At 44.7% G+C, this 144,179-nt stretch overlaps 3 protein-coding genes and 1 long non-coding RNA gene across 12 annotated transcripts in view; 1 reads left to right on the forward strand and 3 right to left on the reverse strand.

Annotated features, from left to right (window-relative positions):
* Nucleotides 1-53,646: 53,646 nt before the first annotated feature.
* Nucleotides 53,647-56,768, reverse strand: LOC123815971. Its single transcript, XR_006785194.1, has 3 exons — nucleotides 55,739-56,768; nucleotides 54,701-54,798; nucleotides 53,647-54,576 (listed from the first exon to the last, which is right to left on the reverse strand). It is a non-coding gene; the product is annotated as an uncharacterized LOC123815971 (long non-coding RNA).
* A 133-nt stretch (nucleotides 56,769-56,901) lies between these two features.
* Nucleotides 56,902-61,541, reverse strand: LOC123815959 (translation initiation factor IF-2-like). The gene is made up of 3 exons (XM_045834685.1): nucleotides 61,518-61,541; nucleotides 58,266-58,531; nucleotides 56,902-57,301 (listed from the first exon to the last, which is right to left on the reverse strand). Exons 1-3 carry the CDS (start codon nucleotides 61,539-61,541, stop codon nucleotides 56,938-56,940), a joined length of 654 nt encoding a protein of 217 aa, XP_045690641.1. The 3' UTR covers nucleotides 56,902-56,937.
* On the forward strand, nucleotides 58,273-92,125 carry KLF3 (Kruppel like factor 3). Of its 2 annotated transcripts, none has more exons than XM_045834707.1 (6): nucleotides 58,273-58,574; nucleotides 72,591-72,686; nucleotides 79,920-80,406; nucleotides 81,080-81,230; nucleotides 85,562-85,722; nucleotides 88,472-92,125. In XM_045834707.1, exons 2-6 carry the CDS (start codon nucleotides 72,630-72,632, stop codon nucleotides 88,651-88,653), a joined length of 1,038 nt encoding a protein of 345 aa, XP_045690663.1. In that variant the 5' UTR covers nucleotides 58,273-58,574; nucleotides 72,591-72,629; the 3' UTR covers nucleotides 88,654-92,125. The 2 variants fall into 2 exon arrangements, with proteins under 2 accessions (XP_045690663.1, XP_045690665.1); XM_045834709.1 differs by lacking the exon at nucleotides 58,273-58,574 and adding an exon at nucleotides 67,701-67,897.
* A 49,445-nt stretch (nucleotides 92,126-141,570) lies between these two features.
* Nucleotides 141,571-144,179, reverse strand: part of TLR10 (toll like receptor 10) — a 9,452-nt gene continuing 6,843 nt past the window's right edge. For all 8 annotated transcript variants that reach the window (XM_045834696.1, XM_045834695.1, XM_045834693.1 and 5 more), the window contains one exon: nucleotides 141,571-144,179. This exon is cut by the window's right edge and continues 202 nt beyond it. In XM_045834696.1, the coding sequence (XP_045690652.1) occupies nucleotides 141,887-144,179 (2,293 nt within the window). In that variant the 3' untranslated portion in view covers nucleotides 141,571-141,886.

Below are 144,179 nucleotides of genomic sequence, written 5' to 3' on the forward strand. Positions count from 1 at the left end.
AAGCACAGTGGGGAAATTCTTCCAAGAAGGAGCCCCTCAGAGATCATCAGTGAGCACAGTTTGGGGTCAGTTCCTTCACGCTTTCTTCCAGGCCTGCGTACTAAGGGTAGGTGCAAAACATGATTTTATGTTCCTTACTACAGTTTTTGTGTTCTTAGAAAATAAAGGTGAAATTTACCCCAAATTTCTTACTAACCAGCCTTATACCTTGATGTCTGAACTACAGCACCTCTGCAATATGTGACTCAAGAAGAGTATATTTGGTCCACTGTATTTTAAATGTGTATATTTATTACCACCATGTGAGCACTGACCAACTTCCATATTGCTCATTCTTTTCTAAAATCGTGCAGTTTGCCTTTGAAAGTCCTGTCATAGATATGGAAGGTATTCTAGGCAAGAGGATCCGCAGCCCCCAAGCCCCCAGAGCATACTGATGACAAAATCTCACCGAAGGTTCAGAAATCTATCCAAGACATCCAGAGTGGGGCATTCTCGACACACTTCCCGGCTGATACCCCTTTAAGGGTGACACTTATAGAAAGAGGAAAAGGGATTGAAGTGTAAGCAGTTTAACGGGGAGAGAACACAGACACTCGAACCAGCCGTGAGTGGAAGGAAGCCCGGACACTGCCGTGCTCACGCCGGCCTTCCAGGGCCACTTCTCCTTTTTGAATTTAAACTGCGTACACTTTACGTCTGCACAGCGTGATCTCCAGTCATGGTGAAAAGTCACTTTTTAGAAAAATTTCTCTTTCTTGAACGGAAAAAAAAATCGCTCAGGCCCCATCAGCAGCTTCACTTGCGGTGTTCCTTTGTCTTCATGAAGCTGACCCAGTGGCCAAGGTGACGGCCTTTTTATAAGACATTTTGTTGACGGAGAACGGTTAAAGCAGGGACACATTCTACTTGAGACTTTCTAGAAAAACAATACTTCCATATATGTCACTCCAGGTCAAATTTTAAACAGGGGAGAACTAATAGAGCTTGTGAGACAATTAAATTAAGGAGAAATGTCCTCTGAAAACAAAAGCTTAAAGTTTCCTAGCTGGTGGCTGTTTTTTTATCCCTTTAACTCTTTATTTAATTGTTTAAGACGGTTAAACTCAGACCTCCTTAGTGGCCTTTAAGATTTAAAGAAATGTGCTTTCTATTCTGTAGCTAAAGAAGCAAATGTAAGTACTTAAAATAAGAATCATATAACAGGAGATTTTTAAAAATTATATGTTCTAACTAACTTGGAATTCCATGACCCAAACACATCACCATCTACCCACTGAATTAGTTTCATGTTTGCATCGATATTTACCATCCATTGTTGCTGTTATTGCTTTTGTTACTATTAAAGAAATTACTGCAAATGGTAGAAATACCCAGAAGGATATACCCAATGCTACTCTCTGGGTAGAAACTACTCATCCTACATTCAACATTCCTAAGCTATACTTCTTGAGGGAAATGTATCTATAACTCACCATCTCCAATTCCCACCTTCCTACCTCAAAAGCTAGTAGCAGGAAGGTATGGAGCATTTCGGTCTGTTTAGCCTCAGGCACATACGTGTGATCTAGTGAGACCAATGGGAAGGCTGCAAGGGCTTCTGAGTGGATTCCCCTCATTTCTAAAAGGAGATAGAAGACAGAGACATTCCAGTTTTCTCCTCTGGACTTTATCACCTATAAATAAAGCCTGAAACTTTATGGACATCGTGTTAAAATGTGAACAAAAAGGAACACGCTAGGAATGACAGAGTGGAAAGTCGAATGTGAGAAAACCAAGGACCGTGATGGCATGCTAAGCAGTTGATACAACCCAGAAATCACCTTTCCTCCACAGTTCTTATTTTATGAGATAACATGTCTTTATTGTTGAAGCAACTTAGAGTTGAATTTGCTGTTACTTAAGCTAAAAAGCACTCTAATTGTGCCAGACTGCAAAGATGACCACAACTTTTCACCCCTCCCTGTATCTGCAGCCTGTGTGGTACGACTTTGCCTCAACTTCCATCTTCCATCACAAAGCAATTACTCCACCCCTTGAATAGGAGCTGACCTTCTAACCTGCTTTGGGCAATAGAATGTGGCAGGTGCGATTTTGAAAATTACAGAGCCTAGGCCTCGAGAGGTTTTGCTTAATTACTTTCTTATTTGTGGAATCCTGCTACCACCATATAAAGAAACCCAGGCTAACCTAAGGAGGAGGAGAGACCCTGGGGAGAGTGACTTAGTTTTCCCAGTCACCTCTACTGAGCCATCAAACCATTCAGCCCTAACCAACCCACCAGCTGATCACAGACACATAAGCGAACTCAGGCAAGATCAGCCAAGCCAAACCAGTTCAGACCTCCCTGGCTACTCCACCCCAAACTGCCAAACTACAAAATTAAGAATTGAACTAGTGGTTGTTATTTTAAACTACTATCTTGTGGGATTATGTGTCATGTAGCAAAACCTGGTGCATGGATAAAAGTAAAGATATGGATTATTGCTAGAACAATAACTTCCCTTAATTGCATGTTTCATTAAGCAACCTTTGAATGTGTGTCTATCTTGGCATTGGAAATAGATACATATGTGTGCTGCCAAAATTAGGTCGTTAACTACATAATGCACGTGAGACTCTTGCACAGTTGTGGAAATAGAATAATTGAAGGCAATACTGCATCTTGGCATTCTGCCATCATTTCCTGCCATTGACCTGTTGTAAGGCTGTCTTTATTAAATGGAGAGGGGAGGGGTTAGAAAGAAAGAACGGGTAGTTGTGTAAGACTACACACAATCTGAAACCATTTATATTTGGCATCAGAAAACCATCTCTGTCTGTATCTACAAACCCAACGTTTCCTTCCTAATGAAAGCATTCCTTGGGCCAGTGTGGAAGGTAGATTATAGTCTCCATGCATTCCCCAGTCAGGTGCAGGACGTGGCACTTAGAGCGGTGGAGACGACTAACCTGCCATCCAACAAACCGTGAAATCTTAGAACAGAAACTGGCCTTAGAGAGCGCCTGGCTCAACTCCCCCACTCAACAACGTCTTCCCCGAAACACTTAACACCATTCACCCATCGTTCCCTGGGCGCCTCCTACGTCCAAGTCACTATGCGGCAGAGAATTCAAAAAGAGGAATGCACATCTCTCCCTTCAGGAGATGAGCATCAGGTAGGAAAGACAAGGCAGTAACCTAGATGAAGTCCGCGGTAAACCATTGAAGAGACTTAAACAGTGGCCTCAGTGGAGTCCAAGGGGAGAGAGACCTCTCCCGTGGTGGAGGCAGAGAAGACTGACACTGAAGATGGGCCGTGAAGGGTAGATATGAACTGAGCTCTGGACAGCAGAGTGGGCGGAGGAAGTCCCAGATGGAAGATATCAGCATAGACAGAGAGACAGGAAATAACAATGGGCCAGTGTGTCAGGAGCAGCAGATACTGATAATAATCCTTCAGCATTTATTAGGTGAATATTCCGGATCGTTACCTTCCAAACCTGTCCTCTGTCTTTTTCATGGAAGTAAATGGCATGTCCATTCACCCAGCTGCTCCGGCCCAAACCTAGGAGACAGCCTTGATTCGTTTCCTTCCCTGAAACCCCACATCCAAACCTTTGCAAAGCAGCCAGGCAGCTCCAACCACCCAGATGTGTCTAGAATGTAACTCCTCACTTCCTCCGTCACCACCGGCTAAGGCCAGTCCATGCTTTTTCATGCTCCCCTCCTACATTTGGCTTGTTACGTCCACTCTTTACCCCTTTCTGGTTTATTCCCGACACAGCAGTCTGCGTGAGCTTTGTGAGTGGTTAAGTCAGTTCAAATCACCTCTCTTCAGCTGTTCTTTTCCAGTGGTTTCCTATCGCAGTGCGAACAAAATCCAAACTTCTTATCATAACGTCTGAACTCCAAGGGTTTGAGGGGTCTGACTTCTGTCTGCCTGGTGTCATCTACTACTTTCCCACGTGCCCACCGTCCCTTAGCCACACGGACCTTCCTTCAGCTCTGCAAGTCTTTTCTCTCCTTGCGGCCTCTGTGGGCCCTATTCCCCCTGCCCAAACGCAGACCTGCAACTTGTCCTCTGGTTTCGTTCAAGCCTCTTCTCAAACATCATCTCCCCAGAAATGGCCTCACTGACCAGCTAAAAGCGCCCCCACCTCCATCATCTCCACCCCTTTACCCTGTTCACGGTCTTCCTAGTACTTACTACCTAAAAGTATGTCATAGATTCATTTGTTGACTTATTTCCTATCTGCTCGCTATTAGCTCGCTCGAGTATTAGCTCGCTATTGCTGTTGTGACAAATTATTACGAACTGGGTGGCTTAAGCAACACAAACTTATCATCTCACAGCTCTGGAGGCCGCGAGTCTGAATGGGCCTTGCTGGGCAGACAAAGGCATCAGCAGGGCTGTGTTCCTCCTGGAGGCTCTAGGGGGAGAGTCGTGTCCTCGTCTTTCCCATTCCGTAGAGGCCGCCTGTGGTCCTTAGTGCACGCCCCCTGCCCCCCCCCCCCCCCCCCGCGCCATCTTCCAAGTCCACAGCAGCAGTCGAGCTCTTCCCCAGTGCTATCACTCCGGCATGCACTCTCGTGCCCCCTCCTCCCTATCGTAAGGACCCTCGCAATGACACCAGGCCTACCTGGGTAATCCAGGACACTCTTCCTATTTTAAAGTCAGTGGATTAGCAACGGTAATTCCATCTGCAACCTAAATCCCCCTTGCCGTGTAACATAACATATTCGCCAGTTCCAGGAATTAGAAAATGGACCTCTTGGGGTGGGGCATGATTCTTCCCCCCACCCCAAATATGCTGGGACATAAGTTTCGTGGGGGCCAGAACCAGGTCTTCCTCGCCATTCTCCTGCCCTTGGCACATGGCAATATACTCATCATATATTGTTCCATGTAAGTTTTTAAAATGAATTCTCAAATGCAACCCACTGTTCTAAGAGCTTTACATGTGTAAGGTCAAGATCACTTACACAACTACTCTATGGAATAAGAACTATTGCTATCCCCATTTCACATTTGAGAAAACTGAGGCACAGAGATGTTAAGTAACTTGCCTAACGTCCCACAGCAGGTGTCAGACGCCAGGGCATAAGCTGAAGCAAACACTGAGGCCTGTGCTCTCCACCAGTGTGCTCGGACCCCCTCATACGGGAGACACAGAAAAGGAAAGGGGAGGCCCAGGTGAGTAACTCTGGCCTGACTGGTAAGCATGGGGCGGATGCCATTCTCCTTGACACGTGGCTACCCCGTGTTTGTCTGGATACTGTCTGTCTAGAAGCTCACGAGGGTGAGGGGAAATTTATGTCAGTCTTTCAGCCAGGTCTGGTGTGAGTCCAACTAAACACAGCTCCCCACAGGTTCTGGAAGATACTTTCAAGCTCAATGCAAACCCTTTTGTTTTTCTTGAGTCCACCTCCTGTGTAGAATCTCTCTGTGCTTCCCTACTCTGGTGAACTGGGCTGGGCCTTGAAGAAACTCAGGGACCACCACCACCTCAGGTTCAAGGCCAGATCAGAGCCAGCCTCAGCAGCCGACTTCTGCAGCTGCTCCCTCGGATCTCACCCCGATCTCATTCAACAATCCAAAACATTTCCACACAAACAGCCCCCCTTCCCCCCACACTCAGCACCCAGAATGCATCAGAGGAAGGACAGTAAGTGAGAGCCTCTTATAATCATTTCCCTCTATTCCCCCAAATTTCCACCTCCCAGGCCAAGAGAGGGGGTGGGTAGGGCATTGTTCTAAGAGGACTGCATTGCATGATGAATACCAGGGCCCCCCCCCTCAGGAGACTGGGAAGGAGAATGGAGAGTGGGTGGCCAACAGACAGTACTTTTCTTTTTCTGGCAAATAATCCAGAAAATGGATAATTCCCAGAAATATAATCAAGTTAGCAATCCATGTGTAATTTGGCAATGTGCTGGCTAGTCCAATAATGACTTAAATTGCTTGTGGGATTTTTAAAGAAAAATTTACTTCGTCATATTAATAAGGACATTCCCTGGAGACAAATTTTGCAATGAATTTGAGGCAAATAAGAGTAAGGTCAAAGTATTATCTCTAGGTCTGTGTCATACCAGCTGGTCAGAGTGCATTATTTACCCTTTAATGATTCAGCTACCATACCCACACATTCTCTCTCTCTCTCTCCCTCTCTCTCTCTCTCTCTCTCTCTCTCTCTCTCTCTCTCTCTCTCTCTCTCTCTCTCTCTCTCTCTCTCTCCCTCTCTCTCTCTCTCTCCCTCCTCTCCCTCTCACTCCCCTTTCTCTCTCTCTCTCTCCCTCCCATTTCAATGATATACACACATCCATTTATCCAAACACTTTCATACTTCCTCCTAGAATTTCCCAATCTCCTAGGAATTCTCCCAGCCCTTCTCCCGCATGCTGTCCCACTCTCCACTTAGACATATTATTCCACTTCCACATGGCAGCATTGGGAGCACTGAATGCTATTGTGTAGACTGTTGACATCAGTCCTTATGCACAACATGGTACCCCGGCCACGGTACTTGTTACCTATGTGACTTAGGGCAAATTATTTCACTTCTCTGAGCTGTTGCTTCTGCATATGAAACTGGCATAATAATAGTACCTAACACATGCACAATACTGACCATCAACTATGCACCTGGCATTGTTTCAGGCATTGAGGGTACAGCAATAAAAAAGATGAACTCCCTGCTCTCAGGAAACATACTTTCTTGGGGAGCACCCTGGTGAGGTGGTGATGGTGGAAGTCTCTTGTCAACAGCCAGCGCCAACCTCGTCCATAGCCAACAGTGACCTGCCAAGTTGAAAGTGATGACTGTGGCCCCAGCACATTCATAAAGGACCCCAAACTACAACCAGTCAGCCAAGATGCTCTAGAATTCCTGACCCACAGAAACTACGAGACCATCAATGGTTATTGTTGCTTTAAGATAGTACGATTTCAGTGTCGCAGGTTCAATTCCCAGTCAGGGTACATGCCTGGGTTGCAGGCCATGACCCCCAGCAACTGCACATTGATGTTTCTCTCTTTCTCTCTCTCTCTTTCTCCCTCCCTTCCCTCTCTAAAAATAAATAAATAAAATCTTAAAATAAAAGATAGTACGATTTGAAGTCATCTGTCACACTGTGATAGATGGCTGACACAGGGAGCTGTAGACAGGATGGTCGGGGAAGGCTTCAGGGAGCGTCTCTGAGTTTAAGTATTGTGAGGGTGAAATAAACGAAGTGTACAAAGTGGTCAGCCCAGGGTCGGGCTTTTAGTGCATGCTCAGTAAACATTAGTCATGGCTATTTTTATTATTTGTGATGATATCAGTCTTCACCCAGCACCCCATGTTACAGAGGAGGACCTTGGGACCTAGAGGATTTTAGACATTTGCCCGTATCACACAAAGCAAGTGTTGCCCCAAGCAAGCCTGAGAGCCCGATCTCCTAGCTCCTACTAACACTTAAGCCAAACCTTTCTTCTCAGACACTCTGTCGCATTCCTCCTTGCACAAAATCTACTAGAGTGAGGATGTGGCAAGTCTGCCCACAAATGAAGACTATTGAATCTGCTCTACTGCTCTTGGTAAACAGAGCAGGGGACAGAGAGAGAGTGGGTGTGGTGTGTTCGAGAGAAGCTGTTCCATGGTTTTCCCATTTTCCCATGAGGAAACCCTTCAGAAAGCAACGGTCATGGCCAGTGAGCATTTCCAAAGTTATATGAAATGCTCTCTTCTTTGCTAACCCAGCAGCTGTTTTTAATATTTTGATACTAATCACCTGAAAGGCAATGGAGAGAAGGAAAAAGAAAAGAGGCAGATTGTGTGCAAAGCCCATGAGTCTATCTGTGCCTCAGCCTAAGAGATATTCTTAGAACAGGATGGCTTCCCAAATTCTGCTCTTCTCCTTCTGCGGGGTCAAGGATGCAGCCCATGTTCCTCTCTCAATGGCTACCACACCCATCCTCTCCCTAGGCCTTCTGTCTTCTCCACCCCCATAACCAGCTGTGGAGTAGCACATGACCCCCACACTTCCCTCTTTCCTTGTATCCTTCAAAAATAAGTTCACAGGCCCCGCCTATGATAAAGAATTCACTGTTAGCCCTGACCAGTACAGCTCAGTTGGTTGGAGTGTTGGCTCATACACCAAAAAGTTGAGGGTTCAGTCCATGGTCAGGGTACATACTGAGGTTGCTAGTCTGATCCTCAGGCAGGGTAGGTAGAGAAGGCAACCAATCAATGTCTTTCTCACACAGATATTTATCTCTCTCTCTCTTTTTCCCTTCTCCTCTCCCTAAAATTAATAAACATATTTTTAAAAATTTTTTTGAAAAAGGAATATATGAAGTCTGTCCAGAAAAAGTCCAGCCATTGTTAATGTAACAAGAAGAGTTTGCATGACATCGATGTAACCCGGCAGCCAAGAAGAGTGGACTGGAATGCACATGTGTAAACAATAACAACTTCACTGTACTACACAGTGGGAGTGGTAGATACATGTGAGTGAGCATGTGTACTATGTGGCCATCACATTCAAAATGACTGCACAAGTAGAGCAACAAATCTGCATCACATTTAGTGTTAAGCTCAAACATTCCTCCACAGAAACTATTTGGATGATTCAGAAGGCCACAGCTATGGGCAACTGGTAATTGGCAGCTTCATCATGACAATGTGCCCACTCATGCATCACATCTCATGCAGTTTTTTTGTGAAACATGAAATCACCTAAATGACTCAACCCCTCTACAGCCCAGATTTGGTGCCCTGTGACTTCTGGCTTTTCCCAAAACTAAAATTACCTTTGAAAGGGAAGAGATTTCAGACCATCAGTGAGAATCAGGAAAATATAATAGGGCAGCTGATGGCAACTGGGAGAACTGTGTGAGGCCCCAAGGTGTCTACTTTGAAGGGGACTGAGAGGTCATTGTCCTGTGTGCAATGTTTCTTGTATCGTGTATCTTCTTCAATAGATGTCTCTACTTTTCCAAGATCAGATGAGACTGGGCGTGCTCAGGGTGGTATGGCTACAAACAAAAATGCCTCTCCTCTTCATACCACATGGCTGGACCCCTTCTGGACAGACCTCACATGTGTGTGTTTTGATTATCCATAACAGCCATTTTATTTATTAACAATTCTATGGGTCAAGAATTTAGGCAAGGATGGACTTGGCAGTGCTTCTGCTCAGTTTGGCATCAGCTGAGATTACTCGCTCGGCTCATTCAGCTAGCTGCTCAGCCAAGGAGAAGGCCCATGAAGGCTCCATTCAGTGGATTGCTTCAGTGCCTCTCTCATGCTCTCACTGCATGTTGCTAGCTTGGGCTTCCTTCACAGTGCGGTGGTCTTAGGGTGGTCAGGCTCCTTACATGGTGGCTGCCTTCCAATAAGAGATAGTCTAAAAGTGACCAAAGCCAAAGCTGTAGATCTCCTAGGGCCCAGTCTTGAAAGCTACACGACATTGCTCCCACCACAACCTACTAGTCCAAGCTAGTGGCAGGACAAGCCAAAGTTCAAGGGAAGAAGTAAAAATAATGCATAGCCATACTGAAGACACCACCACGGGTCCCTATCCCAATAATATTCTGACCTCCTTGAAGGCAAGAAGAGAATTTTATTAGCCTTGCTATCCCTAAGACCTAATTGGGAAGAGTGCCTGGTCTAGAGGAGGTGCTTTGCAAGCTGTTGTGAACTGAACTCCCACACAAACACAGGGAAGCTCTAGGGGAGGACGAGCCAGCCTAACAAAACCCTCGAGGCGGCTCCTCTGGGAGCTGCCAAAGCCTCCCACCCACAACCTCTGCATTTTGTCAAATTCATCTTCACTTCATTCCTGGCACAACAGGTGTGCAAGCAATGCCAAAGTCACTAATCAAGTACCAGTGTCTTTCACTGGCTTTCACATGGATAAAGGGCAGATGTGAAAGAAGTTAGGGTGGTTGAAATGTTCTACATGCCTATCTAAAAAAAAACAGATAAAATATGAAGTGTATCTGCATAAACATGTGCAGTCCTAGTGCTGCAGGGATCCAGAGCATCCCCATCCAAGAGAGCTCTCAAGTCTCCTTATTTGGGAAAGACTCTCCCCCAAAACTCAGGCAATCGGCAGTAAAAGCCAGTGGCTAGACCATGAATCTCTCTCCTGAACTGCCTAGAAAAATCCTTGTTGTTGTTGGCCACAGCTCATGGCATCAGCCTGAGATTGCGGCAAGAATGCCAGCCTCCCAAGACCAGATGCCAGGGGCAGAGCCATGTGGAGGTGTGGATAGAGGTGAGTCAGCTCAGACCACCAGCAATTGTCTGTAGAGAGAATGTCCAGGTCTTGTCTACACCCAGCATTGGCACAGGTACTCGGTGTTTAATAAGCAAACCATTAGGAGTGAAGCAAATACAACTTTAAAATGCCTGAGTAAACAGGTTTGTTTCTTTCTTCACCCTAGTGGCCCATGTCCTCGCCAAGGAGATGGATGATGTCCAATCTTAACCTGAGAGCCCACACAGCTGGAGGCACCTGGGGGAAACAGCCACAGACAAAGCCCACCTGGCATACAATGGAGATGGAAAGCAGCTCTTCATCCCTCACTGTTGCTGAGAACAACTTGGCAGATGCTAGCCACCCTGAAGAGAATCACTTATACAATTTAGGAGTGTTCTGGATGCATGAAAAACTGACCCATTTAGCAACTCTCTGGAATCCCTGAGAGTGAAAAGTATTGCCTAAGTCACCATCTTGTCTTGTTATGGGGCAACCAAGGCTATGGAAGACACTGCAGAGGCAGGGAAAATGCAAACCCCTGTCCTTCCCATCACAAGCTGGGCAGGAGTCTGGCAGCTGTAACATGTGGGAAGGCAGGTCCCTACCTTCCCACAGGAAGAGGGCCATATTCTATGGTTCTCTTTCAGTGTTCATTTCCCTTCAGAAACTAGGTTATAAAGTAAGATACCCATGTCAAACATCAATGTTTCCAACCAACAGTGAGAACCTAGATTGGAATTTTCCAACAAGCAGATTCAAAGGCAACTCCAGGTCATGGTAAGTCACACAAAAAGAATGAATTAGAAGAGTGGGAACTTCATAGAAAATGGGTTCTTTAGGTGGAGAACCTAAAGATCAAGAAAACACAGAGTACAGGCCCTTGGATATAGAGGTTTTAGATACTGACTTTAAAAATCTATACTTAATTTGTTGAAAGAAATAAAAATCAACCTTCAAATATTTGACAGATAACTGGAAACTCTTTTTTCAAAAAAGAGCCAATGAAAATGCTAGAAGAAAAATAATAATAATAAAATCATAATAACCATATGTTAACATACATACAAGTGGACACAACTAAAGAGAGATTTGCCACATGGAAGAAAATATCCAGCAGGAAGCATGGATGGAGATAAAAACAAAAGGAAAAATTAGAAGAGAATATGAGAAGCATAGAAAAGCACTTCCTTAATGAATTTTTAAATTTTAAATGTCACAAACTGATACTTTTGTAAAATAAAATTTAAATAAATTGGACCAGTGAAATAAAAAAGGACATACCGAATATAAGACCAAAATTTTATTAGAGTCATAACACATAAAATTATGCTGCCAATTGCTACAAGACTTTAAAATGCTTACTCACAGTTTTTGTGTTTACCTTTTTTCAGACCATGGCACTGACATAAAAGAGCCATAAAAAAATTTAATGTAGCCTGGCTGGCGTAGCTCAGTGGATTGAGCGCGGGCTGGGAACCAAAGTGTCCCAGGTTCGATTCCCAGCCAGGGTACATTCCTGGGTTGCAGGCCATAGCCCCCAGCAACCACACATTGATCTTGATCTCTCTCTCTCTCTCTCCCCCCCCGACTCCCTCCCTTCCCTCCCTAAAAATAAATAAATAAAATAAAATAAAATAAAGGGAAGCAGAACTTTAAAAAAAAATTTAATGTGTGGTGGATTGAAGTCTCTGAAGGTGAGGACAGAGACAATGGAACAGAATTGCAAATTGACAGAGTTAATAACTGAGAATTTTCTAAAAATAATTAAATATGTAAATCAACAGATTCAAGAAACCCAACAATGGTAGATAAAAGGAAACTTAGGCACTTTATATTAAATCTGTTAAAGATCATAAACAAAGAAAATATCTTAAAGGCAGCCAGAGGAAAATACACAGATTAGCATCAAAGGAGCAATCGTTAGACTTACAGCTAATTTCTCAACACCAATACTGGAAGCCAAAAAATGATGGAATTATAGCTTCAAAATGCTGAAAGAAAATAATTGCCAACTCTGAATATATATATATGAAATTTTCAGACAAACTGAAATAGGGGACATTCATCTTTAACAAATCTGAACTAATATATTATGGCCTTCAGGCAAAAGGAAATGATTCTAGACAGAAGACCAAACATGCAAGAAGGAATGATAAATATAATTGAGCATCAATTGTATAAAACAATAAAAATAATGTCTTGTAGAGAATTACATAGAAAATTATAATACATTGCAAGTGAAACAGAGGTATGTGTTTTCAGGTCCAGCACTGTCCAGGAAGACGGGGAAGAACCAATTAATATTGTATTTTTTATAAATCAAGTGTGCATATTGCAATATTTATTGTAACCATTACAAGAATGTACAGGATTGGAATAACTTTTTAAAAGCCTTCATCCACGCAAATGAAAATAAGAAATGAAAATACAGAACAAGCAGTATACATTGAAAAGCTAAGATGGTAGATTTCAACCCCAAAATATCGGAAATTGGATTAGGTGTAAATACTTAAATTCCCAGATGGAAAGATAAAGATTGTCATGCTGAATTACATTAAGTTGCATGTGATGTTTATAAAAGACAAATCTAAAACATAATAATTCCCAAAGATATAACAATACCTATATCATTCACACTTTGCCACAATCGACTTCTCCCCAGTCCTGCAGGGAGAAGCCTGGAGCCTGAGGATACATTCTACGGCTTCTTGTACTTCATCCGAAACCTTCCATTGGCTGGCTGATAGTAACCAGAATACGTCGCTTCCGTTTTCTTTGCCACATCTGGATGAAACAAGCTTCTTGACAGTGACTGTGACAAAATTATGTTTCTGTCTTCAAGGCCTGCCTCTGCCTCCATTCATTGCTTCTGGGCCAGACTGGGAGTTGGTGTCGAGGCAGCCCAAGTGGAGAAACACCGCCTGACTCAGAAGGAAACCTCCTCAGAAAGAGTCACAAGGCTTGGCTGAGACGTATCAGCATGAACAAGGGAAACACGTGAGAGGGATTTCAAGGATGATAAACAGGAGGGCAAGGACGGGAGCAAAATACAAAGGGGAGGGAGGGGTTCCTAACTTGGGACCCCCCCCTCAGAGTTAGTGTTAGTGTGTTTCTGAATGACTCTTTGAAGCTTGGATACGATGATGCCTTCCAGTAAATTATAGGGAGGGGCTGCAGTACCATGGCAGAAAATTGAAGAAAGGGGTCAGAATGTCCACGGAGACAGGCATGCTAGAACAAATTCATCATGTGGGACTTACGATTCCTAGGAGGGTCCGGAGGACATTCCTCTCACTGGGCCACGAGGAGCATATCACTGAGAGGCAACCACATCTTTGAGAAGCTCAGTGACGACTGTCCACCGTAGACCAGAGTGAGAATAGGGGACTCTGCCACATCACTGGGCTTCCTGGTCTCAGTGGGAATGATCATGGGGTTCCAGAACAGCAAGGGCCAGATGTCCGTGCTCACCCATCAGAGTCCAAAGGGACACAAATCACAACAGGCAGCAAGGCCGGAAGCATAATCAGAGTGCCTCCAACCACAGAAGTTTTTATGATGGCCAGTAGACCACGGTGGTCCTAGGAGTGAGCGGATGAGCAGCCAATAAGGATACTACATGCATGACTTTTATCACAAGAACAAAAAATCAAGGGCTATCAAGGAAAAGGCTGATGTGCCCACAATCTCCAGATCTGAGCCGGTTCTCAGCCCCAAAGCCTGGGTCCCCTTGTTGAAGGACCCTGCAGGGCCTCCCCACACTAGTGATGTTTCTAGGAGTTTGGTGATCTGAGGTCAGAACATCCTCTGTGAGGTCAAGAACAAGCTATTATACCCTCAGCGCACTACTGACCGCAAAGAAAAAAATCCAACACTTGTTGAGCACCACCGGGGTTTTTCTTGTTTTTTAACTTTTACTTATTTGTTTTTAGAGAGGGGAGAAGGGCAGGAGAAACAGAGGGAGAGAAACATTGAGGTGAGATGGAAGCATCAATCACTTGCCTCTTGCTTGCACCCCAGCCGGGGACCAGGCCCGCAACGCATGCGTGTGCCCTGGCCAGGAATCGAACGGGCCGCTTTTCACTTTGCATTCAGGGCAAGCCCTGCTGGGTTTTGAAGAAACATAACTATGACAGGGAACGCTGCTCAAACCTACGTGTTGGGTGATTTAAGAGATTCATAATTTTGAGGGGGCTCTGCAGTAGATCCAGGCTGTCATAAAAATGCCCTTAGCTCCTATGAAATGGCAGATCCGATGATGCTAGGGGTACCTGTGACAGATAAGGATGCTATGCAGAGTCCTGGGCAAGTCCCAATAAGACAGACACAGTATCGCCTCCTAGGGTTTTTCTGGGACTGCCCTCTTCAAAGGAGGATGACCCGCTGTTTGAAAAGCAGCTCCCGGGGTGCTGTTGAGCTGTGTTAGACGCTGGCATTTCTCCCACCAGCGACGGTCTCAATCTGTTCTGCTTCCCCTCACAACAAACTTTCTTGAAAGAATCATCTACATATTCACAATCTCCAGTTATTTTTTTCCATCCTGTTTTAAAACAGCCCTTTATCTCCCCAATTCCACTAAAACTGCTTTTATGAAACGCCAATGACCTCCATGTTCCAAACTCAACGGCTAGTCTTCAGCCCTCTTTGAACTTGATCTATCAGCAGCACCTGACCCAATTAGACACTTCGTCTTGAAATACCTTTTCCCTTTGCTCCCCGGGACCTCACTCTCTCTTCCTCTCACTGGTTGCTCCTCATCGCCTTGACTGGTTCTTCCCGCATCCATCCCCTAACCATTAATGCTGGAGTCTCCAAGACTCAGGCATGGATTGCTTCTGCTCTCCACCTATAAACTCTCTTCCTAGAGGACCTCGTCCCGTCAGTAGCTTTAATTTTCTATGTGCTTTCCACTCCCGAATCCCCAATCTCTCTTCTGAACTTCGGGCTATCATACCCAACAGTCTATGGACCTCTCTGCTAGTTGTCTACCTGAGGCTTAAAATTTCCCAAACCAAATTATGGACCCCCTACCTCCAAAGCTGTTTCTCCACCAGCCTTCCCCTCTTCAGTAAACAAGAGTGATGTTCCTCCAGCTGCTCAGGCCCCGGACCCTGACTCATCTGTGCATCTCTCATTCCAAACTCACATTCCATTCATTGGGAAATCTTGCCAGCTATTCCTTCAAAATACTTAGAATCGGGTACATCCTTAGTTCATCCGCTCTCGTCTCTCGGTTAGATTATTTTACCCTGTTTCCCTGCTTCCATCTTTGCCCTCTTCAATGAATTTTCAGAACAGCAGCTGGAACCCTACCTCACTTCAGCTGAAAACCCCCCACAAGCTTCCCTTGCAAATCCGAAGGACCTGCAGTGACCCAGGATGTCCCACAGGTGCTGCTCAGCCCGGGCCTCCATCTGACTCCCTCCCACCACTTTCCCTGCACTGTCTCTGGACACGCTTCTCGGTCTCGGTCTCGGATGAAGTCAGCCTCAGGGCTCACTCCCTCCCTTGTGCTCCAAACTGCACTTCCCCAGCAATGCTGGCTCCTCCCTGTCTCCTGTACCTTTCTTTATTGTGCTTCATAGTATGTGTCCCCACTTGCTATGTTATATAATATACTAATTTTTATTGTCTGCCCCAACCCAGTAGATTATAAATTCTAAGAGAGCAAGAGCTTCTTTAATTTCTCTATCTCCAGACTTTACAGCAGTGGCTGGAATCATTAAATAATTAAATGCTCAAAAGATTTTTGTTGAGTGCATGCATAAATATCAGGTCCTTTGCTAAACCTAGAGTTTAGGAAGGGAAGTATAGATCAAAAGTGATTCAGACCCTGCCCTGGCCAGTGTGGCTCGGCTGGCTAGAGCGCTGAAGGTCGCAAGTTTGATTCCCAGTCAGGGCATACCCAGGTTGTGGGTCCCATATCCGGTGGAGGCGCACAGGAGAAGGCAGCTGGCAACCACATCGATGTTTCTCTCTCACATCGATGCTTTTCTCTCCCCTTCCCTCCCTCCCACCCTCTCTCTCTAAAAAGCAACGCGAAAATGTCCTCCAGTGAGGATTAAAAAAGAAAAGATTCATAGTTGAAATGCCAAAGGTCAAAGATAAAGAGATAGGAGGGTGGGTGTGGGAGAATGGGTGAAAGGTGAGGGGATTAAGAAGTACAAATAGGTGGTTACAGAATAGCCATGGGAATGTAAAGTACGGCATACTGAATAAAGTAGCCAAAGACCTTACACGCATGACCTGCGGACATGAACAAGGGTGGGAGGGTTGCCCGAGGGCATGCTCGGTGCTGAGTGGAGGGAGGCAAAGGGGGGGAAATGGGCATAACTGTAATGGCATAAGCAGTGAAATACAATGTTTTTTTTTTTTTTAAAGAGAAACAGCATGACTCCTTAGAGAGTCGTGTTTGGGAAAGAGAAATACCAACAGGGCGCATTTAAAATTCTATTGGTGAAGCAGCACCACAAAAAAAAATTGCAGAACTTAAATATCAAAATAAGTGTGGATGATTGTTCACTTAAAGACTACTTAAATTTATTTACTGATGTCACCACAATAAATTCAATAATTTTTTAAATGATTCGGACCTTTAGAAGCTTCCAGTTTGCTACACTTCCCCACCGCACAGGGTATATACTTCACAGACTATAAGAAATAGTTATAACTGGGGAAGTGTAACCAAGCATAGCAAATAACCGGTGTTACTCCTTTTACTCCTTACTGTTGCTATTGCTTCTGAACTTAGGATATTACCTTACATCGAAGACTTAACATGGGTCCATTGCTACAGCAAATTCAGACATTGTCACCCTAGTCTACCTCCCTACGGTGACATGGGAGAATTCCACATGGCCAAGTCTGTTTTTACAGACAGACAGCAAGAGTCTCCAGAAGCCTGAGTGATACACACGCTTCTCCCGCCAACTCCCTCAAGAGGCTCCCGTACCCTGGTTCAGCAGAACCTGGAATTACACAATTTAGAATCCACTGACCTCTGAGAAAAGCAAGTCATGCCCCAAGGAGAGCTGCAAACAGAAGCGTTCCTAAGCCTGAGTGAGTCTTTGTTGACACTGGTCTCTGGTTACACCCCAAGTAGAAAAAGGAGGAAATTCAGTCTTCAAAGCCAGTGCTTCCCCACTTGGGTCTGACCCCAGCCGAATCCCTTCCCCCACTCCACCCTGCGCACAAGGCACACACTGTGAGGTCACGGACACAAATGCTGGTGCTGGGGGGAGGCATTTGCAGGTGACACACTATATATAGCTAAAGTAACTTATAGGTTCCGTCTCACGTTACGCACCTTGGGGAGGGCTGAAAGCCTTGAACCGTTTCTCTCAAGCATGCCCTGTCGTGAATTCCCTCTCCTGTCTAAAACCCTTCCTTGGCCCAGACTTCGGGAGTCACCTTGCAGGAGAATCTGGCCGTTCCCAGCACACCCTCTTTCAGCCTCCTCATGCAGCAGACTTATCTGGAGGGCCCAGGTCTGCCCCGAAGAGGCGAGGCCATAGGGCTGACATCTCACGAACAATCACCTTGGCTCCAGAATTCCGGAGAGGCCTTTCCTCAGACCCTTCGAAGTTGCCTGGAGTGTGAGTCTCCTGTTTCTCCAAGCCAGGGCCAGGGGAGGCAAGGGCCAGGCCTGGGTGCCGCACCGCCCCACCACACGCCACCAGCAGATTTCTAAGTCCACCCCGACATCTGTTCTCTTGGCCTCACCACCCTTCTCAGCACGATGCTCCAAGCGGCCCTGGCCCCAGGATGAGCCATACTTGTCATTCCCGGCTTGGACTGTCGGGCTCATCCATGCCAACCAACGGCATCATTTTTGCGAAGGAGACTGAGGGCCCGAGAGTGGAGGCCCGTGTGCTAAAGGTCAAAGAACCTGCTAGGGTCAGAATTTCCGACTCACAGGCTGTACCAGGCACTTCCAAGGAATCAACCTCCTCACTCACATCCCTCAGAGTCTTCCTCTTCCCATTTCTTTCCCTTGCCCTACCTTTTGAGTCTTCTTAGGAGCTATTTCTTTCAGGGTCCCCAACAGATACAGCCTACAGGCATGTCCCAGTACCGTCCCCCTCGTTCCCCTGAAAAAGCTCAGAGCTCTGTTCCCCCGCATCCTTGGCCCCCTTGCTGGGCTCAGACCCCCACTGCTCCCCTCTTGCCTTCAGCATACTGTAAAGAACCCCAGAGTCCTTAAAGCATGTTTATGTGCAGCACCTCACTGGTGATCACCACAGATCTTGCGAAGTTGTCTGAGAAAATGGGTTCTTTACTTCATTTTCACAGATGAAAGGCCAGCTGAGGGGCTTGTCTGCACTATCTGATGGATAGGTCACAGAGTCCCAGGGCAGGGTTTTCATCCCCCGTCTCTGCTTTTAAGGGGCTTCCATTCTCAGTGGCTTCTCCCTGCTATGGAGTGGCCCCCAGGGCCCCACCCTCACCCAGTTTTCTTCTGCACATTCATGCCCTTGGCCCCAGTCATCTGTCAACTTCCAAGTTTTCAAATGCACATATTTCTGGTTTTCTCCTAGACATCTCCATATTTGGATGATACCTCAGGAGCCGCCAGAATAATGTGGCACATAGTAAGTGCTCACTTAAATAGTGACCAGCAACAACATCGCCAGTACCTGGATGGCAGTGGTTTCCTACCTACACCCTAAGCATGCCCCTCTCCACTGTCCAGGCCATCTACAAGTCACCTCTCACAGACACACGAGCCCAGAAGAAAAATCTTGGAATGATGTTGCCTCCATACAAATAGAAGCAAAGGAATTTTTTTTAAAAACCACTGAAATCCCATCTACACATTCATGCCCTTCACCCCAAAAATAAAACCCAGTTGCAAATTCTGACCACGTTTCTCATTAAGAAAATTATCACTCCCCAGATAAAAATGCAACAGTCTCCTGCCATGCCTCTGGGAAGCAAGCTGGGCTCTAATTCTATCCAGCCACTCGATGTTCCCCAAACAGAGCAGATCCTTTGTGTGAAGAGGTTAAGAGCCTGCACTTAGGGGTTCAAATCCTGGCTCTTCCACTCACTAGCTGTGCACCTGTGGGCCCGTCACATAATCTTGCTTGGCTTCAATTTTCTCTTGATTGAAAAAGGAAGAAAATCTGCTCCACAGGTTTTATGTGAGAATCAAATGAGATGATCCATGTAGAATAGTTAGCAGGTGGCTGCACGTAATAAACTCTTGCCAAGTGCTAGGCACTCGTTATTATTAGAGTTCATACGCTTTTTCTCTTTGCCCAAACTAGTTCCACAGGATGTCATCACCACCACTCCCTCCTCACTTCCTGTCTATCTAGTCATCTGCAAGATGCCTCCTCCATGAAGCCCTTCTGGATTGACGTTTCTAAGTTCCCTTTGGAGCAGGTGCATACCCTTTCTGTCTGGAGTGCTTTGCCTGGAGCCTTCTGTACTACATCATGAGCATCCTGAAGACTTGTTTCCTGCCCATTGCAGGAGAGGAGGGGGGAAGAGGGAAGGTGGAAAGAAGTGCTGATGTCTGGCTGTAAACTCGCCAACCTTAACCTTAACCTTAACCAAAACTTAATGTTAAAAAAAAAAAAAAGCATTGTATTGACACATAGATCCTTCCTACAAGTGTTCTTAAATATTTAAGAACCCTCATTTACATCATATCACATGTACCTCCAAGCCCACCCCTCAGTCTCTTTGAGGAAGGGTATTGTTTGAGCCACACCCTTTCCTGACATTCTCTTTTTGAATGCTTTGTTAAAGAAATTAAATTGTAAACTGCTATGAATTGATCAGATCCAGGTTTATTTACTCAAAGATGCTCCTCAGTCAGCAAGCCACTTGACCTTGGAGGAGTGGACTGTGGAGGGGGGAGCACACAAGACTGCATGTAGAGGCTGCAGGACGGGTAACACACGTGCCTCCCCCTCCCCCCCCACACACACACAGAGTCTTGGCCCCGAGACCAGGACGTTTTATTGACTACTACGGACATTCTCACCAGGAAATAGATGCCTCCTGGCAAATGAGAAAGAAGTCATTTTACCACATCCCCACTGCCTTCTGCCACCAGTCCCACCAAGTTCATACTTTCTACACAACTGTTAAAAATAGGAGCTACATAAACACTTAGAGTAAAGGAAGAAACCTCAACATCTCCTAGAATGGACATTTCTGCATTTTGCAAAAGAATTAATGTATCTCATATCCTCTTTTGTCTGTCAAGGCACACACAAAAAAATATGGAAAACAACTAGATGCTGGTCATTTCAATCCGGAAGGCACCAGCCTTCCCATCTACAATGAGCGCCTCAGAGAAATGGTGGTGTGCCAGGGGTGCAGGCAGGGCTGTTTTTAGAGAAGCAAAACAAAACTGCAGAAACTGGAAGGCCCAAATGTTTGCAGTATCTAAACTGGCCAAGAAACTGTGGCGTGAAAGCCTGCAGCCCACACCTGCAGGGACCTGAGAGGCCCAGAGGCGCAGAGTGATCTGCACTGCGTCCTGTGAAAGGCAGGTGCAGTTTGCAGACAGGAGGCCTGGCCGTGGGAATGTGCCAAGGACGTCACAAAGCCCAATTGATGGAAGCCAAGTTTAAGATCAGGGCTCAGACTTAAATACAGGAGACAGCAATTACCATAGGATTTAGGTATAAAAGGAGAATTGCCATATTTTTTTCCTATGAGTTTAATACTGAGTGGGAAAAAGTTGCATTATGTTTTCTTTTTCACGGAGTACATTTTCATGATCAAGTCCGCTCCTTAGAAACAAAATGATATTCTTTCGCATATCACTGAGTTATCCAGACACATCAGAATCAATCCCATCTTCGTCAAAATAAAAACATGCTAGTTTTGTTTAAAGAATGTCTACAGATCCCTGGCTGGTATGGCTCAGTGGATTGAGTGCCAGACTCAAACCAAAGGATCTGTGAACCAAAGGATCGCCAGTTCAATTCCCAGTCAGGGCACATGCCTGGGCTGCAAGCCAGGTTTCCAACTGGGGGAGCTCAAGAGGCAATCACACGTTGATGTTTCTCTCCCTGTCTTTTTCCCTCCTTCCCCCTCTCTAAAAATAAATAAATAAGATCTTTAAAAAAAAAACAGAATGTCTATAGAAACATGTATATTTAAAGTCCAAGTGTAAAATGAAGCAGCCAGAAATATGCTAACATTAAAACAACACAGTCCTAACTTAAATTACAGTGTTGCCTATTTGAATCTCCAGATTGACTTGTACTGCTGGAATGGCCTGGGAAAGATGAGAAAGAAGTATTTTTTATGCCTTTATAGTATGCTAGGCACTGTTGAGGTTCCTCACAGACATGTGAGTGAGGTATCATTATTCCTGTTTTACAGATGGGGACTCTGAAGCTCAGGGAAGTGAAATAACTTCCCTGAGATCACGCAACAGATGAATGGCAAGATTCAAATGGTTAAAATTAGGATTTTCCCTTGACACAGTTAGAGAGGGTTCTTGTACACCACTGAGTATTGCAGAGGTTATAAGAACTTGGTACTAACAGAAACATTGTTAAAGTGAGGTGGTCTGTGGTCAAATTTTACTACTTAATAGAGAATAATTTCTGGGAAAATGTTCATGTATTAACTGAACTTGGAATTTACAATAAAATTTGCAACACTTAAAAATACTACCTGCTCTAATTTGAAGGACATTTTCGTGTTTTCCTTTTTTAAAATATTTTATGGCATAGTTCTGGAATTGAAAGTGAAAAAAGAACTTCTATTTTAGCCTGTTCTCTGCACCTCCAAAGTTTCTTAGCTATTACTAGTAGCTCCTATAAAAACAAACATGTAAGAAATTCGCTAAAGTGAAAATTCAGTTTTGAAAAACAACTAAACACATCAAAAAGGTAAGCACTGGAAGATACTTTCTAGAAGACAACATTAATATATAATTACTTGAGTAAAAATTATGAATCTGTTTAAAGCAAAACAAACAAAAAAAGTTAAGTAACATAATCAGATCACTTAGAGAAATGAGTATTTTTCTCTGCCCTACCCTGAGATTATATTGCTATTTAACCTGCTTTTAAACAAACAATAATTTCTAAACATTTTTTCTATCCTGTAAACAAATGTTCTTTGCTTCGCTAAATGACAATGTTCAAGAAATGCCTATCACAGAGGCGTAAAAAAACCCTTGGCAACATTCCAGAAGAAATTCACCCTGCGTAATGTGTTCCAGCAAAAGTTCATCAGCTTTCTGGTGAACCTGCTGGCTCACTGTGCACTTGAACAGGATCTGGAAAGAACAAAAGAAAAACTGATAGACATTTTCCTCTCTGTTCGTCTGGCAAAGTAGCCCTCGGCTCATTTTAGCTAACTTCCCAAGCTTAGAAAAATGAACGCGTGTATGGTTAACTTGCAAATCCTGCCCTGGGCTCTGGTGTAAACTTTGTTTTACTACCTTCGATTCCCTGAAATTCAAGTGTAATTATACTGTTTGTCTTTTCATCCAATAAAATGTGCATTAGCATTTCGTTCACTTTGGGGTGTTTGTCTGGATGAATGTATGCTTTCAGACAGCTAGTGCTGCTGTCATAATGAGAATGCTTTAGATAATACACAAACTCTTAATATAATATTGAAAAGAGAGAGACTGGAGGGACAAACTTCTTCAAAACATTTCAAAAGTGTGTTCGTGATTGGCTAAGGCTGCTAAATTCTCCGGATATTTATATAAGAATTTCCCGAAGTGCAAAAGTAAAGACTTTAAAATGCAATCCATTTCCCATCTACAAAGTGACAAAGACACATTTTAATGTTCTGTGCAACTCTTCCCTAGGATGAACATTTCCCACTTGAGAAAGAAAACGGTTGGACACGTTATGGGTCTGTGAAACTGCCGTGGTGCACTTGGCCCCAGCTCTCCCTGGGGGTGGGGGAGGCAGGGCTGGGTGGGCGGGGCTGGGCTGGGCACAGGGTGTGCACCAAGGGCCTGTTTGACCTTAAATGTCCTGAAGGGAGGAAGGGGAGGATAGTTGGAAAGGTAAAATTTTCTCTGTTTGATGTTGTAGGACCACTGCTTCGTGCTGAAACCAAACCCACTTTGCAAAAGAGACACTGCAGATCCAAACACCATGCCTACGAGAGAACTTGAACCCCGGGGAAGGACCAAAGGTGCTAGGACTTGCCTTCACAGGCCCTTCCACTGCCAGTCCCTCCGCCTGTCTCATGCAGGGCTTTTTCTGGTTCCCTGGGCCTCTTACAGGAGCGGGACAGAAAGGCCACCGGCTCAAGACCGAAAATGTAGACGTTTGAAGGTGTCACAGAGATGCACCGATAGCATTAAAGAGAAAGGACTCGTCACACAACTTTAATGCCTAAATATATACATTTAAAATGTGCCGTCCTGGTGGTAACATTCTTTTGGCATGTCTTCACTTATAGTGTGCTGGAAGTCTCAAAAAAAAAAAAAAATAGAAGAGACCCAGCTCTCAGAACGCCTGCGAGGCCCTGGAAACCAGGAAGCTGTGTGGTGCATTAGGACAAGGCTGGCTGCTACAGCTGGGCCCCCAGACTCCCGGAGCAAGTCACCAAAAGCAAAACCAGCGCAACACAGATGAAACCAAAGATATCTGTGACTGACACCCTTATCCTGATGTCCTTTCCGTCCCCAAAGGTAGCCCTGATTATGAGTTCAGTATGTTTCCTTCCAGATCTTTAAACACACACACACATACACACACTCAAACACAAACAGAATGAGTGAAGCTATTTTATGTGGCTTTTGTTTTTACATATTTGATATAAGGCTATCCATGTCCTAAAAATGCTTTATTCATTTCACAATATCTGAGGCGTATCCATGCGGCCACATAGAGATTTCTGTCATTACTTTTGGCTGCTGAATAGTACTCCATCATCTGAAACCACGACCTTGACTTAACCACTCCCCTGTTGAAGGACATTCAATATTTGTCTGTCGATGATCTGGTGCATTCTCCCAGCCCGCTTGATCTTTCTTTTCTCAGAAGTCTGACTACACGTTATTTTCCTTAGGTGTTTCATGTATGTGAGGTCTGTCTCCAAACTAGGAGATAAAATTCTAGAGAGCAACCACTATGTCCTTCATCTAATAGGCATTAGATAATAATTTGGTAGAGAGATGAACAGCAGCTTTGAATTCACAGAGGCTCGACAAATTCTATTTATTTATTTCCTTCCCTTTCGTAAAGGAGAAGTTACGTATGTCAAATAAGGTTCAACTAAAATTCACTTCCTTTCCTATCCCAGACTTATGGCAGGGGTGTCAAACTCATTTTCACTGGGGACCACATCAGCCTCGCAGTTGCCTTCAAAGGGCCGAATGTAATTTCAACTCCTTAACAGCTAAGGAGTAGTTACATTTATCCAGTCCTGAAAATATTTCGGCCCTTTGAAGGCAACCTCGAGACTGATGTGGCCCCCAGTGAAAATAAGTGTGACACCCCTGAGTTCCAGTGTCCTACACGTCCTAAAGATGCTCTAAGTCCTAACACTGGTGACACTATAAAGGTTATACTTTTTAAAGATGAAGGTGCACACGTGTGCGTGAGAGAGAGAAGTGAGGAGAGAGAGAAGGAGAGGAAGAAAGAGGGGGCAGAAGAAGAGGAGGGGGTGGGGAAGGAGGAGGAAGGGAGTGAAGGGAGCCAAAACCTGCCTTGAGATGTGGCCCCGTGGCCCCTTCCGGCCTGGAGGCCAAGCCTTTGGAAATGAAATCTGGAAGACAAGCACTGTTCCTTCTTTCCTCTTAAAAAATCTCATCCTGACACTTTTACTGTACACTTTGAGGTTGTTGGTATTGAAATTGGTTTTCATTTCTTTCCATGGCAACCTTATTCTTCACACTTTAGCCTTCCTTCAAAAAATAAAAAAGTAATGCCCTTTCTAGGGATAATGAAAAGCATGCAAAGTCTCTAACTAAATGGAGATTCTCCAGGCCATTCAATCAGACCCTAGCATATGCCAGAGAGCTACTCGGAAACGATGAGATTCAGCCATTCCATTGTCAGAGTGAAGGGGAAGATGTGGAAGTATTAAACCTGCAGGAGCAAAGAGGTGCTGGGGACCACTCCGTGTTTGTGTTGTGCCATTCTTTCTTTCATGTTGTGAAGTCATCCCAATTCTTTCCTAGTCCAAGACACCTGTAGCAGTAGTTTCGGGCTTTTCCGAATCTGATCACTTTGCTCTTCGTCCCCTCAAAATGTACATATGCTCATATACATGCAATTCTGCAAAGAGTTCCGAGGACGTTAAAATCCCCTAAGACCTAGCGAGCCCAAGATTGAGAAGATCTCAACTAAGGTGGAATTGTCAAGAAACCAGATGTTTGCAGAAACCATAAAAGTGGCAGGTGGGACAGACTTTGACAGTAGCTGTGAAATAAAGCCAATCTCCACATTTGGGTACTGGAGAAAAAAACGGCTGATGCTGAGTTGGTCTTTTCAGGCACACCCACATCTTTTGTGGATAAGAAGAGTAACCATATATCATCAATACACTATCGTCTTTGAATATTAAGAATGACTCCATGTCTGGAAGATAAAATGCTGGACAAAACACAAGACTAAACTGAAAAGGAGGAGCTTTTCTCCTCAACAATATCTATACCCGTAACTAGTGCTAGGAATAAGTGAATAAATGAGCTGGTCCATCTGAGCCTTTCCCTTCAATTCCTTATTACATTCGCTGCATCCTTTCTTTCAGTGGGTAATCTGTTCTCAAAGTCATTCTTAGTCCCTCAGCTGCAAAGGCTTCTTCACATGTTATCTTCCTTAGATGCACTCTATTGGAAACCCGTAGCTATTTCAAAACCCACAGACAGTGGGTTCTCCCATAACACCATTTCGTCGAAATCACTCTTTCATAATGTCGATGAGATGCCATAGGAACTAGTTCTTGTTCATATCAATTAGCCAATGATAAAATCAGTTTTGTCATACGTCGTTTTGCTTTAAGTTGCAGAACCTATCAACGACGATTTTAAGTGAGAACCCACTGTATAATATTACTGTCCTCAGAGTCATCAGACTAACTCTCACTATTCACAGGGTGTCTGATGCATCAGCTATGCATGCAGCCCTTAAAATGTGCTATGTGTATGTATTAAAGCCTTACAACAACCCTGCTGCATAGTGGCGTTTTCATTTTAAAGATAAGAAAACTAAGACGCAGGGAGAACTGATTTACTAAAGGTAACAGCAAGGAATTGGCAGAACTGCGTTCAGCCTTAATTCCATTGACTGCAAGCTCTATCTCAGTCCTGTCGACTGGCGCCAGAGTTCCATTTTTCCAGATGATTTGTAAAATTACAGAATGTGCGGTGTATGTGCGTCCTTAGTCTTCTTTGGCTCACAGGATACTCAAGCAGAAAAGGGTGGTAAAGGCAGACAGGTCTGACCCTCCCACCTGACAAACAAGGACACTGACATCCAGTTAGGAGGGGTTCCTGGTCCGACCATGGCCTTCCCTCTTCTGGTTCCGAGAGGGCAGGCACCACGTTCTCCAAGAAGTCACTTCCTGCCTCCTCTGGCGCAGCTCCAAGTGCACCGAAAGTCTTAGCAGGAATTGAAGCCCAGAACACCTGACCAACCAGAGCAAAGCAGGGCCAAACTCAGGTGGCATCTACTGGTACTTCAAAGGGAACAGAACAATCCAAGGTGTACCCTTCCCACTCCCCTCACAGGAAGCCAAGGATGTGGCCTGGTCTACACAGCCAGTGTAGCAATAAAAACAGGCATGTAAAATCACAGCAAAGGAAGCCCAAGAAGCCAACACCTGCATCCTAAAGCCACATCTACAGACAGCAGTGACAGGCAACTCAGTCAAGCAGACAACTCAAAGCCCTTCGCTTTAAGACAGTGTGAGCTGGAACGAGAAGTGAAAGGACAAGTCGGTGCTTGAGAGCTTGCCTGTAGGTTTGTTATCAAGCTAGAATAACAAATGTGTTTAAAAAGCCCCAAATCAGATAACTACTGTGCCTTGCATTGTCCTTGAAAATACAAGAATGGAAAAGGAAGAAATTATCTAAGGGCAATAAACCAGGGAAACAGAGCTGAGGCAGGGGTGTGGGCTGTGGATGATAATTACTAATGCTTATAAACACTTACTGTTGACAATAGTTGGCCGGCCAGCCCTGTTAAGAACAGAGAAGTGAACACAGTTCCAGTCTCTCCCCAGGAGAGACAGATAATAATAAAGCAAAAGAATAAAACATGGAACTGTCTAACTGACATTTTAGCTTCTAAAAGAAGGCAGTTTAGGTGACCCTAATGCTTTTAACATTAATTTTTGTCACTTCACTATGTTGTTAGGGAACATCAAAAACACAGAGTACTATGTTTAACAGACCACATGTAAAAAAGAGGAAATACGCTGGTTGAATCAATGACCTAGGCTTGCCTGAATTAGTTTCAGTTGATTCCTTTACCATGTCTAAGCCTACCTGGGTTGTTTTGTGAGCAAGTATGACTGAATACAAGGTGCTACATACATGTTCAATGTAAGTATATATGTATGTATATACACACATGCCCATATATATTGAATATGTATCTACATGTATAATACATGTGTGTATACATATACATACATATACATATATATATATACATATATATATTTGAATGTATTGTGACCACTTGAGACATCCAGGCAACAAGCCTGCTGTCCAGCTGAAGGAGTTAGTCCACTGGGCTCTCAAAGTACAAATCCTGAGCCCTTTCAGGGCATATGCACTGTTTGCTCAATCTGTAAACACGTAATTATTTAACTTGCCTTCTAAAGTAACACCACACCCTGGATATGATGCAAAACCCAGCATTACAAGATAAGCTCTGTCTCAAGTTTCTGCTCGTTATAAGTGCCTGAAGTATTTGCTCATTTGCTCAGGGACTGAAGCAGAAGTAAACAGTCAGGCCAGTATTGTAGGGACACCTGCGTTACAAAACCGACTTTCTTACATTGTGAAAGCCATGAATGAAGTTCAGCCGGACTCCCGTAAGAATGCCGGTTCGTCCCACATCACGGTTGGGCAGACAGGACTCCGACCTTATCGCCTACCTACCCAACCACCCAGGACAGTCTGCTTTCCTCGGGTATCAGATCTAAGCTCCCAGTCGTGGGCCCCAGCTGCCACACCTCACCTCCTGCTTGTCTTCCGTCTGCGTCCTCATTTGGCTCAGCCAGCCTCGCCCATTGTCCATTCGCACAGCTCTCAGATCTCCAAGAAGGCCTTCGCACAGGGCATTTGGCATGCCTGGACTCATACCTCTTTTTTTGTTGAAAACTCAACAAAGTCACTTCTTTTGTGAAGTCTTCTCTAATTAGGCAGAACACAGTTTCCTGGACAAGAGGCTGTGGCACAACTTTGCATTGTGGTTAAGTATGATTTTTGATATCCTCCCCTCCCCACCGAGATGCGATATAGCTGAGTGATTAAGAACAAGAATTTGGAAGCCAGATGGCCAGGATTTGCATCTTTGATCCACCACAAACTAACTATGCTTCAGTTTCCTTACCTATAAGATAGACAGATAGACAGACGGAAAACTCAAAGAGCTTAGACAGTGCCTGGTGTCCGGCAAATGCTACATAATAAGTGCATGCATAATAAACATGGTAATAAGTGGCAGCTCCTATCTGATTGGTGCCCGGGTGACACCAGCGGTGGTGGGTGCCGTCTCCATGGTGAGCTGTCGAGGGCACGCCTGAAACTGTGGAGGCTGCGTTGGTCAGTTGTCCCAGCGGAGGGACCTGGCCTGGACTGACCAGCTCTGCATGATTTCAAGAGAAGGTAAATCCATACCTCTGGATTTTAAATGATTGGCTTACACTTAAAAATTAAAATTTGAACCAAAGAGAGCATGTCTCAAGGCAGATTTATCTCTTAAGTCCGGGGTCCCCAACCTCCAGGCCATGGATGCATACTGGTCCAGACCTGTTGGGAACCGGGCCACACAGCCGAAGGTGATCTTGGATGTGATGCACTTGAATCATCCTGAAACCATTGCCCCCGCCCTGGTCTATGGAAAAATTGTCTTCCACAAAACTGGCCCTTGGTGCCAAAAAAGTTGAGGACCACAGCCTTCAGTCACTATTTCGTGACCTCTGACATTATGACTCTGCAATGGCGTGTGTGTGCTTCCATTTTTCTGTGTTCATCTTCTCTGCTTCTCCCTCATTGAGTATCCTGGGGGCAGGAGGGAGCACCAAAGAGGTGTTTGGTGAAGACCAGCTCACAAAGGAAGGTTTATCAATGCAAAGTTTCTGAAAGAAAACGCTGAATAACTGAGCGTCGCCACATTGAGTGGCCCTGCATCTGTCTTCAGTGCACGCCAGCAAACCAGGCCTCGGGGATGCTAATATGAATAGGACGTAGTCCCTGTCCTTGAGAAATATACAGAGCAGGCTGGTAAGGGGCACAGAAATGCGGACAGCTATAATGTCTACAGAACTCAGGGACCTGTGTTTTCTCGGGGTTTTTATACCCAGTGTATAGAAGGGAAACTGAGAGGTTAGGTGTCTTGTCCAAGATCACTCCACAAGTAAGTAGATTTGTAACGAGGACCCAGCTCCACTGACCCCAAGCCCCAGGCCCATCCTGCTGCATGCAGTGTTCTAGCATAACACGCCTGTCTCCCGGGCCCATGACACTGCAGAAATCACGCTCATTAAATTAAAGGTCCATATTCAGTGAGTTAGGAGGGGGCATTGGTGGCATCATGGAACGCATCTGTAAAGCACCTGTGTGTGGCTAGGGGATTATTTTTCTTCCCATTAATTATAATTCTCCATCTACCAAGGAGAATTTGATACCACTTTCTACAACACATAATGCCATAATTTTTTAAGGGTTAAAAGAACAAGGTAAAGAAGGGAAACAGAGACGAAAAGCATATTTCAGAAAATTGAGGGTAAGAATACGAAGTACAAAAGGGCACCAATCCCAGCTCGGAGCTCCCTGAGAGACGAGGCAAACAGGGAAGGGGCCGAGTTCTTGTCTGTAAAAGGACGCATGCCAATTTTAAGTGTAGCCTATATGATCACCATTGGTCCTCTGACTTCTGAATCCCATAGAAAAAAATCAGTATTCGTATGGAAAACATTGATTTGAAAGTACAGAATGTTATAAGAAGAAAAGTTGGTGTGTTATATTTGTAAAGTCTGTGATGGATCAGGAGATTTGGGAATTTATAACAACACACTGTGAAAATTAAGAAACAAAAACCTCATTAAAAATGGTGTCAGGAGACTCGGAGAGGGAACACACACACACACATCACTCACCACGACGACCGACCCCGGTGGGAAGAGCCCTACCTGGCACCTCCACAGGAGGTGATGCCACTTCACTCCCTCAGAGGGAGGAAGAACGGATTCCCCCCGACCAGTAACAGCTCGGCCAGTGAAAAGTCACTGTACAACCTACGAGCTTTCAGTCTTCTCCAGTGCGCAGCAGCCCCTCCCAAGTCCATGCATGAGCTTTCCCCTCCTTAGTTTTTCTATGGTTTTCACATGGTTCGCCATTAGATCACATGGCCCAAATTGTAATTGTTTCCTGCTTCAAAAAAAAAATGATTTTGCTGGAGAAGTATCTGGCTCTTTGTCAGGTGTCAGCCATACTGTCTAGCACATGTGACAATATCAATGGTTGGGCCTGTTCTGTAAAGGAAAGTGGGAGAGCTAGCGTCCAGGGTAGAAGCGTTGTGTGGCAAGGTATTGCAACTGTAATTTGGAGAAGAGGGTGAGCAGAGAGTTGCTCTCTAAATAAGCAGTACACACTTTAAGTTCCTAACTGGGTGAACCATAGCCGAAATGGCACATCAAACACGAGATGATATTCGACAGCCGTGAGGACATTTCAGCCTTCGTTCACACAGTTGGACAAGTTGTTCCTCAGCGTCCGCAGAGTGGGCACTCATGCCCTGTCCCGAGGGATGGAGACAGAGCAGTGAGCGAAACAGACAAACATCTCTGCCTCCACCGGGCTCTCCTGAGGCCGATCGCAGAAGGCTGCACAAATGAAAGATGGATGGAGATACCGTTCATGGCAGAGCTGGGCTTCTCACTGCCGGTCTGCATTCTAAAGCAGTCCTCCTAAAAAGTCTACAGCCCTGTGTTACTATAGACTTTGAAACAGATGCTTGGCTTTTGTCACAAACCTAGCCAGAGCACAGGAGCAGTTAGAAAAGGCAGGAGCGGACACCAACCTTAACAGCCACAGAGCAGGGCTGAGGCCTGGGCCTCACCTTGGAGCTCACAGCAAATGGAGGGCAGACCTACCTTCCGCTGCAGGAGGAGCCAGCAAGCGCCTTCTTCAGTTTGATAAAATGGTCCTCTTCTGTTCTAGAAATGGCTTTAAGGAGTAGCTGGAGGGAGAAAGGAAGTTAGAGCGGCCAGCAAAAAAGCTGTTAGACAAAAGTGAAAAAAGAAGAAGGGTTTTGAAGACCCATACAGGCATTTATTCAACCCATGTTTATTAAATCCTCACTACCTATGCAAAAGCATCGTGCAAGGTTCCGGGGAAACGCGGTGTGGGGAGTGAGGACTGGGGGCAGGGAGTCCTGTCTCGTGTCTTCCACACTTTAGAAAGAGTCAGACATTAAACAATTAGTGAACTAATTAAAATGAGAACAACCACTAGGAAGAATTATTGGAGGCTATAAGAACTATAAAAGGTCAAATTTACCCAGTGCCAAAGGTACCAAAAACCCACCTGACACACTCCCTCTCACCTCTCTCTCAATTTCTCCTCTCTCAGACACACGCATGCACAGACACACACGCACGCGTGCACGCACAGGCTTACATAGCTATGACGTGATCAGGTGCCTCTTGTCTCCCTCGCTCAGAGAGACCACTTCGGGGCTGGAAATGCTAAGGAGGCTCTTCGTACTGGTTTTTAGGCCAAAATGCCGCAGCCCTAGCAAGTCTCATGGCCAACATCCCCACTGCCAGCCAAGACACAGTCGCGTCTAGAGGAAAAATGAACACTTAGATTGGTTGCAACTTCAAATGTCTTCTAGAGCTTCCAGTTTATGGTTGTGCTTGTCCCCATACATGCCGAGTGAGAGTGTACAGACCTCATACACAAACTCGCCAGGGAACGCACTGTCCAAAACGAAGACGACAGCTCTCCGCTGGGTTGTGTGCTTCTCTGTAGCAGCTCAGGGGCAGGTGTCAAAGTTAGCCTTAGCTACAGAATGATGGAAAATGTAAAAGCTAAGACTGAAAAGTTAAAATACAGTTCCTGCCTATGCTGAACTTTGGCTATCAAAGTGTATTCATAATGTAAAATTGGAAAAAAACGTTAAAAAAACAAAGAACATTATTTTGGATGAAGCAGTGAGGTAGGCTTAATTACCTAAGCACATGTTTGTGGCAGTGAAAAATGACAGACAAGTATATAAAAAATAAAAATATATCCATTTTAAATAACCAAAGTACCTTCAGTGGAATGACTACTTCAAAATGTATTGAGCCAATTCTCTATTTTGGGGCATTTATTTTTTTTCTAGTCTTTATTATCACAAACATTTTAATAAACACCTTTCCATATACATCTCTGCACATACCTCTCATTGTTTTCTTATGAACAATTCTCAGAAGCGGAATTTCTTAGATAGATGGTACTCAGATGCTTAAAATTAGAATTAAAGCAAATAGCAACTTCAAAGTCACTTTACATTCTTTTAAAAAAAGTGCTTATAACACCTGTGAGCTCAGGAAGCAAATCAAAAGTGAAAGAAATTAGTCTTCATTTCCATGCCAAAATCAATAATAATATTACATGTATATCATTCTGGACTGTAGCATGCCTTAAACCCGCACCCGACACCGACATCAATACCGCGTGGCTACAGGCGCCTCTCAGAGAGCAGGCCTCTTTCTGGCAATAACACGACACGTGTGCCAACTGACTGTTTCATTGCTGAATTTAAAGTGCTGAAGAGAAAACCAGTCACACCAAACGTACAGAATATTTTTGTCTGTACACAGTTGCATCACACACAACGCAAGAAGGATGCTGGACTGAAAAATGTTTTCTTTGGCCACGTGCAAAGCTCTAATCTCTGGTCTTAGTTCTGAGTGGGCAGTCACAGGAGTGGGGGTTTCCAGATATTTTTTCATAGACCAATTATTTAACAAAGCCTACTAGCACATTATTCATAAATAACCTTAAAATGGGAGGGAGACACAATCTCTGAATGAGAAAGTATTAATAAACCGAATGCATTTAACCTGATTTTTTTTAAACCTGCTCCATTGCTCATAGTTTTCTTATTTTGTATTAGGCTGTGAAAATTCACACTAATTGAAAATAACTCCTCTTGATAACTCCTAATCCTTTCCAATTCTGAAGTGCTACGATTTTGTGATTCTAAATTTTAGGTTCTATGTTTTTTTTTTCAAGTGATCTGAGAGGAATTTAAAAATTCAGTCTCTGATATTCCTTGGAGGCTGCTAACGAGCAGACCCCAGAAAAAGAGTGTGAGCATTTTGCCCTCCAACAGCCGCTGGTGAGGGTCTCCTACAGCCAGCACTAGGGCGTATGCAATGCGGACACGGAAACACAAATCGCAGCTTCTGCCCTCAGGGGGTTCTCACCTGGACACAAACATCAGGTGGCAGCAGGGTACACGGAGTTATGTAGTACAGGAAGTATGCCTGAGGACACAGAACACTCAGGACCAGTGAGCGCCCTGTCTGGGGTGGACAGAGCTGGGGGGCCAGACCTTCCTGAGAAGGCAGTGCTTAAACGAGTCTTGACGGACAGGACAGAACCAGTGTTGGGCAGCTAAGGATATCTTTACAGGCAATGAGCAGCCTGCACAGAGCTAAGGTGAATCAGAAAGCATGGTGAATCCCAGGAACTCCACTTCCCAGTGAGTTACAGTTGAGGACAGCGTCTGAGTTGGACGGTTGTTGACGACCCTGTGTAGACAGGCGAGTGGCCAAATCAAAGAGAATCTGTTAATGACTTTGAACTTGATCCCCAGAACATTGAAATGTCACTGAAATATTTTATTTAGGGGTAGGGGCGGGGACTGAGGCATATCTTACTGTTTGCCTCTTCCCCCATCTCCAATTTAAAGTAGAGTTGTACCACTGAAAAGTATCTCAAGGTGAGAAATTCCTATACTACCTTTATTTTTTTTAAGAATAAAAATAATGCAATTTGGACTTGTTAAAAACAAATTCAAGCAGTACAGAAATGCATTAAGTAAAAGAGGAAAGTTTTGAGCTTCCCCCACCCCCATCCCTTCAGTTAAACCCCACTCCTCAGCTTTGCCCCCAGGAAGCGGGATTTTGGCCACAGTCGCTGTGGGGCTCACATCTGGAATATATCTCAGGACTTGAGCGTCAGTGTCTCAGGGGAGGCCACCTCCTCTGCGCTGTCACCCAGGCAGTGGTCTGTGCTTCCTTGCTGCCAGGATTTCCTGGAAGAAAGATCAGAAGGGAGACCATTGTTGGCAGTCGCAGGAGAACATGCTAGTGAGGGAGCTGACCTTGCTTCCCTCCCCCTCTGCACCGCCCCCACCTGTCCTGAGAGTAGAGAGGTATCTGAAGCCCCAGGTCTCGGGGGCCAGAGCTCATCGCCTTCACAGAGGGCTTTGTGGCCAGGGCTTGGAGAAGGAAGCAGCATTCAACCCAAAGGAGTGGGAGAGAGTGGGAGGCAGGTCTGAGCTCCACGAGCTTGAAGGACAAATTGAAAATCAGATCAAAAGAAATGTGCAGACGCCGTCGGGTTAGCAGTCTGGGCCAGCTGTAATAGAGCAGCTGCGTGGGTTGCATTGCCTGGGTGGCAGCCTCTCTAGGCCAAGGCTGCTTTTGACCGCTGGTTGGTGGGCTTCTCCACTCTTAATGTGGCATATACCCATCCACTGCCTTCATGGGGTGCTGCCCCATGTCCCTCAGATTACTTGGGCTAGAGCTGGCCTTACCACAGGTGAGCCCAGTGACCACTCTGCACCAGCCCATGGAGTCCCCAGACCACTAAATCCGTGGTAGTTCTAGCCCGTCCCCGGGCTGGGAACTGTCTGCCAGTCCAGATCAGAGCCTGCAAGGGGCACCACCAGGGCCATCTCCACGGCCTGCTTCCCTTAGTGTTTCTGTAGCTGTCCATGGGGTTGGCGGTGAGCAGTAACAACTTGCGATGTTACTTGAACAGGAAGATCCCAGTCCTGCTTGCAAACACCAATTGCACAAGACCCCCAGCACTGACAGCCCTGCTGCTGAGAACAAGAGGTCCTTTGAAGCCTTGCTGGGGGACTCCAGTGACACAAAAGTGCCTGTGGGTGTTCAGAAGTTTGCGTTGGGGAGCAGCAGGGGAGGGGCCAGTGGACTTTTTGAAAGCTTTCCACTCATTATGGAAAAATAAAAACTTTAAAAAATAATACATCCTACTGCTCAGGGTTAATCACAATTATGAGTTTCATGTAAATCCATATATTCAAAAATCTGTACAAAACTATTTCCACATAACGTATATTTTTGTGAAATCTCTAATAGAGAATATATTGTACTACGTAAGTCGGTCTGCAACTTGCCCTTTTCACTTAATTTAGTGTCGGTAAAGATGAATCTCATTTTTCTGGACTGCATAGTATTCCTCTGTATGGTATGATTATGTGTCTTCTTTTTTAGATTTTATTTATTTATTTTTAGAGAGAAGGGAAAAGAGGGAGAAAGAGAGGGAGAGAAACATCAATGTGGGAGAGAAACATAAATCAGTTGCTTCTCATGTGCCCCTAACTGGGGACCTGGCCCACCACCCAGGCACATGCCCTGACCAGGAATTGGACCAGAGACCTTTTCTTTGGTGGGAGGACACCCAACCCACTGAGCCACACCAGTCAGAGCAGGTTATGGGTATGTTTCAAATGTATTTAACTATTTCCCTATTGGTAGTCATTTACACAGTTTCTAATTTTCTTAGTTATTGTTGCAATGAACATCCTTGGCTATTTGCACACCTGTTTATTTTCCTAAAGGAGAATTTCTCAGATTGGAATCACTAGGTTGAAGGAATTTTGAAAGCTACTTCTTAGTTGCTTTCTAAAAAGTTTTTGTGTTTTTTGCTTATCCAGTCTCTAAGAGTGTTCATTTCCCTTCCTGATGGCCAAGTTGGGTTTTATCAAGATTTTGAATCTTTGCCAATATGGTAGATGAAAGGTTGTATCTCAGTTTCCTCAGCTGGTTGTTAGTGAGCTTGACCGTCTTGCACATATTATATTTATTGGCTAAATATATTTGTTTTGTCTATGAACTGCCTTTTTACAAACTCTGTAGTTCAGAGATTCTTAATCTGGGGTCCAGAGCCTCTGTTATATAATATGAAATTTTCTGTGTGTATTAAATGTGCATTCTCAGGATAAGACCCAAGGAACATGAAGAGTCACTGATCTTAAGCTCTGTCACTGAAAGAAGCCTGTGGAAAGAAAGAAGCAGGGCTAGAAAGGAGTGAAGAGAGAAGGCAGAGTTCTGTCACACACACACACACACTCACCTTTTACAGTCTTACCTCTGTCTGCGCAGTACCTTTCCAACAGCACTCCCTCAGCCCCATTGGAGCTGCTAGATCATTACAGACTAAGCTCATTCCTTACTAATATTTGTATACATATCACAGCTAATGCTGACAAACAACTCCAGGTCACGACTTTATTTATATTTTGGTTCATAGAAACATTCAAAAACTTTATACAAACAAGCTATAACCTATTTGCTTGAAAGCCCATTAACTTCAATTTCATCTTCTAAATATTTCTCTAACTTACCCATGTCTCTCCGTCTCCCTCCATCCACCACATCTTGCTGTGACCACTGCAGCGCTCTCCTAACTTAACCTCCTGTACCTCTCTGCCGTGTTCCCTAATTCACTCTCCACGCTTTAGCCTAAGCTGTTTTGTCAACACCCCCAGCTTACAACACGCTCAGGGCTCACCTCTGCTCTTGGGCTAAAGAGCCAACCAACTGCTTCGCTTGAGCGCCCACCCGGAGCTACCTGATCTACTCCGCCGCTCCCCACCTACCTCTTCTGTCAAGCTAAGTACCTCTTTCCTCTCCGCTGCTCCAGCCACACCTGGTACACTTAGGCATTCTCTCTCCCACTCTGTGGCCTTTGTAATTTTTTTTTAATTTTAGAACACTAGGTTTTAATAAATTAAAAAATAAAAATAGACTCAACTGCAATATTAGACCAGGTTTACTTGATGGATATTTATAGAGCATTGCATTTAAACGTTCAGGGTACACATTTTTCTCTAGTTTACATGCAAAAATTTCCAAGATAGTTCTTGTGTAATTCTTTTTCTTCTGCTTGAATGCTTTCTATCCCACTCCTCTCTTTCTCTGAATTAATTTCTACTCGGCTTAAAAATAACTTCCCTAGCTTCCCAGGCCAAGAAATGTGCTACTGTTTTAGGCTTTTTTTTGTTTTAGCAGCTATCCCAATTTATAATTACATAGTCCATTAACATCTGCATCCACTCCAGCAGGTGAGCTCCATGAAGATAGAAATAGGATCTGTTTACCCTTCTCTGAAATCCTGGTGCTCAGAGGAGGGCTGACCCAGAGCAGGTGATTAATAAATACTGTTGAAGGGAGGGAGAAAAAGGATACTACTATAAATGGTCCCATGAAGGCCTTTATTTTCCTTCAAATACGAGCAGATACTAATTATGTCCTGGATACAGAAATTCGCTAACTTATTCAGGTCACTCCAATTACTTACCAGGAACCTATTGTGTATACACTAGGCACTTTTCCAAGAACTGGGGGCACATCAAAGGGAACAAAATAGACCAATCCCATCCTTCTTGAGCTTACTTCTGGGAGGAAGAAACAGATTTTAAATACAATAAATAAGTAAATTATATAATATTTGGAAGGTGAAAAGTGCTGTGGAAAAAAAATAAAACAGAGTAAGTTGGATGGGAAGAGAGGAGAAAAGGGAGCTAGCCTCCACTCATTGTATGTTAAAAGTTTAGGTTGGGGAGACTGAAATCGAGGGAGTATGAGTACTCTCATGAGGTTTAAAATAAATCTGAATGGGCAAAAACTTAGAGCTTCCCCACTAAGATCAGGAACAAGACAAGGATGCCTGCTTTCACCACTCCTACTAAATATAGTATTGGAAGTCCTAGCCACAGCAATCAGACAAAAAAAAAAAGAAATAAAAGGCATCCAAATTGGAAAGGAAGAAGCAAAACTGTCATTGTTTGCAGGTGACATGATAGTATACATAGAAAATCCTATAGACTCCACCAAAAAACTACTCAACCTAACAAGTGAATCTGGCAAAAGAGCAGGATAAAATAAATCTGAGGAATATGTAGACACTGCTACATTATCAGTGTTGGTATTGGGTAGACCCACGTGAGTGAGCTGCACTGAGTGGGTCCGCAGGGGCATTCGATTTGCAGTAGCTCCTCCCACTCCCTGAGTGCTTCAACATCTTCCTCAAAACTTCACACACTGAAATGCAACTCTTTTCCTCCAGACCCTCTCCTCCTCCCTGGCAACGTTAGTGGATCTTTCTTCCCTGTTCCTACGACCATTTGATCAACTCTGTCCTGTGTCACTCTTCTTCCTGTTCTGGAATGCTTTACTTTTGTGTGCATTGGCCCCAAGAGAATGCAAGAACTCTTCAAGGGCAGGGACCATATCCCAGCACCCAATATTGGATCGTTTCCAACACTTGGTAATGTAGAAAATGCTCAAAGTATTTGAATGAAAGAATGGATGGTAAATGAACGAACAGAAACAGAGTTGGAACAAGGGTGGCTATGACAATTAGAATGCATCTTACCGACCACCTGAGTTCTCTGGAAAATCTCTGTATTTACAGAGATAAATCTTCAACGTCTGACTCCCAGGAATATTGGAATGGTCAGATAAGTCATAGTATATCTTTTTCCATTCTTTTTGTTTTAACCTATCTGGTGTATATATTTAAAGTGTCTTTCTCGTACACAGCATGCAATAGGATCTTAATTTTTATCTACTCTGACAATCTTTGAATGTAATGGGAGTCTTTAGACCATTTACATTTAATACAATTATAAGTGTGATTGAGTTAAATCTACCATTTACTATTTTGCTCTATTTGTCTTATCCTTTCTTGTTACTTTCCTCCCCTTCTTCTTCTTCTTCTTCTTCTTCTTCTTCTTCTTCTTCTTCTTCTTCTTCTTTTTCTCCTTCTTCTTCTTCTTCTGTTTTTTTAAGGTAATTGGTGCTTTTTACTATTTCATTTTGTGTCCACTACTTCTAGCCCCCTCAGACTCCCCAGACTCCAACCTCCACCTCCTCAGTTCAGGAAGGCGGCCAGAATCTATTTGGGTTCTCGCTTTCTGGGTCTGCAGCCTAGAGATTGCTTCCAAGCAGAAAGCCAGGGCAATTATCAAACTCATTTTGTTTCTCTTCTTTCAGGGGTCACAGTCCTGTGGAGGCTGTTGTTCCATATTTTATCCAGCTTTCTAATTACTTTTCATGGGTTGTTAAGTGTGATCCTTCTTCCCCAACATGCCTTGAAGGGGAAACTCCTCCTATTTATCTTTTGATAGGTGGAATTTTCCAGATAGTACACTCTGGGTCTTCAGACTTTCCAAAGGAGATTTGTTAGATTTGACTGGCTGTGTGGAGATAGAAATAAGTATAAAAACTTTCCTGGTGAGTTTGCCTATGTAGCTGATGATACATTATATTTTTGCTGACCTGGATTTTTCATGTCCAGGTTACAACAGGAAGGGCAGGCTATGACAGAAGGGACAGAGATGACTTTATAAGAAAATCTGCAAGTAAGTTAGTCTTAACCTCTTATGTACTTCTGAATACATTGGTGCATTTACACCAGGGGCACAATAAACATATTAGTAAGCCCAGAAAGGATGTGCCACCTTTAAAAACATGTAAAAAGCTTATGAAGTGATTACCACCAGCTCCAGATACTATGGTAAGTAAAACAGAGAACTGTCTCCCTCCAGGAGCTTGTAGTTAAAAGAAAAAAACTGATCAAAATATAAATAGGTGGTTGGTAGGTAGGAAAAAAGAAAGAAAAAAGAAGAAAGGATTTATATTCATGACATTTCTTTACTGAGAGATGAAACCAAAAAAATCATTAATTTTCTTGTACCTAATCAGAAAAATTTCAGAAACATGGGGCGTAAGAATCTATTTGTTGAAAACAGGGTGAGAAATGATAGTTTAGCCAAAGGTGTGAGAAGTGACAGAAAGGGCTGGAAGGGCATTACACTGAAGATGTGAGTCAAAAATAAGAGATTCAAGAATCAGATAAAGGGGCAAAAAAATTAAAGCAGTCATAGGTGACAAAAAGAGAGAAGAGAGGAAATGAAAAAGCGAAAGATTTGGGGCACAGTAGTGCCAGGTTCATAGTAGTTGCTTAATGAAGGTTGCAAGGATGATGAGCGGGGATGGATGGATTAAATGCCTGGATGGATGAATGGATGGATGGATAGACGGACAGTCAGAAGAATATAATAGAAAAGGATAAATGCAGTGGCCAAGGGTGAGAATTCAATCTTGTTATAGACAAAGACATAATAGAAATAGAGGGAATTGTAGCGGCGGGTTTTGCAGGATGACAGTCTGTAACTATTTTAAGTGCAAATAACGTTTCCTAGCTAACCGATGCTTCAGGCCTCAAACCAAAGCTCACTTCCTAAAAAGAAGTCTTTTCTGATCATTCATGTAAATTAATTTACCTTTTTTTCCCCTTCTCATAGCCCTATATTTTTTGCTTTATAACACTGATCACAGTTTGTAAACAAATATTTTGGGTAATTATTTGCTTAATATCTGTTCTCCCACTAGACTGTGGGCTCCATGAAGGAAAGAATTATGCTTTTTTTTTTTTTAACTAACCACTGTCTTCAGAACCTGGGATAAAGCCTAACCCATCTTAAGCTCTCAATTAATATGTGTTGAACAAATAAGTGCGTGAATCCATGAATGATTGAGGCTGGGACCTGTGGAAATGTAGAGCCGTGAGTGAGTCCTCTCCAGCCTCGCAAGGATTAGGCCCGTTCATCCCAGGAGTGGCTGGGCCAAGCTGCTGAAACAGACAAAGCCCTGGAACTGGAGTCAGAAAGTCTGAGTTGAACGCCTGCCTCTGCTGTTTACTTGCTGTGTTAACTGGGGCAGCATAACTTACCCAAGCTCCTATTTTCTGATCTCATATGGTTATTAGGAAGTTTGACTTTAAAAAGTGCACAGAACTTCTCCAAGCTTTTCCCCCTAGAACCCGTCGGGAAGGAGCGGGGCATGGTCCGCATCTCTGTAGAACTGAAGGAACACTCAAAACAAAAGCAGCTTCTTTGAAATAGGTTTCATCCTGAAAATTCATGCGAATTTTGCATTTGGTACCCTAACTATATACCTATATTGTTTCAATATTTAAATTATGCTTTAAATTATTCACGGGTAATTTACTTAACTTTTTGCCATAATTGAATACAACTGATGCTCATAAAAAAGCACCACATTATCCTTTGGCATTCCATACTCATGAGAAGCAGAGACTAATGCCAACAGGCCTGCCGCACGGCACAGGGTCTCCGCAATGTTTGCTGGGCCTGAGTCTGTCCACCAGAGGAGCAGCGGGATGGAATCAATGGGTAACACAGACAACACGGGGAGGATTCCCCCCCAATGGGAGCGGAGGAAAGCAGGCTTGCTAGTCTGGAGGTGGATCAAGGGCACAGGCCCGAAACAACCTGCAGCTTTATTTGAATCTCCATAATCAAAGGGAACATCACTGCTAGGTCAAATGTAGGGTTTACGTAATAATTAGATATTCATTATAAATAATTATAGTTATTTATAATAATGTGTTATTACATATGTTATGACATAATATATTGGACTATCTACAGAGAACAAAAGATGCTTAATTATCAAAGATTACTCCTATCTGTGGTTTTATTCTTAGAACCTAATGTAAGAAACAAAAACACAAAAATCTTTCCACCGTCTATATTAACATCCAGATATTGGTGGGTTCTGTATCCGAATTAACCATCAATGTATGCCCCACAGGCCTACACATTTCAATTTCAGAGGCTTCAACCCAATAAACACATTAAACTCAGAATCACTAAGGCAAACCCCCTGAGCCACTAATGTGTTCTGCCCTCAGTGTCCACACTGTCAAGCAGGGATAACAATCCTCAGCTCAGGGACAGGCAGGGGCATTAAATGCAATGATTCACATGATGGGCGTGTTCGGTACTGGGCCTGGCACATTGCAGCCAGGACCACCCAAGTTCCAGGCTTCGTGCGCTGCTCTATCATTAATGCTCACTTGTTATGGGTTGGATTATGCACACCCCACCCCACCTCAAAATTCATATATTGAGGTCCTAACCTCCAGTATCTCATAGAGACAACCATATTTGGAGATAGGTTCTTTACCTAAGTAATTTAAAATGAGAATTAGGGTGGTCCTTAATCCAATATGACTGGTGTTCCTACAAGAGCACACTGGGGCACAGACCAGGACAGAGGGGAGACGCTGTGAATACAGGGAGAGACGGCTGCAAGCCGAGGAGAGAGGTCTGGAACAGAGCCTTCCCTCACAGCCCTAACAAGGAACCGATTCTGCTGACCGCTTCATCTCAGACTTCCAGCCTCCAGGTATGGGAGAAGGTAAATCTCTGTTGATCATGACACGTACTCTGGGGCAGTCCTAGCAAACTAATATATTGCTAGAATGAAAGCTCCATGAGGGCAGAGATTTTTCTTCTTATTCAGTGGTGAAGCAACCTCAAGGTCTTAGAACAGAGCCCGAAGCACAGTGAGTACCTGATACTTGTTCAACTGTTACAGACATGTCTAGTCCTATACTTGGTGCAAGATATTCAGCAAACATTTGAGGACTACATAAATGATTCTACTTCCAAAATACCAAATCAGGACATAATCTGGAAAAGAAAAGCTATATAAATGTATTTATACAAGCAATGTAAAACTTCAAATATTAAATCACATTTAACAAATCATCTTGATTGTAAAGGGCAAAATGTCATGAAATTCAAGCGGGTGTTAGAAAACCCAGCTTTGGTAGAGTAAGTTGCCAGTTGTCTGGTGTCCCACATGGCTCTCGTTCACCTCTCCAACCTCACTTGCCCAGGTCCTCCACAGGAACGCTCTGCTGGAAGGAACCACAGGGGTCTTTGCATTGCCCCCAGACGTACCATCCTTCTAGGCTCAGCTCAAAGCTCTCCTCCCACGTGAAGCCTTTCCTGACCTTCTGAAGCCAAATTGATGCCTCTCTTAATTTGGAGTACGTTTATATACGTGGGGGTCTGTCCGGAAAACGTCCAGCCACTGTTAATATAACAAGAACAGTTTGCGCACTGTAACTGTAACCTGGCAACCAGGGAGAGGGGACTGGGATGCACATGTGTAAACAACGATGACTTCACTGTACTAGTCAGTGGGGGTGGTAGACGCTGTTGAGCGAGCATGTGTACTGTGTGGCCATCGCATTCAAAATGACTGAGCAAGTACAGCAACAAATCTGCATCAAACTTATTTGCATTAAGCTTGAAGAGTCCTCCACAGAAACTACTCAGATGATTCAGAAGGCTGCAAGTATGGGCAACTGGTGACTGGCAGCTTCATAACAACAATGTGCCCGCTCACACATCACATCTTGTGCAGAGTTTTTTGGTGAAACATCAAATCACCCAGGTGACTCAGCCCCCCTACAGCCAAGATTTGGTGTCCTGCAACTTCTGGTTTTTCCCCAAACTAAAATCACCTTTGAAAGGGAAGGGATTTCAGACCATCGATGAGATTCAGGAAATTACAGTGGAGCAGCTGATGGCAACTAGAGAACTGTGTGAGGTCCCAAGGTGCTTACTTTGAAGGGGACTGTGGGCTCATTGTCCTGTGTGCAATGTTTCTTGTATCTTGTATCTTCTTCAGTAAATGTCTCTGTTTTTCATAGTACATGGCTAGATACCTTCTCAACAGACCTCATATAGATCACTTACTACTTCATACTATTGGTTATCTTTGTGTGAAGATATGGGTCTGGTCTCCATTTTAGATTGAAAGTTCTCTAAGGAAAAGAACTTAAAATTACTTAAGTCTACTCCTATCTAAGTAGGGGGTCCAGAAAATAAAATAGACTTTTAATTAACTCATTGGAAAATAGCACAGTCAACACCCACACCCAACCTCAGCCCTGACCATACAAAGAGCCAGAAAAGATACTGGCCAATCCAAGTTTCCTTAAAAACATAGGCACAAGTCCTACTAAGAGTGGAAAATGGAAAATTGTAATTAACATAGTTAGCCTGTGCTGTGGCATCCAAAAGGTATAGCACCACCATTAACATCAGTCTAATAAACATAACATCATGCCCTATTTCTAAATAATGCCTATTTGATTAATGCTGGGAGTTCCTTTCCAAGAATTCTTACTATTCTTTCCTCTGGCTATTTTTGATTAAATAGCCACTCACCTCTGATAACCAAATCAGCAGCAGGATTCAGAAATATGTTTGAGCTCTGCCTCCCTGGGCCTTGGCAAACAGCTTGAGTGTGTTTATGCAATCATAGGTTTAAAAAAATACTGTATAAAGTTAATTACAATGGTCAATGATTTTCCTGATCCCCTTGATTTAAATGCAAAGCCTCCAGGAAAAATGAGTGTGGTATTCCTCAAGTTGCTTTCTGGCCACTTGTCTTCATATGACCTTTTAAAAATACTATTGCTATGCTTCTTTTTTAAAAACATTTTATTTATTTCTTTTTAGAGAGGGAAGGGAGGGAGAAAGAGAAAAAGAGAGAAACATCAATGTGTGGTTGCTGGGGGCTGTGGCCTGCCACCCAGGCATGTGCTCTGACTGGGAATCGAACATGTGACACTTTGGTTTGCAGCCCGAGCTCAATCCACTGAGCTATACCAGCCAGGGATGCTATGCCTCTTTTCATTTCATTGGATCCAAGCAATAATGATGAAGATAATTGGAGAGGCAGGGTCCTAACCTCACACATAAGCATAGATGTCACCACCTTTGATTATTTCAGTAAGCATTCCTCATTTAATCCCCAGTCTAACTTTCCATTTTTAAGTAGGTAAGATGGCATTTTGAATGGAAATTTTAATTATAATATTTTAAATACAATATTTGATTATAATATTTTCCTTGGGAAATTACACTCTAATAACAGTACTTTAAATAAAGCTTATATTTTCAGGTATATAACTCAGAGATACTAAAGCAAGCGATATGCAATAAAGTATAAAATATTAAAAAACAAATCAATACTATATAAATCAAAGTAAGGCATCCTTTCATACATAAAATCAAATTTAAAAGTCATTTACAGCCCTGGCTGGTGTAGCTCAGTGGATCGAGCGCAGGCTGAGAACCAAAGTGTCACAGGTTCCATTCCCAGTCAGGGCACATGCCTGGGTTGCAGGCCACAGCCCCCAGCAACCGCACATTGATATTTCTCTCTCTCTCTTTCTCCCTCCCTTCTCTCTCTAAAAAAATAAATAAATAAATAAAATCTTTTTTAAAATTCTAAAAATAATAATAGTAAAAAGTCATTTACATGGTCATGGAAATTAGTTGTTGGAATAATAGAAAACTCTGTTATCTATAAAGAGTCATATCAGGAACTGTAAAAATATAAAGCCCTTACCATAAAGTACTTACAAACAACTGCTGGAGTTCAAGCTAAGTAGAAATATAAATTGTACTGGGGGCTGAGAGAGGAGGTAATTCTAGTGTATAAAAACAAATTTTAAAAATTTATTAGAAGATTTCTTTTTTAAATTCAAAAATATTATGTGAATTATACACTTAAAAAGAAAAAAACCCCAGTGATACAAGTGAGGTTTTCTTTCAAGTGAACCAAACAAACTTTGCTTTCCTTCCCTAGTTTCTGAAGACTATAGAATAGAAAGATCGTTATCTGGAACTGAAGTAATACAATCAACAGCTCGATGAGGGGCATCTGACACAGCCGTCACTGTCTGAACCAGATAGTGCAGCTTTGTCGGGCCATCGACACCAAGCATTCTAGATTAAATTAACCAAGGTTTTGTTTTTTTTTTTAAGGATCGAAATGTACTTTTGCTTCAAGAACAGAAGAGAGTAAAGGGAACTATATTAAGGCAAACTTTGTCATCCAAATGGCACTACTCCTTTGGCAGCACTACCACCTAATCACAACCACAAAGTTCTGAGGGCTGGACTTGAGGAAGGTACTTCCAAATGCAACAGAACAGGGTATACCGCGAAATATTTGATATTTGGTGAGGGAAAGAGAACTAAGATTCTACCAGGAGTATCTCTCTGGGGACACGGTCATAACAGGTTAAGGCGGGAAATAAGCCTCACAGACACAGACAACAGTGTGGTGACAACCAGAGGGAAAAGGGGCGGGAGAGGTAGAAGAGGGTGAAGCGGGGGTACATGGTGACAGAAGGAGACTCGACTTTGGGTGATGAACACACAATATAACACACAGTTGATACGCGATAGAACTGTATACTTGAAACCCATATAACTTTATTAGCCAATATCACCCCAATAAATTCAATTAAAAACATTTTTTGAAAGACTTTTCCTGTCTCTTCCTGAACCTTGGGAACTTTAAGACGCTTGCATCTTCACAGCACCAAGTGACAGTGAATTGTATTTGAAAAATTTGTCAAATAAACAAACTTATGGAAAAGGAGAGAAACTCTCACTTTTCAGACATCCACAAAGTAGAAAGATAAACAAGTGTAGGATTCTGCTTCTTTTGCATCTTCATTTTTCTTACCTTTGGCACAGAAAGGAAACTGATTAGATAAATGGCCGGTCATGTAGCAAAAGTTACATTTAATGAGTTTTGAAAGTGTTTTGCTTCTTCTTTTAGAAAATGAATTTTTTTCTCCTATGAAGATATCATGACTACTAGGCAGAAGTATGTATTCAGCGGTAATAATTTCTTTTATTATAGTGTTGTAGAGTTTTAAAAAGTATTTCTCATAAGCCTACTAAATCTCTTAAAGAGATGCCACAATGCTTAATAACTAATAGAACCATTTGCTACAATAGTGAACAAAATTGAAATGTAAGTCTAAACAGTCCATATAAAATTGATGGGCTAAAATATTCTTTAAAATATAATAAAGATTATAATGATGTGAGCATAAACACAATATACGTTGTAGATATTGTTGCAATCATAACAGAGTAACGTTAAATAGGCAAAAATCACCAAAAAAGTCCTGTACATGGTCCAAAGTTCCCCATATTTTCCTTTAACAGCTCCTGGAAATACAGTGTCTTCAAGAAAAGTGAAGTGGGGGACAAACATTGGAATATACATAATTTGGAGGAATTAACAAGACAAGAAAGCACAAATCAATACATAAAACTTAATATGCAGCATGCCTCCTTTGGTGTGACAACACTTACACAAAATAGAAATGTAACATGAACTAAGCGAGGGAAGAAACACATGGCTGAAGGAACTGGTGGCTGAGTGGGGGTGGGGATGGGGCGGGGGCCAGAGGCAGGGAGACAAACAGGATGCTGGGAGGTGAGAAATAAGGGTGGGGAGTAGTGGGCAATCTCAAGAGGAACTAACAAGGTCTGTTGCTTATAGTTACCCAGAAAACCTTAAGAACAATAACAGACAAACATGTAGCTTAGAAAGAAACATGCGACAAGCTGGAACCCCACTAGTTGACACGTGGCAGCCCCCACCCCGTATTATTGTCGCTTTCAGGAGGCTGAAGGTGATCTCCCACTGTGTTCATACCCAGCACCAGTGCTGACGCTTCTGCTTCCCGTTGAATCAACAGATCCTGGCGAAAGACCGCGGGAAGAGGGTGAGTGGACCTTGTGCTCCAGGAAGTATTATTTCTATCTCTTGAGAAATAGGAACTTCGGCTCTATTCAGTCCAGTTTACTGGTTTTTCTGTTGGCGTGGTGTTTTTTTTTTTTTTTTGAACTTTTCTCCCCTTGGAGGGTTTTTAAAGTAAACACACATTGTTTTGAGGAAGAATTCCAGTTCCAAGACCCTGCACAGATCCAGCTGCTCAGGCAGCAGTGAAAAAGCCAAAGAGTCACTAAAGGAGGGTGTTGCCCTCTCCCACCTCCCTCCCCTCCCAGAGCCCCTCCCTTCCCACCTTGACCCCCTTCCAAACTCACAAGTATAGAGCTACACCTCCGAGTCCAGGGTGCTTTCGAAAGGGACCACCTTGCAAAACTGTGCTTGAGGTCCCACATTTAATTATCCACGGTGTGTACATTTATTTCTTAGATGGTTTTAAAAGCACATTTCTTTCTTATTACAAAAGTAATATAAACTCATTCAAGAAAAAGGAAAACAGAAGCATGTTGAAAGGCAAAGAAAAAATGTCACCCTCACTCCCATCACTATGGTACAACCATTATTGTGATTTTAACATTGTCTGATGTTAGCAAGTCTTTTTGAATTATAAGAGCAATGAATAACTGTACTGTTCAGATGATCCAACCACATGCTTTTTTTTTTTTTTTCTTTGTGAATGACATATTAGCAGAAGTTCTAAAGCATTTGTGAGTGTGGACTGACTTGCCAGGTCAGGAAGCTAAGGAATGAAAGAGGCCGAAGACCTCTTCCCAGGCAAGTACCAGGGAAACCTGTGCAACTGAGCTTTGACACAGAGGGAGGGAGGCTCCTCAAAGACCAGGGTTTGGGGTGCAGACCTGAGACACACTTGGAATGAGCAGAAAAAGGAAGGCGGCAAGGCCACTTCCCTAGAGCATAAGTCACACACTGTTCCTTTGCTGGCTCAGTTACTGAGCTGGGGTATGTGTAGTGTTTAAGCGAGTGTGTGTGTACAGGGTGAGAGAGAGAGATGATGCGAGTATATACACATCTAGTATACACGTATTTATCTGGACCATAGTTACTGCCTCCTGTACTGCACTGCTGGAGCTTTATATTAGGGTTATGTTTCATGTCATTTCATACACTGTCATGCAACTGACTTGTTCAGAAACCTTCCATGGTTTCCCAATATCTGCTGGGAAAATTCGCATCTCACCAGCAGCTCCACAACACAGCCGCAGCTGACCTGGCCTGCCTCACCTCCCACCTCCCGAGAGGTTCATGTCCCCGCAGGACCCCTTGCCCTGTTCCCTTTCCAGATCCCAAAATGTGGCATAGAGCCCTCTCTCGCTCTAACAGTGAAGTGCTAGCACTGGTATCACCTCTCTCCGTGAAGACTTTGGTTTTCCTGATCTGATGTGACTTCTTTTGCAAAACAGTAAGGTCCTTGAAGACAAGGACCAAACCGCCCAAGAATACCCATAGTTTTCAAATGAATCAATTTACCTTTTTCAATTCCTTTAACTCCCATACCAGAGCCCTTTCCTAAATTTTACTCATTATATTCTGCATTGTGCAATAATTAATTAGGCAATTATAATATATATATATATATATATATATATCTCCTCTCAAGTTCTTTGAATGTAAGGATCACATGACACATATTTCTTGCACTTCTACACCCACCCCAGATCTATGGTAAATGTTCAATCAACATTTACTGAACATTTACATTAAATCCAGGATTTAAATGCCAATAACTTTTCTGTAACACAGAGGAGAGGGTTGAAAATATAAGTTAGCCTCATTCCAAAACAAACTGAAAAGTGGTGAGTAGTTTACCTTACTCTGTGGGTCTCCCATTCTCTACTCTGCCACCCAGCACAGGAGAAATCTAGGTAGTCCTCAATTTAGCAATAAGTTTCATTCTCCATCTTTATATGTATATGTCATTGATTTAAAAATTACAATTTATTTCCCTTTGGGAAAATATTATAATGTTTAAGATCCCTGACAAGACCCCAAAAGCTGATTTGAACTCTCACTGAAGCAGAAATGGTATATTTGCAATGAAAAGTAGGAAATATAACTACTGACATATTTCCCTAGTAAAAGAACCAATAAGCAACCAAATACAAGTGATTATTTTTAACTTGAATAATCACGCCCCGAGAAAATCAGATTTAACCATAGAAAAAGAAAGCTGTATCTGCCCATTCTCTCCCAGTTGCTGTCATCATCAGTTTTTTGGAGACTTTCTCTTACGAAATGAAGATGTGGCCTGAGAGCCTCAGTCTTCCTCTTGACCTCAAGGCCGGCCACAACTCTGAGTAATTTCAGGATCCACAGGGGACCACATTCAATATTTCAGTCATTCTTTTCCTTCATCTCCTCATCTTCAAGGATCTTCACCACCCCCCTGTAGTTTCATTCTCCCACGGGCACACCCCAAACTGTGCTATCCCCAAGGCTGCATCATCTTTAAATGTTGAGCTCACATGTGGAACCCGCTCTCTGACTGCTTACCTCCTCCCCTTCCAGGTCGTTTACTACATTAGTCCCAACATGCCAGCTCTTCAGCCTGTTTGAAACGTCCAGTTTGCTGTTCCTGGCTAGATCTCTAGAGCCTCCTGTTTCAGGTCTCCAAGTTAAATTCCAAGATCCAACATTTCAACTCTTTTTGTACCACTGTCCTTAAACTGCATTGTTCCGTCAAACACAATCCAGGACAATTACAGTTGTTCATCTAGTGCACTAGAAATTGTACTAGAAATTCTGAGAGCTCCTGAGAGGCTAGGGGGCAGGAAAGACCAGTCATACATCCAGTTTGACCTTTATTGTAACTCTTGGTCACCTAACTCAACCTTAATCTTTCCTGGCAATCCTAAACTGGATGGACAAATGGATAGATGGAGGATGGATAATATATGGAAATGTAAAAACGCTGAAGAGAATCTCTGAGTCCTTTGTAATGCTTTCAAGGTGAATGGCACTTAGTCTAGCATTTCTAATTTTACTTCCAATCATATGGCTTTGCAATTCTGAGAAGGAACAAAGTTGGAGGCATCACACTTGTTGATTTCAAACTATATTACAAAGCCATAGCAATCAAAAGAGTATGGTATTGGCATAAAACAGACATATAGACCAATGGAACAGAACTGAAAGCCCAGAAATAAACCCACACATATAAACTCAACTAGTATTTAATAAAATAGCCAAGAATACTCAGTGGGGAAAAGATAGTATCTTTAATAAAAATGATGTTGGGAAAACTGGATATTCACATGAAAAAGAATGAAATCAGACCCCTATCTTACATCACTCACACAAATTAACTTGAAATGGATGAAAGATTTAAATGTAAGGCCTAGAGCTGTAAAACTACCAAAAGAAAACACAGGGGGAAAGCTCCTTGATGTTGGTCTTGGCAACAATATTTGGATATGACACCGAAAGCACAAGCAACAAAAACAAGTGGAACTACATCAAACTAAAAGACTTTGCACAGGAAAAGAAATAATCAGCAAAATAAAAAGGCAACCTACAAAATGGAAGAAAATATTTGCAAACTATCTATCTGATAAGGAGTTCATATCCAAAATATAAAAGAAACTCATACAGTTCAATAGCAAAAACAAAACAAAAACAAAAAACATCCAACTTAAGATTTGGCAAAGGGCTTGAATACAAAGAAGACATCCAAAAGCTGAAAGGTGTATGAAGATGTTCAACATCACTAACAATCAGGGCAATGCAAATCAAAACCACATGAGATATCACTTCATACCCTTCATACCTGTTAGAATGGCTATTATTTAAAAAGGCAAGAGACAAGAGTTGGCGATGACGTAGAGAAAAGAAAACCCTGTTGCACTGTTGATGGGAATTTAAGTTGGTAGTCACTATGCAAAACAGTATAAAAGTTCCTAAGAAAATTAAAAATAGATCTACCACATGACCCAGCAATCCCACTGCTGCGTGTATATCCAAAGAAAATGAAATCTCTGTCTCAAAGAGGCACCTGCAGCCCCATGTCCATTACAGCAGTGTGGACAATAGCCAAGACATGGAGACAGCCTGAGTGACCATCAGTGAATGAACAGGCAAAGAAAATTTAACATATATGAATATTATTCAGCCATTACAAAAGGAAATCTGCCTTTTGCAACAGCATGTATGGACTTGAAGGGCATTGTGTTACGTCAAACAAGTAAGACGGAGAAAGACAAGTACTGTACGATCTCCTTATCTGTGAAATCTAAAGAACCAAACTCATAGAAACAGAGTAGAATGGTGGTTGCCCAGTGGGGGGGAGGGGGCGGTTGGGGAGGGAAGTGGGGAGGTGTTGGTCAAGAGCACAAGCTTCCAGCTGTATGATGAGTAAGGTCTGGTATCTAATGTACAGGACGGTAGATACAATTAATAGTACTGCATTAGATACTTGAGAGCTGTTAAGAGAGTAGATCACAGGTGGCAAACACAAGGCCCGCAGACCAAATCCAGGCCTTCACCTTGTTTTATCCTGCCCGGCACCTTGTTTCTACCAGAGGCAGTGCCGAGCTCTCACTTAACTGTTAAGAAGTAGTTATGTGGATTGAGCACGGGCTGTGACCCAAAGTGTCACAGGTTCGGTTCCCAGCCAGGGTACATGCCTGGGTTGCAGGCCATAACCCCCAGCAACCACACACTGATGTTTCTCTCTCTCTCTCTCTATCTCCCTCCCTTCCCTCTCTAAAAATAAAATAAATAAAATCTTAAAAAAAGTATATTTTTTTCTAAAAAAAAAAAGAAGTAGTTACATGTATACCGTCCTAAAATTACATTCGGCCCTTTGAAGGCAGCCTCAGGGCTGATGCGGCCCCCAGGGAAAACGAATTTGACAGCCCTGGAGTAGACTGTAAATATTATAGCCACGCACAAAAAATGGTAATTATATAAGGGGGTGGCGATGTTAACTAACCTTACTGCCATATATACATGTACCTAATCATCATGTTGCGCACCTTAAACTTGCATACATTATAGGTCGACGATATCTCACTAAAACTGGAAGAAAATAAAATCATATGGCTTTGTTTTTTCTTTAAGGTAAATGTACCTGTGTGGCTCATACTTCACAAGCACATGACACTTTTCTGCTTTCATAACTTCTTTGTCCATGATCACAGAGGAGGAGACACATTCCTGGGGAAGGAAAAGAAAAGCCCAAAAGAGAGTGCAGGAGGAAGAAGGGGCGTCAAGAATATGCTATGTGTTGTACATCAGAAAGAGACGGCCTAAAACAAAACTGTGATATAAGCCACAAAAGAGAAAATAAGGGTTTGTAGTGGTTTGTGTCTCCTAGGCCTTGTGTCAGCCTCAACACAGTGTTATTGTTTAGCTGTTGCCCACTGATCAACAAGTGTTTTTGGAACACCTTGGATTCGCCAGGCACTACTCAAGGAGCTCGGGAAACAGGGATGAAGAAGACAATATTCCCGCTGTCACAGAGCACAGGTTTCAGTTGAGGGGAAAGGGTGACAAAAAAAATGAGCAAAGATGACTAGACATTGAATGGGGAAGGGAGAAATATTTTATTTTTATTTATTTTTTCTCCTGCAAAAAGCTTTATTGTTTCCATTTGGTCCAAGGCATGGGAAAGGGCTCTGGGTGGTTAAAAGCCGGCCTAGTGGTCACAGGGAAAGGCTCCAGGCAGAAGTCAGACACCAGGGGGGTGCAGGGGGGCCCTCAAAGGCCTCTGGGTTCCAAAGGCTACTAGCTGGCCTTGCAGGTGAGCTTTTGGAAGAGTTACTCACCCAGCCCAGCCTGGGACGGGCCAGACTGCTGACAGTAGTCAGGTGGTCGCCCATCTTCCTGATGGGTTTCACCTGCTCTTCAGGAAGTGGTTCTCCAGGAAGTCACAGAGGTGAGGGTCTGTGCAGGTAGACCCCAGGGCCTGCAGATCCCAAAGGGCCTGGTCCAGGCTCTCCAGCACTGTGGCAGAATCCCTGGCATCCTGTGCTTTATTTATTGCCTCACTAGCCTTGGGAGGTTTCTGCAAATCCTAGAAGAGGGCGCGGCTGCTGCACTGGTTTTGCACCCTCAAGAGACACTGGGTGCCCTGCCTCTGCTCCTCTGCCAGCTTGGTGAAGAAGGGACCCACACCCTCCAGAGCCACACTGTCTCAGTCAAAACAGAAGCCCAGGCAGAGGTAGGAGGCCCGCAGGTGCAGAGTGATCAGGCAGTTGATGGTGGCCTTCACCTTAGCGGAATAATTCTAACAAATTTGGGAGCTCGTGGTTGCTCAGCAATAAGGAATTAAGTCCCCCCCCCCGCCCCCCGCCACACACACACAAAGGTGTTGGCTGGTCTTAGAGGCCCAAGGTGGCTGAAATGGTTATCAAAGAGGAGACTTGAGAAGAGGCTGGAGAGGGCTCAGAGGCTGGTGAAAGGCGGGTTCCTGGGTCTCTTCTGTCCAAACGCTGTTGAAGTGAGACAGATCACCGAGAGCACTGCAAGGGGAGGGATATTTTAGATTGCGCAGTCAAGGAAGTCATCCCTGAAGAGGTAATAGTTGAGCTAAAAACTAATGATGAAAAAAGAGCTATCCATGTGGAAATGCGAAACCTTGCTTACCTCTGATGACTGCAAGATGGCCGCCGACGCTTCAAGCACCACATCCTCACATAACTTCAAAGCAGGTCCGGGGGGTTATCTTTATGAGTTTCCTTTCACTGGGAAGAAAAGTATTTCCCATAAGTCCCAGCAAACTTCCCTTCAGGTCCCACTAGCCACAACTCTGTCACATATCTACTCTCCTCCCAGTCGGGGCAGAAGGGACTGGAACTGCAGAGACTGGTTGGCAGGGGTGTCCTTTCCTGAGCATCTGCTGCCCCAAACCTCAACCAGACCAGCCTCCTGTCCTCGAAGAGCAGGAGCAGAGCAGTTACAAAGACCAAGCTGGAGATATTTCATTTACCCAGGATTTACCACACACTGCACATGCGCCAGGCACTGTGTGAGTGTCACGGATAAAAAGGAGACCTAGGTGCCCCTTTCACCATCGCATTCTACCGCTTAAAAACCTTCAGTGAGGGGAGCTCCCTCTTCCCTCCTCTTCACCATTTCAAAGGTCTAGCTCATGGTCGCTTGCCACCCTGAAGCTTCCTCTCTTCTTTTTAGATGTGAATGACTTCTCCTCAATTCACAGCTCGCATTTGTTTATTTTACCAATATTCACTGAACACCTGGGTCATGGGAATACAATATGGCTGAAAAGACAAGGGCCATGCACAGAGTTTATATTTCAGTGCCATAGAGAGTAGTAGCCAGTTACAAGAAAAAAATCAATAATGGTACAAGAGGTGAACCATGGGAGCCATCAGAATACCGAGAAGGAGAGCCTCTAATCATCCAAAGGTGAGGTGAGGGATGGTAATAAAAGAAGCTATATTTTGTTGAAAATATCATTTCACACAGCATTTCAACGATGAATAGAATTTAGGGAAATGAGGGTGGCAGTCAGGAGTTGGGGGAGAAGGCAAGGCTAGCCCACCTAGAAAAATGAGCATGAGCGAAGGGTCAGAGGTGGGAAGAGAGAGTTGGAAAAAGCAAAGGAAAGCTCGGTGTTGCTGGAGAAGAGTGGGCGGGGAGAACAGGGAGAGAGGAACCTACCACGACAGGACAAGGCCAGGTCAGCTCAGTGGTACACTCCTTGGCTCTGTCTGGAGGGAAGTCATGAAAGGGATTGATGTGCTCAGTTTGCATTTTAGAGAAGGTATTCTTGTTCCTTTGCTCCGATTCCCACACTTCAGCCATGCTACAAACAGGATGACCAAGAAGTCACTGTGGCAACAGGCTGGACCAGGACAGCAGCCGAGGAGTGGGCAGTGACAGAGGAGGTCCAAGACTCCGGGCATAACAGGGCTGTGACTGCTCAGAGAGGGGAGGAGGCCAGGGCGACTTCGGGCGGCTCTGGATGGGCACTGTGGGTACCCTTCCCTGGATGGCTTCGTTTCTGTACAAGTTGTTTGAGCAGCCTCCCACAGGGCCCTGAACACAACTGTGTTCGTTAATTCACCTTTTGCATGACTTTTCTCCTCCTCCTCCTCCTCCGCTTCCTTCATGCCAAAACCACTGCCACTTTTCTCAGACAGACCCATTTCAAGCTTCTCCTTTGGATCCACACCCACAGGAACCACGTAGAAAACATGGCTTCTGTGCTTCAGGTTTCTATCCTTCTGTCCCTTGAGCAAAGCCTGTATTTTTTGAGCCCCTACGGTGAGGCAGGCACCAAAATGCGAAGCGATTCCAGCAGTCAAAAGTTAGATTCCAGCTAACAAAAGTTTTCCAGCTAATACAAATGTAAGACCTCCGATCAGACATTTAAAGAAATCAGCGATCAATGAACTGCAATTAGTAATTGACACGAATTCAACCCCCCCTCCTTGCATTTGTATTTTATTCGTTAAAAAAAAAAAAAAACCAAACCCTCATGTCTTCACATTTAAAGATTAATCTTGAGAGACAGCAGGATAGCACATGAACCAGTGTCAGTTCTGGGTGTTCTCCATGTGGTCTTTCATGTGCCTTTTGTACAATCTGCAATTCTATTACTTGAGGTTACCCGTAGTAATTTTATGTCACTGTATAAGCTACATGATGAGGTTCCGAATATACTCTATCTCTATGTTTTAAGTAGTCCCACGCCTGGATGGAGCATCAAAGTGAGAATGGTGAGCTTAAAGGGCCTTTAAAACATCTTGAAGCAATAACAAGCCATAGACTGAAGCAGGGGCGTTTTTAAACATTGCACAGGACTAAAACAATTGAACCAATTTGTCTTTTGTTCTTTTTTTTATTGCATTATTACATTAATCCTGTTCAAAAACTCTAAAAGCATTGAACTCGGGTGCCACGCTATATACAAAGTCCTCCACAGGGCCTGGCTTGGCCCGAACGCGGGTTTCCGCCGCCCGGCGCGGAGCGCTGGGAAGGCCATCGCCCTGTGGCCATCGCGCGCCCTTGCGCTCGGTCCCAGGGAAGCGGCGAGAAACGAAAGGCCGCAGGACAGAACCCTCAGATCGTCCGGAGTTCTCCCTCCGGGCGGGAGGATCCGGACCGAAGTTTGCCAAGTTTTCAGGCATGCCCGGCTGAGCAAACGCCGCTGCTACCGGCCGCCTTCTCGCTCCAGTGGCAGGCCAGGCCCGTGGGAAGTTTGCTTCGGGGGTCTCGGGCCTTCAAAGAAAAATCCGGGGAAGCGGGGTGCGCCACTCAGGCCATCCCTCGGGGGGTGGGGGGCGGGGGCAGGCGACGAAGGGGACCCCGCGCCCCGGGGACAAAGAAGCTTGCTCACAGAAAGTGGAATGACCTTGGAAACTCGGGACCTCTTTAGGGTTTCAGTCACCCCAAGTGCCCTCCCTTTCCCCGCTGCTCCTTCTTTCCCGAATCTGCCCAGGTCCACTCGCCCCTTCGCCACCCGTGCTTTTTCCTGCTTTTTCTTTAAGAGTTCTATGCACTGGGTGCAGGAGGGGCCGCGCTGGCTGCGGGGCCCAGCCCTTCCCGCCGCGCCCAGGGCCGCCCTCCCCGCTGGTGCCGGCTGATTGATGGCCCCGGCCGGCCCCGGTCCCCTCTCCCCACCCCCGCCCCGCCTCGGCTCGCCCGCGAGCCCGGCTGTGTGTTTTGGAAGCGGCGCAGCGGGCTGCAGCCCTGTGACGCCCGGAGCGGGCAGCGCCGCCCTTCCTTCCCCCCCGGGCTCGGGCGGCGGCGCGGCGGCGGGGCCGGGGGCGGGCGGGGCGCGGGCTCCCGGGCGGAGGGCGCAGGGAGGGGGTGCCGTGCCGGGCGCCCCGGGCCGGGCGGGGGCCAGAGGGCGGGGGCCGCGCCGGGCCCGCCCAGCCCCACGGCCGCGCCGCGCCTCGCGGGACAGGTTCGGCCGGCGGGGCGGCGCCCAGCTCCGGGGGAATAATGAGTGTCTGTCAGGCCGTCCCCGGGTGACTGGGCGGGGCGGGGCGGAGGCGGCGCGGGAGGCGGGGGTGGCGGGGGAAGGGCGCAGGGCGGGGTGCGTGTTTGCGCGAGTGACTCGGTCGACCCCTCCGGCGGCTGCCTCCACCCAAGTGGGTGGGGACCCGCCCAGCCCGGGCGGCCGCCGCGGCCCCATCTCCCCTCCCTGACCCTCCCACCCTGGGTCCCAGCCTCTACTTACCCCGCCAGCCCCGGGAGGCTCGCAGAGCGAGCGGCGCCGGCGTCATGTGACTGCCCAGAGTTGGTGCCAGGAGCCAGAGGGGAGCCAGGAGCGAAGCCGCGCGGAGCAGCGCGCAGCCGGGGCCCGAGCCGGAGCGCAGGGCGAGCGTCCGCAGCACGCGCGCCCGTCTCCGTCCCCGTCCCCTGCGACCGCCGCCGCCGCCGGCGCCCGGACTGGAGCGCTGACACTACTGCGTTCGCGGGGTTCGAGGCAGCCCGGGGCCAGGCCTTTTATTTCTCGTCTGCAGCGCTCAGCACCGCTCCTCGAAAAGTAAGTCCCCTCTCCCTCACCATTCCTTCTCGCCCGACTCCCGCGGCCCCCCTCTTTGGCTTGTCCACTTTTCATTTTTTGTGGGGGTTGCTCCTTGAATGGGTTGGGGTGCAGCGTGGGGGTGGGGGTGCCTTGTGGGCTTGGGAAAGTGCAACAGCTCTTTGCAGCCAGGGGTGGCGGCGGAGAGGGAGGCTAGGGGGAGGAAGCCCCCGGGTTCAGCGGTTGAAAGTGTGGGATTGGGGGGAGCCACCGTGCGGATCCGGGGGTGTGGGGGGGGGCGAGGCTGGCGGCGCCCGCCGCGGCCTCGGCGAGGGCGCGGGCGGGGGCTCACCTGTGTGGTCGCCCGGCCGCCGGCCGCCGCCCGCCCGCTCCTTCGCGATTCTCTCCAAAGCCCCCAAAATCTCAGTGCTCTCCGCGTGTGGCAACGTTGTTTGGAGAAAGGTAGCGTCGAGGCCGCGCTCCTGCTCCTCCCCCTCCGGGTCCCCCACCCTCCTCTCCCGCGCCCTCCCCCTCTCCGCCCTCTGCCCGCGCCCCCCACCGCCCCCCTTCTCGGATGGGGCGCGCGGCTGCTCGCCCGTCCAAGCAAACTTGGAACAGCCTCCTAGTACCTCTGGGAAGAAACTTGGGGCATTTGGGACTGGAGGCAGCATCCCATTCACGGTCCTGGAGCCCAGGAGCCGCCAGGGTATCTGGATCCCCCAGGGCTGGCCGGATTTGGAGCGGCCTTCTCGGGGACACGGAGAGAACCTGCCGCAGTGCCTGGAGCAAGGATTGCAGCTTGGCTGGAGGCTGAGACCGCTTTAGGCAGCTGCCCGCAGTTAGGGACCAGAGGCGGGCGGGGACGGAGGGATTGATTCCGAGTGGCTTTCCTGGAGATGGCAGATAATACTAGGAATTGTCATAGCCACTTCTTTGGCAGATAACAGGGAGAATCTTTTCTGCTTTAAATTGAACAGCAACGTGGGAGAAAAAACATGTGAATGGGGCTATCTTTTCTGTCAGGTTGAAAGGAAACTGGTAATTGCTCACCTTCTTGTATTTCACTCAAATAAATATTTTGCACTGAATTTTTTACTAACTCAGAATGTATTTTTCCACTAAGATCACCAAGACCCTTAAGAGATATATTGATTGTATTACAAGAGGAGAAGGAGTCTGTAATTATTTAGACCTAGTACCTGTAATTATAAAAAAAACCCAGCGAGGCATGGGGCAGTTGTTCATTACAGGTTTTCCCACAGAGCAGTGTGGTAATGTCCTTTCGTGAGTGCTTTGTGTGTGGGTCTGAGGAGCATTTTATTTTTAAGAGAAGTCCATCCGGATGGTAATCTGCCTGACCTGAGGGAAGACTTCCAGGGAAGCAACAATCTGATAGCATTAACGTCTGCAAAATTTTGCAAGTGGGTATTTTTTAAAACAAGAGTGGAGGAATAAGTTTCTTCTGGCTTGAAACATGGAGTGTGTTAGTTGACCTTAGGCTGTTAACAGAAACCTGAAATGAGATGTTTGATTAATTTAAACTCCCTAGAGAAACATCTCAATTTCTACAGTCAGTGGGCTTTGCTGCAGAACCATTAGGAGGAAGAAAACCTAATGTACTATTAGTGAGTTCAATGAAGAGATACTGTCTGTAAGGAACATTTGGCTTGCAAGAAGGGGAATGCAAGTCTAAAAATTTTACTGTGACAATAACAAAGAAAAGTAGCTGCTTAGACCACAAAATCTTGTCAGATATGAAACAGCAAAATAGCTTTGAGAAAGGTATCTTTTTTTTTTTTTCACTGCAAAGTTTCTAAATTAAAATCCAATCTTCCGGTTGCTATAGGCCCTGTGATGTCTTCTCCTTTCTTTTCTTTCTTTTTTAACCTGGAGTTATATCTACACACAGATTCTTCAATCCCTGATAATGGAAACCTGCGTTTAACAGTCCTAACAAAATTAAGAGAAATAATGAGAAAAGGAATATGCATGGATTCTACTTCCTTAAAAACAACTAGAGGAAACATTTTAGCATGTTAAATTAAGTGTCAGGGGCAGGATCATACTCTCGAAAGGTGGATTTCTGTAGGTGTGTGTACGGATGTGTAGCTGTGTGCAAATATGTTTATAATCATGCAGTTAAAGAGGACTGGAAATTTGAGGTGACTCTAGCTGTCCCACACTCTCATGTCTTAGCTTTAGTTCTGTGGCTAAGGGACACTTAAAAATGGTCCAATTTTCAGTTGTGTTGAATAACCCAGTAATAATCTGAATTCTTAACCGCAGTGTTTTGTCTTTATTTTCCTACTGATGCTCTGAGGCTGAGCAATAATTATTCCCCTAACCCAGAATTTGATCATGGCTGGAGACCAGCCACTGGGATGGGGGATGAAGAGACAAAAGAAATCGGTAGGGAGGCTGCTGTTAATGAGGAAGGTCTCTGCTGCTTGAATATGATAAAATCCCATGTTCACTTACGATGTTTACTGTATGTGGAAGCTCCTATTTGTAAATAGGGCAGGTCCCTTGTATAAAGCTGGTGTTATTATTCACACCCATAGAACAAACACCTCCACCCCCCTGTTGTTGTCTTTAAAAACTCCAGCTGCTCATGAATATAGGGTCAGGGAGGGCCGGCTAAATGTTTCTCTGTGCTTTCTCTCCAGCACAGCCAGCAGAGCTGTTTCCTGTTCTTTGTTTCAAGGCTGGGGTTTGCGTCATACATTCCAAGTGGCATATGTGTGCTCTTTCCTGTTTCAGGCTGTTTTCTGGTAGATCAGTAGCCCGGACCAGGCCTCGGTCCCTGCCCCTAAATTCCCTAACTCCACCCAGGGGGTTATCATGTCTCTACACACTTGCTGTTGCTTAAGACGCCCATGTTATGTCATAATGAGAAGTCAGTTAACCTTTTTCCACACACCCTTTGCTCCAGTGTGTTTCTATGGGTGAATGAAGACTTTTTACCTTTGCAAGTTCATCATTGCCCATCGCGATTTTGAGAAATTTGTGTGTGTACTGGCTGGAAGTCTAAAGGAGGTTGCTTTGTTTGGGCGGTTGGTTTTTGTTTTGAGGTGCACAGGGTGTTTGTTTTGAGGTGGGCATTTGGCCCCGAAATGGTAGGTTGTGGACCAGGATTGCCACCTTACAGTTTAGAAGACCTAGCGTTGTCTGAAAGGTGTGTCCTGTCCTTGTGCATTTATTTAACAGGGACACCCAAGGCATGGGGAGCTTCCTAGGATGGAGAACCTCAGCCGTCTTGGCAGCCTGGGCTGACTTGAAAGTCTTATTATGTTAAGGAGGGAATCTTCAGAAAAAGTGTTAAAGCAAAACAAGATCTACTAGGGGGAAAAATCCCAGTTTCTTTTTTTTTTTTTTTTAAGACAAAAACTTGAGCACTAGGATAATTTTTTAAGGACAAAGATTTTACTGTCTTCTACACCTGATTTCCAAACTGAAAATAGTTAGAATAAAAAGGTCAAACAAAAGGAGAGCTGAAGATAAAAAATTCATTTAATGATTGCTTGGAAAATTTTAATCTTGTATTTTGAAAACAAGAAGAAGAATGCTGTTATTTTTATTGTTTTACAATAACTTTTTCATAATGCCCCCCCTTTTTGTGGGGGGGTTATTCTATCAGTTGTGGGTTAACAAATTTCTGGGTTAACTATGTAAAACCTACTTTAATAAATTATTTTTCTCTTGGTTCTCCAGAGACTAAGATTGATAGAAATGGTTGGAAAAGAAAACTTTTGGCAAGTTTCTATTTTAAAGTTCTTATTTATCTAAAGGAATTATTTACAATGTACTCTAATGGAATTAATTCAAAGAGTTGCTGAGGCAGCAAGTGAGGCCCTGGCCTTCCAAAAATTGATAGTAGTATTTGGTTTTAATATCCTGTTCCACCACATTTTTTCTTTATGGACAGATACACAATATGATATTAAGAAAACCTCTAGGATCAAATAGTAGACTACTGATAACTTTCCTTTGAAAAAAGATGGGAGTTTTGGAAAGTTTCAGTAAGGGTTTTTTTTTTTCTTCTTTGGAGGAAGCAAACTTGAAATATTAATCTGACTTTTAGGACAAGAGGCCTTTAAACTAAAATTCGTAAGTAAGCCAAATTGAAGCAAGTTTTTTGTCTTGTTTGAGTTCCAAAGTTGTTAGCAATCCAGATAGATTTGGTAGGCTGAGTTTTTTTTAAATTTGGCTTACCTCAAATCCTTTCTCCCTCCTCATTTGTGAGAAGAGGGAGATAGGTGTTTAATAGAGATGATTAGGATCTCATACAGTCTATCAGAAAAAAAAAAGTCTGCAAGTTTCTAAATGCTAGGCTAAACAATAGTGAAAATGATAACAGTCTGAAAGCTATTATAGTTAGAAAAATGGGAACAATAGTTTTGATCTCTTGACCATTTAAGTCATCATTCCTAATTCAATAACATTTTATCTCCACCCCCTTTTAGATACTTGCCATCTTACTGTTTCCAAAGCAACATTTTTGCTATAAAATGAACAGCTTTAAGGGGTATTTCTTACTCTATTTTCACACTCAGTCGTGTTCAAGGATGGATAGATAGGTAGGTAGATGGATAAAGACACACGACGTCCCTCCTCCTTTCACTGCTAGGAATCACACTGTTCTGGAAACTGGCTTTCTTTCTGAAGTGCTTCATTTATCATTGGTTCTAGCTCAAAAAAAAAAAAAAAACCCAAAACCCTTAGAGTCATAAAACAATGGTTACCTGCTTTGCTAATAATGTAATAAATACTCGAATCAAAATTCAGCTTGGAGTGAGGTGGAAGGGAAGGATTATAATGGGTTTTGGCATTCTCATTTCCCAGCCAGGTCTGTGCTTTTCTCAGACAGGGTCTGCTGTCCGAAGCAGAGCCGGAGGCAGGAAACCAGACCACAGTCTGCCCCACAGGGGAGAGCGTTGTCCAAAGGGGGTGGTAGCCCTGCTCCTCCCCCCACCCCCCAGCCACCCCTTCCTTGAAATTTAGCTGTAATGAAAGAGATACCATGCTAGAGAGATCGTTTCTGAACCAGAAGTAGGACTGTTTTCCTCCAAAGCAAAAATCTTAACTGGCTCTCTGCTTTTTCTGGAAGGTCACCGTAGTTCAATGGAACATTTAAAAAACTATCAGTATATTTTGTATCCCTCAGTCAGAGTGTTTAATAGTAAAGTTCTTTCTCTAGCAAAACAGGTTCCTGGAGCTGTTTGAAACTCCATTGTGTTGGCAGGTGGAATACATTATCATTTCCCCCATCTAATTATTAGGGGAGCTGGAGACACAATGTAGCAAGTTCAGTGGCCCTTCAGCCAATGTATCCCTGGTAACCCTAGGACTGGCTCTTACCCTCATTTCCATGAAGCGGGTGTTTCCTGAGGCTGCCCCCTTCCAGGAGGACCCCGAAGAACCCAGATGAGCCTGAGACAGGCTCAAGAAGGTTAACAATCTCTGGCAGGCCTGAGGCTCTCCAGGGATGGCCTGGAGTGAGTCTCAACCCAGATCAGTGGAGTTTGGCCAAATCTAGACCTAGGAGATCAAATGGACACTGAGGTCAGTCAGCGCGTCTACCCTGGAGGACAACCTGTGAATCAGGTGTGGGTTTTTCTCCTTTGGCCTATATGCTCCTCTTTCTACTAACTCCTGTTCTTTGAGCTTAATCACTGAAACCCACTCCTTTATCTGCTCCTGTACGCTACACCCCGGTACCTTCCAAAGTGTTGCACCCTAAAACTACTTACATTAGTCAGTTCAAGTTCCTGTTCCGCTTAGTTCTCCAAACAAGGGAGTATTTCTCTCCAGAGCCTCCGAAAGTTTTCACATTTATTTTATGGCTTGGGTTTTAAAAGATGATTTTTCACGCTCGTTTCACTGCCTCCCCTTTCGCACCCCCTCCTTGCCCCCCCCCCGGCAAATTCTGCGTGTGTGACACTTGGTAGAAAGAAGGTCATTCTGAGGCTCTTGCCCTTCATTTTATCCTCGCATGTGAGAAGTGTAGACTGACATCCATTCATTTATTCACCCCAGAAGTATTCATCCGAGCACCTACTCATTAGAGCTAATCTCAAATTATGTGCAGTCATTCTTCTTAGTTATGCCACAGGATGGAGCTGGTCCAGAGCGCTGTAACCTGAAAAGGCGTTTTGAAATCTTAATTGCCCGCTGGAACCTCCCCCTGGCCCTGCCTAGCATGGGCCCGTGTGGCACTGCCCCGGCTCACACCCTCCGTCCCAGGGAGGGACCCTAGCGTGGGACGGTTTTCCTTCGCAGAGGCCGGGCTGCAGCACAGGCTGAAGCAGAACAGAAAGAGCCCTGGTCAGCAGGCAGACGCCCTTTTGCTCTTGGCTGCAGCTCCAACCAGCTCTGCAAATCGGGGCACGTCGCGTCACCTCTGTTCCTCCATTTCCTCATTTCTAAAATGGGGATGAGGACCTGACCCTTCCACCTTTGTACAGTTATTATGTGGATTTCCGTATTTACTTGAATCAAGCTGCCAATTTTTCTCAGCAGTTTTATGGACCAGTTGCAGGTGTGTTGGCTAGGAAGAATAATGGCCTAATTTGGGGCCTTCAGAATGTCTTTTGATCTTGTGTCCAAGCATGCACTCCGAGAGAGAGGGTAGGCATCAGGGGCTGGCTAGGAGGGGCTGAAATCGGCAGCTACTGTAAATACAGAGTCCCCAGGTTCCTCAGGATGCTCACAGAAACTGCTGTCCCACTGTGGCTGTTTGTGGTGTGATGGTGTCCTCTGGCCCGGGGTCGGGGGGGCAGTAGAGCGGGGTGCCAAGGCCACCAGCCTTGAAGTCGGACTACTTGGAGTTCAGATCTCCGCTCTAGAATTTAGCAGCTGTGTGATCTTGGGCAGATCACTTTGCCTCTCTGTTCCAGTGTTCTCATCAGTAAAATGGGAAGGTAGTACCGACTTCATGGGCTTTAAATGACACAGTCCACGTAAAGAACAGCACCTAGAGATTGGCGGTCATAAAGGTTGTAAGGAGCAACAGGAATCTCCTGGCTTTCCTTGGTCAAGGGGAGTATCCCTTAAAAAAATAAACAACTACTGTTCTTTTTGTTAAGCATACCTTCCCTCCCTCCTCGTGCAGTTGCTGCTCCTCTCTCTGTCTCTCTCTCTCTTCTTCTATTTTAGGCTATAAAACAGGGTAGAGACCTTTAGAAGATCTTCCTGGGTGGGTAATAAAAAATTCTTTGAGGATGACACTGATAAAGTCTCTGGAGGACTCCTAACATGCAAGGTTAAGGTTAGGGGCAACCTAACTTTTTTTTTTTTTTTTTAAGAGGAGTTTAGTTTCCCTTCAGGGTTAGGTCCCCTTTATCTCCATTAATTATTTAAGGAAGATTTCAAGTGCATTCAAAGGGAAGGGGAAATGACTGTGAAACTCCTGCCATGGACTAAGTTCTCTTATATTAGCTGCTTCTGCCTGACCCAAAAAATGTCAGTGAACAAGCCCGATCTCCTTTAGGGAGTGGGGAGGGGGAATAATGCACTTCTGTCCCTTAGGTGCTCAGGTGCTAGGCTGAGACAAACCTTTGGCAAGTTGAAAGGCCCAGCCTATCTAGGTAAGGAGGCCGCCTCAGAACTAGCAGGGCGCAATCAGCCTGCTGCACCAGAGTGGGGAGGGCCTTGAGCTGGTCTTTGAAGAATTAGGAGGATTTAGATAAGCCGGAAGGGGAGGGGGCATTCCTTGCTGGTTGCCCAGCATCAGGGCCAAAAATGAACAAAGGCATTGGGGGTGGGGGGCAGGGCACCTAGCATGAAGGGCGCTTGTTGGAGCAGGGGGCAGCTGGTTAGGAGCGGGGTGCCTGAAGCCCTGGGGATCCCGTTGGAGGGAGGAAGGCCTGTGAGCTTAGGCAAGGCTGTGTGAGAAGAGAGGGCTTAGAGAAATATGGATGGTGAGGGGACCGGGATGGACTGGAGGGGCCTAGGGCTGGGGTGGGGCAGCCAGAGGAGGAACGCCCAGCAACAGAGTGGTGAGGCACTGAGGGGGCCTGGCCTTCAATGGCAAGAGCAGAAATGGAGAGAAAAGTTGGGCAAGGAGGCTTAAAAGGTTTCCAAGCTGAGTGACCAGAAAATAAGGCGAATGGGAGGTGGGGGGCAGCCTGGCAGGCAGCCGTTCTGAGGCAGGAGCGAGGAGGAGGATTTGGATCTGGGACATGTTGAATTAGTTCTCGTACAGAGCAGTGGTTCAAGTGCATTTCTGTTTCCTTTTTGTTTGCTATTGAAGGGAGAGGGCAGTATTAGCTCACGGTTCACATCTAAAGGGTCTGGGGTGCTATGAGATAAACTTTTAATGGAGAATCCTCAGGAGTCCAGTGAATTCACCGCCACCCTGGCGATTCTTGCTGGTTATTTTTAAGGTTCCAGCCATCGCTGCTGAGGCCAGAGTTTCCAGGAACTGGCTGCTGACTGGAGCCAACTGGTCCCTCCCAGCCTCCCACTCCCTCCAGGGTGGAGCCCCATGGGTGGAGGCCCCTCAGGGTGGGGTGGGGTGGGTCTCCAGTGATAGGGCACCAGTGGAGAGGCGGCCTGGCCTCACACAGCCCTTCTGGATTTGATTATATAACACTCCACAGAAGGGAACTGCAAGGGCTTGGGCAGGCCTTGTGAGATGTGTGCACAGCAGGATTATGCATCGTGGGGATTTTTCAGCTGATCTTGGGTTGCTTGCCCTTAAAACTGAAATACACAATTTTCAGCCTAAAGAAGGGAAACAAGTGTGTACCTTAACTTAGTAGGGAAAAATGATTACAGTTTGCTAAAAATTTCTTTAAGAAAGGTATGGAATGTTACTAACCAGGTGGCTATGAACTTGAGAGTTTACCTTCTGGGTATGGGTTGGGTTTTCCCACCCCCACCCCCACCCCTGCGTTGCTGGGCCTCCTGCAAAAAAGCGCGTAGGGATTCTGCTGGGTTGTTACCTTTGCACCTGTCCTTATTTACATGCAAAATCAATTGCTTCACTTGGTCTTTCCGAAGTACAGGGTGTGGGCAGAATCTTATCTGAAGCCATGTCCTGTTTGGACAAGTTGGACTCGCCTTGGCAATTCTCCATAGGGTGGAGCAGATGGGTGGAGGCAGGAAAGTAAAATTGGGTGGCTTGTTAGCCGGGAGAGGAGAGAGGGCGGATTGTTTGCTCACTGGATCATTATATTTAATCTGAAACTAAATAATTAACTTCTTCCCCATTTATAAAACATTTTAATACAAAATAACTAATTTATGAGGGTCAAAGATTTAGAAATACCCCATGGATTTTTTTTTCTTTCCAACGGACTAGAGAAGACCGAAGGGATACGAAAACGGGACGCAGTTTCCAGGTAGGTGCCAGCATTCGGCTGCTCTGGAAAGAGCCTTCAACTTCAAATGCCTGCTTCCATCTGTTCCCTGGCCCCTTGTATTTCTGGCCAGAGCAACTGCCATTAAACATTCAGCTCCTCGGGAGCTTGAGGAGTTTGGGTACAGAAGTGAAGAAAGAAAAGTTTCTTTGGAAAGGAAGTGTAGCTACAGGGATGTTGCCTGCCTGGCCTGGTCCTCTTCCTGGCCAAGAATTACACACACACACACACACACACACACACACACACACACACAGACACAGATCAGGTTGGGTTTGTTTTTTTTTTTTCTTTCTTTCTCTCTTTCTTTCTCTCTTTTTCCCTGAAGTTCTTTTGGGAGTCAAGAGTGGGAGGAGGTAGCATGCTTCCTCCTTTAACATCCAAACACTTGGGAAAGTAAAACCCTGGGGGGCAGGGGAGGGGGCACTAGCAGGTGGTGTATGTTGGTTCGGTCCTACTGCTTTTCGCCTTACACCTGGCTGAGGTCAGCTAGGAGACAGGTTTGCTTTGAGGGAGGCAGGTAATTTGGAGCCTTAGGGTCAGGTCAGGCTGGATAACACAGGAACCCTTTGAGGCTATAAGTAAAGAAATAAAGATCTGGAAGAAAAGGCATAAGAAAGGAGTTGAGTGGCGAGAAGGTCCGGAGCAAATCCTGCCGTGTCACGGAGAAACTTGGCTTCAGACACACACACTCTTCACACCCATGTCCTCCCTCCCCCCACCCCTGCAAAGGAAGGGGCAGCCATTTATAAAGTTGTTTTTATAATAAACATGCTCTAGCTTAAAAACAAGCCACTATCAAAGGAGGTTTGGTAAATCACAACCTCCTAACATGAAGGGCCGCGTGCATTTCCAAGCTCTGGAGCACATCTGTGCTCTCCCAGTGCATGGAGGACTGGAGGGGATGGTGACAGGCAGCTATGGTACTTTTGAAACTTCGTGTGCATGATTCACTCGCTGGAGCTTTTTAATACATAATCACGCAGTTTTCCATCTTGGCAAAAATCTGACCCGTATTTCAACATCTGAAAAGTCAGAAGTATGAGTGGAGAGAGTGTGAAGGGAAATGTGTTTCTTCCTTTTGGAGGAGAATTCAGCTGTCTTGGCCCTTCCCAGCAAAATAACATAGTTGGGAAAGATGACATTTGCTCCAGTTACGGAAAATTATTTTGGCAGTGATGATGTTTCTATATTTTTGCTTTCAAGCACCTTGATAACTTAGAGGTTTTTTAAAAACCAGTTTTGCAAACACCCGCTCTCTCCGCACATGCCTTTTTTCTCTTTTAAATGCAGTTTTGTTGTCTTGGAATTGCTTAGTTTCGAATATAGGTCTTGTAGACTACATATAAGTAAGATGTAAATGTGTTTATGATTGGAAAATAGTTGTAAGAAAAAGCAGAACCACATTTGGGGCCTCCTCGTGTCTGTGGTACCCACATAAAATGATTAACAGAATTCCTGAGCCTGCCTAAAACCCACTAGGTTTAAAGACCCTGACGTTGGCAAACTCATTCACTTGCCAGGGTCCTACTTTCTAATACCTGTTTTAGCGCGCCACCTACTGGTGGCGCTGAAGATTGCTGTCAGTGTTGTGTAACCTTTTCTACAGCATCTGTAGTTTTTAGCATTCCTTAACAATGATGGTAACATCCCCAGAGAACCGAGTTGCTCATGGAGAACTGAAGCCACTAACTTAAGAGGCCCTGTTTCTTCCAGGGCTTCGGTTACTTCACATTTATACGGAAGGCACTGTGGAGACATCACAGCTGCTTTTTCAGGACCCACAGTCCAAACGGGTGGCAGAAGTGGTCTGTCCAGAGATCAGCACAGCAAGTAGAGAGTATACAGTTTTTTTGCAAGTAAATAGAATCCAAATTTGTGATAATATGTCGATTCTCTTCCTGAATTTGGTTCCTTTCTAGCTTCGCTTCCTTTGCATGTTTTTATTGGAAGTTTGTGTTGTAGAATTCATTAAAAACTGGCATACATGTGGACAGAACTGCCCCGCCCCCACCTCCCTTCCCGAAGTGCTCTAGTTAACAGATTATTTCGCTGGTCCTGTGTTTTGTTCCTTATCCTGTGATTATCACCAAAAGTATCACCGATCACCTTAGAGGCTACCGGGTTGGGAACAACATGATGTCAGGCGTGTGAATTTGATTCTGTTCCTAGTGATGTTAGAATTTTGCGCAGACGTTTTTTACTGTCCAATTTCCTTAAATTTAGGTAAGACATAACAATTACAGAATGAAAAGCAACTTCAGGTCTTAAAATGATACAAGAAATAGCAGCTTAATGTTTAATTCACTTCTAAATGAATTCAGTGGTCATTAGGGAAATTCATTGAAGGCTTTATGAGCTAAATGGTGACATTAGCATTTGAACCAAAATGAACCTCGGAGCGGGTCGTCTTAATCCCACCGCGCTGCCCTTCCTGGTGGAGAAGGGTGTGCGGTGAGGTAAGGAGATGCCAGGAAGCTATCTTGGTGGTACAGTTGTAAAGTGACAAGGCACTAGATGAGATCTGATAGCAGACACAGATAGCTGTTGACTTTTAAACTGAGTTTAATCTGAGGAGTGTTTGGTTTTCTTAAGGGTGAAGGTAAGGCTAAGTCTGTTAGCAAAGAGGCAAACCCCAGACCTTGCTCCAGAGGTTGGAACCAACGAATTTAGCGCTCTGTATATGGGGTGCGTATCCAAAAGTTACGTTCATACCTGTTGGTATAAACTATTTAGAGGGCAAAGGAGCTTTTTCGTTGTCGTTTTTTTTTTTAATTCTAATTGTATCTTTCTAAAACATTGTGGTTAAAGATTCTAGGAAGTAGATAAAAGAGGTGTCATCTCACTTTCCATGAGAAAAGAGTTGCCTGACGGCAGGGCTGGGATGCAGTTCTTGCTGGGCTTTTTCCTTAAACGCCTGAGAATATGAGTGCTTTTATTTAGAAGGGTTTGCATCACGGTACTGTCAGTGGGGTAGGTGGATCTGTTAGAGTTAATTCCATGTAAAGGCCTTGGGGGAGGGGTGGCCAGCAGGGAGTCCGGGCTGCTGAATTTTCTGACCTCATTGATACAAGCACATCTCACAGCTTTTGTTGAGGGTCCACTCTAGGGCACTGGACAGCAATTTTTAGAACCACATCCATCTGTACAACTGCTGGGCTGGGAACTGGTTAATAGATCTCAAGGCACAAAAGAGGTTTTCATCCTTCATTATGAAATCATCCATTTTTCACTGATTGCAGGCGTTTGTCCTTGCTGGAACACAGAAGAGGGTGGCACCGCCGTTGATTTGAGCACACTGGCATCAGATTGTGCTCACAAATTACATATAATGCATCCTGTGATGTAGGAAAATAGGATTTTGGAGTCAGAGCCTTGTGCTAGTTAATGATGATAGTCACGTGTTGTCATGAGACCCAGAACTACATGAAGATCTCTTGGTGTAAGCACAGAGTGTGGGCAGAACAAACTACAGGGTTACTGTCATGGAGGTGGCATGGGCTAGGGAATTCTCATGCTGAAATACATGCAGTAGTCTAGAACCCCAGGGACTTGTACAGCTTTTTCAGGTACAACTCAGTCTAGAACTTGTTCACTTCTCCACCCCAACCAAAGTGATCTGTAAAGACCTCACCCTAACCAAAGCACTGATCACTGAAATCCGATTTGGGGAGTAAGTGCCTGAGGCAGGTTGTTGGAGATGTGAGTGGCAGAGCTGGGCAGGGAGTCCATCCCACGGGAAATGCAGCTGAGTGTGGAGCAGACGGGATGTGTTGTCCCGTGAGGAAGCAGCTGGCTTTATGCAGGCTAGCGCTGGACGTGGTCTAGGATTAGAACAGAAGAAAATGCATGGAGCACGTGGGCAGAACAATAGAAGCAGAGAAGAGAAAGAGCAAACAAGACCAAGATGCATCCAGCTAAAGAACGGCTGATTTCCTAATGAGAAATGTGAAAGGATGGGAGTGAAGACAAATACTCCTCATATATAAAAAACACTCAGAAAACAATAAGAGATGGGGTGGGGGGAGCTAAAGACTCAAATAGGCATTTCTTAAAACAAGAAATGGAAACAGTAAATAAAGATGAGAATTTTGTTCAGTAATTTAGAATAAAAAGGGCTTGCCATGTTGATACTTAACATATTGGCAGAGTTTGTTTTTTAAGTGATAATACACATTGCTGATGGAAATTTTGGGAAACAGTCCCTATTTTATCGATGGAAATAATTATTTAAAAAGTTTAGACGGATATAAACGAAGATCAATGATGGTTGGTTCTAGGTTTTCTTTTTGCTCTTCTTCCTCCCCCCCCCCGATTGTTCAGTAAGAAGTGTTGCACGTTCATGCACAGCGTGCACTTCTGTTGAGCGGCGCCCCGGTCTGGAGGAAGCTGTGCTGCTCGGAAGGAGCTGCACACGCCGTTCCGGGGCTGTCGGGGTTTCTGTGTGTGAGCTAGGAATGCCAGTTGGCTCTCCTCGGGCCGTGACTATGGGGTCTGGTTTTAATTATACCAAATGGCACCTTTCATAGGTAAGGGAAACAATTCCCAGCCATTCTGGGGGCGGGGAAGAGGAAGGAGTCCAAGAAGGGGGGTGAGGGACATTATATTTTATTTTTATGAGTTGGCATTTAAAGTAACCTCGGGGTTTAAATGGACACCTTGTTTTGTTTTCTAGGCCAAACACCAGAGCACCCTAGAAAGTTCAACTAGAAGAATGCTCATGTTCGACCCAGTCCCTGTCAAGCAAGAGGCCATGGACCCTGTCTCGGTGGTAAGTTTCCCAGAATCGAGCATTTTCTTATCTATTCCAAGTGGTAATACCATGTCACGTGTTGTGTTTTTCCTTAAAGTTACTCATCACTTAACAGGCATTGGACAGGCAAATTTGTCCAAGTTTCCAGTAGTCGGGGAGGGTGATACCTTACCAGCAACTGTGTATCCTTTAATAAATGGGATCCAGTTTCCGTAAGGCCTGCGCCCCATACCCCTCCGGGTGCGATCAGCACAGAACTTGGGCCACAGGTGCATCTTGTCACCACAGAAGTAGGTTTGCAAAACTCCTCAGTTACCAGTTTTTTAGTTTGAGCTCTCAGAATTATTGGTGTTGGCCAAAAAAAGAAAGAAAAAAAAAACTTGAGCTAGACTGGTGTTTTGTCTTGTTTTTTTTTTTTTTAATTAATGTGCACCCAGGGACATGTTTTTTAAAAAAAAAAATCTTTGCACAGCATCTATCGTGGTTAGGAAGCAATTTCCAAATGTACTTACCAGAAATCTGTGTCAAGAACATGATGACTTAGAGATTTTTTATTTCACTTACAATCACCACCCTAATTGTCTAGAACAGTTTTATGTAAAAGTAAATATATTAGGAATAATATGATTTGTTAAAAAACAATGGCAACAGCTCTGTGGAGCTATGACTGTGGGAGATGGCTGAGGAGAAGCCGGTGAAAGAGAGAACTTGGTGGCGAGGAGGAATCCCACCTCACTTGGAACAGTCTGGGTGGGTGGGGACTGCGTTCACTGCCTTTTCAACACCTAGTGCTGAGCTGGCCCCTCTGTGAGCCAGGCCCCTCTAGATGCTCTTCAGCCACCAGGAGACGAGTAAGTAGTCGAGGTGTGTACAGAGGTGCCATGCCAGTGCTAAGGAGATGAGACCTGGGTGAGAGCAGGAGGGCGTGTCCCACTGCAGACGGACCGTTGTAGACGAGAGGGGATCTGGTTTAGTGCACATGAAATAACTGGGCAGCGCTCACTCCATCTTGCTCTTTTCTTCCACGGGCTTGGAAAATATTCACAAGGGGGAAAACTTGGCTTGAGCTGTACATGAGAAGGTTGGTAATGACACGCTTGCAAAATTAGATCATCCTCATGCATTGGCTGTGGAGGTTCCTGCCAAAAACATTTATACAAGACACGGGGGTCACTCGAAGGCCCTTGGAACTGGGTTGCCATGGATATTACTAAGCCAGTGAAGTGTTTATCACTGTGTGCAGTGAAAAGTTGTCAGAGTAGCTTTAAGGAAAAAACATTTACATCCCAGCATAATAACCGGGTAACCGCATATCTGAGTAGGATAACTGAGCGGTGAGAATCTTATTGATCAAAAAAGTGAATGGACCTCTGATGCTGTTCGGTGCTGTCGTCCGGTTTGTCAGCCTCTCTCCCCCAACTACTGAGTGATCACGTTGGAGGAAAATTAAGGTTTAAAATTTCTCCATTAATTACATCCTTGAACTATGAATAGGTTTTTGGTACTGGAGATTATGATTAGTTCTATAAATGATGCAGAACCATCAACGATGCATTTTACTATTGAGTGTACTTTCAGTGCTTTTAATCAAGCATGAAAATAGGAGGGCTCAAGAGCCTAATTTAAAGCTAAAAATGGAGATCCACGTGGCTAAGTTAGAATACAAGGAAATGCACTTAACTAGAAAGAAGGAAGTATTTCATTTGAAGTAACAGTTATGCTTGTTAATGCTGTGACTTGCATTAATACATAAGCTTAAAATATATAGAAGGGGTTTTTTTTTTTGCAATTAATAGTCTTTTTCTCCTTCATGCTTGAATTTTCAACTTCAGCTAATGCTTATAGAAATGTATTAGATTGTTTCACCAAAGGGAGTGCCAGTCCTTACAACAAAGTTTCTTTTTACTTCAGTGAAATCTCAGTTAACTGAGAAATTGGGAAAGTAGAGTGTGATTATTTTCTTAACAAAATTTTAAACATTTTTTTACTTTTAAATTTTCAAATTTCCTTTTTCCTACCTTCATAGGTAGAGTGTATTATAAACCTATTGTAATTTCTCATTTAATTCCTTTTTCCTTTTTCACTCCATCTTTGATCTGAAGGTTGAAGTCTCTGACTGTTCACATCCGAGTTCTAAGACTTCTACACTGACATTAAGTCAGTATTGGATCATTTATAAGAGGATTTTTGTTTTAATTCCACATATGAGTAAAAATACCTTACAGTGACTTACCCTCCCTCCTTACTCCCCTTTCTTAAAATGAGAGCATGGCAAAAGCAATGTGCCTCTTTGGTGTTTTGCTGTAATTTAGAGAAAGTGAGGAAAAGTCATTTCTTACCCAGATTTAAGCCCTCAGGCCTTCCTGTGCTTTGAGGAGAAGGGTAAGTCTTGGTGTCCTCTTGTTAAAGCTTGCAAGAACGGGGCGCAGAGTGCACCCTGCCTGCTCAGGTCTGCGGCTGGGTCTGCGCTCCTCACTCTCCCTGCAGCGTTGGCAAAACCGCCAGCAGCTCTCTGTGCCTTTGCTTTTATTTTATTTTTTCTTTAATTTGTAAAATTGGAGATTATATTTGTAAACTATGGATAGCATGTGAATTATAAAAATGTACATGTAAAGGAATTAGAGAGCTGGGAAGGGAAGGAGAGAGGGAGAGGAACATCACTATGTGAGAGATTCATCGTCCAGTTGCCTCTCACACACCCCAGCCAGGGACCTGGCCCGCAACCCTGGTATGTGCCCTGAGTGGGAATCGAACCAGTGACCCTTTGGTTCTCAGGCCAGTGCTCAGTCAGTCCACTGAGCCACACCAGCCAGGGCCTTATCCTATTTTTCTAAAAGATTATTTTTGAAGAAAGTGCATTCCCTTTTTCTTTCTTTTTTATAATGAACATTATTATCCAACAACAGACTTCTTACAGACTGAGAAGTGCTTAATCAATAAATAGTTCCTCTGCGCTATTCCAGCAGAAACTTCTCGTGGCTCTTCTGAGCCTGGTATAAAGAGAGCTTTCTACTCCTGTTTGCATGGAGGGACACACACGGGCTGTTTCCAGAGCGCTTGTTTACAAATGCACCACGCCTTCCTGCTCTGGGAACCCCACCCTGGGCATGCAGATTCCTTTGACTTGCCACCACCCTGTCACGGATGTTCACTTTTTCTTTCCCCCCACATTAATGAAGAGTGAAATAGAGACTTCATCCACTTAAACTGTCTTGTAATGGAAAACTCACCAAGAGTATTCCCAGTAAAATAAGAAAACTGTTGAATTTCTCACTTGATGATAAAGTGACAGCTTTGGAAAATGATCCAAACCAAAAAAGTCTTTTTCAAAAAGTAAACCCAGTGCCACCCCTAGCGGGGGGGCGGGTGGAGGGCTAGTTGGAGCCTTGTCTTCAGGCTGCTGTGCTCTGGACCGCAGAGTGAGCAGTACAGAAAGTGTGTGGCAGGGGGGCGGGGTTGGCATTGGATGTCCAGCAGTGGCCAGGGGTGCTTTTTCGGCCTCATCGACACTCGCCTCTGGTGTGAATTAGGGGCCAGTGTGACCTTGCTTATTTGCATTGCCCAGATAGATAGGAGAGAGGGATGGTCTGGAACGGAAAAGAAGCAGCTCTTTACCAGGGCGTACACACCCCCAGGCACACGCCCCAAGCAAACCCTGCATCAGCCCCCACACTGTGGCGAACCAGATGGTTGCAGGCCGATGGCAGTGGCTCGTGCACGCCACCCAAATAATTAAACGTGTCTTATAGACGGTTCTGATAAACACTGCTAAGGGATTGGCTAGTGAAGTTTGCGGAGCCACATTTCTTCACCTTTTGTGAGGGCGTTGGACTGGAGACAGTGAGTGCTGTCCTCAGCTTTGTGCCCACCTGTGTCTCCTTGCTCGGCGCCCTGTGGCCTTAGAAACACCGCGCGTCACTCCAGGGCACCACAGTCATGCGCTCCCCCAAACTCGCAGCAAAACTGCATCGTGCTTAGAGAACTTGCCTTTCTGTGTGGCTCTCTCTTGATGGCTTAAGAAACCTGGGACTAGTGTTAAATTTGCAGTTCGCCCAGGTTCTGAGTCCCTGCTTTCCTTAAACTCACCCACGGACAGAAGAATCCAGCAATGACAGCAATACAGTGTGTCCTCATTTTGCTTCCTATTCAGCTGCCAATAACTTGGTGTTAAAATCTAGGTCATAGGGAGCTCTTTGAAGAATAGGGCTGAAAATGAGGGAGAACTACATTTTGGTGAGTAGAGACAGCTAATGCTGCTTCTCAGTTCCTGAAGGTTTCGTATCTAGTACCAGAACTTTGGCACTCTAGAGAATTACATGTAAAATAGGTTAAACCTTAGAACCAGGGGGAGTTCTTCCCCCTGAGTTTAATTACTTCTTTAGACCCTCATTGTACATAATTTGTAATTCGTCCTTTTGGTTAGTGAGCCTTGTGCCTCTTTCAGTATTTAAATGTGAGTATACTTAATACTGCTGTGTGTTGGGAGCCTTCACACCCTGCGGGGTGCCCCTGTGTGCCTGGTTCTAGAGGGAGTTAGAAATAGCCTTGTCTTCGATTGATTCTCTGTGCATAACTCAAAGCTGTTTTTAAAAACAGCAATTTATATAGTTTGTATTTCCCGATTTTATATCCTTCATGTCCTTGTTTTTTAGCAGTATTAACGGTGAAAAATCTTCCCTCCCCCCTTTAAATTGTATGTAAGTGATTTACCAGATTGTAATACTAAAAACTAGTGGTTTTATTGTATATTTCTGCCACTGAGAGCTGAGCTGTGCGGAAGGCGGGCTGTGCCCATTGGGCCACTCCCCAGTCGCTCAGAATCCACAGTCTAACGAGATCCCCAGGTGAGTGCGTGTGCACAGAGAAGCTGCAGGAGCTCGGGTTGGGAGGGTCAGAGCCCATGGAGTGCACGCCTCTCGTGTGAGAAGCAGGAAGGGAGTCCTGGGGCTACAGCGTGTGTTTAAGCCCATTACAAAGGTTACCTCCTCAAATCCAATTTTAATTTTAACCTCACAACCTTCTAGGAGGAATTTTGCCATGTCCTGATGGGACCTGTACTTCTAATATTTAGTAATTTTTCTTGCCCTTTTTTATAGAATTGCTTTTGTTAACATAATAAACTTATCTTAACAGGAAACATATCCTTACTGTTTCTTAGGCATTTAAATAAACGCCTAACTATGTTAAAGCGCTGTGTGTTCACCATGTACCATCCATAGCAAGGGTGTCAGACTTACATTCACCAGGGGCCATATTAGCCTCGCGGTTGTCTTCAAAGCGCTGAATGTAAGTTCAACTCCTTAACAGTCAAGGAGTAGTTACATTTATCCAGTCCTAAAATTATTTCAGCCCTTTGAAGGCAACCGCAAGGCTGATGTGGCCCCCGGTGAAAATGAGTTTGACACCCTTGATCTATAAGTATCTCAGTACCCCCAGAGAGAGATGCACCAGACTCCAGGCCTCACTGTTCTAGGAGACCATGCAGATCATGATGATACGGCTAAAGAAAGAAAGGACAGAAGAACAAAGTATCTTAATAATGAGAAACTGACTGCCAAACAGATGGAGATAAAAGCCCCTGTTCTCGGATTCTCTGACGCTCAGTGGGTCTGGAGTGGAGACCAGGCATCTGAGTAATAGGAGCGGCACAAGTGAGTCTGGTACGCAGCCAGGTGGGGAGTCGCCAAGCAAGGCCCAGGGAGGCAAGGCTGTGCTCTCCGTCGCAATCCCAGTCAAAGCCACTGCGGCCTCACAATCACTTACAACCCACCATAGTGGCCACTGGAAGGTCCGGGGAGTCTGAGAAATTAACAGCGCATTTATACCATTTAATTTTTTATAAGACCCCATTGGTGGATTTTCTCAGTTGCATCAAGAGCTAGTATTGCCTCAGAACCATAAACATAGGGTTTAAGAGCTGGAAGAGAGGCACAGCGTGTTGCTTATCATTTTGACTGTAAAACATTCCAATATGAGTAATTTTCTGCAGGAGGACTTGACATGTTATCACTAAAATTTTCCCTAAAATTCCTACATGTCAAGATAAGGGTTTATATTTAACTTCTAAAAGAGCATTCTACAGCAAAAACTTTTCTTTTTAAATTTCAGTTAAGGAATAGAGTCATTTTAGTGAATTCTATGGCCAAGAACTTTAGCCAGAGTATGAAATTATTATGATTGATCTATATTTAGAGCTGGTAGTGAGAGTTAACATAGCCTTATATTAGAAGAGAGAGGGGTATGTGTAGACAAATTAGATCATTTGTAGAACATATCTTAGATTTGGGAGGAAACACATCATTTCATCAATCTCTTCCAGTATCATGGTAGCTTATTTTCCAGCTTCTTTTGATGGTTTCTTTTGATGGTTTTGGGTGGCTGGAGTGGGGGTGGGGGGGTGCTGGCCAGATGTAGGGAAGAGAAAACTGGGCCTCAAATTTTGTACAAGTCGTTTTGAGCATCAGGTGGCCTGCTGTATACTGTATACTTTGAGTCATACTGTATTCGCTGTTCCTTAGTTCTGTGTCATCCACATATTGGGAAATCAAGTCATCTTCTAAAGCTTCGTTCACACTGTGAGTAAGACCACAGGCAGGTAGGGTGGCTGACCATCCTGGTTTTTCCTGAGACTGAGGCATGTTCTAGGTTGCAGGACTTCAGTGCTAAAGCGAAGTCCATTCCGGGCACATCAGGGCTGCTGGACATCCCGGGTCAGGACCCGTCAGTGGTCAAGCCCACCCAGAGGTGATGCCGTGCAGCCCGGTTTCTTCACACTAACCCGAGTGCATCACGAGAAATGCCCAGTGCCCTGCTGCTGAGTAAAATGCTGAAGCCAGAGAGGGCATTTCCTGCCAGTTAAGAAACCGCTTGAGAAAAGCGACAAGGTTACCTGGATTGGCCAGTTCTTGGTGAACCCCCCGAGGCCAACTCTGAGACTTTGGTTTTAGAACCTGGTTTAGAACTTTACCAGGTCTCGATCTCAGCCTTCAGATCCCACATGAGTATTGTCTTAGAATTAAATGTGAGGTTTTTCATGTGACACGGTTATCACATTATCCCTCATTCTTAATGTTTATTAGACCAGCTCTCTCATAGCGTTTTTTTTAGAGTCCAGCATCTATCTGAACCCACACCACTTATTACAGTCCATGTAACTAAAGGCACCTTCTTGTGTATTCTCATCATAATTCATGTTAGAAGCAAATGTACTTATGTGGCTGTTTCCACACTTCTGTTTTTCCTTTCCAATAGTCATACCCGTCTAATTACATGGAGTCCATAAAGCCCAGCAAGTACGGAGTCATTTACTCCCCGCCGTTGCCGGACAAGTTCTTCCAGACCCCGGAGGTCCTGTCGCACGGGATGCAGATGGAGCCAGTGGACCTCACGGTGAACAAGCGGAGCTCACCGCCCTCGGCTGGGAGCTCTCCTTCCTCGCTGAAGTTCCAGTCCTCGCACCGGAGAGCCTCACCCGGGCTGAGCATGCCGTCTCCCAGCCCGCCGATGAAGAAGTACTCACCGCCTCCCCCGGGCGTGCAGCCCTTCAGCATGCCGCTGTCCATGCCGCCGGTGATGGCCGCTGCCCTGTCCCGGCACGGCATCCGGAGCCCGGGGATACTGCCGGTCATACAGCCGGTCGTGGTGCAGCCCGTCCCCTTCATGTACACCAGTCACCTCCAGCAGCCGCTCATGGTGTCCTTGTCCGAGGAGATGGAAAACTCAAACAGCAGCATGCAAGGTAAATCCCGGCGCTGACCCGCCCCGTCGCTCTCTGCTCAGTGCGGCCAGGGTCTTCCCAGACAGCCCGGTGAGGGCAGAGGCAGCGGAGAGCTGGGGTTCTTCGAAGGAGCACTCCACGTCCAGTCCGCCTAAGGCATTTCCTTGTGGGTTCTTTTCCCCCTTAAAGTGTGGGTCCTGGAAGAGCTCCCCAAAATCAGGCTGTCTGTTTAGAGCTGTGAAATGATTACTTTCACAGTATCATTGTCAACTTTGAGATAGCAAGAATCTTGACTTTGTATTTTGCTTCAAGAAATGCCTACATGGTTCTCGGTGCAAAGAGGCATTTAATAAATACCTTTATATCGTGCTCATCATTACTGGCTAACAAAAGCACCTTGGTCATTGACTAGTTGTGGGCAGAAAACTCGGGTTAACAGGAAATAACCAAAAAATCATAGGAAGAACATTTGGGGGCTGATGTCTTTAAAGTCCCGTTTCCTATGCTTACTGGCAAAATAATGGTCCAGAGAAACGCGAATCCCTCCACAGATTCATTGCTGCTGTAATTTTGCCAAAGGCAGATAGTCACACATTGTATAGGGAGTGTTACAGATAGGATCTGTGCAATAAGATTTTTAAAGGCTGAATTGGTAGATTGTATGTAACGTGACTTTTCTGTTTTTATTTTTTAGTACCTGTAATTGAATCGTATGAGAAGCCTATATTACAGAAAAAAATTAAAGTAGAACCTGGGATTGAACCACAGAGGACAGATTATTATCCTGAAGAAATGTCACCCCCTTTAATGAACTCAGTGTCCCCCCCGCAAGCCTTGTTGCAAGAGTAAGTATACTTAGGCCTGCCCAGCATTTGCGTGGCCCCGTGCATCTTGGGACCTGGAATGGAGGAAGCTCAGGCTTCCAGCGTGTGACGCGTGGAATTCTTGTGGCAGCCACAGAGCAAGATGAGAGCATCTCTCCAAAAACAATGCTGTTAACACCGACAGCATCATGACAGTGACCTCAAGTCACCATGATTTTGCCAGCTTACAACATACATCATTTTCATCTTGTTTTTTCCCCCCACTCTTCCAGACTGGGCATACATAGTTCTTCCATAATCTTAAAGTGGACCAGTGAACACACTGGTCTTGGATCCCCGCTGTGCTCTCTACCATGTGGATGACCTTGGGCTAATCATTGAATCTTGCTGCCTCTGTTGCCTCTTAATTTTCATTACTGGCTGCAGTTATTTTTCTTGCTGTAATTGTCTTGTGCTATGGTGCTTTCGACATTGGGTTCAGCGGCCAGCTTCCTAGTACTGAGGCAGCAGTTGTGGTCCCCTCAGGTCTCCTCAGGGTCCCTTCCATCATCTGCTTCCCATGTCACCTTTTCTGCAACTTAAGTAAATGATCTGCCCAGACTTCTACTTTATCATCTCCATCCCTTTCCCTTAAACAGTTAATGCTGTAACAGAATGTGAATTCTCTGGTTTCAGAATAGCTATTTTCTGGAAACTCCAAATATTCTAGTTGAGTCCACATTCAACCCAAATAGGTGCCTTCATAGTATCTCACGTATTAATTGCCCATTGCACCAAACCATAGTCATTTTTTGTTGTTTTCATATACTCCCTGATAGCTGGAGAATGACTTTTCTTATGGCTCCCACTGGGAACCTTGCCCACAACCCAGGCATGTGCCCTGACTGGGAATCGAACTGGCAACCCTTGGTTCACAGCCCATGCTCAATCCACTGAGCTACACCAGCCAGGGCTACCTGTTATGATGACAGACGTCTCTGGCAAGGTGACTGACAACATGACTTGGTGGACTTGAAATTGTTCCTGCACGGATGATGGAAAAGATGCTATGAAGCCAACCACCCACATAGGGAGGGACCCATTGACTGAAAGGGGTTACTCCAGCGTCTAGGTTATTGTGAACCACAGTGTAAAACATTATAGAAGAATATTTAAAGGCAATATGCTATGCTCTGAATGCTGGTGAAGAGAAAATGTCTTTTTCCTTTCTCGTTTTGAGTAATGTTCTTTTGATGATCTCAAGCTGGATAGCTTTTAATGATTAATGAGCAATATGCTTAGTCTAATGCTGTGACCTAAGAATGCATTTTGCTTCTCAAAAAATTCGACAGATTAGCCACAACCGGGACATAGACTCTTCAAGAAATTTTCTCACAGATGAGATTAAGTAATGTCTTGGTGTGTGGCCAGTCGCAGCCCACATAGGAAGCCAGCTAGCCAGGAAGGGATCGCTTGAAACCAAGCACCCAATACTGTTGTGAGAATGCAGTCCCAGTATTTGCCTTAGGAAACCCTTCCTTTAGAAGCCGACTTTAAAATACAGCTTTGAAATCCATTTGCTTGATCATAGGGCTACTGCTCTAGAATGATTTGTAAAGGCACTCAAATGTATATCAAATTCCTTTTGCTGTATGTATGTATGCCTGTGTGAAAATATCACAAAAAGCTTAAGGATCAGATTTCCCTATTTACTTGTGTATATGAATGGTAGCAAACTTGAGCGATCAGCTTAGCTCAAAACGATGACCAGGTCTCTGATATTTAACAGCTGTTCTAACCTCTTGGTTGTGATGATCCCAGACAACCTCTTTAAAAATGAGCAGTTGAGGAGACCAGGAAGGGTGTGACCCCAAGATCCTGATCTCTAGCCTCGGCTGTACTAACATCTGGGCCTTCAGAGATGGGGGCGCTAAGCACCCTCAGCATGAGGCTGCCCTTCAAGGTAGATGTTAGCTGGTATAGAGGTTTCCTGATATGGTGTTGGGACATCCCCAGAAAACTCCTCACGAAATTAAACAATGTAGGGGCAAAATTAGCAAATAAAGTTCTGAACCTCAACTTATGAACAGCTACCATTGAGAAGATGTACATCTGGAACAGATCCTGTTCTTAAATGCTCTGTGTGCGTGACCATCACCTTCTGGATCATACCGTCAGTCCCGTTTCCCGGAGAGGGTAAACCTCTTGCCCAGGGTCACGGGGACTCTCAGCCTCAGAGCTGGGGTTCAAAGCTGGAACACATAACATTGTATGTAAAATAAGCAACTGGGAAAAGCAGTCTTTACTGCACAGAAACGATAAGGTTGATTCCCAACCCATAAAACACAATCATCAGGATAGACTTCCGAAGTTACCTAGAACACTCTCATTATTTCAGAGCGTATGTGATACATTTTTTTTCCCTCAGCATTTTATTTCCTGAAGTTCTCTTAATGAAGATAAAACATTTTTCAATGGCATTTATCAGGGGCATTAAAGTTGAAAGTTAAATAAACTGGTAACCTTTTTTTAATTGAAGAATTTTAGGCCCTGGCTGGCGTAGCTCAGTGGATTGAGTGCGGGCTGGGAACCAAAGTGTCCCAGGTTCGATTCCCAGCCAGGGTACATTCCTGGGTTGCAGGCCATAACCCCCAGCAACCGCACATTGATGTTTCTCTCTCTCTCCCTCCCTCCCTTCCCTCTCTAGAAATAAATAAATAAAGTCTTTTAAAAAAAATTAAAAAAAAAAAAAGAATTTTAAGTTGATCATTTAGATTTATAAGAACTTTACCTGTCCGTAAACCTCTCACGTCTTATTTTCTTCACTGTTTGTACATTTGTAAAATTTAAGTTCTTGTCTTTCCTCCGCCTCACTAGTTCGTGTTTACTTTCCATGTATCCAAACTTGGCTGTTTTATTTTTCTGCATCGCTCCTCTAAGCATCAAGGTAGGAAGGTAAAGTGAGATTCAAAACTGAGTTTTCTTTGCTTATAAAAGTGAGAAATAAGTATGGTCATTTAAACACACCTTTTATTCTCTTTTTAGTCACTTCCTAGCATGACTAAACATGTACTGATAAAGGATATGTGATTATCTTTTCACCAAGATAAAAAACCAACTTTTATGTCAAAGAATCCTTTTCGATTTATCTCAAGTTTGAGTGTTTACCCTCATTAAATTCTTTTTCTTTTCTCCTTCTCACCAATCTTTGTTCTCCCAATTACATACTTATCTAAACATCCTATATGTTATTTGCAACACCTTAAGAACTTTAGGTTCAAATGTTTTTTAAAGAAGTCTTCTGTTACAGTGGAGGCCAACTACATAAGCTTGTGATGTATCAAGTAATTAATCATTAGGAAAGCAAGTGAGTGGATTAGAATTAATGAGTGAATGAGAACTTTTAATTAGTTAACATGAATCAGCAGAGGAAGTCCGAGAAGACTACAGACCCTTCCCGGGCTTTCCCCATCTGCCTTTACTCCCCAACCACCTTTCTGAAAGAGAGAGTCCCTAGGACTGAAGTTTTACCCAGTTGGGTTTGTGCAGGTGCAGGCAGGTGAGACCGGGCGAGAGCCGTCAGAACGGATGCTGGGGTCCCCGAGGGAGTTCCTGCGCCACAGTGTCTTGGCTGCAGCCTCCTCTCCTCGCCTGACTGCTGGCCCTGCCCCAGCGGCGGGACCTGACCCTCTGGCGGGAAGGATGGTAACAGGAAAGTGTTGAATCGTGAAAGCAGCAGGGCCAGCGTGCTTGCTTGCTTGGTTTTTGGAAGAGCCAGCATTTGAAAATCAAATGTGAATTGTCGATTTTTAGAAGACTCCCACTGAAGGCCAGTTATGGGAAGCATAAAATGTAGGTACCTCCCATCGTGTGTGTGCCTGGCACGCAGGAACTTGACCTTTCCCTAAGGAACAGTAAATGAAAAGAGGACAGCCTGTGAACCATAGTGGAGTGTCCTGCATTACCTAGAGCCGCAGAATTCTGTCAGTAGGCAGCTGTCGAGGCACAGAGACTGCTAGCGCTTGGCACCTCCCTGCAGCATAGCACCTAACCCTTCTTACTGTCATTACTTATCTACATGTCTGTCTCCCCCTAGAGTGTGAGCTCCTCGAGGGCAGGAACCCTGTTTTTATTCATCTTTGTGTCCTGGTGCCAAGCCCAGTGCCTGGCTTATGGTAGGTGCTCACTCAATGTTTGTTGAATGAATATTAGCAGTGCTTCTTGGGCTGATCAGCTAATTTCTTTTTTGTGTATTTTATTGGGTTTTCTGTTTGTTTGTTTTTGCCCAGCGTTGTTAATGCTTTTGGTAGACTGCAGAAAAGGAAGTGCCTTGCTTTCACTCAACGTTGTGCATTTGACATTGGCTTTCGCAGGAATCACCCTTCCGTCATAGTGCAGCCTGGGAAGAGACCTATACCTGTGGAGTCTCCGGACACCCAGAGGAAGCGGAGGATACACAGATGTGACTATGACGGATGCAACAAAGTGTACACTAAAAGCTCTCACTTGAAAGCACACAGAAGAACACATACAGGTATCAGAAATAGAAGACTCACTTTTTCCTTAAGTAGCATTAGAATAAAACGTTAAGTCAAACGTTCTAACTTTCAGGGATTGTTATGATGAAATTTTTTTTTTTGGCATCTGAAAGTTACCGTAGTCATTTACAGATGGTCTGTCATGAAAAATGAAGTTTTTGATAATGACTTACTTCTGTGATAAGTAGAATAGATTCAAGGCCATGTGTGGCAAAGTCCATCATTGGCAGTTCTGTACTCGGCAGTGAAGGGGAGAGAAAGGGATGGAACCTCTACTGGAACAGGGGGAGTGCTCTTAACCGTGGGCCTGTTTCATCAGGACGCGGTCTGCATGTGGGCTCCCATCTAGTAAATGTACGGGGTCTGTCCAGATCCTGTACGTTTGTATCTGGCAATGTAATATGGAAAATAGAGACATCTATTGAAGAAGATACAAGATACATTGTACATAGGACAATGATGACTCAGTCCCCTTCAAAGTAGGCACCTTGGGACCTCACACAGTTCTCCCAGTCGCCATCAGCTGCCCCATCACATTCCTGAATCTCATCGACGGTCTGAAATCTCTTCCCTTTCAAATGTGATTTTAGTTTTGGGAAGAGTCAGAAGTTGCAGGGCACCAAATCTCGACTGTAGGGGGGCTGAGTCACCTGGGTGATTTGATGTTTCACCAAAAAACTGCATAAGATGTGATAAATGAGCAGGCATGTTGCGATGAAACTGCCGATCGCCAGTTGCCCATAGCCACAGCCTTCTGAATTATCCAAATCGTTTTCGAGGAGGATTGTTGATGTTTACCTCAAAATTTGATGCAGATTTGTTGCTCTACTCGGTCATTTTGAATGTAACAGCCACACAGTACATGTGCTCACTCACTAGCATCTACCACCCCCCCCCCACCCCCGACTAGTACAGTGAAGTCATCGTTGTTCCCACAAGTGCATTCCAGTCCACTCTCCTTGGCTGCTAGGTTACGTGGATGTCATACAAACCATCCTTGTCATATTAACAGTGGCTGGTCTTTTTCTGGACAGACCTCATATTATCAAATTCACAATAGCAAAAGTCAGTTCTTTATGCAGAATAAATGCATCAGTTCATAGGAATGAAATCTGGGTCAATCCTCTCCTGAAACTGAGGAAACTCCGATGCGACTGCCTGCCATAGTCTAGAATATTTTCCATCTTGCCCCATCTTGAGTACAGATCTTATGAAACTCTTGCATAGGTGGAGAAAATGTAAAAGTTGTCCTGTGGGCTCTTAAACAATTTGTAGCAAGACATCTAAAGGGATTTGTATGAAAATGTTTTAGACAATCTGATCAACTGCACTGAGTATTGGTGATTAATGTTTACTATAGGCCTCATCTGACCTGAGCCTCAAACTCATCAATGTGAAATTCTAGTGTGATAAGAATTTGTCTTCATGTGTATTGTTCTTCACTCAGAATGTAGTTTTTTTTTTTAATTCGTACACATCATTCTTATTAGGAAAATTTTAAAAAGAGTCAAATCTGGGATTCAGAAGAGAATAGGGCAGGAAAGTGTGTGGCAGAATGGGAGTGGAATTTTTCAGTGAATTTTGGGGAGAAAAAAAAAACAGGGAAAATCTACCTACAGCTGTTCTTGGGCCAGGGAGAGAGCTGAGGGTGGTAGGTGACCTTGCATTTAGAGAAACTCACAGTCAACCCAGCTCTATGTCAAATAGGTTCATAAAAGCATCCCCAGTGCATCAGTGGGACCTCAGAAGTGAATGCTACCAAATTCCAGCCTAAGATTAAAAAGACCGAATTGAATATTTGCATAAGAATTCAGATGTAGGAAAAAATACCTCTTAGCATTTATCTTCTCTGCTGCAAAGCAGTTAAGACAAATTTTGAATATTCCACCAAAAGGCCAAGGAATGACAGGTTTCTAGAGAACAGGCGATGGGAATTAATTTGTGATACCCATTACCTATTTTTACTAATGTGAATGTGTGAGACAGCCATTAAAAGCCTTTTTCTTTGTAAGGGTCTTCATCATGGCTCTCCCTAGGGTCCCCCCCCCCCCCCACAATGGTCTTCGGATCCTCCTCTACAAATCACCGCCCTCCCACTGGAGGGGACTGGAGAAGCCTGGCTTCTGGCAGGGTGGGGAGGAGTCACTGTATTTTCAGTGCTTCCCATCACAGCATCAGTCTTAGGCATAGTTATTGTGGATTGATCAAAAGATGTTGGAATCCCAACAGATATTTTAGTTGATAGCAATTCCAGATTTTTGGGAAACTATTCAAAAAAAATGACGATCCCACAAATTCTGAGTTTGGACTTTTCGAATGGCTAGAACTGCAGGTAACTGGGCTCCTAAGCAGGTTTAAGACTTGACGGTAGACAAATATAGGTCACCAGGTGTTCCTTAAGGTATTAGTCCCCACTCTTGAGGACAAAACCAAAATTATTCAGCCCCTCAGAATGGATTTCTGCACCTTTCTGCTTTTTTAAGCACTCTTAAAATTACCTCCCTCCTTTGGGGGGCTGGGGCAACAGGCCAGTTAAATATTAAAGAGAATTAATTAAATTTCTATTGCCTGTCCTAGAGTGGTTTATAAGGCATTGTTATTGAGGGACAAATGGATAAACACATCTTTGCAATAATATATCAAGAGCTTTTAGCTGAAAAATCTAATGTCACTGCCTTTACTAACAGTCTTTTGCTGTCCAAAAAAAAAATAAATAAGCTCTTTTCATTTGTTTTCTTTTTGCAGGAGAAAAACCCTACAAATGCACATGGGAAGGATGCACATGGAAGTTTGCTCGGTCTGATGAACTCACAAGACATTTTCGCAAACACACTGGCATCAAACCTTTCCAGTGTCCAGACTGTGACCGCAGCTTCTCCCGCTCTGACCACCTCGCCCTCCACAGGAAACGCCACATGCTAGTCTGAGTGTCTCCGCCTCCTGCCTTGGCGCCCCACCCGCCCGGCTCTCTCGTCCTCCCCCCGATTGTCTAACTCATTTTTTACATGTACATTTTAATTTTGATTCAGCTGGTCTGAATCTCTGAATTTATATCATTCAAACTTCCATATGGTCAGTAGTAGATATTCTAATCCCCCCTTCTCCTTACCACGGGTCAGACCTAAAGAATGTGAACACTTTTTTTTTTTTTTTTTCCGGGGATGCTAAGCAAACCCTTCTTACAGATACGTTTAATGTAATGAGAACAAGGGAACATGTAAACTAACAGAACCAATTGTCGGTTTGTCCATGTATTCCTCTAAAGAAGTAAATGTATTAGAAATACAGTATCCAGCCTGGTAGTCCTTGCCAGAGACATTCATACCTCTGAGCCCCGTGATCACATTTTGTGCTGCGCAGCAGCAGATGGGTGAGCCCCTTCCCGGGTTAGCTAGAAGGGCAGCAAGACTCCGGGCTGGTACAGCCAGCTCTTTCATCATCCTTCAGCAGTCTTGCTTGTCAGCTTGGATTTATCACGTCATCTAAATTAAGTCCCTTACCCTCCTTGGTGCCTGCAGCTAGTAAGGAGGTCTTTGTCACCACTGGAAGATGGGCTAGAGCTGTTGATGTATGTGATTCTCAGTTAAAAGGATGTATTTGCATTGCATGGAGTTGGGGCAGAGGGGCAAACAAGGAAGCCAGCCAGGGCCCTCGGAGGAGATGTTATCGTTCGGCTGGCTGTGCAGGGCGTTCCTAGAGCTTCGGTCTCTGCATGTTCGGCTGTGTTAAGCTGTCCCACAAAGCCAAATACTTATGGGGTCCCCCAGGCACCGGTCTCCTTTTCTAGTGTCCGTAATGGAGATTATCAAGCACAGACAGTAAGGACACCACAAAAATAATTGCCTAGTAATGATTAAAAAAAAATCTTTCGGATAAGGTCTGAATGGCCTTTTACCCAACCTACTTAGAGCTTTATATCACAAACAAGGAAACATAAGCAATTATATCCCCATATCAGATTTCTCACACAGCTTTCATACGGAGGCTGTGTGAACTATAAGGTGCCAAATTGGCTGTCATTTGCATGCATGACACGTATCATGAATAAGCATCTGCTAGTGCTTTGGTCGGTTCATTAAGACCTGAGTGATGCTATTTGTGAATAGTTGTGAAGCACAAAGACCTTTACTTGGGGGACAGATTTCTGAAAAATACAGAAAAATCACAGTTCAGGGATTCATATATGTAGCTCAAAAACTTGCAAACGTTTACCATCGGGGCTGGCAATCTCCTTTCACTATCAAGTGTCCTCCTGTCCGAAGAACGGGCTGAAAATGACTCGTGTTTATGTTGAAGATAAATAGTACCATTATTTGGGGGAAGTTTTTCAAAAGCAGGCTTTTGAGCACCGTAGTCTATATGCCAATAAAAATAATTCATGTGTAGAGATGCTGTTGGTCCTAAATTTGAAGGAATTCGTGGCGGTGGTCAAACGGGGGTGCGTATGACCAAATGGCCCTAAGTAGAGGATGGAGAAGAATGGCATCCAGAAGATGCATCCCAGCCACAGCTCAGGACCCAACACGGCCTCGCCTGGGAGGAATACACTGTTTCTAGCGCATCGGTGAATGAGTGATTCTGGAGGCCTGCGGATTGTGCGGGAAGCCTACTTGGGCGTTGTGTTCATAAAAGTTCGCTGTAAGGACGGTGCACCTGAGAGATCTCACTCAACAGCTCTCTGAACCGACTGAAAGGAAATGTGATTGAGAAGTGAAAAGTAATGTGTTATCTGGCACTTGGGGTTTTTTGTTTTGTTTTGTTTTTTAAGCACTGCAGAATTTGCTTAGAACAATTTGATTAAAACATCCTAATTGGGTTCTTCCTTTCTTTCATTTTTTTTGTTTGTATGTTTGCCACTAAGATACAAATTGAGGGATAAAAAAATGGCTCTTGAATCATTAGTTTTGAGCCTGAGTCCAGTAATAGAAAGTTGCATGGGTTCTGATGAAATTGATTGTGCGCCATGGCATATAAAAATTCTGTTCAGAAGTGCAAGCAAGACCCTGCAGAGACTATTACATGATTATTTAGCTTGCTTCAATTATGTTAACAGTTCATTAACAAAGTTCCTTTTTAACTTGGGGGGGGAAGCAACCCAGAGAAGCCATTCTCTGTTCCCATGCTAGGCTACATACTTGACCAATCGGCTCTTTCCAAATTTTACTTTTTTATATATATTTGTATTTTACTAAGATAGTTGAGAAATTTAGTCTCTTAGTCATTTCTAGCTGTAATTGAGGGAGGCCTCAAACAAGATGAGATGCCCTTCGAATGTGTGGTTTTCATGATGTGCCACGCTTCTATCCATGGTGATTTTAACTGCAATATTTACGTGGGTGAGAATGATTTGTAAACGTGGAGTTAGTGTTGTATAAATTGTTAGAGAATTTCTTCAGTTATTATCCAAGTGTCATCTTGAGGAAGAAGTCAGGAAGATTCCATCTGAACGTGTCATGTTTTCGAGTTGTAAAATGTGAACCTGCATCAGAAATGGGCATTAACGTTCTGAGTGGCCTGGTCTGGGGAAGGGGCTGGCACCGCAGAGCTACGTTCATCTGAGGAAATGCTAAACATGCAGAAATTTCAAGAGCCTGGGGACAGATCTACAGGGGAACTACATATGTATATTTTCTTACGCCCATCTGCACTATCAGTGTTGCACTAATGTGGGGTTTGAAAGAGTGTTGCCGATACTGTATATGTCTGCACATCATTCCTGGTGAGATTGTTGTAAAGACAATCTCAGAGACCTAAAGTTTTACAGTAAATCCGCTGGTTTGAAAATACAGTCATCTTGAAGGAGTTTCTTTCATACATGAAGTTGCTCAGCGTGGTATTTATTCTCTTCTTGGTCAAGGATAATAATTTCTAAATGATTGCAAATTTACTTCAGAAATAATACATTTACAAAGCCATTTTCCATGCATTAAACGAGGGCTACAATATTATGTTTTACAAATACTAGCACTTTTTTTTCGCTGTTATGTACTTAGTGTTAGAGGGTCAAAATAATCTTTCTGCTTAGCATCTCTTAACCCATCCCTGCAAGTATAGCAGGATTATTACATTGACAGTACTTTAATACTTGTATAAACTATGCAGAAATTTTTAATAAAGTGTAATATATTTTATAAGCTAATAAGACTGAATGGGTAAAGGTTTTTAGCATGCATTAGTATACTTGCAAATACTGAAACATTTTGGTAATCTTTCTTACTAAAGATGTGAATGTTTAATGTACCTTCTCTGTTTCTACTCTGTAGTCCAATGGGAATTCAGTAATGACATTTTGTCATGTCAAACTGTGAACATGAATTTGTACTGTACAGCCCTCATATACTATATACAGTATGCAATATATGTATTATATACTTGTTAATAAAACCATCAGACTATTAAGTGTGATCATGTGATTACTAGATATGCAGGGATCGCAAGGAACAAAGCTTGACGACATAACACGGAAGAGACCCTACTTAGAAATTTCCAAGTAAATCACTCTGATGTGGCAACCATTGTTGATGGAGGCAAAGGAAAATAGAGTAACTGAAAGATGCACTAAAGAAAATGAACTCGGCCCTAAAGCGGATTCCCCTGTTTTCTGATAATGGCCAATAGGAAATCCAAGCACAAACTATAAACCTGCAGACAACCCAGCACATAGCTGCAAACTCACCTAATGCATGTCTTGGAGTGGCCATTTGTTGTTTGTGACATTTACCTACTTCCCCCCAAATCTCAGTGCTTTGTATTAAAAGGTGCATGTTAAATACTTCATTTTTAAAATAAAAGCTCAGGATTCTTTGGGAGTTGAGGAATCAGGCATGAGGCAACAAATGCACTAAAGTAAATATTTCTGAACAAACATTTTTGGGTAAGCTGTGTCTGCAAGCACTGCCCAGCCCACAGTCACAAGAATAAGGAGTTTCCAATGAGGATTTAGAGTTCTTTCGTTCAGAGCGGAATGTAATCTACCTCCCCCACTCCCCCTAAAGATACTGGCTTGTTAGATCTCAAGCAGCTTCCAGCCCAGACTGCATTGTAACAAGTCGTGAAATAATGTCTGGCTGGCACTTAATCACATGACTCGCCTTCACAGGTTGGAGAGAGGAAAGTGGTTGGGAGGAGGTTGAATTCAGCCTTCTCCAGGAAACTGCTTTTATCCTGAGATAGGGGACTGCAAGCTTGAAAAGATACTGCATGGAACTGCTAGCATCCTAGTGGAATATTGGCTTGGACTAGTCTAGATGGCTGGCTGTAATGCTGCCATGCCTGATACTGCAGATATGGGTGAGACGACACTTGCTGAGCTCCGAAGGAGCCCCACCCCAGGAGACAGTATGTTAAAGCCGGATTCTGCCGAGATGCACAGTGAGGATGGGCAAATGCAGATTTTATGAGGAGTCTGTGAGGAACAGCTGAACAACGCAAGGATGTTCACTGCACACACGTGCTCACTCACAGTCATTGCCCAATATTTTAGACGCTGTAGGGTTGAAGGAGAAGGGATTGGGAGCCTTACCCGAGCATGTTATCAGTCCTAGTGTGCGCGAGAGGGAAACAGGGGCTCTGCTCAGGAGAGAACAGGTTGAGATGACAGTGAGAACATGCAGATGTGTGAGTTAGACTATTAAAGACCAGAGTGACCTGTGTGTATGTCTGCAGCACAAAACTCAGCAATAAATTGCCCTTCAAGGGTACATTCATTTTCACATAGAAACCGAACCTGTTACCGTTTCCTGTCATCTGAGGTGGCCACGGTCATGATGGGTAGCAATGGTGCTGTAGTGCTTAGCTGTCTTCAGCTTAATTTGAGACCATTTTGTTAGATTGTATTGTGACAGCTGTCATATCAGCGTGCATTAAAAAAAACTTACTGAAATTGGTGAATTTTTGTGTGGCCATTTTCATATTGAAGATGGAAGAAAATGCACAACATTTTCAGCATATTGTGCTTTATTATTTCAAAGGTAAAAATGCAACTGAAATGCAATAAAAGATCTTTGCAGTGTGTGGAGAAGGTGCTGTGACTAATCAAACATGTCAAAAGTGGTTCGCAAAGTTTCGTGCTGGAGATTTCTCACTGGATGAAGCCCCGTGGTTGGGTAGACCAGTTGAAGTTGATAGCGAGCAAATCAAGACATTAATTAAGAACAATCAATGTTATACTATGTGGGAGTTAGCTGGCATATTCAAAATATCATCAGTAAAGTTATTGGTGAAAATGAAAATTGTCTCTTTTAGTTTATGGAAAAAATAAGAAAGAGAGAGAGCACTCCAAATTGGAAAGGTACACATTGTAAGTCAGAATTCTTTTTAAACTTAGTACTTGGGCGATGGGGGGCTGTGGTTCTCACCAAATCTAGACAGACATGTCGATGGCTTTGAGTGCTTCTGCACGTGACCTCTCTGAGCATCCTGAGTGGTCCGGGGGAAGGACAGAAGACCACAGCTGCATCTTCAGGCTCTTCGACCATAACACATTTGCTGTTTCTTCCTCCTGTTGAGACTCAGTGCGTTAGTGTTCTCCAGAGAAACAGAACCAGTATTCATTCCCCTGCCCCAGCTCCGGCCTCTGAGACCCTCGCAGAAGTCCCCTCACTTGCTTACGTCAGACATCCTGCGCCACAGCAGCCGCCAGCACCACCCTTCCAAAACAAAGGTCTGGTCACACGTGGCTGCCACACCTTTTAAAATTAAAACCCTTCCATGGACCTCAGTGGCGCCCGAACTGGTTCTTCTTAACTCAGCCCTGCCCCTTCTAAAGCCTCATCGATTGTCATTAATTGAGCACTTATACTGTATGCTCAGCACTCTTCTGTACACTTGAGGGTATTAATTAGTTTAGTCCTCAACACTGTAAGGCATGTAGCTATTAGCATCCTCTTCATACAGAAGGAAATTGAAGCACAGACAGGGTAAGTGACTTGCCCAAGGTCACAAAGATGGGAAGTAGATGAGCCAGGTTCAAATTCAGGCTGTCTCACTCTGGAGCCTGCTCTCTTAACTGTGACACAGGCTTCTTTTCTGAGGGACCTGCAGGTTATTTTAGCCCCTCCTGTCACCATTCAGCCCACATGCACTAGCCTCTCTCTGCTCACACGGGGCCGTCTTCTGAGACGCCCTGCCCACCACCCCGGGCCCCACTCATCCCTTCCCTAACCAGAAAAATGCTGCGGATTATTCAGTGATTGCACAGCCAGAACTCTCCAAGGGCTGAAAGAGGGGAGAAATTTGCCGATTTCCATAAATGAAGCTTCGTGCCTTTTTTAAAATGTCAGGTCTATGGAGGTATAATTCACATAAAAATCTGTGTGTGTGTGCATTTACCAATGAGTTTAACAGACACATACACACATGTAGTCACCACAACTGAGACCCAGGACAATTTCATCCTCCCCAAACTCCCTCAGGCCTCTTCGCAGTCGGTCTCCACCTCCAGGCCTGTTCCCTTCCCCTGCACTCCTGCCCTTTTCAGGATGGATGGAGCCTTTCTTCTATCACTGGGTGTTGTGTGTTCACCCACGTTGTTACGTGCAGCAGTAGTTTGTTCCTCTTCATTTTTCAATATGGATACACCGCAGTAGGCTTATACGTTCTCCATTTGAAGTCTATTTGGGTATTTTCTAATTTGAGGCCACTAAGAATAAAGCTGCTACAAATATTCACATACAGGTTTTTGCGTGAACATAAATTTTCACTTCTCTTGGACAATTGCTTAAGAAAAGGATTCCTGGATGGTGGGTAAGTGAATGTTCGCGCGATACCAAACTGCCAGGCTGTTTTCCAGAGTCGCTGTGCCATTGTCATGAGCACCAGCAGCAATGTGTCAGTGTTCCAAGGCGCCCCACAGCCTCGCCGACACTTGGTATTGACCGGTGTTTCGTTCTGTTTTATCCACCCTAATACGTAAGTGGAGCACTACCTCATCGTGGTTTTAATTTGTATTTGTCTTGTGGCTTACGATGAGCATCTTATCACGTGCTTGTTTGCTACCCACATCTCCTCTTTGGTGGAGGGTCTGGTCAAGTCTTTGGTGCATTTTTTATTAGGTTGTTCATTTGCATATTGAGTTTTGATCAATCTCTATATATTCTGGATATGGGTCCTGTTTTGCGAATATTTTCTCCCAATCTGAAGGTTGTCTTTTCATTCTCTTAACAGTGTCTTTTGAGTAACAGATGTTTTTAATTTTGATAAAGTTTAATTTATCAGGTGTTTTTTTTTAATGGATCGTGCTTTTTGTGTTCTATCTAAAAAGCCTTTACCAAATCCAGGATCACCAAGATTTTCCCCTATTTTTTTCTCCTAGAAGTTTTATAGCTTTAGGTTTCACATGTGGTCCTGCGGGCTGTCCCTGCCGCGTTTAATCAATGTGAGCGAAGGCAGTGCTGCTCCCCACCACCAAGCACAGTGGTGAGACAATGTGGGGCGGGACCCTGTGGTCGAGGCCGGCCCGGCACTAACCACGAAGAGGCAGCCTCCTCTTCCCCTTCCAGCTAGAGAGTTGGAGGAGGACTATGAGAAGAGGGAGCAGGAGAAAGAGGCCATTTAAAGCTAAGGATGACGATCCAGACTCATCTCTGAGTGGCCCAAGCATTAAAACTGACCAAAAGCAACATAGCAAAGAAAGATTTGAGAGCTGAACTGCAGTGTGGAATTGCAGCCAGGTTTCAGACGGGCCTCTCAGTCCTGCACGGTGGGGCAGCCCAGAGCATCACTGCAGAGGTTCGAAAGGTAAATTAATATTCAAACCACAGCCCACAAAAGTGGGCCAGGATGTGTGTTCTAAATCTAAATGGGTTGACTGCCTGCTAAAATAGAAGACTTAAAGAGGAACCAAAGTCTCGTAACACACCACACAGCATTTCTAAGATATAATCCAAAACTACTTGGCACAGCAAGAACCAGGAAAATCTCATCTTGCATTAGAAAATAAATCAGCAGATGCTAGTGCCCAGAGACAGAAGTGCTGGAACTATCTGATGAAGATTTTAAAGGAACAGTCATAAAAATTCTAAAGGTAATTAACAACATTCTTGAAACAAATAAGAAACTAGAATATCTCAGCAAAGAAATTGAAGATATATACTAAAAAGTCAAATGGAAATTTAGAAGGGAAAAATACAATATCCAAAACAAAAGTACTCACTGAATGGGTCGATAACGAAGCACAGATTGCAGAGGAGTCAGTAAACTAGAAGATAGATCAATAAAAAGTATACAATCAGAGCAACACAGAGAAAACAGAAAAAAATGAACACAGCCTCAGGGGGTGGGGGAAAATAACCACAGATCTAACACTGATGTTACTGAAGTCCCAAAAGGGAAAAGAAAGTGTGGGCCTTAAAAAATATTTGAAGAAATAATGTCTAAAACTTTCCTAATTTGTTGAAAGACAAAACAAACAAACAAACAAACAAACAAACAAACAAACCCTACAGATTCAAGTAGCTGACTGAGTCCCGGAAACAATAAACTGAAAGGAACCCCAGAAATGATAAACTGAAAGACACATCATAATCAAACTGCTAGAGATGAAGGACAAAAAAATGTAGGGTGAGAACATAGCACGCATGAACCACGGTGTTGAACTTTTACACTGGCAACTCTGTGGATCTTAAATACTAGACTTGTATTCATTTTACAAAAATATTTAATAACATATTATAGTTTATATAATATTTTTAAATATTTTATTTATTTATTTATTTATTTATTTATTTATTTATTTATTTTCGAGAGGGAAGGAGGGGAAACAGAGAGAGAGAGAGAGAGAGAGAGAGAGAGAGAGAGAAACATCAATGTGCAGTTGCTGGGGGTCATGGCCTGCAACCCGGGCATGTACCCTGGCTCGGAATCGAACCTGGGACACTTTGGTTCCCAGCCCGCGCTCAATCCACTGAGCTATGCCAGCCAGGGCAGTTTATATAATATTAATTTTATATATTTTATATTTTATAAAAACATTTAATAATATCTCCAAAAATTAAATAAAACTTCTCAGCTTCTCCCTCTGTCCCGTCCTGTTTTTCTCACTCATGCAAGACTCATTCTGTATCACAGGTGCTGTTCCCCACTGAACCACCTGCAAGCCCACTTCTGTCTTGGAGAGCATCTCCAAGGAGCCCAATCTAGACAGGTGACAATTGGCCTAGTGGCAGAAAGAAGCATAGGCCCTCTGTCTCCTCTTTCAGAGGGTGGCATGGTGAGACAATCAATGGTAAGCTTGCTGGCAGACCTTGCTAAATGTACTCTCATTTTATAGCTTTGATTTTTTAATTGTAGATTTTTAAATGTATGATGTGGTGTTCATTTGTTGTGTTCTTGCCCCTGGTGCCACAACCGTCTGGAGCAGGCTTGCTGCCTGCTCGTCCCTCCTTATTTCCATTATATTCTCTAGTTTCTGTGATAGAGGAATATGATGGGTTTGTTAAAATTTTTAAAGTATGTTTATTGATTTTTTAAAAGATTTTGTTTACTTATTTTTAGAGAGGGGGAAAGACAGGAAGAGAAATATCTATGAGTGAGAGATATATTGATCGGTTGCCTCTTGTGCACTGAGGACCTGGCCCACAGCCCAGGCATGTGCCTTGACTGGGAATCACACCAATGATCTTTGGGTTTACAGGCCAGCACCCAGTCCACTGAGCCATATCGGACAGGGCTGTTTATTGACTTTTTAGAGAGAGAGAAGCATCAGTTAGTTGCCTCCTGTATGTGCCCTGACCGGGAATTGAACCCTCACTCTTTTGGTGTACGGGATAACGCTCTAACCAGCTAAGCCATACCGGTCAGGGAGAACACTATTGGTTTTGTAAGATAATCTTGAATCTGACAAAAAGGATGAACTACTTTATTAGTTCTATTACTTTGCCTGATGATGCTATTGAGCTATTTTTTATGAGGATATTTATAGTTCCTGTAATAATAATTATTTGATTTTTCCTTTCAATCCTCATGTCTCTTATGCTTTTCCCCTGTCTTATGGTATTGGCTAAATTCTGCAGTCTCATGTTAAGCATTCATGGTATCCTTGCCTTATTATGATCTTCATGGAAACGTATCAAAAGTTTATTTAATAAATATGAATTCTGCTATGGGATTTTTTGTATACTAGCTTTTTGGAGTGAAAGAGGTTCCTTTCTTTTTCTAGTTTCTGAGTGTTATTATTGTAAACATGTGTTAAACCTTAACAAACATTCTTTATCTATTCAGACATTGTTATGGCCTTTCTCCTTTAGACCATTAATATGGTAAATTACAGCGATAGATTTTTAAAATGTGGAGCCATCTCTTATATAAAGCCTGCTTGTGCATGGGTTATATAACTATGTGTATGTTAATGAAATGTAAAATTTGTTCAGTTGATGTTTTATTTAGGATTCTATATCTATGACAGTAAGTGAGACGAACTTATAATTTAATTGCCTGAGCAAGTTTTCACTAGCTTCCCACACTGCATGGGAATAAATGAAGACCAAGACTTCCGGCCAAGATGGAGGCACAGGTAGACACACTGTGCCTCCTCACACAACTAAAATAAGGACAACAAAAATTTAAAAACATAAAACAACCAGTACTGACAGAAAATTGAACTGTATGGAAGTCTAACAACCAAGGAGTTAAAGCAGACACATTCATCCAGACCGGTAGGAGGGGCGGAGCTGGGTGGCCGGGCGGCCGGGCAGAGAGGGGTTGCGAGAAAGCGGTGGCTGGCGGACCCAGCGAGGAGCTTTGGTGGAAGGACCCAGTGAGGCGGCAGATTGTGGAGGGGTGCGGCACACAAGGCAGCTGGCAGACCGGGTGGTCCCACATTCATGCGTAGATAAACCAGGTGAAACTGGGGAGCAAGACAGACCCTGTAACCCAGGGTCCCAGCACAGGGAAATAAAGCCTCAAAACACCAATTGAAAACACCTGTGGGGGTTGAGGTGCCGGGAGAGATTCCCAGCCTCACAGGAGAGTTCACTGGAGAGACCCACAGGGTCCTAGAATGTACACAAGCCCACCCACCTGGGAATCAGCACTAGAAGGGACCAGTTTGCTTGGGGGAAGCGGTAGAAGAAACTGAAATCCAGCAGAGAGCAGAGAAAGCACCCTTGTTCCCTCTTGGACCCCTCCCCCACATACAGCATCACAACCCAGCAACTGGGTTGCCCCGCCCTGGTGAACACCTAAGACTCCGCCCCTCACTACATATCAGGTGCATCAAGACAAAAAAAAAAAATGGCCCAAATGAAAGAACATATCTAAGTTCCAGAACAAATACAACTAAGTGACGAAGAGATAGCCAACCTATCAGATGCACAGTTCAAAACACTAGTAATCAGGATGCTCACAGAATTGGTTGAATTTGGTCACAAATTAGATGAAAAAATGAAGGCTGTGCTAAGTGAAATAAAGGGAAATGTACAGGGAACCAATAGTGATGGGAAGGAAATTGGGACTCAAATCAATGGAGTGGACCAGAAGGAAGAAAGAAACGTCCGATCAGAAAAGAATGAAGAAATAAGAATTCAAAAAAAATGAGGCGAGGCTTGGGAACCTCCAGGACATCTTTAAACGTTCCAACATCCGAATTATAGGGGTGCCAGGAGAAGAAGAGGAAGAGCAACAAGTGGAAAAGTTATTTGAACAAATAATAAAAGAGAACTTCCCCAATCTTGCAAAGGAAATAGACTTCCAGGAAGTCCAGGAAGCTCAGAGAGTCCCAAAGATGTTGGACCCAAGGAGGAACACACCAAGCCTCATCATAATTACATTAGCCAAGATTAAAGATAAGGAGAGAGTCTTAAAAGCAGCAAGACAAAAGGAGACAGTTACCTGCAAAGGAGTACCCATCAGACTGTCAGCTGATTTCTCAAAAGAGACCTTATAGGCAAGAAGGGGCTGGAAAGAAGTATTCCAAGTCATGAAAGGCAAGGACCTATATCTAAGATTGCTCTATCCAGCAAAGCTTTCATTTAGAATGGAAGGGCAGATAAAGTGCTTCTCAGATAAGGTCAAGTTAAAGGAGTTCATCATCACCAAACCCTTATTATATGAAATGTTAAAGGGACTTATCTAAGAAGAAGATAAAAAACATATGCAGTAAAATGACATCAAACTCACAATTATTAACAACCACACCTAAAACAAAAACAAAAATAAACTAAGCAAACAACTAGAACAGGAACAGAACCACAGAAATGGAGATCACATGGAGGGTTAGCAACAGGGAATTGGGAGGAGGAGAAAGGGGGAAAAGGCACAGAGAATAAGTAGCATAGATGGTAGGTAGAAAATAGACAGGGGAAGGGCAAGAATAGTATGGGAAATGTAGGAGCTAAAGAACTTATAAGTATGACACATGGACGTGAACTAAAGGGGGGGAATGTGGGTGGGAGGGGGTGTGCAGGGTGGAGGGGAGTGAAGGGGGGAAATGGGACAACTGTAATAGCATAATCAATAAAATGTATTTTCAAAAAAAAGAAAGAAAGAAATGAAGGCCGAAAGAAAGAGAACAAGCAAAGGCTACTTATCCAGGACCTCCTAGAGGTAGAGGGTCAGCCACCACCACTTGCTTTTTGGCAGAGACTCAAAGAAGGACAGAAGAGAAAAACAGAAGAGTGGATTTTTTTTTTTGAAAGGAAGGGCTTCAAGTATATCCCAATTGGAGGCTGTTGGCATGGGGAAGCTGTAGGCAATCTCACTAGACGCAGGGCGTCCTGCATGATCGGTTAGGGGGTGTGTATTTGGTATGGTCTCGAGATGAACCTAGGTTAGACCTGCAGACCAGTTGGTTCTAAGCTGGAAGTGGAAACAAAAATTAGGGAGTTGTCAGTTATTAATCAATCCCTAGTTATTTGGGCCCAGTGGTTATAGAAATCCTGGTTTGGCTTCCTGTACTGTTTGTTAGAGATGTTAGTCTGACTTCGTACAAGTCGGACTTGCAAATGGTAGGTTGGCTTCCTGGGCTGGTTACTGTAGATAATGGGTTAGTTTCCTGGGATGATTACTGTACATTGTGGGTCAGAGTTCTATTTTCACACATGATCTGGCCATGATCTATTTGTATATTTAGTCTCTCAACTGAGTTGTGCAACTTTCCCTCTTTTAAAATATTCTGGAACAACTTGTGAAAGATATTCTTGAAAGTCTGGCAAAATTCCTCTGAGAAACTGCCTGGGCCAAGTCCTTTTAAAAAATGTAGAAGATTTGGGAGCACATCTGGGTACTAGTGTAAACCCCAAGAACTGGGAAATCTGTGCTTACAATCCTCGGTGCCATCTTATATTTTCGGTGGTGGAAAGGTTTCTTTCAAAAGAGGGACAAACCTTATGTTACTGAGGAATTCCTAGAGCCACTTTGTAGTGAAGGCTGCTTTGGTGTCCACTGGAGTTCACTATCGCACCCACGGACCTGCCATGCATGTACTGAACATTCTTGATTTTTATTTTTTAACCTGAATTACATAGTAGTATTTTCTTCAGTTTACAGATATCTGAGACTGTGAATAGACCAATGGAATGGACTACATCAGACAGAAATACATCCTTGTATGTATGTGCCCTTGGTGTGTAGGTTATGGGTATTACTACACAAGAACATGTGAAAAGCTGTTTAGGAAATGATTTGAAAAGAACTGGATCACTATGTAGAGGAAAATAAGCTGGATTTTCTGCCTTATATCATATACAAAAATGAATGTCTGACGTTAAAAAAACCCTGAAAATAATATAGAAAACCCTTATTATGAGCTCTGGGTTAGGAAAGATTCCTTCAGCTAGACTGAAAACGTATAAACCAGATGTCAAAATTTTGATGGACTTTATTGCACCACAATTAATTTTTTTCAGCAGACTAAGTCAGCAATAGTTAACAGAATGGGAGAAAATATTTCCAATATCCATATGAGAACTGTACAAAGAATACATGTAAATCAATAATGATAGATCTCAAAGAGCAAGAGACAACAATAATTTGGCATGCCATTTATATAAATTTGATGCACACAGCCATACAGAACAAAGGGCATGTTTTATAGGAATACATGCGTATGTAAAGTCACAACTTAAAATGTGTATCAATGGAAGTAGAAGAAAAAGTAAAGACTGAGGAAGAAGGAAAAAAAAGAAAAAAAGAAAACATACCTCAGCTCAGAACATAAGATCATCATTAGTCCGTATATAATTAACTCAAGTCTGAGGAAACAACTAGACGACAAAACAGTTATAAAATGTCTAGTCTAGTAACCCACACACCAGCCGTGCGGCTGTCAGCTACCCTCCCCCACCGCTACCTTCGCAACTCAAAAATCCAGCCTAGGTTTGTCGCACATACTCCACCTCCCCCCCCCCAAAAAAAACAGAAGCCTTCAACCTTTGATAATCAGAATTGTTTATTAAAAATAAAATGGTAAGCAATCAACGGAACTCAACATTTGAAATGGCTAATATTTTCCAAGGACTCTCTTTCCTGATTAAGAATGGAGTGAAACAATGGGTTGCATTTGAGCTTTTAATTAGATCACATTTAATATAGTTTTAATTTTGCCTGCCAGGCATTGCAAAACTCACTGCTGCTGATTTTACAAGAATTGAATACACGGGAAGACGAGTTGGCTGGGATTAAATTGGAGATTATCTTGGTAAGTGAGAATGACAGAAAAATCAAGGAGAGACATAACCTTATGGGAAGGGCTGGGGGTGGGGGGAGAGGCGGCTGTGCAGGAAATGGGTCTTAGAAATGCAGTGCAATCAAGCAAGGGTGGGTACAGGCTTTGTGGGGCTTCAAGCTTACCCATTTGAGAGACAGAAAGTGACTTCTAAGAAAAACAATACTAAAAAAAGAACACAGAATTAGCTATGATTGTGAATATTTCAAGTGAGAAAAAGAATCCCAGTAAACGATACAATGTCCAAGCAAATAGATGCTATTGCAAGCGACCCTCTGGGGCAGATGGTCAAAACGGCCTGACAAAAATCTGAGCTTGCTACAGCAGCAAAGTCCAGCCTGCTCAGGTGCTCTCTCCTCTCCGAGACAATCCATTATACAAACACAGGCAGCCTAAAAAAAAATAAATAAAAGCTGACAGATGTTAAACATTATAAAATTTATAAATATAATGTCTCTTAAACTGCCTGACCATCTCTACAACTCTCGTTTTCTGAATTTTGGGGGTGGGGGGCGCATAGTCTTTGGTGGCCTCTTTCTATGACAACAATTTCATAATTTTTTAGTAGAAGGACAAGTAAATCTTCCTCTAGTATGGATGATTAAAATTTGTTTTTTATTACTAACAATTGGATATTAAAACATGTGACTGCATGCGCAGCTGTACTCACGTTTGAAGGACTGCTATAGGTTTTTGCCCTATAAATAGAGAAATTCTGAACAAAAATCTATTTCAAGTGGTTCCATCGAAAGAGAAAGACATACAAGCTTCACTTAGCATTGCATTTGTTGCATTACAGAGGAGGTTGTTGACAGGACAGAGCTTCCGCCTGGAGCAGGTGTCGGTGAGAACTCTGCCTATGACTTGACATGCCCGGTGACGGGCAGAGTTTTCTGTGGATTAGCTTCTGACCCTGCACATCTCAAACCTAACTTCTCTTCCTCTGGCACATCTGGACCCAATGCCACAGGACACACAACCTCTGACCCTACAGCTTCTCGTTTCCATGCAGGCTGAGCCAGCGAGCGTGTGATGAAAGTGTTCCTGGACGATGCTCCCACCTTGGGAGGGGCTGATGATAACGCCGCAGAGAAGTGATGTGAAGACCTGACTGTGCCCTACTGAGCCCAAGCGAAGTGAAACTGCCCAGTGAATATCCCTTTAGGGGAACCCCGAAAGTGTTCGAAGCCACTCCAGTCGCATTAACACAAGCAGAAGTTGGAAAGAAAGGCGACAGTAGTCTTGACCGAGTGCAGCTAAAAGAGGGTATTTCTGCAAATCCCACAAAAACCAATGTTGAGGGAGAGCAATGCCGGCGCCCTCCCGGAACCTGGAAGGGCCCTGCCAGTGAGGCCTTTGCGGCTTCATTAGGTTCACAGTCCATCCGCCTCTGACCCAACGGGGCTGCGGACCTGGCCGATGGTCCGACCCACCCACAGACCCCTGGGGAGCACAGACTGCAAGTCCTCATCTCCGAGATGCTGACTCAACAGTGGGAAGGGAGGTGGTGGTTTGGGGAGTTAATGGGATGGGGTAAGGTGGGTGTGGAGAAGGGAGGTAGGAGAGAACACAGGGGACTCACTGAGCTATCATCTTAACTTAAATAAAGGAAAGAAATCATTACCTCCAGGGCTGGTCTTAGCATCCTGTGAACTCGTCATTTTTAATCTCGTGGTGTTTCAAACAATGATGGCTAGGGCCAGCTTCTCCAAATTGCCTTCACTGCCCGTCCACCACAAACCCATACATCCTATACCCCTTTCACATTCCCCTTCCGACCCTTTCACATAAGGAATGGGCGCGTGCACATACAAACACATACACCTTGCATCTTCCTCTAAGTTACCACCATGAGGGCAAACACTAAGTCAGAGCTGAATCTACCAACTGGAATCTCACACTGGCCCCTGGGAAACCAGAACTCTGGGGTCTTCTCCCTGTGTTCTATCTAAAACGGAGGCAACTCTGCCTCCACTCACCCCCTGCACAAACGGATCAGGTGAGGGATTGATCAGTTGGGAGAAGCCACCCATTAGGAGCTCCTAAATCTGAAGGGAGATATTTCTTCTAAAAACGAGCCCTTATTTTGGCACTCTTAGAGGCTAAGAGATTTGATATAATAACTATAACCTTGAGGTACCATTTGAATAGTCAAATGCCAATTAAATTTTATTTTAAAAAGTTACAGGCCTTGTCATGAAACCTCTTTCCTTCCTTCCTTCCTTCCTTCCCTCCTTTCTTCCTTCTCTCCTTTCTTCCTCCCCTCCTTTCTTCTCTCCCTCTTCCTTCCCTCCTTCTCTCCCTCTTTCTCTTTCTTTCTTTCTCTCTGCCTTCCTTTCTTTTCTTCCTTCCTTCCTTCCTTCCTTCCTTCCTTCCTTCCTTCCTTCCTTCCTTCCTTCCTTCCTTCCTTCCTTCCTTCCTTCCTTTCTTTCTTTCTTTCTTTCTTTCTTTCTTTCTTTCTTTCTTTCTTTCTCTCTCTCTCTCTCTCTCCCACGCATGCAGGCTTCAGAACAGTTAGCCTGAGTTCCCCATCTGCATTGTCCCTCACCGCTCAGAACCCCTGGCAATCTTTTTAACCTCTCTGAACTTCCATTGCCTGGTCTGCAAATCAGGGGATGTTCATATCTGTAGGGTGGGGTTGTCAGAATTAAGTGAGATACTGTTTGCAAATTGCTTAGTGCACTGTAGCACTTCACTCCATAAATCACAGTTACTGTTTTCACTATACTACTTCTTGTGCTTTCAGAATGAACAAGGGAGGCATGCAAAGGAAAAGAAGACCCCTGAGTTGCTGAGGATACAGGAAAAGAACATTCTCCACCACTGTTAATGGGAAGATTAATAGAGATTTTCAGAAAGGATTTTGATAGTGTTTATCAAAATGTATACGACACGTCTAATTTCTAGGAATCTGTTACAAATCGACCTAAACTAATCTGATAAAGCAACAACTGTCAGGTTCTCCTGGTGGTGTTTCAATGACTCCAGTGAATACAGGCAGATGATACAACTTAACGTTTACACCTTGACCATGGCTTTCTGGTCAGGGCACGTCACGCACTGACTAACTGCCCTGTAGGTGCACACCGTGGTGGAGAGGGAGGAGGTGGCCATGTGCTGGTAACCCAGGGCAGAGGAGAACTGTGTTCCTTGCAGACAACTCGCTCCTAGGACGAAGAAAGGGAACCCCTGTGCTGAGCACGCCCAAGTTATTGTTCCCCAAGTCACCGCTAGGTGAAGCCACCGCCAGCCTCTCCGGGCCTGGGCAGAAAGTGGGAGGAGGACAGGGGCCAGGGGAGTCACAGCTACACACAAAGAAGGCTTCCCCCTTAACAGTTACCTGCTGGCAGAATGTGGTGAAAAGAGGGACAAAGAGAATTGTCACAGTTTATTCTGTCGATGCCCATTGTTTTACATTTATAAAGATACTGTATTTGTGCGTGCCACATAGTTAAAAAAGAAAGAAAAAATGCACGAAAGGAAGTCATGGGAGTTTCACTTGTAGGTACAATGGGATAGCCTATGGCAGAAGATACAATTTTTTAAATTGTTCTATTGTAAAAAGTTCCGGAGGGCTGGATGAAGCAACTGGAGAGAGAAGAGCCCTGACTCTGGAGAAGGGAGAGATAAATGCAGGGAGCTCAGCTGCTGCTTGGTGGGCTTCGCCCCTGGGGGCTCCTCATCCTGCCAGCTGCGGGAGAGCAGCCACTTCCTCCGGGACCCCACCTAAAGCCGCTCCCCTCCTCCTTTATTCTGTGGCAGCTGTCTCGGGGCAGGTGTAGTCAAAGGCTGATTTAATTGTATTGTTTGTCTGCCTCTATCTTTAGATTATACTCTTCTTGCAGGCAGGGACAGTTTGTGTAACTCCTTCATTGTGGTGCTCTTGACTTCCGTCACCCTGCCAGGTACACAGAGGTGCTGAGTTGAATTTGTTGAATTGAGCTGAACTGGAAAAGTGACTGCTTTCTGGCTCTTTCCGACTTCTTGGATTCCAGAGGCACCTTCCCTGCCCCACCCCTCCCCTCCAAGCTCCATTTTCTTAAGACTTTGTCAATAGCTTGAAACACAACTCCTTTCTAACTAGAAGTGCATTCTCTGTGTCTGGTACTGATACCTCTAGGGCTTGGACGTGGGTGGGGTTGGGAACCTTATCTTCAACCCTCTGAACTCCCAGGCCACACCCAAGCCCACACCCCTAGGGCCCTAGGCCCTTCTCTCCTTAACCACAGAAAGTCCTGAGACTAACAGAAAAACTCTAAGAACCTCTGTTCTGAGACCCTATCAGGCGTCCAGTTTCTATTTAACTTAACCCACTTTATAATGTCTCCAAAGCCCCACAGGCTGCTCAAGTCCACCTGCTTTCAAACAAGGTTCTAAACCCGACTCGCCTTATTGCCTGGCCTCGGGGCCCCGCCTCCCCCGTTCTCACTGGGGCCTGGGCCCCCACCCCATCTAGGGGTTCCACAAAGGCCCCACCCTGAGGGAGCCCACGCCCCACAAACAAAGGGGGAAAAAATTACATGATACCCATTTAAGTCCTCAGTTTGGGAGAACTTTAAAAGTATGTTTGTAAACGTGGCTTGATGCTCTCAAAGCTTTATTCCTGCGCAATTCAAGTCTCTCTCTCTTTCCCTTTCTGAGAGTATTAAGTACCACTGCTAAAGTCAAGGAGGCTCAGTTCTGGCCCTAAGTCCTGCTGCTGTGTGATCTCGGACCATCTGTTTTCTGACAGGACCCCGACTCGATTGCCTTGGGTTTTGGTCCTTCGGTGATCCTAGCAGGGAATTTTGTTTTCCCTGAGTACCCTGAGGCTGTCGGGCCCACGGAAACCGACACGTGAGGCCCACCCACACTGACACGAGACTAGGGTAAAAACTCAGTGCCACACGCATGAGTAAGTTGCAATGACAGGCATGCCTGATTTGGGTCCTCCCTACCCAGGATCAAGCGGCCAAGGAACCCACACCACTCACGAGACGCTGTTCTGGCGCCCGTGGAAGAACCAGTGCCATGCGGGGAGGGCGGGGCCCCAGCTCCAGACCGCCCTTCTCCACCGCCTTGCTGGCTGTGTGAGATCCCCACCTCTCAAGGCCTCAAGTTTTGAAGCTGTTGCGGGGACAGTACACCTATGCCATGGATTTATTGTGAGGGTTAAAGGAGCCATCGGGTGCCAGGTGCTTAGAACAACCCTGGGCACAGAGGGAACCTCCATAAGTACTAAGGGGACAAAATTCCCAGGTATGGAGAGCCCAAGAAAACTTCCTCTGGCCCAGGCAGCTCGCACTTCTGATTGGAACTGGTCCCCAGGGGCTGGGTAGACACTACGGGAGCGGGCTCACACGCCTCCTTTCCAGGGTTCCAGGCTGGCCACACGCTTCTACTGTCACACCAAGGCTTTGAACACTCAGGTTAATGCAACGGATTAGGTGACACCTTTCTCTGTTTACACTTAGTCCCAGATTATACTCTGAGGCACCTGGGAGCAGGGGTTGGGATTTGTTTTATCTTAAATCCCCGATGTTGAGCACAGCGCCTGTCGGGTATTCCACACATATCTGTTTCATAAATGCATGAGTTTCGTTTTGGTGTTCCAAGCTTCCCTGGACAGCCATCCACAGCACATTTTGGGGGTGGGTTACACCTGCAGAGAGCCATCTCATTAACTGTTTTCTCCCCAATTGCTCAACAGCGGACGTTTTCCTGACCTCCTTCTCGAATCTGGAAGCAATTTTCCAAAGCCCACTGCTTAGAGGAGGCCCTTGCCCAGAGCGCTGTGTACCCTGGGGGAAGGGTCTTTCCTTTCCTGAGACGCATTATCAAATTATTCTTGTTTTTCAAGGATAGACTACTGACAAATGTCTCTTCCTCCTTCCCTCCCTCCTTTCCTTCCTCTTTATTTAACAATCTACTTTAAACCTCAGCCTAGATAGGGGAATTTCAAGCAAAACAAGGTAGCCATGTCTTTAGTTAAGGTCCTCAAAAGAGGTAAGGAAGTTCAATAAATTGTCCCTCCCTGGCTGGTGTGGCTCGGTGGGTTGAGCCCTGGCCGATGAACAATAAAGTCACTGGTTCAATTCCCGGTCCGGGCCCATGCCTGGTTCGTGGGCCAGGTCCCCCCAGTTGGGGGTGTGAGAGAGGCAACTCAATGTTTCTCTCGCACACGGGTATTTCTCTCCTTCTGTTTCTCCCTCTCTTCCCCTCCCTCTAAATAAATAAATAAATAAAGAAGAAGAAGAAATTATCCTGGTGGAGGTGCAAGCAGAGAGAATCGTTAGACTTAGAGAGGCGCCCAGTCCCAGCACACGGCTTTCCTTCGTTGGCAGTTTGGCCTGGGAACCTGAGCTCCTCCTGGGCAAGACCAACACCCTCCCCCTCTACGAATCCAGTACCCAACCCAGTGCCCAGCTGGAAGAGCTCATCACGGCTTAGGAATTCAGTTAAACTGGGACTTTTAATGAATTAAATCAAGTCACAACAGCTGGCCTCAGTGAGGCACCCTGTCAATGTTTCTTCAAGTGAATTTGTAAAGGAAAGGCAGGAAGGCACAATGGTTTGGGGCCCAGAATTTGGGATTCAGAGTCGGACAGTCTTGGGATCAAATCCCAGCTTTGCTTGTTTCTTTCAGTGCAGCCAGAGCCTCTGCTCGGCGAGGACCTGTTTCCCAGGACTGCGGTGAGAACGGCGTGACATCTACGTCAAAAACCGCTACGATGAGCGCGGCATTACCTTGGGCCAGAAAGCATTCTGGGGCTCTGGCAATTAGTCCTCCCACGGCCTGAAAAGGAAGGTGCGTTTTCTTTTTTTAGTTTTTTTGTTTGCTTGTTTTACAACTAAGGCATACCATATTTTATTTACTTGATTGAAAACCTTATGCTACATAAAATGTTTCATGTAGTTGACCTTGGACTGACTTCAATAAGCCATACTTTGGTTTTCTGGGCTCAGGACTCTGCTCAGTGACTGCTGGGTTCTTTCATATAAAATCTTATTTTTCATTCCTTCTCTAGCAATTCTTTCCTGGATTCTTAGCTCGGCATACTTATACCTACATGGAACCAGTGTCCTAAGGTCACCAAGGTAAGTCTCCCTACTCCGACATCACATAATCTATTTCTCCCTTCCCCTCCCGGAGCCCCTGCATCTCAGCTGTGGGGTCAAGTGGGTACCTCCAGCCCTTCCTCAACAAGGTGCTTGTAACCACTCCACTTACAGATGAAGACATTGAAGAATAAAGAGGTTAAATAGAGTCCCTGAGTTCACACAGCTTGTGAGTGGTGGTGCCAGGACTCACACAGAGCCCATGGTCTTGACAATTAAGAAAAAACTGTGCTCCCTTGCTGGGGTGGCTCAGTGGATTGAGTGCCAGCCTGAGGACCGAAAGTTCACTGGTTCAGTTCCCAGTCAGAGCACATGCCTGGGTTGCAGGCGGGTCCTCAGTTGGGGTGGTGCCAGAGACAACAGATCCCTCGCATCTGTGTCTCTCACATATTGATGTTTTTCTCCCTCTCCTTCTCCCTCCCTTCCCCTCTCTCTAAAAGTAAATAAATAATTTTTTTTTAAAGCTGGGGAGCACTAGCAAGTACTCAGTAAAAGAGTGCTATTATGACTGCCATTGCTGTTGCATGCTCGAGGGGCAGAGAACCCGAGCCCCTGCAGCTGCCGCACCACAGAGCAGGGGCCGGCGGCAGCCTCAGCCTGCAGGCCTAGGCCACCGTGGCTTTTTTCTCGGCTGCCTTCCCCAAGGCCTGTCCTGGGCAGCCACACCCAGTGTTCTTACCACACCCGGGCGCTCTCGCCACCCCAGAAGTGCTGGCCACACCCTGCCTGCTCCCGGAAGGTAAACGGGGACACTGGAGAAGGGCTGCATTGTTGCGCCTGCGGTCTTGGCCCTGGAGGCCCAGTGCTTTGGCTTATAAACGCCACCAATCAATAAACAGAGCAAAAGTCAGATGGGAGGCCTTCTTGAACTTCGGTTGACCTCAACTCCAAGCCAGTTCATCACGCGGATAAATGCCCCGGGTCCTGATTCCAGGAGAGAGAACTTCCGCCCGCGAGGCATCTAGTCACCTACCTGGAAGGAGGGAGTTTGGGTGGGCGGGGGGGGCGGAGGGAGGGAGGGGTGAGCTGAGGGGGCGTACTCTCCTCCAGGGGAAGACAGAAGTTAGCCGAGGTCACCCAGAGTGAAATACCCTGTCCTAGTATCAATAAAGACAGCAATAGTGGGCGAGTGAAGGATTCCTTCTGCACAGAGTGCTGGCCTGCATGAATCCGCTTAATCAGGACAGCCGAAATTCGGGGTGCCCCCGGCGTGCCAAGCACTGTGCTCAAAGCTTTGCACGAGTTAAGTCGCGGGCTGTGCTCCGTGGCCTTCTGGGGTGGGTTTTACTTTCTTCCTCTGCCCAGGGGAGAAGAACCCCAGTACAGCGGCCGAGGGCCCGTGCCGCGTGCTGCTCTGCTCGAGCGAGGCAGAACTGGGATCGGGTCCCAGGCGATCTTCTTCAGTGCTCCCCCTCCTCTGTTTTCCCTCTCGTTTAATTTTGAATCATTTTTCTTACACTAAAGCACCTCCGGAAAAGGGATCACCGGGAGAGGGGATGAGGGTGCCCTGAAGCCTGCTAGGGGCTCCTCGGGGAGCTGGGGATGGACCGCAGGGGGGAGGAGCTTGTGCGGCCGGGCGGTGGGCTCTGCCGCTGCTCCCGGTGCGCCGGCCCCGGCGGAAGTTAGGCCCCTCGCCCAGTCTGTGTTGCAGAGTACTACCAGTGCGGGGGGAGGACCTGAGGACCTCCCCCCCCCCCCGGGAGCTGTTCTCCGCCCACCCCACCCCCCACCCCACCCCCGTGAGAGATACAAATTCTGCCAGCCTTGGTCTCCTCCATTTCTGTCTGTGGTGCTGGTTGAATGAAGTTCGGCCTCCTGGGCTGCTCCCCCGATCTGCTTCCTGCCAAGAACGTGACAAAGGTCTCCAGAGAGAAAACAGCTCAGCACAGGTTCCAAAGGGGCAATGCCGAGAGTCCAGCATGGGCCCCACAACCTTGCGAACCGGGCGGGAGGACTGATCTGGTCTGGGTAGTATGCTTTCTGCGTGTGGTAAGCAAAATCCCTGCCGCCGGGGCCTCTGCGGCTTATCTGGCGTCAGGAAGTGCTGCTGTCAGCTTGGGGCCTGGGCAGGTTTATTGCGCTTACGGTTGTCAGTAACCCATGGCAGGTCCTCCAAGAAATGTTCCGGCTCATTCGTTTGATTATTGCCATGAATTGGGTAAGCCCTTTGATTAGTACACCAATAATACTTGAATTTATGAAATTACGTAAATACTTCAAGAATGATAGATAAAGTTTTAAGATCAGGGCTTTACCTAATGAAAGTCAGGAGTCTTGGATCTGAGACTTTTGCGGTTATGAGGGAACTCAGAAAATGTGGACTATGAGCGCCCCCTGCTGAGAGGAGGACCCAGAAATTTGGGGCCTCGAGTTCAGAGCCAGGGGGTCTTCTGAGGGTTCTTGGCACATCTCCTGTTCCTCTCAGTTGACTCTTCCAGTACTGGGTCCCCTAAGAGTAGTTCCAAGCAACATGGCTTAGTGGTAAGGAGGGTGAACTCTAGAGCCAGACTGCCTGGGTTCAAATCCTGCCTCTGCCACTGCTGTGTGACTTTGAATAGGTCATTAAACCTCTCTGTGCCTTACCTTCCTCAGCTGTAATATCAGGATGATAATATTAGAATGTATCTCATAGAGCAGTCAGCATCATTATTCTCACTTATAATTAATAAAATCTAAGAAAAAAACCCTTTCTCTCAACTTTAAGGATCACTCATGACCATCAAAAATCTTAACAATTTGGGAGTCACTGACAGGCAGATACCAGCAGGAGGGGCCACGGTGGAGATGACAATGTATTAAAATATGCCCCCCACCCCACCCCTCAGTGAACCTTCAGTTGCTGTCAGTCATTCACACTTCAGCGTGTATCACACAGACACACCATCCTGGGCAGCACAGGAAAGGAAGAAATCCTTAGCGACATTTCAATAATAAAGCTTTCTCAAAGGGAAAAGGTAGAATAATTCTGTATGAGCCAGGCACCCCCAAAGCTTGTTGGGCCTGCTGGCTTCCTGTGATTGCAAAGGAAGAAGTGTAAGAAGCGGTAGGCTGCCTTCTGTTTCTGCTTTTGGGGAAATTTAATACAATTTGATGTCTGAGGTAACAACAGGTAACCACCAACTGAACAATTTGTTCTCTTGGAAATTTGGAAATTATACATGTGTATATCTATATATGCTTTGTGTGTATGTGTGTATGTATGCAAACACATATACCTATCTATTACGTTTTAAGGCATTTGCATATGTACACTGAACATTTCTGAGACCATACATACACACATACACACATAAGCCTTACAGATGTTTACGGCCCTTTGAGCGCACACTGGTGGTCGTGGGGAGGAAGGTGGGCACGAGATAGGTGTAGATAGCTGCGGGGCTACACAGAGGTCTGGAAGTAGGGCAGGGCAGGCCTTAGATCGGGAGGTACTGGTGCCAGTGGTGCTAGTGACGATGTGTCTGAATGATTCAGTCAACGAGTGGAAGGCCCCAATAGCTGGATCTCTTGGGTAGCTGGTAGTTGTGGCACAAAGAGCTTTGCCATCCTTTTGCCCGGAGAAACATGCTTGGCATCACTGCTTGTGGAAAGCCTTTCCCAAGCCTCCCCAGCACCCTGCACGGGCCCTGCGCTTGTCACTCTCTTCTCTGACCTCTCCTGAGAAAGGGAGCTTCGTGGGAGTGAGGGTGTGCCTCTCCTCTTCACTTCTGCATCTCCAGCACATAGCTGGCATGTGATACACATGTGTGGTATGGATGAATGGAAAAGCAGATGGACACGTGTATCAATAGATGAGTGAATGAATGAGTACATGAGTAAATGAATAAGAGCACAGGGCCGGGTGCCTGGCACTGAGAATCGTTCCTACCTGAGGAGTTCCAGAGAGGCGGAGTGAGAGCCTAGGGTCTATCTAATGTGTTTGCCTCCTGGTGAAAAGAGGATCAATGGCAACAGCGGTTTGCTACAGCCCAGGCACATAATTCAGTGTTCTGAGTCAGGAAGGCTTATTTTTCTCAGACTGAAGAATCTCCTAGCTGACATGTTCTAAAGTGGCCAGAACCAGTGGGAAGTCATTTTGGATAAAGCTACTTTGTGGCAGTTTGGGGGAAAAATACAATTAACACCTTGAATCTGCAATAAGGGCATCTTTAGATACCTTGTAGAGTTCAAACTTCACCTGAGCCTTGTACAGTAGGCGTGGCTATCCTACAGATAAGAAAACTGCACGGCAAAGAGGTTGGGTGACCTGTGTGAGGTGACATTGCTGGTAGGTAGCAGAGCTGGGATTCAGCCCCAGCTCTGCTGGTTCCAGGGTTCGCAGACAGCCATTTAGGAAAACAGGAATGAGGGAAGATGAAGAAAATGAGAAGAGTCTACCTGTTGGCTAGGGCAGTACTTGCTGTTGTAATAAACTCTGAAATTGATAATCACTCCAACAATGGAGGCTCCTTTCTCCCTCACACAAAGTCTAAAATGGATTTCCGGATGAACAGATGCTTCTCTTCCAAGCAGGGACTCAGGAGCCTATGCTCTGTCCACCTTGTGGGTCCACTACCTTCGGTGGGTGCCTTCCAGCTGCCCATCTGCACTCAGGAGGCAGTAAGAGAAAGAGTGGAGAGGGCGGGAGGCCTTAGGGGTCACCCTTGGAAGTGGCACATATCCCGTCCAATCGCATTCCTTTGGCCAGAGCTCAGTTATTTCATCAATGAGTCAAGGGAGGCTGCAACATACAGTTTAGCTCTATGCCCAGGAACGAAAAGGAAATTAGGCTGGCAGAGCTTGGGAGTCCCTGCCACCACCCATTTTCAACAAGCAGGAACATGAGATTTCCGAACAGAGCAAAAGCCCACATCAGAACTCCACTGGGGACATTAGCCCGCAGGCAGCTTGCAGAAAGGAAACTTTCAGGGGTACCTCAAGCTGCAAACGTTCTCAAAGCCCTTCAGTGATTAAGTCTTGCTTGTTTTGTCCTGTTCTTTGGGGAACTACTACTCTCCAATTTCCACCTTGCCAGTCCCAGGACCCCCAGATCCAATGGCTAGAGATGGGCACATGCCCCAGGGGGGCCCAAGCATACTTCCTCCTCACCTTCAAATCACAGGTTGGGCATGGGGAGGTCACATGATCCAAGGACAGCCTATTATAGCATCCTTCTCTAACTAACTAAGAAGGCTCTTAATTCTCCAGTTACAAGGATGGAAGTGTGGAGTGCTCTAGCCACATCCCTTCAGCCTCAGGGAGACAGCCGGAAGAATGAAGGCAGCATGTGGAAGGGAGCAGAGGAAGAGAAAGAGGTTTGACAGCTTAAGAAGTTCCTGAGTCCTTAAGGCGATTCATGCCTTCCCTGCCATCTCAGTAGTTTGATTATATACACCAATACATTCTTTCTTTGCTTAACCTAGTTCAAGTGTGCAATCCAAAACATTCACAAGGGGCCATTTTGTGCTCAAAGTGAGAAATCATGCAAGTCTCCCAAAATTAAGAAAGTTCAATCTCCAAACTGCTCAGACAAGTGAATTGCAAATTTTGTCACTTTGGTTCTAAAACATAAATATATTCTCCCTCCCTCTCTCCTGGACTCTACTGCTGTCCACATGGCACAGAACTTCATCGAGTGATTTTGGTGACAATAGTACAGTTATTATAATTTAAAATACTTTTTAAATGTCCTGTGACCATGCCACCTGAGCATGGATAATGTGGTAGTTCAAAGAAACAGCAAAAGCCACACATTTATTCCAGACCTTCAGGGTCATTCGAAGGTTCTGAAGAAGCCTTCGCAGCTGTTATGACATAACACGCCAGCAGTTGAGCAGATTCATTCCTACAGAATATCAGAGATCACGCTGAGGAGATGCAAAGCGCCACTAAAAGGAAGTTACACGCCAATTGGGTGTAGATTTATGTGCTCTGGGAACACACTCCACCATACTTGAAATTTATTAATCTGGGATAATTTGCTTTGAATTTCATGAGTCTTGAATAATGCAAAGTCTTCAAGAATGCATCCAGTGCATAAAATGAACACAGACTAAAGAAATCACCACTGGCTCCCCGGGAGTTAAACATCCAGTGCACTCAGTAGCTGTAGTTTTCGTTATGATGTATAATTGAAAGTCTGATTCATACATCAGTCCTCACTGAGCCTGATGATCAAGAGTCGCCTCTGGAAATTCTGAAGAAGGGCGTTTTCCTTGTGTGTAAGCTGAGGGCCTGCCGCATCACTGCGTCCGTGCAGCCCCTGTCACGTGACAGCACTCGGCACGCCCAGCTGGGCCTCAGCTCCTCCCTTCGCTTTACCGCGGTGTGCACGGACAGCCAGGGCTTCAAAGAGGCGAGCGGAAGATGCGCAGTGGCATGTACGGCCTTTAGCTTATAATAGTAGCCTCCACTTATTAGTTGCTTTTAGTGTGTAAGACATAATCCTTAGTACTCTACATGCCTTATTTGATTGTATTGACCCAACGATCCATGTGTTGAATAACTTTTTTCAGGTCATTAATCAGAAGGTGTCAGAGATGGTTGTTTCAATGTCTGTAATTTACTTTTAAATAGTTCCATAGACAGGGGTGGGTAAAAATAGGTTAAATGAGCAGCCATCATTACCTAAAAGATAAATCATAAGGATACAAAGTAACAATACTAATAAGACAAATAATACAAATAAATAATACAATAATTAATAAATATGACAAGAATAAACGGTTGCACATACAACTGTAAGCCTACTGTGTCAGCCCCTGTACACTGTGTAATACATGTATTACTTTGGTTGAGGAGCAGCTCGGGTATTCTATTCTAATACAGAATCTGCAGCCTGGTATGTGTACATACACACACACCACTATCGCGATCACTGGCTGGCAGTGACCACGGAACGCTGTGGATGGCTCGTCAACACATGAGAAAAACACACAGAGACAACCAGGTCCTGTGAGGAAGTAGGAACGGAATGGCCACTCTCTCTGGTGGGGAGAGTGCCCCGTTCCCCCTCTGGGGAGGCTTTTTATTGGGTTCATTTGCATAAGAATTCAGGTAAAGCTCATTACTCATTGCCAGGAAGTAAGGATCAAACAATAGATAACAAGGAAGTCTGAGGGCCTATTTTGAGTCAGGATCAAAGAGCTGTAAAACTTTATAAAGAACAAACTTACTTCTTCCTTGGACCCTTATCATTCAACGGAGAGCTTTCTAAACAAAGCAGGTTTCACAGGATTTTACATATTCTTTCTTAGGCCTGATCACCCGGGGAACCTGCCCTTTTCAGTACAGAGCTGCACCACCCTGTCATTGTTTCAGGCTTAGGTGGAACAAGGGAACTAAGGCAACCAAGAGATAAGGAGATTTTCTCCTAGACAATGAGGATTCAGGCTATATCAAAGCCAAGGAGTGAGGGTCCATCACTCCCTTTTGCTGTAGCCCCCAAAGTCCTTCCTTGGGGGCCTCCCACGTGATCGTGCCTATCTTAGATCGTTCCCCCCTTAGGGAATCTTACCCGTCACTGGCTAACTGACCAAGCTTTGGGGTTCAGTTATGAATGAAGCAGCAGAAGCAGCGCTCCTGCCAGGGAGATAAGCTTTTGTCTCCATGCTGGCTTAAGGTCCAAGGTCATTCCCTCAGCCTTAGCCTTGGCTGGGGTTACAGCTTCTGATACCAGGCAGGGCGGTCCCCAACACACCACAGCTCGCAGTTAGTTTTTTAGTGCTTCACTCTTAAATATGAGATGGTTGCTAAAGGTGACCAAACATCTGAGAATACAGTATAATAATTTAAAAAAAAAAGCCCTGAGATCATAAGAATCCTTTTTTAAAGAGTTGATAAAAAGAGAAATAATGCAAGGAGCAGAAGAAGGTTCAAAAAGCTATCATTAATATGCTCAGAGGAAAGAAAAGAAGGAATTTAGGAAATTACACAAAAGCTCACTGGAAGACCAAAGACTGAGCTCTTGGAAATTAGAGCTGTGACAGTACATAGGCAAGATACAATCGGAAGGTTGGAAAGCAGAAGAAATATCAATGATTAGAATATAAGAGAAAAAAAGAAAGAAAATCTGGAGACCAGGCCAAGAATTATAATATTCAAAGAAAACAGGAGACCCAGAGAGAGAGAACACAGAACATGAGTTCCTCAGAACTGAAGGACATGAGTTTTCATGTTGAGAGGTCTCACTGAGTCCCCCGCATAATGGGTTTAAAGTTTCACACCAAGACACATCATCATCAAATTTGGCATTCCAAGGACTAAGAGAAAATTCTAAACACATTCAGAGAAGAAAAAAAAAACAGCCATCAAAGATAAAATAGCAGATTCTCAGTAGCTGTCCAGGAAGCTAGAAGAGCAGTGCCTTCAAATTCCTAAGAGAAAAAAATATTTGCAGCTTAGGATTCTCTACCTAGCCCAGCTCTCGATCATGTATAGAAGTGAAATAATATTTCAGACATTCATGATCTGGAAGCTACTGAAGGATGTCTCCACTCAAAATGAAAATGTAAAGCAAGAAAGACAATTTTGTGGGAGAGGAAAGAAGATCCAATGTAGAGGAGAACTTTAAGGAATGTTGAGGTTGATAGCGAAAGGGCATCCCCAGGCAACAGCTGTGCAGCAGAAGAGCCAGTCCAGGCTGCAGCAGGAGGAGAGGGAGTTCCAGCAAGGATATCTCGGCCCCCGAATTTTACAATGTTACAACATCGCAAGAAGAAAATTCACATTTCTGGTGGACAGTTTGGGAATGATTTAATTAGTTGGTACATAGAAAGCTAAGTATGAGACTGTGATTTATAATAAGGAATATACTATATTTGGTCTTTATTCGCATTTCTTGGAATTTCCTAAGTGATGAGAGTGGCAAAGGTGTCTTTTGTGACGTGAATGAGGTGACTCTTGGGAAGCCTCCAAGTCACCTGAAGATGGGAACTGGTTGCCAGGAGAACCAACCATGCAATTAAGGGGTTGGAACTTTCAGTCCTACCCCCTGACCTCTGGGGAGGAGAGAAGGGCTAGAGGTTGAATCAGTTGCCAATGGTCAATGACTTATTCAAATATGACTGTTGTGGAAGCCTCCGTAAAACACAAAAAGACATGGTCCAGGGAGCTTCCTGGCTGGTGGACACATGGAGATTTGGGGAGAGTGGCCCACTCACTAGAGCATGGAAACCATGTGCCCATTCCCCATACCTTGCCTTATGTTCTCTTCCATCTGGCTGTTCCTGAGTTAGAGAGCCTCTTATACTAAACTGGTAATCTAGTTAGTAAAATGTTTCTGAGTTGTGTGAGCTGCTACAGAAAGTTAATTGCCAAGGAAGGAGTTGTGGGAACCTCTGATTTATAGCCAGTCATTCAAAAGAATAGGTGACACACCTGGGCTTGTGACGGCCACCCAAGGTGGGATGAGTAGGGGGCCATCTTGTGGGACTGAGCCCTGGGGGTCTGATGCCATCACCAGAGAGACGGTGTCAGAATGGAGTTTAATTGCAGTACATCCAGCTGGTGCCAGAGAATCACACTAAGCAAACAAAGGGGGAAAAAAAAAGAAGATAATGATTAACTCCAATGAGGAAGAAAATGTAATCAAAATATTTCATATGGCTTAGCTATAGGTTTTCAAGGTTAAAATGTATAAACACTAAATATAGATCTTAAAAATTTATGATAGAAAAGTTTTGGCCAGAAAGCAGGAGGGGAGCTCTGTGTGTGTGTAAGAGGGTATGGTAACATAATATTTTACAGTGGGGAGACAACAGATTGTAACAAAAACTGAAAAGTTAATGTAACAACAGTGCCCAGCACTTTCGAAAGTACTTTCTCTGAATTCATGCCCTTTCATGCTCATACCGAACTTGGAGGTTTTTAAACTCACTTTACAAATAAGAATATGAAAAATGGCAATACAAGCGTGATTTAGAAATATGGAGACAAACTCCACAAGAAACAGCTTTAAGGAAAAGAAGTAGTTGCCCCTGTGGAGAGGAAATTGGGGTCCGAAAAGGAGAGTAGGAGGCCGCTGACCTTCAACAGAAGCCTCACTCATAAAACCCTTCTGATCAAAACCCTGAGATCAAAACCCTGTTGATCTCTGTCCATGCTGAACGCTGGTAAAACTAAAATACTAATTAACCAATCCATACTCATAATACATTCTTTTTAATTCCTCAAAAGAGCCTACCTGTTGTAATCACTTCAATGGGAAGAACCTCACAGGAAGCAGCCCTCAGACTCGCCTCCTGCCAGCCCAGGCTCTCGGCGACACACTTCTCCATCCTGCAGACCCCCAGCCCGGCAGACCCGCCATCGAGACCCCCTCTCAGGGACAGTGGGAGGCTCTGTGGTACAGACTGAGGACCACTCTTCTTCCAAGATGTTCAGCAAGTATGCGCCCGTACCCGCATGCATATAAATCAGACTAAAGACCACTTAAACCAGACACATTAATACTCATCGTTACAAACATTTGAAAATTGCAAAAGTCCTGTGCAATCACATTCCATCCAAATAACCACTCGGGGAGCTCTGTGGCCTCCTGCTGTATTTTCTGAGGAGAAAACTGTTAAACAAACAGACATAGTAAGCCCAGTGACAACACCTAGTTTTATTTTCTTTTTTTAACATCTAGTTTTAGTTAAAATACACAATCAAACACCACATTTATCTTGGTCAGTTCCAAGGATGATGATCCTACTGATATTTTCTTCAGGAAAACAGTTGCAAATTAATACACGCTAGAGAGAGAAACAAAGAATAATGAATGCTTAATTCACTACTCCAGCTGCCCTGGAGTCCTTGTTTTAATCTCACGTTAAGCCATTCTTTTAATTTTGTTCCTTTTAAGGCTGAAATTTTTTCACTGTCACTCAAGGCAAAAACAGAAGACTCCTTAAATTATGTTAGAAACAGATAGGCTCCCAGATAACATGCTTCCATCAAAGAAAGGAAGGAAGGAAGGAAAGAATTAACCCCTGATGTGCATGGTGGAACTTTGCTCTCCAGCTCCAGTGCAGAGAAGCAAACCCTGAAAATGGCACCCACGGTCGTACAGCGGATCGGTGAGGAGTCTGGGGAGAGGGAGGGAGGAATCCCTAGGCTCTTCTATTCAAATGAGCCATTTTGAAAAACAGCCTTTATTTTTTTAGAGAAGTTTTAGGTTCACAGCACATTTGAGTGGGAAGAAAAAGAATGGCTGAAGAGAAAGGACAGCGATCTCCCACGCAGCCCCTGTCCCCACACAATTCCGGCTCCCTGCCCCCGTTCCCAGAGCAGTATCCGCGGGACAGACAACCTGTGCACTGACGTGGACACGTCGCTAACACCCAACGCCCGCACTTTGCATTACCGCCCACTCTCAGGGCTGCCCAGTCTGTGGGTCTTGACAAATGTCGGACACCACGCATCCCCCGTGACAGTATCCCGTGGAATGGCCCCCATGCCCTAAAAATTCCCCCCGGGGTCTGCCCTGCACCCCCTCCTCCCTGGCCCCCGGCGACATGCGATGCGTTTGATTTTTTCCATGATTCCACCTTTTTCAGAATGTCCTACTAGTTGTAATCACACAACCTGTGAGCTTTTCAGGTGGGCTTCTCTCACTTAGCAATTAATACACATTTAAATTTCTTCCATGTCTTTTCAAGGCTTGATTTTTAAAAGAATCTTAGCATGTCTACTAGAGAATATATGTTGACACTTTAAAACTTCAGAGAAAAGCAGTATGTTTCCACCCATGTCCTAGAATAGTTCTCTCTCCACGTTCTAGAGGGTCCGGGATCAGACAGAAGCCACGGCCAGCCAGCCACTGATGTGTTTAGTCTGTGACAGACCACTGTCCCGATTACGGTGTTTGCATGACTAAGGGCCCCAATACTTCGTGTGGTGCAGTACCAACATTTACTTAGTATGGTCCCAGATTCCGTGGGTCAAGAGTTTGGGATAGCTTGTCTCTGCCTCCGGGGGCTCAGGCCTCGGCTGGAAGGCTTGAAGCCTGGAGCCCGGCATTGTCTGAAGGCTCCTTCATGCAGCCGGTGGTGGGAGCCGGCGTCAGCTGCGGCATCCGTTCCCTCGTGGTTTAGTTTAGGCTTCCTCCTCACAGTCTGGTCGCTGATTTCAAGGGTGAACGTCCTGTGAAAATCAATAAACAGAAACCTCATTCAAAGTGGGGTCGGGCTCTGGCCAGCGTGGCTCCGTTGGTTGGCACATTGTCGTGCAACCGAAAGGTTGCAGGTTCGATTCCCGTCAGGGTGCTTGCGGTCCCGTTCCAGGAGCCTATGGGAGGCTGACAATCCATTGATGCCCCTCTCTCTCTGTCTCTCTCTCTCTGTCTCTCTCTGTCTCTCTCTTCCTCTCTGTCTAAAATGCAATGAAAAAATATCCTCAGTTAAGGATAAAAAAATTGTTAAAGGAGTCTGGACGCTAGAAGACAGAACTCTCACACAGGTCACTCACTCAACACTACTATTGGCGCCAGTGGGAAGAGACCTACCCGGCCCCTCCCACAGGAACTGACACTACTTCACTCGCTCCGAGGAAGCAGGAAGGATTCCCTCTTCTCTCCTTTGTTTCCCTGGGCTTGCACATGGTTCACAGTTAGACTGCATGTCCTGCATTAAAATTCTCTGTGGTGTCTGAAGAAACCCAATTTGCTAGAGAAATGTCTGACGATATAATGGTTTAAGATAAACAGTCCCAAGGAAGAGAGCATGGAGCATCGGGCATAAGCCTTGTTGCTTATTGCAATCTAGCCTCGGAAACCAAGCATTCCGCGGCATTCTGTTCCCTGAAATGGTCCCCAGGTCTGCTCTCCCCTAGCCCTGGACCTTGGGGGAGGGGAAACAGATTCTGCCTTCTGATGGGGAGTGGGGAGTCTGTGGGAGAACACTCGACCCTGGAAATAATGCTGTTGCTAATTTCGGAAAATAGAATCACTTTTGTATTGCAGGGACTTTGCTAGGTCCTGGGGATTGCTAGTGAAAAACCTGGTTGCTGACCGGAAGACTGGAGAAAGGACGCAGGAGGGTTGGGTGAGCAGGCAATGACGCTTACAACTTGAACTTCTGGGGTAGTGAATAACCAGGGTGCTTTGAAAAACAGAGAAATGGCATCCTAACCCAACTTTGGCTCTCAAGAAAGGTTTCACGGGGAAATTGTGGCAGAATTTGATGCAAAATCATGTCTGCATTTGTGAACATGGAGCTGTGGATCTGAAGGATCCACACAGGCTACAGGGCTACCTCCCGACGCCATGAGCCCAGCACCCATGGGCACTCACCTCTGAGACCGTGGCCCCAAGTCCTCCTCAGTCTCCTTGAGGAAGACATCGTGCTAACAAGGACCTTTCATGCCTCCTACAAGGCGGCAATGTGGACCAAACCAGTGCAGAGGCAGTGGCTCTGACCTCCCGAGTCAATGGTTGACAGGATCGGCCTGTCCCAGAAACTGGGTTCTTAGACTTAGCTGCTCCACCAGGTTGTGCTGGAAATGGTCTGAGGTCAAAGGTAACAGAAGCAGACATGGGCTACATTGCTCCATTACTGTTTCCATTTCCCTCTCTTTGCCCCGTTCCAGGATTCAGAGAGGACTCAGGCGAGTCTCGCGGGGAGACAACTGATCAAGTTTGCACCTTTATTTTACAGCGAGAAAACAACCAACCAGACAGATTTAAGTGACTCATTCAAGATGACCCACAACCAAGGCTGGTTTGTTGTTGCTGTTGTTTGTTTTGTTTTGTTTTGTTGTTTTCTTTTGTTTTTATACTATGTAAAGCGCTAGAACACTTCCCTTTGAAATGCGTCAACAAATGTCCAATTTGTAGTGAGGTTTTGGAAGATTATCTCTAAATCAATTCCCTAATTCATTAATTAGCATCTGGGATGCTTCTGAGAGAAACACAGGTGGGCACTCTTACTTCCTAATCGTGGCCACCCTTCGGTGGGGAGACACAGTCCCCCTCCCCGTTCCCCACTGCCCTGGGGCACCCTCTGTTCTGTCAGGGCTGAGAGGTGCTTGAGGCGGCATGAACGATACAGCCTTTTAATTTGCTTTTAATTATTGTGGCCTGCTAACCCTTCCAAAGACCCTTCACAGAGAGTGGTTTTATTTTTCCACTTATTAACCTCATTCACTAAGCTGGAAAAAGAATTCTCATCGCTCAAGACCTCTCACTTTCATTCTTCTAATTCCTTTTTTCCTTTCTTTCCTTTTTTTTTCTTTTTTTCCCCAGCACCAGGAAAGTAATGCGTGTAAGACCAGAGCCAAGTGTATTGTGGTTTCAGACACAAGCCTGTTTGGAGCAGAAGCCCGTGGGATTGTAGCGTTTCAGCCTAAGGGGATGGCCCCAGTGGCCTCAGTCCGTGAAAGGGAGGGGCCTGAATGGGCCTTTGATTCAGCCCAAATCTGGGGGTGCAGGCTGGGGTAGGGGCAGGCCTGTCATTTGACTCTCTCTGTTGAGCTTGGCCCTGGGCCTCTTTCCCCATTCAGGCCTCCCTGGAGCCTGCGGCCCCTCTGAGGATGCCCTGACATGGCGAGAGCTGCAATGCCTGAAATTCCTCGCTCCTGGGGAAGTATAACAGCAGTCCCAAGAGTCTGTGAATGCCATTTGCGTTGAAAAAGCTGCTCTTCATGAAGTTCCCAACACACACAAACACATGCGTGCACACACCCACATACACCCTTTGCTCAGCTTTAACAGGGCCTTAACCACGAGTTTTCTAGTTGATTTTTAACATATATATTGTTTTTGTTGTTTGCATGGCAAACCTAAGAGCAGAAACAGGCAAATGATTAGAATTAATGCAAGAGGTTAGCACAGGTTAAGAGGTGAGTATAGCATTGTGGTTATAACCCAGAACACTGGACTGTGAGTTTGGATCCTGGCCCCACCACTTAAGACCTTCATTTCTCTGAGCTTTTCTGAACCCCAGTTACGTCATCTGTGAATAGTCACAGTAACAGTACCTGCTTCACAGAGTCATTGTGAGATTGAATGAATTCTATCATATAAGAGGCTTAGAAGAGTGCCTGGCGCTCGGTGAGGATTATACACGTGTTTGCTATTTATAATACACATCGCTGGTTTTGACATCAATACACAAAATTGATTATATTCTATACACTACCAAAAATAGTTAAAAGATGTAGTTCTTTAAAGGTCAAACTTATATCATTGGTAACAGCATACAAATAAAATATCTAGGACTAAATCTAACAAGTGATGTGCATAACCTTTAAAAAGAAAATTATTATGTTTTTATTGAATGTAATTAAAGACAACCTAAATAAATGGAGAGATATTCCATGTTCATGGAGAGGAAAATTCATGATCTTGAAGCCCTTTTTCCCCACATTAATTTTTAATCCAAAGACATTGCAAACAAAATACTGATTGATATTTTTAGGGCGTACATGTGGAACTTGACAAGTTGGTTCTAAAGGAAGGTTGAAGACACATGACTGAGGAGTGCAGTACCAGCACAAAGGTTGGTGAGCAGAATAATGAAACAGACCAGAGAGTCCAGAGACACACTTCTGCATTTATGGAAACTTGATACATGACCAAGGTGGCATTACAGATCAGTAGGAATAGGATGAGTTATGCAAAAAAAAAAAAAAAAAAAATGCTGGGGCAATTGGCCAGTCACAAACAAAACCTCAGAATTGGATCCCTGACTCCCACAGCGATGCCCCCTCTATGGTGACTTTGGATGCCTGCTTGGAGAGTAGGCAGAGTACGTATCTCCACACAGTTGAGTTTGAGCTTGACCGTGGGACTTGCTTTGGGCAACGGAATGTAGAATAACATATAGGATACTCAACTAGAGATTTTTTTTTTTTGACAAGAGGACAAATTCATTTTACTTATTTGCTTTTGACTGAGATTCATTTCTTTTTTATTTTGATATTTTATTTTTTCTGACTTTTTAAATAATTTTATTTTATTGTTCAAGTACAATTTTCTTTTACTCCCATCCCAGCCCACCCACCCAGCCCTCCCCGAGAGTCATTTCTTGATGGGTACAGCGTCACACATATTCTGTGTCCAAAGGCCTTAGCAGGAAGGCTGCTTTGGAGTTTAGCATGAACCAGCCACTGTTTCCTTGAGCATGAGCTACCTTTCCCCAGGTCACTCTGGTTTTGTTCCAGTTGTCACCAGGAGTCACTGTGTTGTTCTTTGCTTTGTACATACAAGCACAGGTCTTGTCTAGATAGAATTCAGTTTCATCTCGAACATAAACACCTTCAGTTTTAAGAAGAGCTGTGTGCTTCCTCTGGTTCCAGAGACCCTGCCCAAGAATGGCCTTGGACCCCAGCCTTGCAGACACATTTGTGGTTGTAGAGGACCTGCTCCCAGCAGGCCTCCACGGGCTCCAAGGTGCCAACAGAAAAGTCAACCAGAGATTTCGAATGTGTTTTTGTGGCTTCCTTGCCCTCAACCATCTATCATGAGAACCGCATGCTCTGAGCAACCGTCGTCCAATGAGAGGTGCCTGGAGCAGACCCGCCCACACATGAAGTCTGAACCGCCCAGCCAACCAGCAGGCCTCTGAGTTAGGAAAATAAAATTTTGTTGGTATTAACCACTGAGGCTTTGAGGGGTTTTTTTTTTTTTAAATACAACATATTCTAGCAATAGCTGACTAGCACATTAACTTAGTAAAAAAAAATTCTGAAGGATGTTGGGGGCTCACAGAATCAATAAGAAGCACGGGCTTGGCAACAGGCAGGAACTAGAATGTTCCTGGAGGATAGGATTCTAAGACCACCAAGACGCCTAAAAGCCGGCAGTCGAAGGCCGGGGCACCACTGCTGGGACAGAGTAGAGTTGCTTTCTATTTCTTTGTTCCTCTGGTCAAGATTCAAACACTCTCAAGAGAGAGGGCATGCAACTATTTCAGGAGCTTGAGCCACCTCTCTGCTAATTAGAGACTGCTGGAGTCTTGTCTTCCAGACTATACCCAGTGGGAAGAGAAAAAAGTGCCTCAAAAGGAAATGGTATGCATTTAGGAAGAGCAGATGTCACTGGCAGGCAGAAACAAAAAATGGCCAAGACTCACACTGGCCAAGCAAGCTTCCACCAGGGGCCTGTGGAAGTTACCACCTATCGGCACGTGCACTTATCTGGTCAACTCAGTGATTCTGGTTTTCCAAGTAAGCTTGTACATGGTCTTGAGAGAACGCCCTCTGACTGTTACTTACCCAGAACTGTCTTCCTGTGTCTGTGTAGGACCTAACTCTGCATCCCAAGTGACTTAATCACTGGAATGCTTCCTGGAAGGGCCACCTTAGCCAGTAGCTGGTCTCCTAGAGGTCTTGTCTGAGGCCATCACTCTCCACAGGCACCGTAGAGGACAAGAGGAATAGTCTAGGCAGAGCACAGGGGACATGAAGGGAGTAGCAGCAAGTAGGTGGGTCGGTGTTAGATTTTGCTTTGAAAACCTGGGTAGTCAAAATAGGCTTTATCTTATGTAACCCATTGGGCATAGTTGGAGGTGGTTCTGAGTTGGGGAATAACATAAACAGAACTCTGTTTTTTGGAAAATTATTCTTCTCAGGGAGTATAGGTTGAAGAACAGAAAGGAGAGATTGGTTACAGAGTCTGTTTGTTTCTATAGCATAGCTTTTCAAACTAGAAGGATATCACAAGCGACTTCTTTGAAGTCAAGTCTCCTGTCCCCCAAAAGTCTCCCATCCAAGGCCAAGGCAGGCCTGATCCTGCTAGACCTCAAAGACCAGAGGAAATTAGGTGTGTTCAGAATTGTCCAGTACGGCATCAGTAAAGCATTTGGGGTGTGCTTCTCCACCAGAGGTTCCCAGACTGTGGGCCACGAGTCCTTTGGAGAGCCGTGGAGCTGTTGTAAGAGGCCCCACTCTCTATATGACCCAGTCTCTGTATGCCCCGACCACAGCCTGAGGGTGGGTAGATAACATATCTTGTATGCTTGCACTGTTCTTCTATAAATATATATAGAAGTGATAGGGTTTAATTCAATGCAAATTCATTTTCCACCGCTGCTAGATTCATAGTAATAGTTTCTTGTTAGCATAGATTTTTCTCAACCAGAGAATACGACAGACAAAATTACTGTTGGTTGGGGATCTACAAGATGGAGATAATGTAGCACCTGTCTCACTGAACCGTTGTGAGGTTTAAGTGACTAAATGCATACAGGTGCTTCAAACAGTGCTTAAAAAAAGGAAATGCCCGATAATTATCAACCATTATTATAAGACAACCCCCAGCCCTGAAAAGGGGAGACCACCCATCTAGATAATCTCTAAAATCACCCCTGTGCCTCTGAGTTTCAATGGTCTTACGAATTTTGGAAAAATCTTATGAAAAGGAGAGAAATTCGTTGAGATCTGATGGTTCTGCTGCTTCTCAGTCAGACAAGGGCTCAGCTCATTAACTGTCCGAAGCTCCGGAAGGAGGCGTCCTTGGAAGAGGGCCCACATCTCCTCAATTGACAACGCAGTGGAGAGAAGCCAACGCCGAGACCTCTGGACACTAGTACAAGGGTCATCTGTTTCCTGCAGTGATGAATGAACTAACTGCTGTTCTGTCCCATTCCGCTCGCCCACGGGAAAGCGCACGGCAGCTGCTAAAGTAACCACAAGGTGTCGCTGCGACCCCACATTTCACACAAGGACCTGCTCCTGGGGGCAAGACCTCAGCTCATTTTTTTTTAAGACTTCAGTTCATTTTTCTGTATTTTATTTTTTATTGAATCTGTTGGGGCAACATTGGTTAATAAATTTAAATAGGTTTTGAGTTTATAATTGTATAACACATCATCCGTATATTGTATTGTGTGTTCACTATCCCAAGTCTCCTATCACCATTTACCCCGCTTTATCCCCAAACTTTTTCTGTCATCATCACCACACTGCGTCTGTGTCTGTAAGTTTTTTCTCAATCCCTTCACCATTTTCACCCAGCCCTCAACCCCCCTCCCCTCGGACAGCTGTCAGTCTGTTCTGTGTACCCATGAGTCTGTTTCTATTGTGTTTGTTAATTTATTTTGTTCATTAGATCCCTCATATAATTGAAATCATATGGTACTTGTCTTTCTCTGACAGCCTTATTTCACTTGGCATAATACTCTCCAGGTAAGATTTCCTTTTTTTATCCTCAGTTATTATCCTAACTACTTCCCAAACCTTACTGTGCATAAGAATCAGCTGGGGGAGTCTTGTTAAAATGCAGATTCTAATTTAGTAGATTGGGGATGGAGCCCAAATTCTTCACTAACCTATGAAGATAGGTTAATAGGTGATACCTATGCTGCAGCAAGGTTCTAGCTTTCAGCAACTTTCCCATCATTGTCTAGTGTTTTTTCCAGTGGTTTCTGATTTGGGACATAAGGAAGAGTTAGGTAGACCCGAAGAGTGGCCTCATTCTATACCTTTTGGAGCAAGGGAAGAGGAAGGAGAAAGAAAATGAGAAGTAGCAAAATAAAAGCCAGGGCAGCTTTCTCTTAACACTCCAATCCCAGGAGTCTCTGGCAGTTCCAGCCTCTGAAGAATGACTGTGATGTAGTGGACATCCATGGTCAAGGTGAGCTGCGGAGGTCAGACGGTTGTTCCCTGCACATTCTTTCTCTGACATGGGGATTCATTAAAGAATTTAATGTAGAATTTACAAAACACCAAGGGGCCAAATGCTTCAGCAAACACGCCACAGCTTTCCCCTGAGAGCCCAGTCAGGGTTTCTGACAGAGTCCATAGGAACGGGCTGCAAAGAGCCACCCTGAGAATTGAAGAAGTAGATAACAGGAAGAGACGCTTTGCTGGCGGTGTTACTCTTGCATGCACAAGGCATCTATTTTAATATCACGAACTTCTGCTTTCCACAGCCAGAAGGGCTGGAGGGGAGCAATCAATGAAATAAAGCGGCTTCTAACCCCTTTGCTGAGCGCTTGACTCCTGTGGGGTCCTTGCTTTAAGGTTAGATGCATTGTGCAAAACGAGAAGTTTGGGTGCAGCTGGTTCCTGCTGTGCTGCTTTTCTCTTGCTCCGTTCTTTCCTTTTTCCTGTTTGGTTTGCTGGGTTTTTTACCTTTTTAAAAATCTTCACATATCATTCTTGTTCTTTTCATTCTGGGGCCTGAAGCTGAGCTTAGGACAGAGAGATTTTTTAATTAAAAACAGAAGAATTCAGTTTTTATCTAGTACATCAGTTCAACTTAACAGTTATCCAGCTTCCTGCTTGTGAACGCTAAGGAAGATATTGACTCTCAGTTCTCTAAGGTCTGACCATGGAGTTTATTTCCCACCTCCACCCTCTCCTGGGCCTCCTTAGGGGCAACCCCCCCCCCCGCCCCCCAACTTGCAAGGTATCCTAGCTGAACCCAGACTCGGAACAAAAGGTTGGCTGTTTGGGTCAAGGTCGCTCCCCTGCATTTATATGCATAAATGGATGTGCATAGGCAGAGAGGAGGAAAGTGTCCTCAAGGTTGCAAAGGAGACGTCGGAAGGAAGGAGGACCGTGGGAGGGATGGGGAGCTAATTCCTACCCTGGCCCCGCCCCCCCCGCCCCACACTGGTTTACAGCCCCCATGGAGGGCGGTAGTGATTTCATGGCTCAGTGACATGCTGGGTCCCAGCACCGCAGCCTCGGAACGCTGAGATGGTTACCCCAGTTTTGAGGAGAGGGCTGTTTGTTTGTTTTAAATCTTACATAACTCATGTAGTTCAACTATTCGTTTTGATTATATAAACCATATTCTTGGCTTGGGGGAGCTGATTTTCTGCACTTTTAAAAAAATACAAAGTTTTGACGTTTTCATTGAAATGTGCTATATAAATTGTAAAGGCTAAGAAATATGACACAACTTTATGATCTTTGCATAATTATGAGCCTTGGAACCACAAGGTGCAAAAACCAGGAAGGGAAACAGCAAAAGGTCAAAGTTAGCTTTTGCCCAATTGACTGATTATTCACAATTTCATCCTCATAAATTTACCATTATTTATTTATTATTAAGCATCAAAAGATGTAGTGATTTTCTTCACTTTCACTTTTCAGAAAAGACAGTACAGAAAAGAGTCTAAATGAATGTTTGACAATGTTTTAAAAATGAACGGAATTTTAAATATTCATGTTGTAGTAGTTACAGAAAAATTTCGCCAGCTCATTAGGTAGATTATGCATATTCGTGGTGCTATTGTTATTGGAATGAATATGCAGAGTTTTCATGCTTTACTTGGCACCTCTCATTATGAAGGTTTCTAAGACTGTATATTTAAAAGGTTAATTGGCCATTATTTTATAGATTTGGTGGTTTATAATGTATATTTATGTGCATCTAATTAAATAATAATTTCTAGTTTTGTTTTTGAAGGTTTATTTCTTTATTTTCTAACAGAGTCATTTACTATATTAGATTTCCAATTATTAGTCATTTTAAAATAATCTCTAAGGACGGGTAGGATTGTCTTATTTTCCCCCCAGTTTTTTTAATTGAGGCATAATTGACATAACATTAGTTTCAGGTGTACAACATAATGATTCGGTATATGTATACATTGCAAAATGATGGCCACAAATAAGTCTACTTCACATCTATCACCATACGTAGTTACACAGATTTCTTTCTTGTGATGAGAACTTTTAAGATCTACTCTCTTACCAACTTTCAAATGCGCCATACGATACTCTTAGCTGTAGTCTCCAAGCTGTGCGTTAGACGTCCATGACTAATTTATAACTGAAGTTTGTATCTTTTGATCCCCTTCACACCCCACACACCCACACGCACCACTTCCCACCTGTGACAACCGCGCTGGTCTGTTCTCTGTATCTGTGGGCTTGGTGTGGAGGCGGGGTTCTTTGTTTTCGAGTCTGAGCCGTGGGTCAGAGTCAGACTCAGTCTGTGTTAGATTCTGCAGGTAAGTGAGGACATAAGGGGTTGTCATTCTCTGACTTGTTTCACTTAGTGTCATGTCCTTAAAGCCCATCCGTGTTGTCACAAATAGCAAGATTTTATTGTTTTTTATGGCTGAGTCACATCCCATTGTGTGTGTGTGTGTGTGTGTGTGTATGTGTGTGTGTACATATCCATCCATTCTTCTTCATCCACCATCCACTGATGGGCAGCTTAGATTATTTCCATATTTTGGCTATTATAAATAATGCTGCAATGACATTTGGGTGTACATTTCTTTTGAATTTATGTTTTTGTTTTCTTTGGATAAATACCCAGAAGTGGAATCGTTGGATTGTAGGATAGTTCTAGTTTTCATTTTGGGGGGGAATCTCCCTACTGTTGGCTGCACCAATGTCCATTCCCACCCACATGCCCAAGAGCTCCCTTTCCTTCGCATACTCACCAACATGTGCAAGCTCTTGCCCTTTTGATGACGGCCATTGTTACAGGCACACAGTGGTATCTCGCTGTGGTTTCGATTTGTGTTTCCCTGATGATTAGTGGTGTTGAGCATGCTGTTTCACCGAGACTCTCGATCCCAGCCCTGCAGCTTTGGAATGCTGAGATGTTAACACCCAGCTTTGAGAAGAGAGGTATTGAACCTCTCTTGGAACCACTACATGGAACTTAGCATGGCTCCTCACCTTGAGGATAAGTGAGCTGGGGTTTACTGAGAAGCAGCACCTCTAGTATGGCCATTAGCATCGTCTAGAAGGCACCCTCATTTGGCAACGCCAACAGGGCGAGGCTCTTTCAAGGACTTTGCAAGGTCCCACGTCTAGCCACCTGAGAGAGCAGAGTGAAATAAACCATGGTGGAGCCCCATGGTGAGTGTAGCTGACAGTACAGCATGAGAACACAAGTGAGGCTCCTTTGGCTCTTACAGGAATATTCTTGGGGACCTTTGCAGGAGGACCAATGGTTCTGCTTAAACAGGTGGGGCGAAGACAAGAATTTGGGGTCATTGATGTTGATGTGCCTTCTTTGTAGCCACAGGCTGGTGAGGACTGGCAGCACTTGATTACACATGGATGAGGATGGTTCTCAAAAGGTACCTCCCTCCAAGAGTAGGGTTCAGCAAGAACAAGTATTTCCAGGGCGACTATAAATGTGAAGGAAACCAGTAGTTAATTATGAAGCTCCTGGGAGATAGCATAGCAGACCAGCTAGGAAAGCAGGCTCTGTAGCCTGGGATTTCTGTCAGTGACTAGCCATGAAAACCTTAACTTTTTGGTACCTTGGGTACCTTCTCTGTTGCCTGCAAAGAAGAATACAATTTAAGGCACAGCCATGAAAATGAACAAGTATAACTCGTGACAGCCTTAGAACAGGGACTGGCACATGGGATCTTCAAGAAGGGTTGGCAATTTGTATCATTACATACAAGGCCAGGATAGTCAACACAGCATCAAGGAGAGCTGTTCATCATTTTTCCATAAATAAAGGAACTAGGAGGAGGTTGAGGGCCGATGGGTGGCTGGGTGGCCTCCGGACTGGTGAGTGTAGGAATGGAAAGAAGTTGTTCCTTCTGGACCAGGAGCGCTAACCTAGTACGGCTTCTTCTAGAATCGTTTTCTGGTTTATTTTTTCTCAGGGCCAAAGGTCCTGCTGCCAGGAAGTCAGACACTTCAGGTCGTTAGGTTTAGAAAGTTCCCAGGCCCAGCTAAAGATCTCACTTCCTCTGTGCAGAAAACAGAACTTAATGTGGTGGAGATTTTTTTTTAATTCATCATATTTATTTTTAATTTTTTAAAAGATTTTATTTTTATTTATTTTTTAGAGAGGGAAAGGAGGGAGATAGAGAGAGAGAAACATCAATGTGCGGTTGCAGGGGGCCGTAGCCTGCAACCCAGGCATGTACCCTGACTGGGAATCAAATCTGCAACACTTTGGTTCGCAGCCCGCGTTCAATCCACTGAGCTATGCCAACCAGGGCTATTTTTAATTTTTTAAAGATTTTATTTATTTATTTATTTATGTATTTATTTATTTATTTTAGAGCAGGGGAAGGGAAGGAGAAAGAAAGGGAGAGAAACATCAGTGTGTGGTTGCCTTTCATTTGCCCCTTACTAGGAACCTGGCCCACAACCCAGGCATGTGCCCTGACTAGGAATCAAACTGGCAACCCTTTGGTTTGCAGCCTGCGCTCAATCCACTGAGCCACACCAGCCAGGGAAATGTGGTGCTTTAACACAATGTAACATAAAATAGAAAATGACTATTCTCCTTTCAATTTTTTCTTAAAACCGCAAGAGGAACTTTCAATAACCTTATAATATTGTGGCACTAGAATTTGCCTCTTCCAACCCGTCAGACTCACTGATTTTTAATTTTCATTTTATTTTTCAATTACAGTTTACATTCAATATCATTTTGTATTGGTGTCAGGTGTACAGCATAGAGCTTAGACAGTCACACACTTTACAACATGCTCTGCCCAGTATTGCCAGGACCCACCTGGCACCAAACCCAGTTATTACAACGTTATTGACTATATGCTCTGTGCCGTGCTTCACACCCCCAGGATGATTATGTCACTACCATTCTGTGCTTCTCACTTAATCCCTTCACTTTTTCCACCGAACCCCTCAATGGCCCTCCTTTCTGCCATCCATCAGTCTATCGGACCCATCGATTTTACCCCTGAATTTCCCCACATTACCCATTAATTAGCACTCGAGACAAACCGTCCTGCTGCCAGTGACTTACTCTGAGACTGAAACAAGTCGTTGTGCCGCCAAGAATCACGAAGCCCTGTTCATTCCAGCTGCACGAGCCAGGACGTTCTCCTCCTCAGAGCTGCTCTAAGGTGCACAGGCCCCCAGAAAAAGATGCTTAGTAGTGCAGGGCTTCTGTGCATATAAATAATTGGATTTTACGTGGTTTCCAAATGTATGGATATGTGAGAGGTTTGGTGACTTCTGACTGAAGACGGGCAGAGAAGCGTGCCTCGTGTGTTGTGTGCTGTCCAGTGGGCACGCTGAAAGATTGTGTGTAGGGTCCAAGCACCTCCCCTCCCCGTTCAAACCCAGGAACCCGATCTCCGGGCATCATCTTGTCCATGGTACTCTTCCTGGTTAATGTTTATGTCCCACCAGGAGAAAAGAGTGGCAGGGCTGTAATTAATCACAAGGGCGTGACTCTTCAGAAGCTGTTTACATTACACAGCACAGACCTTGCCTCCCGTTCCCTCACAGCGTGGGCGTAATGCTGGTTACACGATCACCTATGGTGTCGCGCCCCGCACCCACACTGCCTTTAGTGACTCTCTCATTAAAGGTTGGTACCGTGCTTCCTTGATGCAAATGTTCCCCGAAGTACACAGGCAAATATGAACCGGTGTTTGTTTTCTGGTTCTGTGAAGCTCACCATTGAGAATTTTATGGGTAAACATAGAATAAGGCATATTCCAGCTGTGTCTTCTCTTGGACTCAAGGTAGTAATCACTGCAGTCCTCGAACGGGCACTTTGGATGTTGACTGCCAGCAGGCAGTGTGAGGAGAGAGGCACAGTCCCACTCCTGCGAGACATGCCTGTCCCTCACCACCATGGCTGAAGCCAGAGAGAGCACAGTGTCGGCGCGCTAATGGGAGGCAAGAGAGGACATGGGTCAAAAGGCCCATTGGTGTTCAGTCTTGAAAGCTGTCCTTGAAGGACAACCTGACACATGGCACAGGGCCAGCAGCAGTGGCGGTTATCACCTCGGATGCCACCGCTGGGGGATGAGGGGGCCACAGGGCAGAGGACATCTGCCATCCTCAGGTGCTATAGACAGGAGGTGATGCCACAGTCAAAACAGATGGACCTGAGTCCACTCAGGCGGCTCAAGCCCAGGGGTTGGTGGTAAACTGGGGGTAGCCCAGACCCCTAAAATCATCTTACGTTCAATGTGAGCGTCACCCCCAGTCAGCGTGTCAACACCATGCTGGTGGCTCAGGCTTGGGTGATCCCGCACTGCTCTGGCCAGTAGGAATGATCTGCTTGCCTAGAGGTCTACCTCGAAGGGGGCCCGACAACCAGTCTCTGAGAGGGCCCCATAGCTACGAGGTTCAGAGCCCCTCCGAATACCTGGGTGACCTTATGTGCAAGGTAGAGGGCCCACAGTGCCCCACAGGAGACAAATGGAGACCAGGGGGTCTGGGTCTCACTCATCCCTCTCAGAGAGCACCTTCACTCCCCACAGTTCCCGGCCCCAAGAAGGGCTTAGAAAATTCAAGGAGGGTCCCAAAAAGCTGGGGGCAGCGGCAGAGGCCGGGGTCTGAGGCATGGACCCAGAACTTCTCCTTTTCTTCTTCAAAGGCTGAGACAACAATAAGCTCCCAGGGGTGGGGGAACCCCAAACCTCATTGGTGGTGACTCATATGATCTTCAGACTCTGAAACAGTGTAAAAGCTGCTCACAGCAAATCCTGAGACCAAGCCAATCCCAGCAGGAGGAAACGAAGAGAAGAGCCAAAGGTGAGGGGTGTGGGGAGACAACCCAGTGACGGCAGCTCCCAGAACATGTAAGCAGCCACACACTCACTAAAGCTGAGGAACACTCCTAATGAGTGAAATCTGTATCTCTGATTTAACATTTTATGAGAGATTTTTATTTGTTTATTTTTAGAGAGAGGAGAAGGAAGGCAGAAAGGGAGAGAAACATTGATGGGTTGCCTCTCATATGTTTCCCCAACCAGGACCAATCCTGCAACCCGGGCAGGTGCCCTGACCAGGAATCAAACCAGTGACCTTACGCTTTATGGGACAACGCCCAGCCAACTGAGCCATGTTGGTCAGGGCTAGCCCTGATTTACGACAACTGGGGTTGACACTGAAGTGGGCAGCCTTGTCCACAGAGGGTTCACAAACAGACTCCGCTTCCTTCAGAAAAGGCTTCAAGAGTGGCTACGTGCTGGTCGCCGTCCTAGGCAGAGTTGGAGACAACATCCGTGAGCAACACGGATGAGCATCTCCTCTCTAAAGGAGCTTGCATTCTAGTGGGGGAAGACAGAGGAGAAGCAGGATAGACAGAATAACGATCCAGTCATTTAGGAGGTGGCAAATGCTATGGAGAAGTAAAAAGCCAGGAAGGTGGACAGTGAGTGCCACCGTTTTCAACTAGGCCATCCAGGAAGTCTCCACGGGCAATGTGGTTGGAGCGCAGCTTCAAAAGGCAAAGGTCATATCGACGTGTTTTGGGGAGATGTGAATGGATTTAGCATCTACTCCATTGGATTTTATTAAAAAATTTTAAAGTAATTTTTAGAATGTGCATGCATTGTTAGTATTTACCATTGAGTCACTTCAGACAGCTCTAACAAGGTGCATTCTGGAAATAAATCCCCCTCACTGTGGAGGAGACTTGCAGCCGCTACCTGGAGCTGTGCTGGCGGGACAGCCCCACCCACCCTCTGTAACCTCGACCCTGAACAATCCCACCTTTGGCTGCATCTTTGTCCTCAGACAGCTGAACGTGAAGGACCTCAGCAGCTCCATAATGGCCTGTCCGTGGAGGCGGCAGAGTGTCAGCAGCTGGCTATTGACGTAGATGTCCAGGTTAGACCACCTCCTTATCCACCGTGAGGAGGTCTTCACTGTGCTTGCTGCCTGTGGGGACATCCAAGGGCACTATCAGACCTTCATGTAGTCAGTCTGGTGGAGGACTGAGGTCAATGCCAGCAGCACACCGGTTGTCACAGCACACCAGCGAAAAACTGAGCTCAGGGGACTGCGGAAGGCGTCTCCAAACAGCGTACCAGCGATGTCCTCGAAACATCCCGGGAGATCAGGCCCCCTGTTATTCTTTATGCCTCACACCGAGAACACGTCTGCCTTGGGGAAAAACGGGGGGTGCTCTGAGGAGCTACCTCGTAATGCATTACGGAGAGAATATTATTTTAGGGGTGTGGATTCAGTGGCAGATGCAGACTGCCTTGGCAGTGCGGAGAGATGCAGACAGAGTCCAGATCTCAAATGATTATGGGGAATACAGGGCTCTGATCTTAACAATGAAAATGAAAGGCTCAAGATAATAAAATCAAATGTAAAAAATAAAGGCCACCTAGTTGTGGATTGGAAGGAAATATGTTTATCGAGAAGTTAAAAAACTAACATTTGGCCGTGGGCTTAGGTGAGTTATTAAAAATTCTAAAGACTCATTTTCCACATTTCAAAGTAAGAATTACTTCTTGAAAAGTTCTAAATTCTCCCTCAGTTTAATTATTCCTCATTTATGCTTTTTTTTTTGGACTGGTTTGTTATAATAGATAAAGGAGTTGAACCTTTTAGGAACATTTGCCTTAAGTTAGATGTAAAATTCTTTCCTTCTCCCTCCGAGTGGCCCGGACCTTCAGGACTAACAATCCCATCTCAGTCCTCTCTGCCACATGAATGTCGACACTGATCTGTTGTCATCCAGAGAATCCCGTCATTGGTCTGCAGAGATACACAGTGGGCGTGAAGGGCCTCTGATCAATCCACAGACAGACTCCAATCGCATTGGCGCAGAGCGCAGTATCCTTGGGGGGACATGGAAGAAGCTCTAGGCTGACCAAATGACAAGGTTATTACGAGGAACTTGCAAGTTTACAAGATCTGGAGTCATTTTCAAAACAAGATCAAAGCTGTCACCCTGGCTTCCGTTATTGCCTGTGCATGTTCACTTCCTTGTCGACATCATGGTCACTTGTCGAAATCTGAAATTCCTTGGGGAAAAGTACATCATCAGGCTTGTTTGAGGCGAGGTGCTACTTGTATCTCGAACCCCACCATTGAACTCATGTACACTTCATTTTCTCTTATTATGAGCCACAGCAATCAAAACCAAGCACGTTAGTTGATGCATGGTACCCAAGTTTGTGAGAAGGAAGAGTCCAGCAATCGGAGAGGTAAGATTTAAGGGTAGTCCAGTTGCTGAAACTAGAAGCTGCTGAGAGCCAAGACTAATGTGTTATTTTTTGAATTGTAATAAAAACATTTCTATTCTAAATACCCTATTACTAAACTGAGGATTCTACTATGGAGTACTACTGGTGACTTTAGGGTGAATGTTACCTACTTTGCATGTTACTAACTAGTCTTTAAAGGTGAGAGTCGCACACTGAGTAATGTACTCAACATTTACAAGATCCTCACATAGCATCTGTGTGGCTCCTCCAGAGATCACGTATGAATCACACTCCTTAACCACCAGCAGCCCAGCTGCTGAGAGCCGGGGAGAAAAGCCGTCCCACTCCTTCTCTGCCCTCACCCCATTGTGGTTTCCTTGGGCTTTTCCTTCTACCAACAGACCTGGGGCTTGGCAGGCAGGAAGAAGAGAGACACGCAGCCTTGTGGTTTCTGGACTTGAGCCCCTCAGAGCAGACTGGCCATTGGACAAATGGTAGCTCATCCTGGCTTCTAGATGGACACACCCAGCCCTCCCCTTACACTTTCAGGTTGACGGTCTTGAGTACAATTTTTCTAATGACTACTAGCCTAAGGAATTCATGAGACCACAACTATAAGGAAAGAAAGCAGCCGTAGAACCCAATTTCACCCTGCTAAGGAGATGAGTTTTATTAGACAGAATGAGATAAAACATGTTGTTGTAGGTCAACAGCCACCAAATATTGGCAGTTTTACATGACTCAAGCCGTACTCAGGAATCCTTCAATTCTGGATTCCCTGTCTTCTCACCTGTTCTTGATCTTCTGGTCCAGCTCCTCAGAATTTGCCTTCAAATTCCGCTATCTATCCTGAAGCCTGTGGAGTCCTCACTAAGCCCCTTCTGTTAGCCCCAACACCCGTGTCAGCATCCGCTGAGCACCTCCTCCGAACCCGGGACCGAGCCAACTGCGGCTGGTGCAAGGACAGGGGGACGTCTGTCCTAGCCTTTGATCTTGTGAGAAATGGAAACTTTAAAAGCATGTATTATTAGTTGGGTGGCAGAAATATGTCTCAAGTGTTATAATCAAGTGTTAATCAAGTAGCCCCATGTTTTGGGAAAGAAGTGAGGGAAGCTTCAAAAAAGAGTTGACGTTTGTGTTGTGCTTTGAAGGGTACGTAAGATTTCTTGAAGAAGCAAGGGGAAAAGATATCACAGGCAGTCACAACACCACAGACTTGGCAGGGGTGTCCAAAATTTGGTGTCTCTATGTCACACTGGAAGAAGTGTCGTCTTGGGACATACATTAAATAATATAATCACAAAAAATCTCATAATGTTTTAAGTAAATTTACAGTTTTGTGTTGGGCCTCATTCACAGCCATCCTAGGCTGCACGCAGCCCACAGAGGGCGGGCTGGACCCCTCTGTGCTAGAGCCTGGGGGCCTGAAAGAAGATGGAGCATTCTGGGAAAAGATCAGTAAGTTGGTAGAGCTCAGTGATAGGATGCAAGGAGGTGAGAGAATAGTGATGTCAGACCTTACAGGATCTTGGCATTTTCTTCTTTTATCATGTGAGTGAGCCAGACATTTTTCTAGTCAGGGAAGTAACATGTTTTGAAATATAATTTTGCAAAATTCAGGAAAACTGATTTTCCTTCGATGATCTGTGAGACTAGAAGGGAAAAATCAAACAAAATGAATAGGCTTTAAAAAGAATCTTTATTGGGGTTTTTTTCTGATAAAAGTAGTACAGATTCATTCTAAGCAACTCCAACATTATAGAAGTATACCACAGAGAAACCAAATGTTCCTCATGTCCAAACTCAAACTGCTATTACATATCAAAGTACTGACACAGACTCCTTTAGACTTTTACTTCAGTTGATAAACCACCATGTTAATAGAATCTTCGCCATACCAGTCAATACAGAGCTACTTCATCCTTTTAAATGGTTGGGTAATGTTCTATTGCATTAATGTATTATAACTTATGGAGTCAATCCTTATTTTGTGGACATTTGAGCTGTTTTCTATTTTTCATGATTATAAACAATGCTAGGACAAACACTTTTTTAAAAAAGATTTTATTTATTTATTTTTTAGAGAGGGAAGTGAGGGAGAAAGAGAGAGAGAGAGAAACATTAATGTGCAGTTGCTGGGGGTCATGGCCTGCAACCCAGGCATGTGCCCTGACTGGGAATCGAACCTGCGATGCTTTGGTTCGTAGCCTGCGCTCAATCCACTGAGCTATGCCAGCCAGGGCACTTTTTTAATAAATAAAAAATATGAATATTTATGTATTTATTTATTTATTTATCTATTTATTTTTAGGGAGAGGAGAAGGGAGGGAGAAAGAGAGGGAGAGAAACATCAGTCAATTTCCTCTCTTGCCCCCAACTGGGGACCTGCCCGCAACCCAGGCATGTGCCCTGACTGGGAATCGAACTGGCAGACAAACACCTTTTGACGCAAACCTTTGCAAACCTCTGTTTCTGTAGGACGCATTCTTAGAAAACCTCTATGGAATTAACATGAGGGAACAATCATTTTTCATTTCAATGGATATTGCCAAGTTGTCATCATAAAGGTGGTATCAACTTAAATCTCAATAGTGTACGTGGGGCCCAATTTCCCCGAGGGAGAACGGGGCTTCACACGTAGTCTGTTCTTATCAGAGAGAGGGCAGAACCCTGAGACTCTTCATTCAACTCTGTGAATGTGTGTGGCTCACACGTGTCCCTGGTTTCTAGTGAACTGACATGAATATTAGCTCGAAGATTTGCCCAAAAGAGTCCACACTTACGCCTGTCCTTGGGCCATTCCAAGTATGCTTTCTCTTCCATGAGGGCTTTCAGCCTTGGATACCTCGTTGGAACGCAGTAGAGTGGAACGGGTTCCAACAAGATAAGGATTATGTGATGAGAAATTTCATCAAGGAGAGGGTAGTGGGCTAAGTAGAGTTCATAATGGCACCACTCACTCTGGACAAAGCTGGGAGACAAAACCAATATGGACTTACAGCTTTTCTCAATGCAGTTCAGGATATTTTCAGTAACTGTCTTGCCGGGGTCAAAGTTTCTCTCAGGAAGGCAAATCGAGACAGAGCCATCTTCTTTCTCTAGAGTAGGGATCAATTCATGCTTCACCCAGGCAGAGTCATTTTCGCTGTAAGAAATAAACAGATGGAACTGGGCATTTCTCTTGAGCTGTTGCGTTGTCTTCCGAACCCTGTGCCACATCTGTGTCCACTGGCCCAGCATCCTGACATACCAGAGCAGATCAAAGTAGCGGCAGCAGAAGGCCACGGCCATCCCCAGAACTAGCATGGCCCCCACGATAGTGACAATTAGCAGAGCTGTGTTGCAGGATAATTCGGGAAGGTGGACATCCTTTAACTGCGTCCCCTTGAGATTCAAAGGGTATTCACAGACGTATGAGTCTGACCATCCAACCATCATGCCCTTGGAATATTTTGCAAGCTGAATGAAATCTCTTAGTTCACACGTACACCGGAATGGATTTCCTCCTGCATTTAGAGTCTTAACTCCCGGGCAGCTCTGAAAAAAATCGGGAGATGGACTGAGAATTAAGTTCATTTCAATGTTTAGAACTGAGAGTCTTTTGAAATGACTGCACCCAGGGAGATCGGTTAGGACATTAAATGCAAGATTCAGCTCTTGCAAAGACTGCAGATGAATAATCTCTTTAGGGACAGTTTGAATTTGGTTATTATTCAGGTCAAGTATTTGAACACTTGTGGGCAAGCACCCGAAAACAGAATCAACAAATTTGTTGGATGACAGGTTCATGGTGATCAAGGTTTCCGGCCAAAAACAATTTTCGTTATTTTCATGTTGTAACAGATTTTGGCTCAGGTCCAAGAACTGCAAAGATGTGTTCTTAGCAAAACTGCTCACTAAGGACAGTGTTTCCAATTTGTTGCCCTTCAAAATGAGAGTCTTCAAATGAGGCAATTGGATAGGGTTTTTAAATAGTTCATCTGTTAAGATATTATTGGCAAAATTTAAATATTGGAACCTTGTAGGATAAGTAGGGAACAGCATGTGAGGCATCTGTGCATCTGACAGTGTCAGGTTTTCTATGTCCATTTTGGTAAAAAGCAAGTAGACACTGTCCTGTGGAATATGAAAAAATCTAAAATGTATATGCTCCAATTTTATAGCTCTCATTGCAGTGTTTGAGTAGTCAAATGAATTGCGGTCAAGGTAAACCATACCCCCAAAAGTCACGTGTTCAATTTGGAAATATTCTACTGACGTATGCCAAACAAACTGGAAGATGAAAAGAAGGTCATCCCAAAGTAAATCAACGTTACTGAGTAACAGAGTAGATGTCTTGGAATTCTCTAAAGTTAGACTTTTTTGAGTTTCATAACTTGCAAATTGGCTCTTGCCATCTATATTTGTCATTTCTAATATTTTTGAAGTCTTGATTCCATCACACAAAAGAACCCAGAAATCTGTGTTCGCTGGTAAAACAATGTGAAGTTTTGTTGTATTTAAGATGGGCAGGCTGCCTTCTTCGTAATGAGACAGAGTTCTCAACCCTAAAAACATAGTAGTTAGGTGCAAGTGAGCAATTTTCTGGAAATCTGATTTTTGTATTTCTGCCCCACTCAAACCTAAGACTTCCAGGCGAGACATGTTGCTAATCTCCTCGCTGATCGGCATGGTGCCAAAGTCATTGAAAGAAAGATCTAAATGTCTGAGACCTGCTAGGGAGTGCCAAGTCACGGTCTTCAGCATATTGTAGGACAGGTCTAAGTATTTTAACTCCTTGTTAAATTCAAAGGTCTTGATATCCAGCTCTTGGATATAGTTGTGGCACAGAATCAAAACTTTCAGTTTGGAGACAGAACGAAAATCTGGACTCTGGAGTTCAGAAAGGAGGTTGTAGGATAAATCCAGCGTGGTCGTGGTTGGG

Source organism: Phyllostomus hastatus, unplaced genomic scaffold, assembly GCF_019186645.2.
Source record: "Phyllostomus hastatus isolate PE091 unplaced genomic scaffold, TTU_PhHast_1.1 phas_contig_196, whole genome shotgun sequence".
Lineage (NCBI taxonomy): Eukaryota > Metazoa > Chordata > Mammalia > Chiroptera > Phyllostomidae > Phyllostomus > Phyllostomus hastatus.

Excerpts from the sequence above, each read along its gene's own strand:
- LOC123815959 (XM_045834685.1), bottom strand. The coding sequence starts at position 61,541 with ATGGGCAATGATGAACTTGCAAAG. Across the intron at positions 58,532-61,517 it reads GCAATGATGAACTTGCAAAG|GCCTGGCCCCGGGCTGCCTC; the intron begins GTAAAAAGTCTT and ends GAGAAATAAAAG. Across the intron at positions 57,302-58,265 it reads AGCCTCCCGGGGCTGGCGGG|GCCCGAGACCCCCGAAGCAA; the intron begins GTAAGTAGAGGC and ends TTTTCTTTGAAG.
- KLF3 (XM_045834707.1), top strand. The coding sequence starts at position 72,630 with ATGCTCATGTTCGACCCAGTCCCTGTCAAGCAAGAGGCCATGGACCCT. Across the intron at positions 80,407-81,079 it reads CTCAAACAGCAGCATGCAAG|TACCTGTAATTGAATCGTAT; the intron begins GTAAATCCCGGC and ends TTTATTTTTTAG. Across the intron at positions 81,231-85,561 it reads CCGCAAGCCTTGTTGCAAGA|GAATCACCCTTCCGTCATAG; the intron begins GTAAGTATACTT and ends TGGCTTTCGCAG.